This window comes from Lepidochelys olivacea (genome assembly GCF_965140295.1).
Source record: "Lepidochelys olivacea isolate rLepOli2 genome assembly, chromosome: 1".
Classification (NCBI taxonomy): Eukaryota; Metazoa; Chordata; order Testudines; family Cheloniidae; genus Lepidochelys; species Lepidochelys olivacea.
The window spans coordinates 349,159,957-349,304,135 of record NC_140411.1 but is presented as its reverse complement, the minus strand read 5'-3'; the positions used below and the strand labels follow the sequence as shown (position 1 = coordinate 349,304,135).

The window sequence follows — 144,179 nt, the reverse complement described above, 5'->3', positions numbered from 1 at the left end:
TGCCGGGGGAGGAATGGGGGTAACGCTTTGGACTAGAGCTTGCCCGGCCCCCGGAGCCGGATTCTGCGGTCTTTACTCCGGCGCAATCTCTTAGCTTCCCCGGGCCTGTCGCCGGTGAATTGACTGTCAGGATCCGGATTTCTGATGAAATCGGAGCGGAGGTTGAGCTGGAGCGGCGGTGGTTGGGGAAAGGGCGGGGGCGGGGAGTTTATATTACCTGGCAGGTCTAGAGGCTGTACACGAATGTCTCCCCTCTTTGCACCCCCCCCTCCTCCCCAACGCACAATGCATTCACCTTGTCAGAGGGGATGCTGCTTCCCACAGTCCCTCTGTCGCTCGGTCGGGTTGTTGATCATTCCGCCTGCTCCGGACAGACCCGGGGGTTTCCAGCCCAGCATCTCCGCCGCGCGGAAGCTCCAGTGAGCCTCACCCAGCCAGCCCAGAGGATTAGCTGGAGGGGCGGAGGTTGGGGAAGGAGGAGGAGGGGGGGGATCTTATATTACCTGGCAGGTCTGGAGGATGCACACAAACGTGTCCCCTCGCTGTACCCCAAACCACCGTGCCTCTGTTTCCCAGCAGAAAACAAAGGTCCATACGCTACCTGGCAGACAAGCAGGGTCCGTCGCGGCAGGTGCCAACCGCTCCGAGTGAAATGCACCATCAACTCCCCTGCCTTGCAGTGCAGTTACCAGAGACAGGAGGGGAGAGAGAGCCGGGGAGAGAGGGAGGAGGCGTGTGTCCTACCCAGCGCTCAGAGGAAGGTTACCTGGGTCTGATCCCTTAGGGTCCTTCCAGAGGTAATTTATACATGTACCAAACTACCCTCCCCCTCGCTCTCCTTTATGTCTATTTACCTGCTGTCGATAATTAGACACCCCTTGGAGGAAAATAAAGCCCAGCTTGTCACATCTGATCCCGGGGCTGGGCTGGGCGAGGAGGGATCCAGTTTCCACGTTTTAAAAGGAGGGTTTGAAAGGAGATCTGCCCGCGCCCCCTTTGTTCCTCGGGGGTCGTTTAAAAATTTAAGCCGGGGGGGGGGCGATCGGAGACGGCCCCCCTCTGGCCCCTGGCTCTCCCGCTGCCAGCTGATGGGCTCGGGGCAAGGAGGTGAAACCTTAGCCGAGCCGGGAAAGGAGGCATGAATTCAAGCGCCGCATGAATATTTCAGCGGGGCCCATCGCCGCCCGCCCGGGTGCAGGTGACGGGCGTGTGGTCTGGCCGGAGGGGAGCAGCGCGCACAAGGGGACCGTCTCCAGGGCGTGGGGGGGACGGGGGGGCTGGGGCCCTGGGCACAGCAGCTGGCTCGTCGCGGGGTGCGCGGGAGACTTACGGACCAGGCACCGCAGGGCCCCAAAGCCGGGCTGTAGTCCCCCAGACACGCCCTAGGTCAGAGAGCCGGCCCCTCGCCCCATTACAGAGAGAAGATTTCTATCTACCGCGCCGGAGAATGGTGACCGGCAGGGTCTCGGCCCATACCATGATACGGATCGAGTTCTCTGGGCGTGCAACCGGCAGAATTCTGTGCGGATGGATAGATCTCGCTGTCCATAATTTATAGAAAGAGATCATTTGTACCTATATTGTAATCTAGATAGATAGTGTATCCATCTATCTATCTAGATTACAATATAGGTACAAATGATCTCTCTCTACAAATTATGGATAGCGAGATCTATCTATATGTTATCTAGAGAGATCATATCTATCTAAATTATAATCTATATAGATAGATCTCGCTGTCCTTAATTTATGGAGAGAGATCATTTGTATCTATATTGTTATCTAGATAGATAGTGTATATATATATATCTATAATTTATAGAGAGAGATCATTTATATCTGTATTATAATCAAGATAGATAAATAGATAGATTAGATGATTTTCCATCCATCCATCTATCCTGATTATAGTGTAGATATAGATTATCTTTATATAAATTATAGAGCGGTAGATAGATTAGATGATATTCCATTCATCTATCGATCTATAATTGATACAGAGCTCTTCTATATCTGTATTATCATTTACTAGGTATTTGTATAGCCTCATTTAAACATAAAAAAGAAAAATTATACCGTGCATATCGTTATCTATACATATCTATACATAATTATATATTTATATAACTATACGTAGATGGATATATAGAAAAATATATCTGGGTATCTACAGACACCTACACTATATTTAATTGAGATGTACACAAATGATATGCATGTATTATAAATGTCAAGTTTTTAGACTTACACTTATCAGGTATAGACAAGTATATTTGTGTAGACAAATATTGTATCTATACATTTCCTCATACAAAAGTAACACAAAGCCAGTATAGACACACACAATGCAAATCTATCTGCTCTTCCCTCCGGATTGCCTACTTGAACTGATAGGTCGCAAAAGATAAAACAAAAACGAAAACAAAATAAACTCTTGATCAGCGAAAAATCCCATGTCACCACGGACTGGCCCCGAACACGCTCCCAGAGACATCGCTGCTGTTTCCAGCCTAATTTGAGGTTGTAAATTCACCCGGGCAAGGACCTTGGTTTGTTTCTCAGTCCAGCCCCGTGCGCGCTTAGGGCTCAGTATCACAACGCCATCACCGAGGACGGGCCCCCCTTATTTAACGAGTAACCACTCTCCCGAGTCCCCCAAACGCGAGAGCCCGGGGCACTAACCACACGCCGTTTATGGCCGGCTCCCATCAATGTCTATCCCTTCCAACCCCATGGGTGCCGCCGATCCCTGCCCTGCTCAGCTGGGTGTGACTGCGCGAAAGGGAAACTCTCCGGCACCGCAGCGGCACCGGGCTTAGCCGCTACCCGCGGGCTCACGACTGGGGCAGAGCCGCTGAGCCCGGAGGCGGACCCGCCGCCTTTGGAGCCAGGCAGCGGAGAAAGCCCGAGGGCGATGCTGCTGGAAAGCGGCACAGACAGACAGACCACCCCCGGCCGTGGCGAGAGCTCCCGGCGATTTCAGAAATGTCCCGAGGGCGAGAGCTCGCGTTCCTGGAAAGTCGCTGCGGGCAGAGAGAGCGGGGGAGCGACACAGGAGAAGGGCTATTTGTCCTGTCTCGGCACAGAGGAGAATCTATTTCCCCAGTCGGCCCCCGCTGTGTGGCCGCTCAGAGGCTTCCAGAGGCTCCGACGAGGGGGAAACCTTGCAAATCCTCGCTGGCTTTCCTTGGTGGACGGAGGCGCGGGCGCCTTCCCATGCGGGTGATATTTATAAAGGGAATAAAAACGTGCCAATAGATTTCTCCACAGGGCTTGCGTGCATTTGCCCCAGATGTGCCAGGAACCTTCTCCGCACAAACGATTTTAAGAGGCCAAGAAACCGTCGGTACAACACGTCGATCGGCGGAGAGACGGGGCGATCCCGCTGGTCGATGCAGATTATGCACACGCAGCTAGACATATTACATATGTGTCGGCATAGAGCACATACATTAATATCTAGCGACACACAGATCGATATTGTGTGTCTGCAATATATAAAACACACACACACGCATCGTTTACACACACGCATCCGGGTTTATATGGGCACGTATGTACCTGTACACATCCACACTGTATAGAGTTATATAGTGTACTTGGCTGCTGTATACATCCACAACCGTATATATCTACACAGAATGTGTCCGCATGGACTATTATTTGTCGTTGTGTAAATACACACACGTACATTTCAGAGTAGCAGCCGTGTTAGGCTGTATTCGCAAAAAGAAAAGGAGGACTTGCGGCACCTTAGAAACTAACCCATTTATTTGAGCATGAGCTTTCGTGAGCCACAGCTCACTTCATCAGATGCATGCCGTGGAAACTGTTCATGCATCCGATGAAGTGAGCTGTGGCTCACGAAAGCTCATGCTCAAATAAATGGGTTAGTCTCTAAGGTGCCGCAAGTCCTCCTTTTCTTTTTACACGTACATTTGTTAATCCAATCCCTTTGTTTTGTCTTTGGTTGAAATTGACCGGAGATCTCCTTCAAAGGAACCTGTTTTTTACCTTGGGGTCAATACGTGGAGCGTCTAAAAACCCCCGTGGAAAACCTCCTCCCCATTTCCGTTGCTTCCGTATTTATTTTTTTAGCGGATGCAAAAAATAAATGAATACAGTTTGTGTTTAACATGGTATCCGAGTTAAACTGTTAAAGGGGATGGGGAAACGGGCAGCAAACTCTCCCGTTCGGCGTGTACTTTATTTTGCATGATTTTGGAAGGCACTTTTAAAAACCGCATTTTTAAGAATTCCCCCCCCCCCACACACACACACGGCTTCTGTGTTGCTCGAGAGAATGGAAAGCCGCCTTTTCTGCAATGGACATTACAGACAAATAGAAAGACGTGTCTTTAAATTCCTAGAGGGAAAAAAAAACTAGTTTAATTCCGTCCATGCAATTGAATGCTCCGTGTACGTGTGTGAACCAGATTTCTGGAGATGGGGTGTGTGTGTGTTTGTGTGTACCAGATTTCTGGGGCTGCTGTTCAGAACACATGGCGGGGAAAGCCCCAACACTGCATAGCTTGAGGAGAACAGAGTACGTCTCTATGGAAATGTGTCCAGAAGGGAATCGGGCACGTAGGAGAAGCAAACCAGTCTGACCAGTCTGTGGCAAAGGGCTGCCAGCGATGGGATCAGATTGCTAAAAGCCTGCAGTTTAGGATTAGCGAGGAAAGCTGCAGATCATGGGGGAGGAAGAATTTCCTAATACGGTGTTGGAAGAGACATTCAAAAAACCAGCTCCCAGCCTTTGGAGTGTGTCCGTGTTACAGTTTATACATCGCAGTTAAAGAAGATAATCCAGGGGAGTAGGGAGAGAAGGGACAGACACGCGGGAAGGAGATCAGGTCTCTAGACAACAGCGCGCCAGATTCTGGCCAGCTACAGCAGTATAAATCCGGAGTGACGTCAGTGGAGTTGCTCCAGATTTACCCCAGTGTAAACGAGAGGCGGATCGGGGCTATTGCTCACCGGGCCCTGGAGAGACTTGTGTTCATTGCAAGCGATGGGTTCTCGGTCGTTTCTATAGAACACGTTCGGTTCAAGCAACTGAGCGGCTGCCCTTTGCAGGTCCATTAGCCACGTGTGAACTCACACCGGTTCCACCCCGGCCAGCGTTAGAACAAAGGACCGTGCAAAAGAAAACGCAGCGAAAATTCGTTGGGAAAAGGCGCAGAAGCATGAACTAAATTCCCCCTATGCGGGTATTAACGCCAAGTGCTCCAAACGCGCACTGCCGGGCCCGGGAGGGAAATGACAAGGAATGCCCCCCCCCCTTTTTAAAATTAATTAATTAACTAAAAATCAGTCTCGACTGTATTGAAAAATCAATTTTTGTATGAAATTCGTTTTTAAGGAGGAGCAAATGCTCCGGTGGATTATCCGACACCTCTATATCTGTATGGCTCCTGGACGCTTCTTATCTCTTCCTGCCGTGTGTAGTTGGTTATAATCCACAGGTTATTCTTCTTGCAACTGAGGCAGAGAAAAATGCCCAAGGTCACACAGAGAGCCTGTGGCAGACCAGGAAAGGGAGCCCAAGACTAATGCAGGGTCTGCACGCTTTCCCCCCCGCTGTATCTGCAATCTCCATAGCTCTGGCTGACTGTATGATCTATATTCGGGGGTGGGCGGGGGGGTTAAGTAGATTTCTGTGTCTGTATCGAGGGACAGGATTGTTTTCAACCCACAGGAGATGCTGCTGGTTCTTCTCTCTGTGTTTCCCCCGCAAGGTTCTGCAAGTCCCCGGTTGCATTTGTTGGAGGCTGAAATATACCAGACTTTGCCCCGACGCTGGGGGGTGCGGGTGAGGGTGAATAAAGCCGGCATTCCGCGGGGTGGCATCGCAGCTCTCCTTTCCCATGGCCACATTTTCTGTTGACCACCAGCTCATTCATTAAATACAACAAATACATTAATAAACAGCCCTGTCAGGAAAATATACATCCCACCCAATCTGGATCGAGGGTGACGATTTAAGGATTTTTAAAAGCTAAATCTAGTCTGGTCCCAGCACGTCAGATTATTCTTTCCCCTAGAGTCATTGTGGAGCAATATTCGGGGTTTTCCCCCCGGTCTACTTAATTTGGCAGTGGAAAAGCACAGATCAGAACGGCAAGTGACAGGGGGGCTGGGGATCGGAGTCCTTCCGAGCTACTGAGGGTCTAACAGAGCCCTGGGTTTTACCGCTTTTGGGGCGAAGCAGAGATGATTTAAGAAGGAAGAAGGAATGGTTCATATTTGTTCCCTGGGCAGGTTCCTTGCAGTTCTGCATGGAAGCTGGGTCTTTCCGGGGTAACCCCTTAGCTCTGTCTTGGTGACTTCAGCCATCGAAGGGCAAGGCTAGGGGGAGATTCTCCCAGACACAAACACACTGGACCCTTCCTATAGCACGGCCACTGAGCTCTGCTGAGGTGCAGGAGAAGTGATCTCATGGCATCACGGATACTGCTCCGAGCAAGCAGCTTGGAAGAATTGAATGGCAGGTGTTCTGCCCGCAGAAGGGGCACTGAAGTCCTGCGTTTACTTTTGTTTGCATTAATATGGAAAGCGAGAGAAAGAACCAGACAGACTCACGGCCTGATCCTAAACCTACTGCTGTCCATGGAAAGCCTCCCTTTGATTTCCCTGGGCTTTGACTCAGGTCCGGGAGGAAAGAGACAGAGAGGTAGAAGGCGATTAAAATGAAAGAAAGAAAGAAAGAAAGAAAGAAAGAAAGAAAGAAAGAAAGAAAGAAAGAAAGAAAGAAAAGGGGGGGGGGAAGGACCCAAACACAGGCAATGACCTTAGAGGGGAGGTGTTAATGTTAATTCACTTCAAGAATAATATCTTGAGGTTGGAATGAAAAGTAAAGTGGTCTGACTCCTCCTTGCAGTAGAAGAGGGAGGGGAGGTCTTAGTCCTTAAAGATAAGAGGCAGAGGTGAAGCAGGATTAAATGAATGGTGGGAGGTATAAAAGTGGTGTATATATTTACCTAGATAGAGTAGATTAGCTATGAGTACATAAAACATGTGTGTGTGTACAAAACACAGAATTGCTTAAATGCCTAATTCTGTATTTGGCTGGACTATTAGTGTTATTATTAAAGAGTACCTTAATCATTACTATTTCAGCTTACTCCAGCTCTGAGTTTTGGGATTTGGTGTCTTTACGGCAGAAGGTGTTAAAGGGGGATGAGTATGTATTTGCTTCTCTTTGTGGTAAAAAGACTAGCTGCAAATTGGGATGGCACACATGGATTCTCCGCCAGCACAGACCAGAGAGGAAAGGAGGGGTTTTTAAAACAAATATTTTATTTTTGGTTTGAGTAATGTTCTTCCTGGTAGAAATAAAATGCATTAAGCAACCTTCACTACAGACATTACTACCAGCTCTGCCTAGAATAAAAATAGATTTTTGACATTACTGTGAATAAATAAGTCTTTCCCATAGCCCCTGGAGAGATGCTTTCTTCTGCCCAGAATATAGTAAGACTATCTCTACATAGAGTAACTTCTTAGTAGCTGTTTCCCAGCATTGTTATCTGGCATTTATACAGGGCGTTAGAGAACATAGAGAAGACATGGACCAGGCCCTGAATAGTTTACAGTCTAATTCAGTGATTCTCATCCTTTTCCACACCAGAACCCCGCTCCCATCTAGCAGCACCCCCATTTCATTTAGTACCATGGGTAGGGCGGGGGGAACTGCCAGGTTGAGAACCCATGGTTTAATTCATACACACACCTACGCTCGGCACCCTGGTGGGAGTAAGAGGCTATATCTCACAATCCTTACTCACAGGAGCATTCCTTCCTCCAGCAAGTAGCCCCATACTCATTTGATTAAAGGTGGCAGAGTTGGATCTTGGATCTTCATAGATAGGGCCAGAGGCAAAGCCCATGATGGTTAATAGAAAGCCCCCTGTTCACTGGGCTTTGGATCACACCCTGGATGAATGAGAGTGGGACTATGTAACTCAGGAGAGTAAAACCAATTCCCTTCAGAGCTAATAGTCAGGATGAGAAAATGATCCTAGTCTCCACTGCTCCTTTGGGGGCGTCTCTTCTGCTGAGCTCTGTCTCCGTTAGCACCCGGCTGAAGAATTTTTGGACTTGTGATTTTGTTGCACGCTTGAGGGAGCGGCCGACGGCCAGGCAGCCAGAGGAGAGCCACAGAACTAGAGCTGACTCTGTACACGGAGAGCTGGGTAGGGAGGCAGCTAAAAGGGCACCGTCAAGGTTAACGGAAGAAGGGGGTGTTTTTTGGAAGTGACTAGCCATCGGAGAGGCAGCTCTTTTTGGGTGCCCACCCAAGATGTGTTCAAGGGCCCAAATTTCAGAAAGTGCTGAGCACCTGTCCTCTAAAATATCAGGCCCCTTTAAAGCATCTCAAGCTCACCCTCCCCACCCCACACCCAAATCAAGGCATCCAAATCACTACTCTTGTAAAAGGAATGTAGGCCAATATTTTTGAGACATGCTTCTTTATCTAGGTCATTGTCAACCCCTCAGATTAACAACCCTTTACCATACAGTAACATGCAATTTACTTTTCACCATTGATGCTGTTTGTTGACTTCTCAGCTGCACTCTGCTTGGGACAATGAAAACAGTCCGGTCAGTGTCACTTGCTGGCTGTTTTGTTATTTATTTTAACAGCACCCAAGACCCCAGTGAGGACCAGCCCTTCATTGTGCTTTGTACAAATATAGAGTAAAAGAAAGTTTCAATTTATTTAAAAAAAAAAGCCCTCTTGTTTTCAGTGAGTAAACATCAGAGTATGAAATCACGTCTGTTCATAATTAATTGTATTATCTGTATTGCCATAGCATGTACAGGCCCCAATCAGGGATCAGGGCCCTGTTGTTTTGTACAAACACAGAGCCAAAGGCAGTCTCTGATATGCTTGCAAGCCAGTGTGGTTTAGAATCTCCTCTTTCTTCCTGCCCTCCTTTTTCTAAACAAAAAAACCTAGCTACATTTTGGACTAAAGCTATTTGTCAGTGCCCCTGTGAAATTCATGCACACCTTCAGTGTTTCTACTCATTACACTGCACTCATCAGCCCTGCTGTACGTATCAGACATGGTTTATCAGTCTGCTAAGGATCAAATAGAGGGCCCGATCCTGCAGCCCTTACGCAGGTCAGCAGTGCCTGCAGAATTGAGCCTATAAACTGTGTGTACATTCACAGGGTAAATTGTCACCTAATCCCAAATGAAAAAACGCTCCTTCTGGTTGAATGCAGTTGAAGCCCTGGCACCAACACGACTGCAGTTTCGCTTTGCACTTCTTTCATCAGGGGATGGAACTGAAGAGTGACCAACTCAGCACAGATAAAGCAGAAATATCTTTTCACACAATGCCTGGTTAGCCTGTGGAACCCACCACCACAAGATGTCATTGAGGCCAAGAGCTTAGCAGGATTAAAAAAATGGATTGGGCATTGGTATGAATGACAAGAATATTCAGATATATAACGGTAAATATTAAAAAAAAACCCATGAGTTTTGGAAGGGTTATAAATCCTCCTATTTCAGGGCTTAAATCAACCTCTAGTGATTAGGAAGCATTTACCCTGCAGCAGGTTATTGCATAACTGCCTATTGCAGGATTTCTTGTACCTTCCGCTACAGCATCTGGTAACGCGGTTGAAGACACAAGACGGGACTGGGTGGAGCAACCTCTCTGAGGCTCTCACTGGGCCTTGCAAATCTTTTTATAACCCTCTCTTCCCCCATTAGGAAGGGCAGTGAAATGCACCCATTTCACAAAGGGGAAAACTGAGGGTCAGATGCTGCCCACCTTCTTCAGCCAAATCCCCGTTGACTCCCACTGAGTTCTGCCTGAGTAACCAGGAGCCAATATTTCCCTAACATTAGAATGTGCACCTCTCTTAGCACCTGTACATCACGCAAGGGCAGCACTGGTATTTTGGAAGCAGGAGGTTAAGACAGAGGAGAATGGTTCACTACGGTTTGTAACAATCCCAGCATGCATGGGTAAAGCAGAGCAAGTGGCCACACAGTGTTGAAATAGTCACTTGGTTTTGTTTTGTTTCAAAAATTTGGCTCTGGTGCGACTGCTGCTGAAATATGGCATCCAGTTCCGGTGCCCACAATTCCAGAAGGCTGTTGATAAATTGGAGAGGGTTCAGAGAAGAACCACGAGAAAGACTAACTGATTAGGAAACATGCCTTATAGCAATAGACCCAAGGACCTCCGTCTATTTAACAAAGAGAAGATAAAGGGGTGACTTGATTAGTCTATAAGTATCTACATGGGGAAGGAATATTTAATAGCAGCCTCTTCTGTCTAGCAGAGAAAGATCTAACACAATCCAATGGCTGGAAGTTGAAGCTAGACAAATTCAGACTGGAAATAAGGTATAAATTTTTTTACAGTGAGTAATTAACCATTGGGAAAAATTTACCAGGGTTGTGGTGGATTCTCCATCACTGACAATTTTAAAATGAAAATGGGATGTTTTTCTAGGGATTATTGTGGCGCAGTTCTCCGGCCTGTGTTATACAGGGGGTCAGACTAGAAGATCGCAATGATCCCGTCTGGCCTTGGAATCGATTAATCTATGAAAAGGTAAAAGGGAAAACGGTCCCACCCACAGATTGCCGTTCCGAATGCCCAGCTACGTGGAGAAAATGCAGCACGAAAATACTTTACAACAAGCCAACCTTTTTACATGCCTTTTGGGTCTCCGTGGAATCCTCTGACCAATTCCTGCTTCACTGAAAGAGGTCCCCAGAGTGACATTCCAGATGCCAGACGTGTCACTAGGGGAATACTGCAAGCTGTTGATTTAGTTTTCAAAAAGGCCCAGTTCAGGACAACACTTGACAGTATTCAAGGTGTGGGCTAATTTAGACCTGATCATCTTGTATTTATAGTTGGGCTTACGTTTTCTAATGTGCATTACTTTGCACATGTCAGCACTGAATTTCATTTGCCATTTTGTTGCCCAGTCACCCAGTTTAGTGAGGTCCCTTTGTAACTCTTTGTGGCCAGCTTTGGACTTAACGATCTTGAGTAATTTTGCAAGTCTACAAACTTTGCCACCTCACTGTTTACCCCTTTTTCTAGATCGTTTATGAATGTGTTGAACAGTGCTGGTCCCAGTACAGATCCTTGGGGGACCCCTCTATTTACCTCTCTCCACTGTGAAAACTGACCATCTATTCTTACCCTTTGCTTCCTAGCTTTTAACCAGTGACTGATCCATGAGAGGACCTTCCCGCTTATCCTATGACTGCTTACTTTGCATCAGAGCTTTTGTCAAAGGCTTTCTGAACATTCTCACCGTTGAGTTTCACTGACACAGAGGTTCATGCATTGAGTATGAGTGAAAACCGAATGTCAGAGTCACACGTGTGGGTATTCACGCTGGCATACTTTGTGTTCTTGTACAACAGAAACAATACCCTGTGATCACTAGTGCAGTCGAGGATGAGTGCCGGAAAAGGGAGATTACCCACTTTTCATTTGGGGGATACGGCATTTACTCACGCCGATTCTCCCATGATAAGCAAATCCTGGCTTCACAACCACCACTGCTGATGTGGGCATTATCTACCAGCTGGCCATGCTCAGCAACAGATCAGCAGTGGCAATTACGGCTTGTAAAAAGCTGCAACAAGCCATCCAGTGCTACTGCATGTGTGGATTGACTGAGTACCTTTGACAGGTTTCAGAGTAGCAGTCGTGTTAGTCTGTATCAGCAAAAAGAAAAGGAGTACTTGTGGCACCTTAGAGACTAACCAGTTTATTTGAGCATAAGCTTTCGTGAGCTACAGCTCACTTCATCGGATGCATCCAGTGGCAAATACCTTTGCTGACCACTGAAAGCATCTGACATTAATTATTTTTAAACAACTTTTCATAACTGACTAGCCCCAAACCAATTTGTAATCAGGGTCTCTGCACCTTAGCACTGCCTGGCCTGGAACATCCAGAAGGTTAATTTACCCCTTCTTTTTTATAAAAAACCCCTGTGTGGTTACCTGTGATTTCTCTGACCATTCACAACTCACCAGCACAACCCAACCTGCCAATACCCTCAGGGAGCGGCTGATAATTAATGCACAGAATTACAAAACAATGTGCTGAATAATTTCAAGTAATTAATTATGCTGAGGAAATGGCTGGATACAGGTGGGGGCCGGGAGTTCTCCATTTTCTCTTTTGCTTTGCAGTTCACCTCTAGCAGAGGCCCGGAATGACTTGTAATCATGCAGCTGGAAGTGGGGATCACAGTTTCAGAACCCTTGGTTATAGCAGGGTTTTGAAGAGTCTTTTGAAGAACCCCTCCTCCAGCCCTAACTACATAGAACCTAACCGGCTGACAAAGCCACCAAAACGCCGAGAATCCAAAATCAAAACCCACAACTTTAGGGTCCAGTTAATTCAGTAAACAGCCATGCAGCCAGAGGCTGCAGAGTCCAGGGATGAGAGTCCCTTTCCAAATCCATTGCAAGCCAGCTGTATAGGCGACTTGTACTGTTTGCAGCCTGCATGGGAGAGCTTTCAGGAGAGCTATTTATAGGGCTGCAAACAGGCTTGTCAGCAGGGGCTAATCTCTAGAGAATCAGGGCTACATTTTTAAAAAGGGGCCTCACCCTGACCTGGTCATCTTGGTGTGCACAATTGACTGCAAATACAAGGGATCTAGTCTATAAGCGTATAGCTGTCTGATTTGTCCGGGCAAAGGAGCATTTACAGCTCTCTGTGTCTCTAACTGTGACTGGAACTGACTCAAAGCACAGAGCTGAGAGTGCCAAGTTAAAAACTGCAAACCCACCCCCCTCTTTCTCACACAGAATCGGGCCCAGAACTTGCAGTGAGCAGGAGAAAATTATTGTGTGTATTACCATGACACTTTTCAAGACTCCAGCCAAGGGCCGACCTAGCTGCCAGAATACGGGGTCAGGCAGGATTGTACTCGGGGCACCTAGGCCGAGCTGCCACAGCTATTTTTAGGCGCTAGGTCAAGCAGCTACTCAGGGAGAGACTCACGCACCCTTCTCAGCTCAAACGTAGATGTATCGGGAGTGCTTTGCCCCTGGTGACCCAGGAAGTGTGTGGCAGAGCCAGGAGCTGAGGGCAGGTGCCATGAGTCCTACTGCAAGGCTGTAAGCACAGAACCATCCTTCCTCCATGACTGGTGGTTGAGAAGGGAACCCAGTTCTGACAAAAAAAAAAATCGTGTTTTTTAAGGAAAAAATCATAGAATCATAGAATATCAGGGTTGGAAGGGACCCCTGAAGGTCATCTAGTCCAACCCCCTGCTCAAAGCAGGACCAATTCCCAGTTAAATCATCCCAGCCAGGGCTTTGTCAAGCCTGACCTTAAAAACCTCTAAGGAAGGAGATTCTACCACCTCCCTAGGTAACGCATTCCAGTGTTTCACCACCCTCTTAGTGAAAAAGTTTTTCCTAATATCCAATCTAAACCCCCCCCACTGCAACTTGAGACCATTACTCCTCGTTCTGTCATCTGCTATCATTGAGAACAGTCTAGAGCCATCCTCTTTGGAACCCCCTTTCAGGTAGTTGAAAGCAGCTATCAAATCCCCCCTCATTCTTCTCTTCTGCAGGCTAAACAATCCCAGCTCCCTCAGCCTCTCCTCATAAGTCATATGTTCTAGACCCCTAATAATTTTTGTTGCCCTTCGCTGGACTCTCTCCAATTTATCCACATCCTTCTTGTAGTGTGGGGCCCAAAACTGGACACAGTACTCCAGATGAGGCCTCACTAATGTTGAATAGAGGGGAATGATCACGTCCCTCGATCTGCTCGCTATGCCCCTACTTATACATCCCAAAATGCCATTGGCCTTCTTGGCAACAAGGGCACACTGCTGACTCATATCCAGCTTCTCGTCCACTGTCACCCCTAGATCCTTTTCTGCAGAACTGCTGCCTAGCCATTCGGTCCCTAGTCTGTAGCTGTGCATTGGATTCTTCCGTCCTAAGTGCAGGACCCTGCACTTATCCTTATTGAACCTCATCAGATTTCTTTTGGCCCAATCCTCCAATTTGTCTAGGTCCTTCTGTATCCTATCCCTCCCCTCCAGCGTATCTACCACTCCTCCCAGTTTAGTATCATCCGCAAATTTGCTGAGAGTGCAATCCACACCATCCTCCAGATCATTTATGAAGATATTGAACAAAACCGGCCCCAGGACCAACCCTTGGGACACTCCACTTGACACCGGCTGCCAACTAGACATGGAGCCATTGATCACTACCCGTTGAGCCCGACAATCTAGCCAGCTTTCTACCCACCTTGTAGTCCATTCATCCAGCCCATACTTCCTTAACTTGCTGACAAATATGCTGAAAATGTTCTTACCTGCATTGCACCCAAGGCCCTGTCTGCACTACAGGGGTGCCCCGTTGCCTTTTCTGCCAGCGTGACTGCAGTGGACTCCCCAGAGCTTCGCCTTATCTGGAGCAAAGGACCAATGGTGCTGTCAACAGTTGTGCACTGTTGCACATGCTTTTGTGCGTGTGGCCACGAGGTGTGTTAGACACGTCACGGCATGAAAGGCCCCTGGGATAAATGGAATCATAAGCTGTTCGGAACAGCGGCTGGGCTCGTTGGTATATGTTTGTACAGCACCTGCCACAATGAGGTCTTACCATAATCCAAATAATAAGAATGTGTCCCTAGCCTCTGTTTGCCAGAAGCTGGGAATGGGCGTGAGGGGATCGCTTGCTGATTCCCTGTTCTGTTCATTCCCTCTGGGGCACCTGGCACTGGCCACTGTCGGAAGACAGGACACTGGGCTTGATGGACCATTCGTCTGACCCAGTCTGGCCGCTTTGATGTCTTACGTTCTCAGGGCCGGCTTTAGGGAGTGCGGGGCCCGACTGGAACACCTGCTTGTACTCACCCGGTGGCGCTCCGGGTCTTGGGCGGCGGGTCCGTCACTCACTCCGGGTCTTCGGCGGCACTGAAGGACCCGCTGCCGAGGTGCTGCCAAAGACCCGGAGTGCCGCCAGGTGAGTAAAACTTAAAAAGCTGCCAGTGCGGGGCCCTCTTAGGCGCTGGGCCCGATTCAGGGGAATCGGGGGAATCGGCCTAAAGCCAGCCCTGTATGTTCTTAATGACCTAGACAAGCCTAAAGTTGATGGCAAAACTCCCATTACTTTCCCAGAGAGCAGGGTAAAGCCCTGCAGGAGAAGAACATGTAAAGTTGATTTAATAGCTTTCAGCCAGTACCTTCCTTGTGTGCTTAAAGTTGTGTTTGCAGGATCGGGGCCGTGCATGTTCCCACTGAGTTCAATGGAACGTCTCTCGTGCATAAAGTGACTCACGTGAGCGAGCGTTTGGGGGCTCAGAGATTAATCCTTACGAGCCTGATTCTGATCTCTTTTAGCGAGATGCAATCCGGAGTAACTGCACTGGCGTAACTAGTGGTGTAAACACAATCTGGATCTGGCCCTGCCAAGAACTGGAGGAAATAGCTGGGTCTCCCAAATAACATCCCTGTATTACCGGGAAGGAAGCAGGACTTCTCCAATATATTTTGTCCATTTTTTGCCAGCGATTCTTTTCGCTGGGCAATAATATCACTTTGCAGCAGCAGTGGCCATTTGACTAGGTTTGCTACGGCGTGGGCCCAGCAGCTGGCAGATGCTGCTATGGAGAAGATGAGTTAAAAAAACCCAGGCCCGGTCTCCTTCTGCGAGAGGATTAAGCTGCAGCTCCAGCCTGGATGCTGGGCCCCGATGGGATGAGGAGGGGGATGGTGTAATATTGATGCAAAAGGCTTAGGAAGCTCTGCTGAAGCTCTGCATTAGCCAGGGAGCTCAGGCTCGCGCTGGCCCATTTCATCTCAGCTGCCCTCTCCACTGCTGAGAGAAAGCTCCCTGTTGAGATTGTTACCGGACTTTACCTCCCCACGTAGCTTCTCTATCGATCGGCTTCATTTCTGAACGCTCCAGCCCTGCCCCTGGCTTACCCTGAGCTTCCATTAGCAGGGATTATATGAAGTCACCTATATATATATGTATACACACACACACACATATATATATATATAGGGCCAAGGTGCACTAGGATTCTGATTTGCGATCCAGACAGCACGCAAGGGTCAGAGATGTTAACACATGGCCCTGCTGTTCATCCCACCATCCCACACCCCACCCGTCCCAAGGATTGGGCACTGCCCAATGCTACCACAGCAGGAGCATGGCAAAATGGCTGCTTTCAGGATTGCCCAGGGACAAAATGGCTGCTTCTCTGCCCACCTCAGTGGCATATTAGTACATTCACTTCCTGGTTCCCTGAATTGACTGAACATATGGGTAAGGTTGCCACCTGGGTAGGGTTTCTCAGGATTGTCCCTTTCTTTGGGGTAGCTGTCCTGGGGAAACGGTTTGGCTGTCCTGGTTTTTTGTGCCTCTGAAGTGGCAACCCTATGTATGGGGCACAGAGGGTTCTGTGTGGGGCCTTCTCCCTATAAGAAGCGTCACAGCTGTGCCCCCCTTCCTGTACCCCTTGGTAGCGAGGGCTTGTAACTAATGCACTGAGATGAGATGCACAACGACTGTTCTGCTATCCTGGGCGGGTTCAACCGGACTCTCACCCTGTAGCAGAGAATAGGATTTTTCAATAATCCCTTTAAAAGGCGACAAACAAACCAACCCAGTTTGCTGATTTCAACACCATTCTCCTGTCCTGTATTGTCAGGTGGAACTTAATGGGGAGTGTGTTGGTTTTAGGAGAGCGCGTGGGAGAAAGTAAGGAAGCTGCAGGCTGGAGAGAGAAATAAAAATCAAAGGGAAAACATTAGGCTGGAAAAGCCACAAGGGAACAAGAAGAGTGAAAACCAAACAGGCTGCAGGAGAAGAGCAGAGAAGAGAAAATCCAGCTGAAAAATATAAGGTGGAAAATGGGGCAGGGAGTGGGTACGAAAAATCAAACGCGGAGAGAATTAAAAAATAGGCAAGAAATTCAGCAGCAAAACAAACACTCGTTGCAGACTGAATGGAATAAAGGGGACCCTCTTGACTTACACTGGGGGTCACTCCAGACACACCAGAGCAGAGTTTGAATCGTGAGCTTCAGCATCACGGCGCAGGGCTCTACGACTTGAGCTACTGGAGTAATTGCGTTCCCTGATAGCAGTAGTAGGTTGTTATCCTGTAGCAGACTAACCACACAAGGGGAACGTGAGGCTTACTTTGCCAGCATGTTGTTACACTTGCTGAGCTTCTGAAGAATGGTTCTTCTCATGCTAATATTGGTATTAGTAATAACGTACAGCACAGGCTTCCCTTAGCTAAACAACGCAGGGAAGGTTGAATGCAAAAGTGAATCAGCTTTGAGGCGGGATGGGGGGGTGGGACGACCCCAAACAGGTTTAAGTTACAGGAAAGCGGGTTTGTGAACCCAGAAGAAAGAGGTTGCCAACCGTCCAAAGTCCATGAGATTCGCTCAGCCTATTCCACAACACAGCTGGCTCCAAACAGAGATAAAACAATCAGCACATACGTGAGGCGATGCTCAATGGAAACCTAAGAATTCCCATCAGAAGATCAGGCGACTGTGCATTAGACTGACAGCCTAGCAGGCTCCTGCGGTGGGTGGCTCTCTGCTGTTACTGCTGGGCATGGATTTCAAAGGCCACAGTGCTTGAAAAGCATTTTATGGTGCCTCAGCGAGACGGGGCCCAGCGAATGCTCTGTAGCTGGGCTTTTAGCCTTTGGATTTTACTTCCCAGCTGTGAAACTAGCTGCTTCGCCTGCCAAATTAGATGGGATTACACAAGGCTGGCTAGGGGATCGACTGGGTGCAATCAGCACTCAGCTCCAGGCTGACTGGGTGTGGGGGAGACAGAGCCAGTTCATCTTCACTTCCTGTCCTAAACTGTTCTAGCCAGGGGTGGGATTCTCTTTGTGCATCAGAGGGCTGTGAATATTTTGCTCCTCTCCTTAATGAAACACCAGCCATGTAACCCTTAAACGACTGAAACATGGTGATGATCTGATACTTATGTTGCTTCTGTTATCCCAAAGCTGCAGCATTCAGATCCCACAGTGATGGGCAGGGATTCCCGGGCATGGGATAGGAAAATTGATAGCTCCCAATGGAGGACAAGTAGAGAGAAACTGAACTACACACTGTCCTCAGGGTCACTTCCCATGTCACTGGAATGTAGCCGCTCCTGACGTGCCACGTGGCAGCTGCTTATTGGCACAGAGCAGCTCAATACCTTAATTTAGGACAGGAAGTGGATATGGCTACCAATTGGAGCGGCCGGATGGGTTTGGGGGAGACAGAATGTAAATCACCCAGACTGGAATTTTTCCAGGACACCAGATCAAACTGCCCTATGCTTGCAAGACAAGTCACTGGATCTGTAATGACCACAGGTGGTCCAGACCAGCGCTTTAAGAAGTCTCAGAATGAGGCCACTTCCTGCAGCACAGCGCCCCCTAGCTCAGGCTGCGGGACTGGCCCAGTATTGAATCAGAGGGAAGAGTCTCATATCAAGTGCTGATTTTTTTTTTTTAAATGAACTATGGTTTGGGTTTTTTTTGTCACAATTGAAATTTCGGTGGGAAACGTCCCAGTTTTCAGCAACCAAAACCAGAAAAATTTCAGCCCAAAAACCGCAACATTTTGGGGTTTTGAACGATGTCTTCTACAGAACCAAAACTGTTTTTGTTTCACCAGCATTTTTCATGGGAAACAAAACCCATTTCCCAGCTGGCTCTAATCCTAGCTGCCTGCGGCCTGCCTGCTAGGCTCCCTGGAGCACATGGGTGATGGGCTTGCTGAACTGTGTTGCTTAGGAAAGGGGCTGTGGCACGGACAGCGGGGAGGGACGCGTGATGCACTGTGGTCTTCATTCAACAGGAAGGGCCGTCGCCTTTGGCCAATATTTCTAACTACGGATGCCATGTGGATCAGCTGAGTCTGGCAGGCCCAGAGATGGCGAACCGCCTTGCTCAAGGGGGGCGGGCGCCTTTGGTCCAGGGAGATGTGATGAATTTAGATTCACTGTTTTCTCTTTCCTGCCAGCATCTGCTCTGTCTGGCTAGGGTTTTGATGATCCTCATCCAGGTCTCTGTGAGCTGTGTTGTGCTACAGGGAGCACGGGAGGGGAGGGGAAGGGGTATGTTGGGGGCGGTAGGTCAGTGGTCATGGACTGCAGGCAGCTGTAGGGTTCCACAAGGTCATAAGCAGCTTGGTCCCTTGGCTGGGTTCTATCCTCTCTGAGAAGGGAGAGCCGTGAGGGGTCCACTAGCACGGTTGGGCCATATTCCCGACAGCAAGGCAGTAGTTGTTTGACCAGAGTGGAGAGCGATTCCCAGGCCCCCAACACCAAGATCAAACAGAGGGTGTGGCCAGCCTTGTAGGCAAGCTCTTCTGGTTGAATCCCATGGTAGGAGGGGTAGACGTGAGGTCTGGGAACAGTGTGCCTGAGTTACCAATGTGAGCACTGAAGTCTCTCAGTAACAATGAATCATGGAGACCCACCATCAACTGGAAGCAGCTCTTGGCCTTGCACAGAGAGTCACCACACTGATAGGGTGGCTTGTCAATGGGAAGAACCTTCCCCATCCCCCCCAATCAAAAGGTCCGGCGGAGCTTCTCCCCGCTGCAGGCCCCAGGGGAAGGGATCAATTTCCTTTCCCATACACCCTTTATTCTCATCCCTTTGTCTGTAGGAAAAGACCCCAGCTCCAGCAGACACTAGGAAATCTACAGGGAGGGCTAGGTACCTAGACACCCAATCCAAAGCCTATTGAAATCAGAGGAAACATTTCAAAGGGCTTTGGATCGGGCCTTTACATACTTAGCTCGCTAGCTCTAGGACCAAGGTAGTGTTATTACCAGTGAAGGGAGATCTGGACTGGGAGTGACTCCGCTGCGTACAGGAAGCAGAGGGGGGGCTCGCCCACGGGGGGCCTCTTGTGAGAACTGGGCCTACCCATTTGCCCTCATTGCGAGTCTGACTGTGAAAAGTGAGTGTAAGTTCACAGGGTGTCCCAATAACCTGTACCAACAAACGCTGATGGGAAAAGGTAGGAAAGCGAGCCAGACTGAGACACCTAAGGGACACTTGCTATTCCACCCTATCCCCGTGCACTTGGCTAATACTCTAGTAACAGTGGAACGGAGTGGGCTGCCATTCCATGAGTAACAACTCATCCTCGCTGCATTTCAAAAGCCGGACCGTTTGAGCTCTTTATTTCACAAACACAGAGACGAGCAGCCAAGGGTGATGCCCGGACGTTGCCCACAGCTGTGCCAATCCCATGCAGCTGTAACCATCCCTTGGTCCCCGCAGCCTAAAACCAATACCAAGAAGTCACAGGGAGATTTTTCTGCTCTGCTGCTCCCCCCACAAGGTGACTTCATTCCTTCTCTGTGTCTGAGCCCCCATAAATATTTCAGTATCATGTATCCCTCGCTGTAACACAGCCGGCACGAGAGATGGCCTCCGATAATGACAAACAGAGGCGGTCATGCTAGACAAGTCCCCTAATTAATAATCCCAACAACAGCAGCATCAGCAGGGCTCAAAATCCCATAATCGTCTCCTCATGCATAGGTGCTAGAACTATATACTATATTCCATTATATACAGGGTTTGCAGCTCAGTTCATTGGCTCTCAGCACCCCCACTTTACAAATTGTTCCCGCGCCCCTGCTCTCAGGCTCAGGACCTTACTCCTACCCTGGCGGGAAGAGGGTGGGAGCTAGGGGTGGGCAGGCATCAAAGCGTCCTACATCTGTAGCCTTCAGGAAAGAACATTGTTACAACCCCCCCCACGGAACACCGCTCTGCTGGGCTACAGTCTGGGAACTGGCTCTGCAGTGCTGAAGGTGTTAATTACTGGAAGACAGAGGACTAGTGGGAATACTGGAGACCAGGGTAAGGATTGGCAGTCTCCATACCTCGACAGAGGGGTGGATGCTGTAAGCCAGGGGCTAGGACGATGGCTGGGAGACTTGCCCTGCTGGACTGTGGGTTCAAATCAAGCAGTGGACAGCAGCAAGGGGAAGCCATTCCCATCCACGCAGATGCACTGTCTCCTTGTCTTAGTTTCTCCATCCTTGGTCCACGCACAATTCCAGCTTCTGCCCTCGCCACTGCTCTTGTTAAGGTGAGGCTTCTCTGTTCCATCCTGCACCATTTCCCCCATTCTCTCTAATATTGCCCACCCTTGGCTCTCACAGCACGGCCCTCTCCTAGTTCACCTCCTGCCCCTAGCCGTGCTTTCAGCATCTCTTTCGCTGGGTCCTCCTCCCCTCTCTCACTTTCCCACAGGGCTCTTGTCCTTGGCACCCTCCCTTTCTCGCTCCAAACTCTCTCTCCGGAGATCTAATCAGTTCAATCAGTAGGCCCACCTCTTGAATACTGCGTGCAGATGTGGTCGCCCCATCTCAAAAAAGATATACGGGAATTGGAAAAGATTCAGAAAAGGGCAACAAAAATTATTAGGGGCATCGAACAGCTTCCGTATCAGGAGAGATTAATAAGACTGGGACTTCTCAGTTTGGAAGAGAAGACTAAGGGGGGATATGATAGAGGTCTATAAAATCATGACTGCTGTGGAGAAAGTAAATAAGGAAGTGTTACTTACTCCTTCTCATAACACAAGAACTAGGGATCACCTAATGAAATTAATAGGCAACAGGTTTAAAATAAACAAAAGGAAGTATTTCTTCACACAATGCACAGTCAACCTGTGGAACTCCTTGCCAGAGGATGTTGTGAAGACCAACACTATAAAAGGGTTCAAAAAAGAACTAGATAAATTCATGAAGGATAGGTCCATCAATGGCTATTAGCCAGGATGGGCAGGGATGGTGTCCCTAGCCTCTGTTTGTCAGAAGCTGGGAATGGGCGACAGGGGATGGATCAGTTGATGATTACCTGTTCTGTTCATTCCCTCTGGGGCACCTGGCACTGGCCACTGTCGGAAGACAGGATACTGGGCTAGATGGACCTTTGGTCTGACCCAGTATGGCCGTTCTTACGTTCAATGCCAACTTCACATCAATGATTCCCTGTTCCAGTTTCCCATCCCAGTGTATTTCTCTGATGTCTCACTACTGGGTCCTCCTCCTCCACCATATCAAGTGCAAGCTTCTTCTTCTCGTTAATCTGCCCCTCCTCATCCCTTGGCCTTCATTTCTTAGCACATTGCCATTCTCCTCTTTGCCAACACAGCCAGTCTGGGCGCCCCATTTGACTGCTTCTCCCACCGCCATGCCTCATGGTAAGATAATGAACAAATGTGTTTTAAAAAAAGATCAGTATCTGGGGGCAGATGATTGTGAACTGAAAAACCAGGCTAAATTCAATGAAAAAGTTGCTGGCTATGAACATGCAACCAATGATTCTCCCCCATCTATACGTGACCTACACAGGATACAAGTTAGCAATGATTCCTGTCTTGATTCATGGACTCACAGTCCCTCTTAAAGAGGAGACATTTAATGAACAACTAAATATTACAGACACAAATTAACAGCCTTCCACACTGCTCCCATTCCAGCTTGCTCTAGCTTGTTTACCAGGAACAACACCCTGCTGGAACTCTATACAGCATAGAGACATCTAGTGGCTGAGTGATAGAACTGCAAGTAAACATCTCTGCTAAAACTGGTTGGAAATTTTTTGTTTAAACTTTTTTTTTTTTTGGTCAAAAATGCCAATTTGTCAAAATCTGAACTGTTCCAGGGGAATGGGTCAGTTTCAACAAATTTCCCAACTCAAAAAAGTGTGCTTTTTTCCCCAAAAAATGATCACACGTGCCATCTGACATTCACAAAATGAAAGGTTTTGGTTTTTCATTTTTAAACAATTTTTTGTTTTGAAATTTAACTTAATTTGCACTAAAAAAAGGTCAAAATCAGAACAAGATATTTTTAAATCTATCTGAACCAAAAAAACCCAACAAAAAACGTTTGGCTTGCCAGTTTGCAGAAATGTTCAAGATTGAGGTTCCATCCTGTTTCAAGACAGGAACATTTTTCAGAACCTTGACAATTGTAGCAGGATGAGAAACCCATTTCCTGTCCAGCACTACTCACTGCAGCTCTCCGCTACGGGACTCAGATCTTTAGCTCAAACCCAAGGGGCTCCTGATTTAGTCTCGGAGATTCCCAGATTCAATCCCCAGTGACAACTAACATCATGGTCATTACAAGTGGTTTGCCCGGCTGTAGCCAAATCTGATCAGCTTGTCCTCAAGGGAAGGAAACCCCCCATGAGTTGACTCATTTTGGCTACAGGAGAAACATGATTTTGTAATTAAATATTCATGGTAAATAGGCCTAATGGCCTGTGATGGGATGTTAGATGGGGTGGGATCTGAGTTACCCAGGAAAGAATTTTCTGTAGTATCTGGCAGGTGAATCTTGCTCATATGCTCAGGGTTTAGCTGATCACCATATTTGGGGTCAGGAAGGAAGTTTTTCGCCTTCCTCTGTAGCATGGGGCACGGGTCACTTGTTGGAGGATTCTCTGCTCCTTGAAGTCTTTAAACCATGATTTGAGGACTTCAATATCTCAGACATAGATGTTTTTCACAGGAGTGGGTGGGTGAAATTCTGTGGCCTGCATTGTGCAGGAGGTCAGACTAGATGATCATAATGGTCCCTTCTGACCTTAGAATCTATGAATCTATGAAACATTGCCAGCATCATATTTTCTTGCTGGGAAAGCAAATTGCAGATGCAGGTTGTGGTGAGAAAGGTCAGCTTTGAAGACTGGCTCCAGGCTTCCTCCTCCTGGAGCTGGCTACTGAGGCACACCAGGGACAGCTAACTTGCCGAGCAAGTCTATCTACTCTGCTTCCACCACTGAGGGGATGGGTGGGAATAGCTGCTTTCTGTGGGAGTGGGAGATAGACTTCTATTGCCCCCAGCACCAGAGAGAGCAGAGAACCAGAGAAGCCCATTTGGGGAAGGTGTGTGAAGCAGCCACTAGCTGATCTGAAGAGAAGTGGAAGCACATTGCAACTCCGGGAGAGGCCCATATGCTGCAGGATGGAATGGGAAAAGCGCAGAGGTGAAAGTAAACCGGTATGGTCTGGTACGGCCTACCAGCAAGAGCTGGTACACAGCTGACCTTACCAACATGGGGCAGCTTCCCCAGGCCCCAGGCCCTTTAAATTGCAGCCAGAGCCCCACTGCCAGAGCCCCAGAGCTCCAGCGGTGATTTAAAGGGTCCAGGACTCCTGGCCGCAGCTACCACAGCGGAGCCCCTGGCCCTTTAAATCACTATTTAAAGGGCCTGGGGGTTTAAAGGGCCTGCCTCTTCTGGTTGAGGCCCCTCCCCTTCCAGTCGAGGCCCCACCCCCCTGCGTACTGCTAAGTCCTTTAAGTTACTTTCAGCCCTGGAAAAGCTGGGGGAGGGCTCTCAATCTGCACCTGGGTGCTGCGAAACAGTTACTCCTACAAGCATCCACCGGCACACTGGGTGCTTCACACAACCACGCAGAGACACAGGCCCTGCCCCAAAAGGAATATAGACAGGAGACAAGTGATGGCCATAAAGTAACAAAACAGGTGGGGAAGAGGCAGGTGGGACAAGGGCTGCAAGAACAATTTATTTCCCAACCTGCTCTGCAATCCCAGCCCAGACTCACCCCTCTCCTGGAGTCTGGATTTATCAACTAAGAAATCAACGACGAGATAAGTGACAAAAAAGTTGAGCTCTAACCTTCTCCCCTGACTTGGCTTTTCCTGCAGTTCCTCCTGGCAGACTGTTTCAGCCCACACTCTAGATACTCTCCTGCTAGAAAGCCACACCTACCTCCCTTATGTCCAGGTGGGACAGAGTCACTCATGCCAGTGACTCAGCAGAACCTACTCAACCCTTTCCCAGCGGACTGACCACCTGCAAACGGGACAGGGTGCTTCAAGCTAGCCCGTGACATACAATTGCTAGGTAAGGGACAGGCACAGCTCCATGGCTCTGCAAGATACTTGAATTAACTCCCTTCTCATCGAGGGGAAGGCAGGAAGGCGTCTTAGGGAAGGGGAATTTCAGGCGATGGAGGCAGCTCGGTGCACAGATGGCAGGAGGGTGTCTAAAGCACAGCGTGGAGCGTGGAATACGCCAGGAGTGGGAGAAAGAACTTCAAGAACAAGGGAGGATGGGGAAGAGGGAGGCCATGAAGCAGACAGGGTCAGAGGCATGGGTGTGGGAGGAGTGAGGTTGGCCTATGAAGGCCAGGCCAAAGAGCGTGAACAATGGGGAACCGGCGGGGGGCACTTGAGGAGAGGGAATGATGTGGTCACAACGGGCCTGTAAGGTGATTTTGGTGGTAGATTGCCAGATGCATGGGCAGGAGGAGGTTGTCGCAGCAGCACGAATGACCTTGACTTGAGAGGGAATGTGAGCTGCAGCTGCGCGCCGGACCGTGGATGCTGGTCTGGGAGAGCGCCCAGCTCTGGGTACCACGTCCTGCCCAGTTCATGCTGCGTCTCACACAGGCCATGAGCTGAAGCCACTGCTTCACGAGGCACACATTGTGGCAATGTCGCCGAGTGGTTACAGCTGGGCACTGGACGTAGACGTTCCCGCTTGGGCTGGAGATCAAGCTCTGAGAGCCACGCCCTGCCCACTGCTGGGCTTCAGAGCCCAAGCGGTAGGGTGACCAGATGTCCTGATTTTATAGGGACAGTCCTGATCTTTAGAGGCACCTATTACCCCCCACCCCCTGTCCCAGTTGTTCACACTTGCTGTCTGGTCACCCTCCCATGTGGGAACGTTGACACAGGCATTTTTAGCCCCGCAGCAGAAGCCCGGGTCAACTGACTGGGCTCTAAGGCTTGTGGCTGTGTAGACATAACCTCAGGGGCTTTGAACTCCTTGGGCGAGAGGGAGGGTCGGTGGCGGTGCGAAAGGTGAGTATTTAACAAATGGGATCACAGTGCCGCAGAGACCCCGGCCTGCATTCATGGAGCTGCCACGGGGCAGAGAGAGGCAGCCCTTTATGCCCAAGCAATGCCGCTCCGTGCCATTGCTCTGGCTCGCCGGAAAGCAGCCTGGCCCCAGGTCTCAACACGCAGGCTGAGTTCCTTTCTCCATCAGCTCATCATGCATTAGTAATGGCCACCAATCTGCCCGGAGCTGACGGCCCTTTTTCCAGCTCCGGTGGGGGAGCTGCAGGAAGTAACCAGAGCCTGCAGCGCTGGGCTGAGTAGAGCAGGCTCAGGTATCATCCGTGTTCTCGATTTCCCGTGCACAGGAAGGGTCAGCGAGCCAGGCACACCTACAGCCACGCCACCCAGGGCTGGCCTGAGGCGGTCTCGATCCACCAGCAGGGCCTTCTCCTAAAGCCTCGTGCAGCGTCTCCAGCCAGGGGTCAAAGGCATCGAGCTGAACCACCCTGCTGGGATGCAGGCTGTGTGGGGAGCTCTCAGCTCTGCCTCAAGTCTCAGGACATCGGGCAGCACCAGAGGAAGGCTGGATGGAGGAGTCCTCAGCAAGCAGCAGCTCCTGATGCTGCTGGTTGGGTTACAATCATAATCATAGACTATCAGGGCTGGAAGGGACCTCAGGAGGTCATCTAGTCCAACCCCCAGGTCCCTAAATGGCCCCCTCAAGGATTGAACTCACAACCCTGGGTTTAGCAGGCCGATGCTCAAACCACTGAGCTATCCCTTTCCCCTGTAATGCTGGGGATTTATGATTTGTATTATGGAAGTCCCAGTTGAGACCAGGGCCACACAGAGAGACAGCCCTGCCCTGAAGAGCTGAGAGTCTAACAGACAAGACAGGTGAAGGATGGAGGGGAGCCAGAGGCACAGAGCAGGGAGACAACATGCCCATGCTCGCAGAGCAGGGACAAGCAGTAGAAGCCAGGCCAGCTATAACCCGGGGAGAAGCCAGGATCTCCCAGTCCAAAAACCCCAGCCTTCTCTTGCTTGCCCCAAGGCGAGCGGCTCTGGGTTTGTTAGCTGCAGGGGCAGGAGCTTAATAGAGGGCTTTCAAAATAAAACCAGTGGCCTCTTAAAGGCAGTGGCTCCGTACAGCCAGACGCCTCCACACAGCTGCTGGTTGGGTCCCAATGGGCTCTTTGCTCCCTGGTGCCGGGGTTTTCCCCGGAGTGGGAACGTTCCCCCGGCAACAGGTGCCTGGGCCTGACCCAGTCGGGCAGACCTCACTTCACCGCGTTAAGCAGCTGGGTGTCAGATCTGGACAAAGGACCTGCCGTAAGCCTGCTGTGTGTGTCCTTTTCAGCCAGGCCTGACGCAAGCCGGGGAGGAGCCGCCCCTGGAGACCCAGCCTGCCCTGTCAGAATGACCCTCTGCTGGGGAGGGCGCCGGGCAGTGGGCGCAGCAAAGACGGAGGCTGCAGCTATGGGGGATTACACTCATGTTGCTCACGGGGAACCATGCTTCTCTCCCACTAGTCTCCTCCACACCCACGCACGCCACCCCCTGGCACAAACACAACACTGGACCTTGCAGGGACCTCAGCCTGGGCCCGAGCTCAGGGCAGCTATGAAATAAACCTGGGGGAACAGGAAATGCTGCAGCCCCAGCGTGGGGGTCAGGCTTTGGCCAGCACAGCATGGAGCGCGAGGCCAGACAGGACCAGATCATCTCATCTGATCTCCTAGGAATAAACAGAGCCTTGCACAGCATCTCTGTAAAGGCCTTTCCAGGTGGGGTGTGTGGGATGGGGCAGGTGATCGGAGACACGCCGTGCAGCCGTTCTCCAGCGCGTTACCGGGTCGGGTCTGGCCTGGCTGGCTGCGGGGAAAGCTATACACTGCGGCTGGCTGCGTGGGGGCCCTTATCTGAAATGAGCTGGGTCGGGGGAGCTGCGGCCCGTTTGCAGCGAACAGGGGCCAGTCACGTTCCGTGGCCAGAGGCCGACCCAGAGGCCAAGGACTGAACGGGCCATTGAGAGCGAGCCCCGGCTGCTCACTGGAGCAGATACCTCCGGGTTGGGGCTGGGGGTGCAATAGCCACAGGCTGGGCTGAGGGACCCTTCCGCTGCCCTGGCCTCAGGGCTTATATGCCAACGGCAGCTCCGGGGCTGCCTTCCACCTACAGCAGAGAGAAGTGGGGCTTTTAGATGAGGGTCCAGGCCGATTTCAGCATCACGCAGGAGAGATGCCCTGGGGAGGGTCCCCCACTGGGGCCAGGGCGACCCAGGCCAGCTAGGCCCTCAGTCACGATCACCAAGGGGCATCTGCAGCTGCCTGGTGTCAAAGCTGGGCGGGGGGCTGGGAAATGAGCCCCTTGGTACAGCGGAGCAAGCCGGGAGGTGCTGCAGCACGTTCCTTCGGGGGGGGGGGTCACATGACCCGGTATCTTGGCTCAGGCCTGTCAAGCCTAGATGACATCATCCCAGCTGGAGCCCGGTGCCTGGCCCGCGCCCCCAGCACCGCAGAGCCGCAGAGCCTGAATTATTTAGTACGAGCTGGAGTTACTGCTTCGACCTCATCCGCGGCTCTGCAGCTGCAGCAGCCCCTCCCCCCGCATGCCCCCCCCCTTCCCTGGGCCCTGCTTCGCCAAGCCCCAGGGGCTGAAGTTGCTCGGGAACCCCTGCGCCTGAGCTTCCCCCGTCCCCGTCCCTCAGCTCCGCTGCGTGGCAGCAGCAGGGCCCGGACTGCACTGCGGACCCAGCCAGCTGCATCTTCCTGCCCCGGCCCACAAATGGGGGGACGTCACCCCGTGGATAAGCTCCAGGAGTCAGGCACGCTCACTCTGGGTCCAGCCTGCGGTTTTGGGGGTGCCATGGTCGCCTTTGGCGTTTGATCCTATGCCCTCTGGAGCAACCCCCCACGTCTCAATGGCTTGAGCTCCAAAGCCAGGCTCTGCAACAGCTTCCCACGATCTGCGGGTCAGGGAGAGACAGGCAGACAGTTACAACTGCATTTCTCTGCCCTTTGATCCCAGCTGGCTTTAACCCCACTGCAGTGCCAGGCGTGACACACTGCTGTGGGTCTCTCGCAGGCTGGCAGGTCCTTTGCAACCGACAGATAAGGTCATGGGGACAGCAGTGGAAGGGTAACTTCCCCCCGCCTCCCTGCCGCTACAGGGGAGCCAGAGATGAAGGCAACTTATTGCCAACTTCCCTCCAGGCCTGGGAAGGTCCATCCTGGCCCTCTGGGTTGTGGTCATCTTAGTGGGAGCAGGAGAAAGGGCTGCCCCACCTCTGCCTGTCTGTGCCTCTGGGGCCAAACTGAGGGGAGGGGGGCCGGACCGCACCCTAGAGACCCTGACTGAGTGCTCAGCTACTTTAGGATGCCCAGAGAGCAGCCACGGCCAAGTGTGATTTCATGTTTGGTCTGGAAGTTACCTTGCGGCAGCAGAGGGTCCATGGTTATCAGGGCTTTTGCTAGCCCTAGGCTAGATCACAGCCCCAAGCACTCCATGGAGTTGCACCTAAAAGTCCCAGGGACCCTTCAGCTAACAGAGAACCTGATGCATGGGCCAGCGTGCCACCAATCCCTGCACTCCCTAGCTTGCTGTGCTAGCTTCCCCCTGGGGCTAGGATCCACCCCGAGACCCCGCTGCTAGGCTCCAGAGCCCTCTGGAAACAGGGACTTTGTTCTCTTCAGCCCAGACAGCATGCACAGGGGAGGAGAGAAAGGTGTGCCCTCCTCCCCCGGACTAGGCTTCCCCTCAAAGGAAGGGGTGCCATTCCCACGGCGCTACTGGAAAGTGGCAGGTCTGGAGAAACAGCACTGAGCCCAGTAGGACTTAAGACCACACAACACCATGCCAAGCAGAGAGCAGACAAGCTGGATTGGTGCAGGAGGTCAGATTCTGCCCGGACTTCCTCCTTCCTATCCGCCTGCCGTCTAGCTAGTACAGGACTTAAAGATAAGGGACATTAGAAGGCACCCGAGCACATGCAGGAGCTACTTCCAGAGGGTTTTCCCCAAAAGGAGGAAGGACGGTCACATGCTTAAAGCAAGAGCGAGGTCGCAAAGACTCCCTCCATAGGGCCCCGCTGCCCTGAGTGAGTCACTGCACCGATCTACACCTCCATTTCCACCCTATCTAAACCTGGGATCACGGCGCTCACCTAGCTCCTGGTGAGGATCATCACATGGGAAGTGCTTCGAGAAACTCCACTGGGAGGAGCTCCCGGGAAATGAGGCCCCATGCCTTGTTTGACCGATGTCGGGGGTTAGCGTAACCACGGGCGTCTAGTCAAACCGAACCCGAGCTCCTAGACTCAGAGTCTCTCTCGCTCCTGAGTTTTGCAGCCCTCTGGGCCGATCCCAACTCAGTCACTTTTGCTAGAAGTACGAAGAACCAGAGCTCACCCCCCCCCCCGCCCCCTGACATTCCTACAGAGGCTGGTCATCACCTTACACACACCCTGCAGCTGCAGACTGAGTCCAGGGTGCAAGCTCCAGGCAGACGGGCTGAGGCCGAAGACTGGAGGATTTTAGTGCCAGCACTAATGGTTTTAAACAAAAAAACCCCCCTCCTTTTGTAAAGCAACATGGCCTTAATATACGCAATAGCGTTTCTAATGGGCCCTGGTGGGGAGGGGAACTTCAGGCAACAGCTGCTGGAGCCCAATCTTCAGGCCTTCATCAGCCCCTCCCAGGGAGCAGCTCCCCACTTCTCCTTTGGGGGGGGGTGTAGGGAGGAGAGAGCTATTGCAGACTAAGCAAGCACTGGGGAAGCTTTTTAATATATACACTGCCCAGGGTAGGACCTGCCCTCATTTCCCCAGCAGGGCAGTCCTCTGAGAAGCTACCAGACACCCAGCTCGGCTGCCACCCTGCCTTTAACAGACTCAGGAACTGGGAGGCAGGTGCAATCCCACTCTGTATTAAAAGGTTGCACGCCCTTCCCCAGCACTCATTGCAAGAGCTTGCACAACACTGGGGTATGTAAAAGTCACAGCTAATGATATCCTAGGGGGATGGCTCAGCGCTGTTGGACAGGAAGCTGCTGCCCCAGTGTGCCAGCTGGCAGCATGCAAAGATCCTCTCTCTGCTACGAGCCAGGGTTGGCGACACTGTTCTGCTCGGTCTGCAAGGTGGTGTGATAGACTGGCTCAGTGCAGGTAATTATCACCCCCTGCAGAAGGTGGTACTTGCAACAGTTAGCGTCCGTTACGGCAATGAAGGCGAGCTTCTGTTGCGCAAGGAAGCAGAGGACGCTGTCCTCGCTGCACAGCCGTGAAGGCCCTGGAGATCAGCTGGTCACAGGTGGAGGAAAGTTTATGGAAATAGTGCAATCCGGGCCCCTGGCTGCAGTGTTCTGAGCACGTTGCCCAGCCCAAGAGCATCCACCACCGGCCCACACAAGCCTGCACCATGCACATTCCTTCCTGATTTAGGCCCCAAGAGCTAAGAACTGATCCTCCCATCACTAATCAGTGCAGCTAGCTGTTGCCAACTGTAACCATCAATGGGGAAACCATCACCGTGCCGGGTGTGTTTCTAGGGGGGTCCCGTGGGGAGCAGTTTTAACATTTTCATCAATGACCTGGAAGATGACAATCATTACTGAACATTTGCAGCTGATACCAAGACTGGGGGGCAGAGGTGATGCATGGGGCAGGTATGTGGGTCCTGTGCGCGCCCCCCCCCCCCTTGCTCGCAGGGCAGCTGAGCAGGCAGAGGCAGGAGGAAGAGTTAAGAGCTGCAGGGAGGAGCCGCTGCTTTCTAGGAGAGGGTATGTGACTTGAGCTGTTCCAGGGTTGTGCCCCCTCCCCCTATCAGCAGGCACAGGTCGTCTCTGACCAGGGGAGTAGTACTGAAGAGGACAGGTCTCTGAGACAGAGATAGCTGCATCACTTGGTAAGCTAGGCACAAGCAAACAATATGCAGCCCCATGTTAAGTGTATATCTTTAGGAACAAAGAACGCAGGCTATGCTTACAGGATTGGGGGGGGGAGGGGCTCGATCCTGGGAAGCAGTGACTCTGAAAAGACCCGTGGATGACGGTGGATAATCAGGTGAACATGAGCTCCCTGTGAAAGCGTGTGGCCGAAAGGGCTAACGGGATCCTTGGATGCATCAACAGGGGGAATCTTGAGTAGGAGGAGGGAGGTGATTTTACCTCTGTGTTTGGCACTGGTGCAATCACTGCTGGGAGCCTGTGTCCAGCTCTGATGTCCACACTTCAAGAAGGACGTTAATCAATTGGAGAGGGTTCGGAGAAGAGCCACAAGAACGATTAAAAGATGAGAAAACAGGCCTGATAGTAAGACGCAGAGGAGCTCGATGTGCTTAGCTTAGCAATGAGACGGTTAAAAGGGGATGAGATCCTGGGCTCTTCTATGAAGCAGACAAAGGTATTAACAAGACCCAATGAAGCTAAACAAATTCAGACAGGAAACAAAAAGGTGCACATTTTTAACAGGGAGTAATTAGCCATGGCAACAACTGCCCCAGGGCTGTGGCGGATCCTCCCTCACTGGCAACTTGTAAATCAAAGATTGGATGTTTTTCTAAGGGTATGTCTACACTACGAAATTAGGTCGAATCTATAGAAGTCGGTTTTTTTGAAATCGGTTTTATATATTCGAGTGTGTGTGTCCCCACAGAAAATGCTCTAAGTGCATTAAGTGCATTAACTCGGCGGAGCGCTTCCACAGTACCGAGGCAAGCGTCGACTTCTGGAGCGTTGCACTGTGGGTAGCTATCCCACAGTTCCCGCAGTCTCCGCTGCCCATTGGAATTCTGGGTTGATATCCCAATGCCTGATGGGGCTAAAACATTGTCGCGGGTGGTTCTGGGTACATATCGTCAGGACCCCGTTCCCACCCTCCCTCCCCCCGTGAAAGCAAGGGCAGACAATCATTTCACGCCTTTTTTGTCTGCTGCCAGCCAAAGATGTAAAGGATCGATGGAGTGGGTCAGAACAAGAAATAGACCAGATTTGTTTTGGACTCATTTTCCTCCTCCCCTGTCTAGATCACACTGCAGTCAGTCACAGAGAAGGCGCAGCGAGGTTAATCTAGCCATGTATCAATCAGAGGCCAGGCTAACCTCCTTGTTCCAATAACAACGATAACTTTGGTGCACCATTTCTTATTGGAACCCTCCGTGCAGTCCTGCCTGAAATACTCCTTGATGTACAGGCACACCCTTTGTTGATTTTAGCTCCCTGAAGCCAACCCTGTAAGCCGTGTCGTCAGTCGCCCCTCCCTCCGTCAGAGCAACGGCAGACAATCGTTCCGCGCCTTCTTTCTGTGCGGACGCCATACCAAGGCAAGCATGGAGGCCGCTGAGCTCATTTTGGCAATTAGGAGCACATCAACCACCACACGCATTATCCAGCAGTATATGCAGCACCAGAACATGGCAACGCGATACCGGGCGAGGAGGCGACGTCAGCGCGGTCCCGTGAGTGATCAGGACATGGACACAGATTTCTCTGAAAGCATGGGCCCTGCCAATGCATGCATCATGGTGCTAATGGGGCAGGTTCATGCTGTGGAACGCCGATTCTGGGCTCGGGAAACAAGCACAGACTGGTGGGACCGCATAGTGTTGCAGGTCTGGGACGATTCCCAGTGGCTGCGAAACTTTCGCATGCGTAAGGGCACTTTCATGGAACTTTGTGACTTGCTTTCCCCTGCCCTGAAGCGCATGAATACCAGGATGAGAGCAGCCCTCACAGTTAAGAAGCGAGTGGCGATAGCCCTGTGGAAGCTTGCAACGCCAGACAGCTACCGGTCAGTTGGGAATCAATTTGGAGTGGGCAAATCTACTGTGGGGGCTGCTGTGATGCAAGTAGCTCACACAATCAAAGATCTGCTGATATCAAGGGTAGTGACCCTGGGAAATGTGCAGGTCATAGTGGATGGCTTTGCTGCAATGGGATTCCCTAACTGTGGTGGGGCTATAGACGGAACCCATATCTCTATCTTGGCACCGGAGCACCAAGCCGTCGAGTACATAAACCGCAAGGGGTACTTTTCGATAGTGCTGCAAGCTCTGGTGGATCACAAGGGACGTTTCACCAACATCAACGTGGGATGGCCGGGAAAGGTGCATGATGCTCGCATCTTCAGGAACTCTGGTCTGTTTCAAAAGCTGCAGGAAGGGACTTTCTTCCCAGACCAGAAAATAACTGTTGGGGATGTTGAAATGCCTATATGTATCCTTGGGGACCCAGCCTACCCCTTAATGCCATGGCTCATGAAGCCGTACACAGGCAGCCTGGACAGTAGTCAGGAGCTGTTCAACTACAGGCTGAGCAAGTGCAGAATGGTGGTACAATGTGCATTTGGACGTTTAAAGGCGCGCTGGCGCAGTTTACTGACTCGCTTAGACCTCAGCGAAACCAATATTCCCACTGTTATTACTGCTTGCTGTGTGCTCCACAATATCTGTGAGAGTAAGGGGGAGACGTTTATGGCGGGGTGGGAGATTGAGGCAAATCGCCTGGCTGCTGGTTACGCGCAGCCAGACACCAGGGCGGTTAGAAGAGCTCAGGAGGGCGCGGTACGCATCAGAGAAGCTTTGAAAACCAGTTTCATGACTGGCCAGGCTACAGTGTGAAAGTTCTGTTTGTTTCTCCTTGATGAAACCCCCCGCCCCTTGGTTCACTCTACTTCCCTGTAAGCTAACCACCCTCCCCTCCTCCCTTTAATCACCGCTTGCAGAGGCAATAAAGTCATTGCTGCTTCACAGTCATGCATTCGTTATTCATTCATCACACAAATAGGGAGATGACTACCAAGGTATCCCAGGAGGGGTGGTGGAGGAGGGAAGGAAAATGCCACACAGCACTTTAAGCACAACACTTTAAAAGTTTACAACTTTAAAATTTATTGAATGACAGCCTTCTTTTTTTTGGGCAATCCTCTGTTGTGGAGTGGCTGGTTGGCCGGAGGCCCCCCCACCGCGTTCTTGGGCGTCTGGGTGTGGAGGCTATGGAACTTGGGGAGGAGGGCGGTTGGTTACAGAGGGGCAGCAGTGGCAGTCTGTGCTCCAGCTGCCTTTGCTGCAGCTCAACCATACACTGGAGCATTCTGGTTTGGTCCTGCAGCAGCCTCAGCATTGAATCCTGCCTCCTCTCATCACGCTGCCGCCACATTTGAGCTTCAGCCCTGTCTTCAGCCCGCCACTTACTCTCTTCAGCCCTCCACCTCTCCTCCCGGTCATTTTGTGCTTTCCTGCACTCTGACATTATTTGCCTCCACTCATTCGTCTGTGCTCTGTCAGTGTGGGAGGACAGCATTAGCTCGGAGAACATTTCATCTCGAGTGCGTTTTTCTTTCTTTCTAAGCTTCACTAGCCTCTGGGAAGGAGAAGATCCTGTGATCATTGAAACACATCCAGCTGGTGGAGAAAAAAAAAGGGACAGCGGTATTTAAAAAGACACATTTTATAAAACAGTCGCTACACTCTTTCAGGGTAAACCTTGCTGTTAACATTACATACATAGCACATGTGCTTTCGTTACAAGGTCGCATTTTGCCTCCTCCCACCGCGTGACTACCCCCTCAACCCTCCCCCCTCCCCATGGCTAACAGCGGGGAACATTTCTGTTCAGCCACAGGCAAACAGCACAGCAGGAATGGGCTATACTGAGTGTCCCTGAAGAAAAGCACCCTATTTCAACCAGGTGACCATGAATGATATCTCACTCTCCTGAGGATAACACAGAGAGAGAAAGAACAGATTTTGGTTGAATGCCAGCAAACATACACTGCAATGCTTTGTTCTACAGTGATTCCCGAGTATGTGTTACTGGCCTGGAGTGATAAAAGTGTCCTACCATGAAGGACGAAATAAGGCTGCCCTCCCCAGAAACCTTTTGCAAAGGCTTTAGGACTACATCTAGGAGAACCGCAAATGCCAGGGCAAAGTAATCCTTTCACATGCTTGCTTTTAAACCATGTATAGCATTTTAAAAGGTACACTCACCAGAGGTCCCTTCTCCGCCTGCTGGGTCCAGGAGGCAGCCTTGGGTGGGTTCGGGGGGTACTGGCTCCAGGTCTAGGGTGAGAAACAGTTCCTGGCTGTCGGGAAAACCAGTTTCTCCGCTTGCTTGCTGTGAGCTATCTACAACCTCCTCCTCCTCCTCATCTTCTTCGTCCCCAAAACCTGCTTCCGTATTGCCTCCATCTCCATTGAAGGAGTCAAACAACACGGCTGGGGTAGTGGTGGCTGAACCCCCTAAAATGGCATGCAGCTCATCATAGAAGCGGCATGTTTGGGGCTCTGACCCAGAGCGGCTGTTCGCCTCTCTGGTTTTCTGGTAGGCTTGCCTCAGCTCCTTCAGTTTCACGCGGCACTGCTTCGGGTCCCTGTTATGGCCTCTGTCCTTCATGCCCTGGGAGATTTTCACAAAGGTTTTGGCATTTCGAAAAATGGAACGGAGTTCTGATAGCACGGATTCCTCTCCCCAAACAGCGATCAGATCCCCTACCTCCCGTTCGGTCCATGCTGGAGCTCTTTTGCGATTCTGGGACTCCATCATGGTCACCTGTGCTGATGAGCTCTGCATGGTCACCTGCAGCTTGCCACGCTGGCCAAACAGGAAATGAGATTCAAAAGTTCGCAGTTCTTTTCCTGTCTACCTGGCCAGTGCATCTGAGTTGAGAGTGCTGTCCAGAGCGGTCAGAATGGAGCACTCTGGGATAGCTCCCGGAGGCCAATACCATCGAATTGTGTCCACAGTACCCCAAATTCGAGCTGGGAACGTCGATTTAAGCGCTAATCCACTTGTCAGGGGTGGAGAAAGGAAATCGATTTTAAGAGCCCTTTAAGTCGAAATAAAGGGCTTCACTGTGTGGACGGGTGCAGGTTTAAATCGATTTAACGCTGCTAAATTCGACCTAAAGTCCTAGTGTAGACCAGGGCTAAGAGAAACTCTCTAGCTCTAGTGCAAACAGAAAGTAACTCAAGGCAGTCCTATGGCCTGTGGCATACAGGAGGTCAGACTTGATCTCAGTGGCCCCCTTCCAGCCTTAGTCTATGATCTGCACCTGCTTAGGGTCTCCCATCGCTATTCAGCTCAGAGGTGAAGTTACATGAAAGGGGAGCAAGCCGCACATCTCCCACTAATGGTTTAGAAGGGGTGCCCCCACCCCTTGGGGGAGGATAGATCCAGTTGTACAGGGATAGATCAGAGGTAGATCACAGGTTGGCTCTGACTGTATGGGCCACTAAATAGAGCATTTGTTAACAATAAGGGCTGTTCCTTTGGCCTCTGAGACGCAGGAAATGCAGGGCTGGCCCTAGAGCAAATGGCGCCCATCCCCCATTTGTTAAACTTTTGGGCACCTTATGTTGTATTGCATTTGTAGCCCCTTTCACGACTTTGATACACGAGTGATTTAGCCCTGGCATACAAGAGGATGCATTTGCATGCTAGGAGTTGTAAATCTGCAAGCCTGGCGCCCCTCCCTTCCCCAAACCCGGCACCCCTGCAGTTGCCTACCCCTATATCCAACCCTGAGGAAATGTATTGCTCCCTCACCATGTCCTCTCCAAAGCATTGGTTGGGAAGATAGGCTGGCAACGACCAGCTTTAACAGGTGAGCAGTTAATTACCCCGAAGCACTGAGGTCAGCCCATGAAGCTGAGCTATGGACATCAGCTAAAAGTAAATCACAAGAATTGAGACCAATCAGAGTGAGTGGGTGTGTGTACATGTACGTATATATATGCGCATCGGTCAGGCACAGAATATTGGAAGAGGACCAAGAGCCTCTGGATGTCTATTTTCAACTCTGCCATTGACCTGCTGTGCGACTTTGGATAAGTCACTTTGTTTCCCCATCCATCATGTCTTATTTAGATTGTAAGCACATTGGGGCAGGGACACTCTCACTCTGTCTGTACAGCACCTCGGTCACATACTAACAAATATGTACGCTTTAATAATTTATGGAGCTATAACCAGGTAAGAACTTTCATACAAGCATAAAGAGCACGTCCCTTCAGTTGTAATTATGTGGGCCTAATCACCTCCAAGCGCTTGACAATTATTTAAAAGCACAGCCAAAGACCAGAAATTACCCAGCAGCAGGTTCCACCCCACAGAACAATAACTAAATGGACCTTTAATTAAACAAAAGGAAAAGATGACCCATTAATCTCCCACACCCCAAAACCTACCTTAAGATGAGTTTTGCCACATACCCTCCAGGTCAGTTAGTTTCAGAGCAAGGAGCGGTCGGGGGTAGACCAGTGCCTTGTTAGAGTCAGATGAATTTTCATGCAGTAGTTTGGGGCATGATGTTTTCAAAAAGTGGAATTGTAGAGAAACAATAAAAGGTAAAGTTTCTATAGGGATAACACGGATTCAGGGCAAGAAGCCTTTTGTCCGTTTCTCAAGATGCTGTTCTGGAATCTGAAGACAGCTGCTGCAGTTTGGAGCCAAGATAACCACACAACCGAGACACAACTACCCCACCCAGTGAATATTTGACTCTAGAACTACTTTAGTTCTTTCATAACACCCCTCTTCCGCCTCCTTGAGGTACGGGAGGATTTGGGGGCGGGATGGGTGAGGGTTTTCACAGTAAAGCAGCTCAGGTTCATGCAATTAAACCAGCTGGAAAATTCACCATGCAAGGCCAGGTGAGAACAAGCTGTGTTCAGAAAAAACAACAAGAGTCCGGTGGCACCTTAAAGACTAACAGATTTATTTGGGCATAAGCTTTCATGGGTAAAAACCCCACTTCTTCAGAAAGTGAAGCACAAGGGCCACCTACTGGACTAACAAAGAATGGCTGGCACTTCTATCAGGTGCCAAGGGACACGAGTGTCTCCGCGAAGATGGTTAAGTGTCCCTGTGCAAGTAGCACAGGATTGTGGCCAGCCATGCTGCACAGTTCTGCTGGGTGACCTGGGCAAGTCACTTCTCTTTGCACCAGTTTCCCCTTGCGTAAAATGGGGATAGACCACCGACTTCCTTTACAAAGCGCTTTGACGGATACCAATGAAAAGTGCTATATAAAGAGCTAAATATTGGTATGGTAGGTCTTGTTCTAGGGGAGACAGCTGGAAAGTAGAGGTTCTTAAAGCCTCAGGTTAACTCCTGGCATTGGTCAGCAGTACTCACGAAGGTATCAGGACTAATATAGACAGAGGCGTTGATCAGTTCAGGGCACCAGCGTGCTAGGCTCTGTACAAAGACAGACAGCCCCTTCCCCAAAAGCCCTTACAGTTTGTAAGGTCACTCTCTCACCCAGACCTATAGCATCACAGGAAGCAGGGACAGAGTATTGTCTTTCCAGAGATTGTTCTTCACGCTGTTGGTGTCTCCACCCCAGTGATGGGCACACAAAAATCTGTGCAGCCCAGTTTGAGACAGACCCATTATCCGTTTTCCTCAAGTGGAGGGATGCATCAGCTTCCCTGGCTGGGGGAGAAAGACATCAGATAAACTCAGCCCCCAGCCTTCCTCTCCTGTGATCTATGTGAACGCGTAAAATGGCAACAAACTCCAAGCTCGCCCTTTCGGTACCTTCCCATATGCGGTGGACCCAGTGCTAGTTGGAGGTTTTACGAATTTCTGCCATTCCAGCTGTGTCCCATAAAATGACCCAGCATAGCTGGCAACAGCCCTGCAGACACTGCACAAATGCACTTGGTCTCAGTGAAAGTAGTTAGCCATTGTTGGGCCTTAAACCCTTGACATCTGGTGGAAACATGGCCTGTGTCTTGTTTGGCCAGTAGATGGCCCTTGTGCTACTCTCGTACAGAGACTGGAGGGGACGAGCTGAGGCTTTTGCTGTCAGAGGTCTGCCTCCAAACAAACCTGCAAGCTCCTGGCCTGGAGGGTGCTGTCCCCCTCGCTAATCACAAGCAACACGGGATGTTTCCCCAGATACTAGGCCAGGTCCAAACTATCGATATTGAGGATCTTCAAGTGCACAAGACACTGCAGGCATGCATCCGATGAAGTGAGCTGTAGCTCACGAAAGCTTATGCTCAAATAAATTGGTTAGTCTCTAAGGTGCCACAAGTCCTCCTTTTCTTTTTGCAGGTTAGGGCAGTCACCCAACCCTCAGCCCACTTCCCACATTTCAAACAGCCCTTTGCCCACATGGGACTACGGCACCATGAGATGTTACCAGCATGGGGGGTACGTTCTTAATACTCCAGCTTCCAAGGTATTGGAACTGCAGGTCAAAAAAGGCCCAGAACTGGCTGGAGCCAGAGCCACTGTACTAAATGGCAGACTGGTGGGGGAATGATGATGGTGGAAAGAAGAGCAAGGAGGATTGAGTAGCCGTCCATAGCGTGATGTGGTCTTGTGCTCCATTATGTTTGAGCTAGGAGTGAGTGAGAGCGTGAACACACTGCAGTCATCTGATCTAGAATAGATTGGACAGGTCCTGTCAGATCTGCAGAGAACTTCCGCTAGAGGAAGTCTGCGAGTGCTGGAGCTGGTGTTTGCAGACACAGAAGGGATGGCCTTACCAATCCTTTCAATTAACAGGGTTATGAACAGATCTTCCAGGAGAGCTAGCTGCTTTGACCTCTTCTGCCCATGGAGACATGTGCAGGATGCTAGGAATTGCTCAAAGTCCTTGACTGAGGTCACTAGGTGAACTCCTTTCATCTCTTTCCTAGCATGGCCAATTTAGCTGCTGGAGAGAGGAGGGGGGTGGGTCAGTCACCACGGGCCATCAATAGCAACTGTTTAGAGGTTGTTGGTACCAAGACTGTAGGGCTCTCTGAAAGCAGCCACCTGACTGGCGCCGAATGTACCATGTCAAAAGCTATGGGATAGAGTTAGCATCGATGTCTGAGCTGCACCCTGGGACTGGGAACTTGAAGCAGTCTATGGACCAGGAAAGTTGGCCACCTTGAGCACGTATGGTAAAGGGAGGTGTTGGCACAGAGGTGGAAGCTACTCACTAAGTCACATACCCCGCATTCAGGCTGCCAAGAAGAGTGGCATCAATTGCCATGTTGGAGCGTATCCAGAAGGTAGGCAGGTGTCAAGGGTGTGCTAAGACCCAGGGAGTGGCAAGCGATGCCCAAATGACCCAGGCCTCTAGCCTATCTCCAAATGCAGCTCAAGGGGTGAAGCAGAGTCAAGCATCAATGGAGTTCTGCCATTGCCTCAACTCCACCATACAGGAGCTGGTTAAATGCTTTCAAGACACTAGAGCAGCACTCAGGGAGCTCAGCAAGTCATGCCTAGCAACTGATGCAAAACACTGACTCCCAGCTGGGACATTTTGCTGTTACCTTCAACTACATGCAAAGAAGCTGAAACACCTTTCAGGGGATTTCACAAGAAACCACCCTGTTCTCCCCAAAGCCTCAAGCAGACCACAGCCACGGGTCCCTCTGACCAGTCTCAAGCTTGCATTTGGGACACTTTGGAAAACTCACTGGCTGGTTCCCTGATCTTCTGCAAAGAAGGAAACTCCTGAAGGACAGAAACACCCACAAAAGGGACCACCACCACAGATCTGAAAACCCCAATGCCAGCCATGGAGACATTGAAACTCTGTGGGCCTCAAACCCAGTGTTCTATTTTTTAAAGGCACAAAGAACAGATGAGGCACTTGCAGAAGGCAAACCTTGCTCTAGGAGAGAATGCAGATAGCTCTGTCAAGTGGTAACAGTCAAGAGGAACCAGTGGGCAAGCAAACCACCATTCATACAATTCAGGGATAGCAAGCATCTATTAGTTGAAGTAATCCATCCACCTGGCCAGCGTAGGAGCGTTCACCACAGTACATGCATTATCCAGTCTTCAGTAAAAGACGTGAGCCATGGGAGGCCAACAGGTCTCATTGCTAGGAAACGCTTCCTGATATTCAGACCATATTTCCTTTATTCCTAGTTGTAACCCCCTTTGCATCATCCCACATTCCTCTCAAATCACTGGTGTTCACTCACCCAGTAATTATAGATGCTTATAATCAATGAACCCAGGGTGCATTTATAGAGGGAGTACCACTGCAACCCCAGGGCATATGGGTGAGGATGGTGGCTTTATAATCCTAGTTTGGAGTCCACAGGATTCTTGTCAGCAGAGGTATTGCAGGCCTGCACTGCCAGGACAGAGTGAAGATTGGAGGTGCATCCCCACTCCAGGCAGGATTTCACACTACCCGGGATCTGAAATCTGAGCTCTATGTATATCTTTCATTACAAAAACTAATCACTCCAGCCCCATAAAATTTGTTGGGTTTCTTAACTTTTTTTTTTTTTTTTTTTAGTGTATCTGGCACTTCCTGCAACTGAGATTCCCAGAATGAAGTGCAGTAATTCCAGCTACATCCCCTTCAGATATATGTAGATCTTCTTGCTGCTTCCTGCTTCTGCATCTAAATGTAATGATGGATGGTTTTTGCAATGCAACACACTACCCCTCCCACATTGGAGAGGCAGGAGGAGAACTGCATGGCAAATTTGATTCTCATTTTGTCTCCCTGACACCATTCCTAACTTCTCCAGGAAATCATTTTATGTCTTTAAACTCACTGGCCTAGCCACTTCACCCACAGGTGGCACTATTTGATCAGTTATAACGAGTTTACAATGAGCTCTACCTTCCTTTGGCATCATCCAAGCGATGGTACACTCAATGCAATTTAATTCATTTCGATTCAGGAATTCCACAAGTCACGTGACGGAAATGTGAATTCAGGACTTGGAAGTGGTTACTAATCTCACCCTACTCCATTCAAACCCTCATATTGCAGTAGTGTCCAGAGGTCTCAATCAGAAACCAGTTTAGTTCCAGCTCAGAACGAGAGCTCAGTTTTTCCACAGACATTACCAAAAATTCCACTTTTGGGTCATGAACAAACAAATTTAATGTCAAAAAAATTCAACACCTTTATGATCAACCAGAGACAATTAAATTACAATGAAATGACCAACTCAATGAGAACTATAGGCCCAAGACACTAATTGTTGCAGCAGCTGTGATAGACATCCAAAGTATTATCTGTGATAGCTTGCCTTGCTGTAAAATAAGCATCTTCCCTCTAAAACAAGCCAGACCCGAGAGGTTTGGAAAAGGGAAAAGGGAAAACTTAATTTATGAATAAAAGTGCTTGTTCACCATAACAATTACACTGCAGCTAGGACGATAAATAAAATAGCCATCAACGTTTTATCTCTTTATACTGTATTGTGTCCTGTGATTTCAGAAATACAAACAAAAGCCTTTAAAAAGTATGTCATAATAGCAGTTATTTTTCTTCTCATTTTCAAGCTACATCTTGTGTCTCTTACCCATTTACCAGCTGAAGAAACCGCAATGAATTAACTTTCAAATTATTTTTAGTAAATATTTGTCATCACATTTGTGTTATCAGATCATGCAAGAAATATATGGTGGTAGGGGGGAGAAAAGGACTGAACAGGATAATAGAAGAGTGCACTGCATTGTAGACGAGATACGGATTTTAATTTTTTCTTGGTACATATATCTATAGTGTAATCCTGAGAGGTGCACCACAGTTTAAGAAATGGACTCAGCCATTGGTGGTTTGGGAGACCACATGTGCCTATCACATTAACATTGGTCCTTCCTCCCCCATTACAAACACTTGATGTATCTTGTTTTGACTAAGCTCTTTAGTGGAGGGACTGTCCTAGCATGTCTGTATAACCCCTAGTACAATGGGGCCCTGCTCTTGGTCAGACAACTTGGCCCAACAATAATACAAATATGGAGTGCAACAAGGCAGCTACTAAACCATGCATTTCAACTGTGATGGCTGCTTAGAATAGGGCAGAAATAGCTTTTCCCATTTAAAAAAGTGGGGGGAATTCAGGTAGACCTGTAAGTGGAATAAACCCAGCACACACATACCATATCAAAACACTAGAAAAATGAAGACAACCACAACTATTGGAAAATGTAAATGATTTTCTTCAGAATTCAACCACAGGCATATTCCTCTGGAGAGCTAAAAGCAGTTCCATTGGCTTTTTTAGAATAAGCAAGTCCCCTGGTAGATGTAAATCAAGATTAGCAAATTTAGCTAATGAAACCAGAAGAAGCAGATCTGCAAGGGAAAGGCTATCGAAAAATCTTTGCAAATATGGTGTCTAGAGCATTGTACAGTGCCATATGCACTAGATATACATCCCTGCCCCAACGAGCTTACAGTCTAGTTCAGACACAACACAACAAAGGGTAACAGACAAGATGAAGGGGGTCCATTAACAGATTGTGATGAACAGGCATGAGCCCAAGCCAGGTGGAAATGTTTAATACACATTTGACACAGGGCTCTCCTTCCCTGTACAAAGTCCAGATTACATTGGCACATCCAACATAACTACTGTGAGGCATGTTTAATAGGGCACTGGCTTCATAAAAACTCAAACTCCAAGGACATGTATGTATTTTGAAGCTAAAAACTGTGTTGCACCCACTGACCAAGCAATTGTAATCCCTTACTTGTTACTCAGTACTTGTTACTGAATGGCTGTGCTAGCTTCTGAATTCAGACCATTTCCCTTGATGTTTAATACATTTCAGATTCAGTTTTCAAGAAAAATGTACAGATCTCTTAATTGCTTCTTACATTTAGAGGAACTTATTGAAAGAGCATTGGTTGTGTCCTTTAGGAGTACAATAAGAATGACTGACACAGTGTGTACAATACTTTTATACCCACCCTTCAAATCCACTTTCCCCAAACCCTCCTGCAGAGATGATCCCACTGTTGAGGTCTCAGCCTTCCAACTTTGGCACCGTTGTCTCCACATGGTCCTTGGCCAATTTAAATTGCAAACAACTTGGAACCACCCCCTTATTCCCTGCAATTCACCTTTTATAAAGTACTTGGCATGATTTATGTAAATATAATGTACTAGGTATTTTCCTAGCAGAGCTCACTTAACATCCATTCCAATAAGATGAAGAAGCCTGCTCATTTGCTTGCTCACATTACCAACACATTTAGGGCATAATCTGAATTTACAGCATAATTTGAATTTACAGCAGTTTTGGTTGAAACACGCTTTACTAAAACCTGCCATAGCACTTTGTGGAACATGTGGCAAACAGTGCCATCTAGTGTTGGCCAGAGGCAAGTTTCACAAACCATATCTGCGAATGGGCCTACAACCAAAGAAACCAATTTATACTGCTCTAATTCGGTTCTTTTACTGCACCTGGTATAGTACAGCTATGTTCAACAAACTGATTTATAATAACCTAGTTACATCAGACACTGCAGTCAGACACTCTGCATGTGCAATGGGATACATTTCCACCAAAGCATCTCCTATAGAAAAAACCTGGACTGGTTTTGACGCAAAATAACGGGCAGTCTGGTTAACAGCTGCTGTTGAACCTCAAGGGCTGGAGGTTTATCAGATGGGAGGCACTGGAGATGCTGCCTATGAGAGTGAGACCTTACTGATCAAGTACCAGTCGAGTGTCAAGGTATATACATCTTTTATTTAAAAAAGTTTACAGTTCTTTAATTATACACAACTATTTGAGAGGTTATATTCTTAGAGAAGAGGCATTTGTCATGGTGACAGGCATGCCCACTACATCATCACAATGCAAGAAAAAAGGGAAAAAAGAAAATAAAAGAAAAAAGCTTAGACTCAAATGAAGGGAAAACACCCTTTATCTCTTCAAGTATCACACAACAGGTATCAAATACAGTCAGTAAAATAATGGCCATTTCTCATGCTGCACACGCTCCTGCTAAAGTGCCGGCGGAATTCAGATGAGCAGAAAGAAGCAAAACAAACCAACAGCCCTGCACTCTCCTCAATGCTCCCCGCATGGTGTGATATAAATCTGACATTAAAGGTCCGGGGGGGTCCTTGCATACCTGAGAGCTGCCACTTACAGAGTGCCCTGTGACTAGTCTTGCTAGGAGCAAACAAAGCCAGGGCAACCCAGCTGCAGCACAGGTGACAGCATTCTTCGTCCCTTACAGGGGAGAAAGGGACTCCCTCTCCCTGTTTTGTGTGCACTGAAGGCAGATAATGTGTGTGTGGCGGCGGGGGGGGGGGCGATCAAACATGGATATGGGAGATTACAGAAGTGACTATGTAGTTAGTATTCCCATAAACCTAGTTGGCCAATTTGAACTTCAGAGGTAACAAACAGCATTTAACTTCCATTTTTTCCTCTCAGACCAAGGGTTTACACATTACCAGTTAATTTACAAAGCATTATTCCACTCAGTTCACATCAAGATGCCACTCCCTTAAGATCAGCTATCACCAGGACTCCCCTCCTTAATTATTTTTTAAGTCTAAAATTGTCATGATGGAAAGTCAAATGAACCAAGAAAATACACTTGGAAACCTCAAGGAGAGTCGAAAACACGTCTGATGAAATTCAAGATTAACCTAGTTGGCAATGTATGTAGCTTCTTGAGACGCTTCTGCAGATCTGGGGCAGCTTTGATATTTCTCAATTTGTGTAAGTCACACAAAGCTCAAGAATAAGGTAACAAGCTATCAGATGTGAAGCCGAAGAGCCTACTTCCATAACAACCATAATAGGTTACTAACAAGCTTTCATATTCAGGAATTCATTGAGAGCACGAATCTACATACAGTGGATCAAACGTAGTCATGTTGGAGTAGGCTTGTTAATTTCCACCTGGCTGATGCTTTGAGATTCAGTCATCTGAACAGGGAAGAGAATGGCAGTGGTTCTTTCAGAAAAAGAACATTAGCATTTCAAAAGAAACTGGAACTGAAAAAAAACCCAACACTGGGCATCCTGCTTCAAAACGATTCCACTTTTCTCTTCCAGACTAGGGGTGTGTAGTTTATTTACAGACTGTTCTTGTTTGAGATGGGGAGGGAGGTGAAAGATGGAAGAAGGAGTAGAATGAGGCAATAAGCAGCTGTTCCAGTCTAGAAAGAAGGAAAATCCATTTGACGTTATTCCCTACAAGAGTTTTACACTAGGCCATATTCCTTTGAACTGCAGGTATTTTGACAATTTACTGTAGGCTTCCTTTCCTGCTCCTGCTGCTACAGGGGAGAATGATCAAACATGAAACGTACCAAGAAGATTATCTTTTCAACATGCTGCAGGCAAGGCTATAGATTTCATGTGTAAAACGCCATTAATATCCAAGGAAACATCTTGCTGGAGAAGTTCGAGATCTAGACCCACAAATACCTTGCTTCGGCTGCCTGTATGCACAAAGTAACGTGCAGAGGAATCAGAGCAACCTGGACAACTAATAGAAGCCAAGCTGCATCTTCACACCTAGAAATCACTGCGGAAAAACGTGTGCTTACTTTTCCAGGAGTCTACCTTAGACTTGCAGCTCTAATTGGAATTCTTTTGGAAGCTTACGACAGGAAACCTTTTTATTAGAAAACTGGCTTCTTCAAATGAAAGATGCATGAAAGTGTTCCCTGTGTTAAACCTGGTCATTGAATAGACTGGGGGAAGAGTAATACAGTTACCTGGAAAAAAAATTAGAGGTAATTAGAACACTATTTTTTATACAATATTGAAAAAATACAAATTTTTATTGTTTTGTTGTTTTTAAACTGATATCACCACCCAGCACTTAGACTACCCCTAATTAGCACCTACAGTTAAAGGTTATAGCACAACCAAACTCCTAGTTCAGCAGGTAAGCAAGTTAAACAGTGCCAACACAGTTCTGCCCCCCCTCCCCAAAGTAATGAGAAAACAGCGTGCTAGATAAGAGTTAAAGTACACCATTACATGTTAAATAGTTAATACTACCCTTCCAACAAGCCACAAATGCTAGATAGAGAACTTCAGCACAGTAACTAACCACAGTCCTACATTACTGCTTTTAGAGAAAAACCTTTTGCTTCATGCCCGTAATTAACATAAAATAAGTAAACCCTTTGTATGTTATTTTTATTAAGGAAAATAATCATGCTAAAGCAAAATTGTACTTTATAGTTAAAAAAAGGAAACTGATTGTGCTTTATGGATTAAAAAAGGATTGTATCTTTCAACCCCATCAACTCAAACCCAGGTGGCATTCCTAAAAGAAAAACATTTGTGGGACAATGAAAAAAAGAGTTTACTCAATCCAGTCTGTCATTCAAAATTCTCTGTTCAAGAGTGGGTTGAATTCCACATACTGTCCTGCAGGTTCCACCAAAAAAATATTAAAGTATCTGTCTATCCAAACCCTTCAGAAAACCCTAAGAATACAGCAAGTAACATTCAGATTTAAAATCCATCTTAGTTAGGATTTCAAATGCACAATTATCCAAATTCAAGTATCACTGGCAACCCAGGTAGGCGTTTACTGTATTAGGTTCTCTTACCATTAAATACAAAATAAAAAAAACTTAGTATGTTGAAATACACCAGAAGAAATCAAATTTTTCATTCAGAAGAACTCTTGAAAATATTATTTGCTTGTTTTCCCAATTTATGGTTTTTATTTTTATTAATCTCAAATATTCCTAGAGCATTTTTCTTTGTTAAACTTTAGTTTGGTCTGTTGTACACACACGCAGATGGCTACCAAGCTGCTGCAGAAGGGAAAACAGAAAAACAAAAATGGGAGAAAGAACGTGCCAACGGATTCATGGACTATGGCCAATGGGCCAATCTTCATGGGTCTGAAGCTCTCAGCAAGGCTAGTCCATCTGGTCAGAAAACCCTCTTTTAGGAGATGGAGAGAGAGTTTGCAAGGTGTTTGATCATACTTCAAGCAAGAAAGAAAGCTTGAAGCTATTACAGGGTAGCAGTTTCAAAACCATGACAAAGTTTGCCTTTGTACGTGCTCCAGGTAAATTAAAGCACTGTTCATATAGCATTGTGTTTTTTCCCCTGAAAAAAGGGAACAGAGCATAATCCAGACCAAGAAAATGAGTAAAGTCCAGATGAAGGCTTTCCAAAGTCCCAAAAGCAAACAGATGAGTGGTTGTAGGTCCCTATAGTTCAGAGGGTGGGCAGAAGTCCAATATAAAAGTGTACTTAAAATCCAAGTCATTTTTTTTAAGCTTCGATGCTCTGAATAACTCCGTGCACTTTTTAAATGCAACTCCACATAAACTAGGATAGCGAGTTTGACCTGAAGGAGAACTTTTTATTTCACTGTCTGATCTAAAAATGTTCTCACATTATCCCCTAGACTTTTTACTTTGAGAAAGCGCTGTTCCATCTTATCATCCAAGGTGGTAGCTGTGGAACCACTGATAAAAAGGAAATCTTTAAGTCCCTACCTATCAGAGCAGCTGTTTGAGCTGACAGTTCAGTAGCACACAAGTTGACTTGGCCAAATGGAATTATGAATGCATGCATTCGGGCTGCATATTGCTACCAAAATGGAATGTGGGAATATGCTATATACCTTGGGTTTGAGAAATGACCAAGAAATCAAGATCTAAAGGGTGATATATATATCAATGCTATTATTCATAAAAACCTTGTTTAGTAATAAAAAAAATTGCTTTGTTTAAATATGAATATTATAGTCTGCTTCTCATGGTTAGGAAATAATAGTCTCTCTGAAAAGCAGGTTGCTTCTTCTACTACAATTCCATATCTTGGGCCTCATCTTCCGAGAAGTCAGACATGGAGCTCTCTGATGAGCTGTCCCCGGTACCTTCTTCCTGTTCTTTTAGTGCTTCTTCTGTTGCATATTTCTGAATGTATTCTGTATGTGAGGAGAGAAAAGGGTATAATCAGCATATGTTCGATGCCCATAGCCATTTATAAAAATGGGTTTGTACTGAACATGGCTGAATAGGAAATTAATAACAGCCTGAGGGATAGTGCCATATATGGACAAGAAAATAATTATATAAATTAACATATGTTTCAGAGTAACAGCCGTGTTAGTCTGTATTCGCAAAAAGAAAAGAAGTACTTGTGGCACCTTAGAGACTAACCAATTTATCTGAGCATAAGCTTTCGTGAGCTACAGCTCACTTCATCGGATGCATACTGTGGAAACTGCAGAAGACATTATATACACAGAGACCATGAAACAATACCTCCTCCCACCCCACTCTCCTGCTGGTAATAGCTTATCTAAAGTGATCACTCTCCTTACAATGTGTATGATAATCAAGTTGGGCCATTTCCAGCACAAATCCAGGTTCTCACCCTCCGCCCCCCCCCACACACACAAACTCACTCTCGTGCTGGTAATAGCCCATCCAAAGTGACCACTCTCTTTACAATGTGTATGATAATCAAATGGCCCACCTTGATTATCATACACATTGTAAGGAGAGTGATCACTTTAGATAAGCTATTACCAGCAGGAGAATGGGGTGGGAGGAGGTATTGTTTCATGGTCTCTGTGTATATAATGTCTTCTGCAGTTTCCACAGTATGCATCCGATGAAGTGAGCTGTAGCTCACGAAAGCTTATGCTCAGATAAATTGGTTAGTCTCTAAGGTGCCACAAGTACTCCTTTTCTTTTTATAAATTAACATAGGGATTGCCATATTGGTTTAGACCAAAGGTCAATCTCATCTGACAACAGCCAGTATTAGAGGCATCAAAGGGAGGACAATGCAGGAAGTCCTGAGGCATACATGTTGATAACACACACTGTTAGGACACTGAACACTAGACTTGGAGTTAGAAACAGCCAGTGCCCTTTCTACTTCTGCACATACACCAGTTTAAAAGCCTCATGTTCAGAACCCAATTGCTATAAAAATGGAAACTCATCCCATATTAAGGTGATCAAAGGAGAAAATCCAACCTAGAGGTCAGCCAAAAAACTTCAACAACCCACATTGTCATGAAACCCAAGCTAAGAGCAGGCCCACAATGCTGTTAGGGGCACAACGGGTTAGGCTGTGAAAATTCAGTCATAGCAGAAGTGATCCCAGGTCTCCTGGAAAGGAAGAAAAATCTGGGACATTCTACAAGGGCTATCCTTGGTCATCAGGCAGGAAGGCTGAGAGCTACTGTACTGGTCTGTCCTGCTGACCTATAATACAAGCAGGTATTCTCCCACAAAAGCATATGCCCCAATATGTCTGTTAGTCTATAAGGTGCCACAGGACTCTTTGCGACCTATAATACAGTATCTTGAATACTTCGTTTTCATTTTATGAATCAGCAATTGCTGTTAGTACCACAGCGTGGCAATGCCATTGTGAATGGGAGGCAATACAGTGCGCACAATACCAAGGGGAAAGGAGAATTGGAGACCCTGTCAAGATACAACCCACATTATGGAAAAGTCTGAGAACACTGCTTTACGGAATTAGAGACTGAGGATACTGGCATAACTTCCAGAGAAGGAAAGAGATGAGAGAAGATGAAGGTTGGAGAAAAGGCTAGAATAAAGGAATAAAGATTTACTGCTTTTAATACAAATATTTGTGTTCCCAAAAATAAAACCACAACAAACCCACCTCTCTATCCTGCAAGAGACGAGCCTTGCACTATGCTTTAGTATCAGACAGGGGCAGTGATAGGAGCAAAGAAAAAATTCCAGAGGGCTCTCCCCAGGAATTCCCAGCCATTTAATTCTAGGAGCTCTAAACATAAGCACCCCAGCCAATGTCAGCTACTACAGTGGTTCCTAGAAAGAGATGAGGTTTCAAAGCCAAGACCCAAACCATGCAGGGCTCTAGTTATCTAGATCAACAGCTAGCATTACAACCAAAAGCAATTATGGAGCCAGCACAGGTCACAAAACTGGTTTAATAGGATTCTTGAAGGCAAATGCATTTTGTGCAAATTGTGGCCTGTGCAATTTTCTAGTGTAGCCCCATGCAGAATATACAGTAGTAATCCAGTTTAGGAGCTGGATTATTGAGACTATGTCCAGATATGAGGGTCACAATCACCTTACTACAGGTACCTATGGAGGAGGCTCTTGGCTGACACTACCTGACATTCCAAGAGCAGCCATGTCCCGAATTTGCAAACTTCTTGAAAAAGGGTGTACATGCAGGGACGAAAGTAAAATCAGATAATTCCTCCAACCCAGTATCTTTGGGTAGATCTTCACTGCAAAGAAAAAACCTGTGGCACTGAGCCTCAGAGCTTGGGTCAATTGACGTGGGGCTCAGGCAGCATGGCTAAAAATAGCAGCATAGATGCTCCTTCTTGGGCTGGAGCCTGGGCTCTGAAGCCAGGCAAGGGGGTAGGATCCTGAAACCCAGCCTTCCACCTGAACACGACTGCCTACACGGCTATTTTTAGCCCTGCAACCTGACCCCACAAGCCTGAGTCAATTGACACACGCTCAGACCTGGTGTCGTGGGTTTTTCTTTGCAGTATTAACATACTGTAGGTCTTGTCTGGATTGAACTTCAGACAGCTTGCTCTCAAATTCTGTTCTCAACTAGGTACTGGGAAAACATGGCACACCATCTAGGTGAACAGTTACGTAAACTGAGCTCAGTCTGGTCCATCCCTCTAGTTTGGGAGTAAGGTACGGTGAACTTTTCTTATGCTGTACCAGCTCTGTGGTTAGATTTCAGTTTGGCAGTTTTCACAGGATGGACATGAGCAGAAGGCAAGATGTTTTTTTTTTGAGCAGCATCCATTCCTTTACACTTAATGATGTCTAACTCCCACAATAGGAGATGTTAATGAATTCCAATTTGTATCAGGAAATTCCAATCTAAAGGACTTGGAAGTGTTGCTCTTTTCCTTAACTCAGTTTCATGGGGCAGAAGGGAGGGAGGATCAGTCTTGCACAATGTATTTTCCCTTCCACCAGCCCAAATCATGGCTAATTGGCAATCCTTTGTTTCACGTCATGCCAAGAGACAGATGTGCTTATGAAACTGTGGGATGTCACTTGTAATGCGAGATGCCAAACACACAAGACCATAGAAACTTGCATTTAAAAAGCTAGTTTTGTTTCTTAAGTAACATTGATAAGCTACTTGCATCTTTCAGTTCAGTACAAGAGACTGTTAAGCTGGATGTTAAATCTTTGGCAACATCTTTCTTCCCACTGCCTCCAAATTTCTGCAGATGCTTATTTCTAGCATGATGTACAGATACCCACAGTACATCAGACTCTTCAAACAGTTAATTGTCTATACAGGCACCAGCTGGCTAAGTTGCAAGAAGCCAAGATTTCTGGAATTGAGGCTATGGAATTAGGCCACTAGACGCTTTAATACCTGATACAAGAATAGACTCTGAAGTGCTGTTGAACTACAGGGACACTCTGCATTTAAAATACTTGAGCCAAATGGCTAAAAGGGGCTTTCAAACGCCTATGGAGGCACATGCTGATGTCTAATGACAAGCAGCTTCTCTCTAATGGTTTAATTTGCATTGTTCACCTGTGAGGTTGCTGAAGTTTGTGTCATGAGGACTTGCACGAACTGCTCAATAACCATCGTTCCGTAAACACTAGGAAGCATAGAACATGTGCAGTGACACTGCATGCAGCGAGAAGACATTCGGACTGTCAGGCTCCCTACCCTTTTGGAAACTGTATCATGAATACAATAATATGATCAAGGGAAATGCCCTGGTCCTGTGCAACAGGATCTTGTATACTAACAAGAACGATCTGCTCAGAGGCAGCATTTAACTTCTTGGGTGCCAGTTTTGGTGAGCGTCTTGCTTATCAATTGAACATCCAATAAAAAAAATTGTGGTATTGGCCCAGATAAACCTTTCAGCACACCCCAGCAACAGGATCCCACCCTTCCTCTTCTCCAAAAATTTCAGATCACAAGACTGTCTGAGGTGTTGTGTGTGAACACCTCTTCCCATTCGTAACCACACAGCATCCCTGAGTTCACCACCACTACTGCTTATGTGGGGGAATAATATTAGGAAAGCAATTAGATACAGCCACTAGCTGTCACCCTGTCATTTAGCAGGTAAAAACAAGGACATGAGCCATGTGACCACCCGCCACTTCACGGACCCTCAGACAGTGCTCCACCGGCCCAAGGCGCACAGCTTATAAAGCAGAGAGGCAACTTTAGTTCAAATAGATATTTACCATTGCCTAGCCATCAGCAGGATGGCCATTCATTTTAACCTCTGGAAATTCGACTTCCAGGGAACTTTCATGTCTAAACAATTAACCCTCTTTTTGGGTTAAACTCATGTTACACTGGAGGATCTAGTCATTTTTCAATCCATTAAGGAAAGATGACACTGAAGTGTACATTCTGCTGGCCCTGTAGATACCATGGGAAGTACATTTTCAAGTGTCTAGCGTAAAGGTTTGAAATCAAGATTTCATACCAAGACAGACCCAACATTGCTTCAAATATTTTAGCCCCAAAGGAATGCAGAACAGCTATATCTATACCCCATTCACAGCTCTGTTAGTATTTAACCATTTACTACAAATATGCACCAATATCAAGTGCCAGCCCCAATTCTCTTTTTAAAGGCACAAATGGGAGTTAGGCACTCAAATCCCATTGCCTTCAATAGAAGTTGAATGTTTAACTGGCTCTTTGTGCCTTTGGAAAAAAACATCTCCCCCCCACCCCCAATTTCCTCTATTCTAGGATGGAAAGACTAAAATGGTTCTCTTACCTCTATGGCCATTAACAAGTTTATATATCTGAAGAGTGAAAAGCTGTACTTGTGTTAAACAAAAAATTTCCAGCTGTATACACAATAGTTGCACCAATGGACAACTACAGGTTTCATTATGAATCTTTATTTAAGGGTTTTGCACTTCATAAGGATTATGGCAGGCTGAGAACCTTGCACCAGGTGTCAGTCCTAGGAACAATCCCCAAAACACACATCAAGCAGATATTTTATGCTTTCATAACTAAAAAAACGAGGAGATAAAGGGAAGAGGCGATAAATTATGTATTCACAGTACTTAATTTTCCAGAGCAAAGAAGTGGCTAGAATCTATTGCATCAGGTGTTTGTCTAACCTGTTCTTAAAAACCTCCATTGATGGAGATTCCACAACCTTCCTAGGTAATTTGTCCCCAGTGCTCAACTACCCTTATGATGAGGAAGTTTTTCCAAATGTCCAACCTAAATCTCCCTTGTTGCAACTTAAATCTATTTTTTCTTGTCCTGTCCTCAGTGATTAAACTTAAACAATTTATCACCCTCCTTTTTATAACCTTTTACTTACTTGAAGACTGTTATGTCCCCCTTCAGTCGTCTTCTCTTCTCCAGACGAAACAAACCCTTTTCCCCCCCAATCTTTCCTTGTAGGTCATGTTTTCTAGACCTTTAATCGTTTTTGTTGCTCTTCTCTGGACTTTCTCCAATTTGTGCACATCTTTCCCAAAGTGAGGTGCCCAGAACTGGACACAATAGTCCCACTGAGGCCTTATCAGTGCTGAGTAGAGTAGAGGAATTACTTCTCATGTTTTGCTTACAACTCTCCCAGAATGACGTTTCCTTTTCTGTGATAGTATTCTCTTGTTGACACGTATTTAGTTTGTTATCCACTATTACCCAGAGATCCTTTTCTGCAGTACTCCTTCCTAGGCAGTCATTTCCCATTTTGTATTTGTGCAACTGATTATTTCTTCCTAAGTGGAGTACTTTGCATTTGTCCTTATTGAATTCATCCTATTTATTTTAGACGATATCTCCAGTTTGTCAAGACCATTTTGAATTCTAATCCTGTCCTCTAAAGAGCTTGCAACCCCTCCCACCTTGGTATTGCCTGCAAACTGTATAAGTATGTCATTATCCAAATCATTTATGAAGACATTGAATAGAACCGGACCCAGGACAGATCCCTGCAGGACCCCACACAATATGCCCTTCCAGCTTGATTGTGAGCCACTGATAACTACTCTTCGAGTATGGGTTTTCCAACCAGTTGTGGTTTTCCAACCAGGTGAGGGCAAATTACAAACCATGGGCCAGATGGGGCCCGTCCAGAGGTTTCAGTCTGGTCTGCGGGATTGCCAGCGCCATAGCGCAGTGGGGCTAAGGCAAGCTCCTTGCCTTCCCTGGCTCCGCACTGCTCCTGGAAGCGGCTGGCACCACATCCCTGTGGCCCCTGGTGGAGGGGAGCACAGAGGGCTCCGTGCGTTGCCCTTGCCTACAGGCACTGCCCCCCCGCAGTTCCCATTGGCTGGGAAGAGGAAACCGCGGCCAATCGGAACTTTGGGGGTGGTACCCCCAGGTGAGGGCAGTGCGCAGTGGAACTGCCTGCATACCCCCACCCCCAGGAGCCACTGCCACATTCTGGCCACTTCCGGGAGTGGCACAGGGCCAGGGCCGGCAGAGAGCCTGCCTTAGCCCCGCTGAGCACCACTGTCACCCCAGAGCCACTCGAGATAAGGGGCGCCAGGCTGGAACTCACACCCTGAACCCCTCCTGCACGCCAGACCCCAACCCTCTGCCCTGAGCCCCCTAACCCCGTCTTGAGCCCCCTGTCTCACCCCTCCTGCACCCCAATCCCCTGAGCCCCTTCCTGCATACCACACCCCCCTCCCACACTCCCTCCTGCATCCCAACCCCCTGCCCCAGCCCTGCATACAATTTCCCCACCGAGACATGGCCCTCAGGCCAAAAAGTTTGCCTACCCCTGATCTAGGCTATATTTCTCTAGTTTCCTCCTGAGAAGGTCATGTGGGACAGTATCAAAAGCCCTACTAAAACTGAGATACATCACATTATTGTTTCTACCCTGTCCATAAGGCTTGTTACCATCTCAAAGAAGGAGATTAGGTTTGACAGGATTTGTTCTTGACATTTATCACCTTATTTTTTTCTAGATGCTTCCAGATTGATTGTTTGATTTACTCCATTATCTTTCCAGGTATTTAAGTCAAGTTGACTGGTCTATAATTCCCTGGGTTGTCCGAATTTCACTTTTTATAGATAGGTACTCTATTTGCCCTTTTCCGGTGCTCTGCAATCGCTCCTGTCCTCCACAAGTTCTCAGAGATCATCACTAATGGCTCAGATCTCTTCAGACAGTTCCTTAAGTATTCTAGAATGTATTTCATTGGGCCCTGCCAATTTGAGGACATCTATCTTGTTTAAGTAATTCTTAACTTGTTCTTTTCTTATTTTAACCTCAGAACCTACCCCAGTTACACTGATGTTCACTATGTTAGTCATCCAATCATTGCTAACTTTTTTGTGAAAACTGAAAAAAAAAGTCATTTATTTCAGCCATTGCTGCATTTTCTCTCCTTTCCTCCTCGTTGAGTAATAGACCTTCCCTGTCTGTGTGCTTCATGGTTTAAGTGAATCTCTAACTATTAGAGACCCAGATGAGACCTATATGGGGTCAGATTATACAACATCTTTCTACTGAAGAGTTCCTATACCGTCTCTGGAGGTATCTGGCACTGATCCAGCATGGCAATTCCTACATTATTTTAAGGGAAGCCTGACAGTCACATTTATGCACATGCACCTGCGCAAACACAACAAAATGGGGTGAGCTAATGGCATGACCGGTGCACAACATTTTTTGTTGTTTACTTTTAAATAAAATACCCCTGGGAAAAAACTGCCAGAAAAATTTCTGTGCTACTGTAGCTACAAAAATATTTTTAAAAAGAAAAGGAGTACTTGTGGCACCTTTAGAGACTAACCAATTTATTTGAGTCATGCTCAAATAAATTGGTTAGTCTCTAAGGTGCCACAAGTACTCCTTTTCTTTTTGCGAATACAGACTAACACGGCTGTTACTCTGAAAAATATTCTTAACTCCTCCAAACTTCTGAAGTTTGCTTTTAAAGTTGGGGACCTTCGGAAACAGCCTTTAAATTAGTTCCCTTCTGTCTCTAACTTCTAATAGTTTGCCAAGACATTCCCCACATCCAGGCTAAACAGAACTGTTCCCAACACTGTATTCATAGAATATCAGAGTTGGAAGGGACCTCAGGAGATCTTGTCCAACCCCCTGCTCAAAGCAGGACCAATCCCCAATTTTTGCCCCAGATCCCTAAATGGCCCCCTCAAGGATTGAACTCACAACCCTGCGTTTAGCAGGCCAATGCTCAAACCACTGAGCTATCCCTCCCCCCCTACACACCAGCTTTAAATTTAAAAGGATAGTGGTTCATCCACTCTTCCCAGAAGACTATCCCCACTCTAAAATTAAATCGATTTATTTTAGAGCCATAGTGGTCATCAGACGAAAAGGTATTTAAGATGTATAGTGAACAGAACAAGTTTCTTCCGAACAGCAATAGATCAAAGTGATACCATTAATTTTTCAACATTCCATTGACTCCCTTACCTTTAATTTTCTGTTTGTATTCTTCCGGTCGGTGGAGATACATGGCTGCAGCGTCGCCATTTAGAGGATCTATGGGGTTAGGATAGGCCAGCAACTGGGGCAGGAACGACTCAAATATATTGGTAAGATCTGCAATACAAATTAACACAAAAATCACATTGCACATCTACATCTCAAACCCACAGATAACCAGTTAAACATCAGTGAAACTGTATTGCTGTAGTCAGACATTAAGATGGTGTAAAGCTTATGGAAGCTTAAATTCATATAGGTTTTCCTGTCCTAGACTGCAAATATAGTTGAGAATTTGTGTGACAATGGAGCTTCCGACACTTTGGGCACAAAATATTTTACACTTCTATAGCATCTTTCATCTGAAGATCTCAAAGCACTTTACAAACACAAATAAACTTCTTCAGCATCCCTATAGAGATTCGTGAAACACGGTTACTTAAAGAAAGGGAGGCAGAGGGTAAATGATATACCCAAGCTCATACAGCAAAGATAGCAGGAATTAGACCCAGACCATTCTTTTATTCTTTAAACTTTGGACACTTTTCCCTCTCAACTGCCTCACAGTAAATTCCGCATGCTTCCTCTCTCATTACTGTCTTTAAATAAATTGGTTCCTAGAGTTAAAATAGACATCTCAGCATAATACAGTTTCCACAGAGCTTCGACAGTTATGATAATAAAAAGAGCAGCCAACAAGTTCATTCTCCCATTTCAAAACAATTAACAGGATGCGAAGAGATCCACATTAATGCCTTACTGCCAGTTGGCATTTACCACTAATAATCCATAGCAGGGAAACATGTTTCTGGTGCTGATGAGTAATTGTGAACACATGAAACCATCCTCCACACCCCACCTCCAAAAGAGACATACGCACCCTACTTCAAAGATGAGGGTGTGAAGCAACAGACTGTGCCATTCCTTCTTGGATGTTTCAGGCAGGCTCCAGAAGGGCTGTATACGCCCACACAGATGGAAGAGTAAGCCCCCAGTGTGTGGTTAGGAGGGTGATTTTGCAATGTTTAACTTCAGCTGTCAAAGACTAGCAGGTGCATGTAGATTTTTTATTTTTATTTTTTTTTAAATAAAAAGCAGGTTCACCCTTTCCAATACTCAGTCTTTTTATTTTATGAGCATCCCCTTTTCATCTGGATAGTATGTAGGCTCCCCTCATCCTTCATCCCCTTTCTGGTGGCAAAGAAAACCTAATGGAGTAGCTACAGCACAAAGAAGAACAAAAATGTCTCTTACTGCTGCTAATCAAAAGAGGGCTTTTTGGGGCGGGGGGAGGGGAAGAGGGCAGGAAGAGACCTCACCCACAGTTTCTCAGCCGAGATTAAAAACTTATCCTGCACCTGGATCTTACCCCTATTGGTTTACATTGTAGGTCTACACTGCAATTAAGAACTTGTGGCTGGCCTGTGCCAGCTGACTCAGGCTTGTGGGGCTCAGGCTAAGGGGTTGTTTAGTTGTTGTGGAGACTTTCAAGCTCAGGCTGGAGCCCAGGCTCTAGGACCCAGTGAGATGGCAGGGTTCCAGAGCTTGGGCAGCTGGAGCCTGAGCATCTACACCGCAATTCAACAGCCCGTTCGCCTGAGCCCCATGAGCCTGAGTCATCTGGCACAGGCCAGCTGTGCGTGTCTAACTGCAGTGTAGACATAACCTAGGAGAGCTAGCACCATGTGAACTGCTAGCTCTCTGCAGACCACCTGCAAGTGCTCCTACAAAACGCATAGTGGGAACTCTGGCCTGGACACGGCACTGGGGAAGAGACTAAATTATTGTCAAATCTTCCTTCCTGCGTTAACACATCCTGCATATGTAGAAACTCCAGGGTATTGACTAGCTGAGTCACTTCAGTGTGAACGTGGCATAGCAGGGACGGAAATTAGGGTTTGCCTACACACAGGAGTTGCACAGTTTTAAGCCAGTGCAACATCACACCTTTAGTTAAACCAGTGCAACTTTGTGCATAGAACAGCCCTTAGTTATCTGCAGCTAAGTTATACAAGAGACCATCTCTAAAATGCCAGTTTTTTTTTTTAAACTTAATTTTCTATTAAACAGAAAAGCCACTGCTATTTTCAAGGGCAGGTAGATAGAGAAAGGAAGGCTACAAGAAACACTCTTAAGAAGGACACAAATGTCTCTGGGCCAAGTTTCCCAAGGCTGGTGCATTGAGATGCCAGTTGTCACCGTCAGGTACTTGTGGGCTGAAGTGCAACAGCTTCTTGAAGTGTAGTCCTACTCTCAAAAGGGATCACAAAAATAGCATGGCACAAGCAAAGGCAAAAATGTTTTCCGATGGTATTGTAACTAGTTTCTTCCGTCTACTCTAGCACTTAAGCCATTATTAGCAACAGGTTTGTTTCTTAGGCCTTGTCTACACTACCGGGGCAAGTCGACCTAAGTTACACTACTCCAGTTATGTGATAATGTAGCTGGAGTCGACATAGCTTAGGTGGACTTACTGCGGTGCCTTCACCGTGCTGCGCTGACGGGAGATGCTCGTCCATCGACTTACCTTACTCTTCTCATTCTGGTGGAGTACTGGAGTCGACCAGAGAGCGCTCTGCGGTCGATTTAGCAGGTCTTCACTAGATCCGCTAAATCGACTCCTGCTGCATTGATCACAGCAGCGTGGATCCCCGGTAAGTGTAGACATAGCTTCATGACTTATTTTATAACCCAGCTGCCAGTTTTAATTCCTTCCACTGGGAAAACTAGATATATTTAATGCTTCCCAGTTTAAGGTTAAATGGAAAGGGGAATTTAGTTAGCCACAGAGCAAGAAAGCCTAAATGAAAGAGCTCAAAATAGCGTCTTTCCTCTTTAAATGCCTGCCTTCTCCAGTTCTCTCTCTTCCAAGTCCCAACTAAACCAATGCTTCATTGTTAGCACTGCTTGGATGTGCACAGTATGCCTAAAATGAAGGCACTGTTGTGCTAAGAAGGGTTTGGTGCTTTACTACTTAAAAGGAATCTACTAAATTATGGTCTTAAATCTAGTGGATTTATTGGTAGCAACCATAAGAATTTTCCATCTAATTTCTGTTGGGTCAGCTAGTCCAGACCTTCTCTACCAATACAGGATTGGTTTGTTTTAAAGGTCAAATGCATAATAGAATAGTATATAGGAAGATTTTTTTTCCAGATTGCTTTCACCCTCCAAAATTAGATCCTCCTGTATTTCTGCTTCAGAGGAAAATTTCTTGTGTTCCTTGAATACAAGGCTGTGTGTCTAAATGTCAAGGTGACTAATGACTTATAACTGGAGGGGGAAAAAAGGTAGGTCTAATGCAGACTATGACACCAGCAACAAAATCAAAGAACAAAAAGGAGTTACCTCGTCACTGTTCCAAAGCATCCTCCAGAAAAAATAAGGAAGTTTGGAGTAAGATGAATGGAGTTAAAAAAGTGCATTGTTTGACAATTGGTTGGTTAGTGTAGAATGATACCTATGTAGCACCCATGTGAAGGAACATACCAATAGTACATCCTGATTTGGTCTATAACGTATACTAGTTATAGATTTTTGAAACCTCTGAGATCAGCTTTACACATCATAGAAGAGCAGTAAGTACTGCAGTTGTTCCCCTCCCTTTACAGTCCACAAAAGTGCCAAAAATACAGAAGCATTCTTAGGAAACCAATTACAGAAAGTGTTCATATGACATTTTGTTCATAAATACTGTAGAAACCCTGCTGCAATAGTCCACAGTAGCATCTCTTAAAACAGGAAGTTATTTTTTGCACAGCTTACAAACTAGTATCCAGATTGCTAGTGTACAACGTCAGAATAGCGCAAGCAGTGAAGCAATTCTAATTTGTCAGTCAGACACATCATCTGCAGCTGGCTTTAAGACTGTTGAACAAAAGTGCACATTGCTCATTTAATACTCTAGCTACTTCACCCTCAGAAAACCCAGCAGTGGGATAAGTCCACTGCTGAGAATGAACATTCCTGGTACGATCAGTGCAGAAGTAAAAGAAAGCTCTCCTCACCTTATAAACTACACCACTCGTCTTTCCTGCATTCCTCAGCAAAAAAATACATATAATAGAAAACCTGGCCCCTAGCTGCAGTTGCAACATAATAGCATGAGTTTTTAATTGTGCAGTCCCAACACAAGTACTTTGGCATTTTTAATACAGGTATGTAGCAGGTCCAGTACTTGGATCCACTGTTTCCATTGCATAATTTGTAAGAAAATTAAAGCAGTTTGGTCTTTAAAGTAGTAATTTGTCACTTTGGCAATAGGTTCAGAACATTGACAGTCACGAAACCAGGGAAACTAGAAATAGGTGAGACAACTTTTCAAGGTGAAAAGTCAAAGGTAAAGCATTTATATCGTGTGCATACTGCTTAACACCATACGCCAAAGTGTGAATGTATCCATAAACTATACCCCGAGAAGTTCAGTGCAGCCCAGCATACAAGAGAACGAGCTATTAAATCTCTGTTCTGTTTAACGGTTTCAGACTTGCATAAGAATTTTTTTTCTGAGTCCTTGTCACTATAAATTGATCTTGTTAGACCTCGAAAGCTAAACAGAATCAAGTCTGGCCAGTAACTGGATGGGACACCTCCCAGGAAAACAAGTTCTGCAGGAAGCGGTGTAGACAAATTAGTAGATGGTATGACTTCTCCTAAGTGGTTTTGAAATACCACCTCAATTTGATGGTGAAGGGGAATAAGTGTTTCTGATGGAACCTTCTTAAAAATCAGTCAAGGTCCCAACCAGTCTCAAAGAATGCCTTCACCCTTCCTATCTGAAATTCAGTTTGGATTACTGCAGTCTGGTTACTTAAAAATTTCTCCCATAATTTCATCTGGATACTGGAGCATTCTTCACTTCCTATCCTGAAGTGCTGCTGTGTTACTGTTGAGCAGTTGCCACATTCCACCTCAGAGATGACTGCACTTTAATGGTGGGTTGCGTGATTCCAGTACAATGTTTACAGAATACTTCAGCATCTTTGGGATGAAAGGAGCTGCGGAAGTAATATTTTCATATCAAGCTTCTGTTGCTAAATTGAACTTGGTTCAGTGAAAAAACCACTACAATTTGGCTCACACTTTCCAAGACAGACCTTCGAGCACTCACCTCCAACAAGCTGTATTAAGGTATTAAAACCAAAAAAATGATGAAATGTGTCACCACACAGTGGATTGCCAAACTCACCATAGAGAGCTGTCCAAGTTTGATTAATTACATCTAGACATACAGTTCCTGACCTGAAACAGATGGAAAGAATGGAATTAAAACATGTACAAGTTAGCAAAATACTTGTAGGATATAGTAGTTTTAACCCCTCACACTCCTCACTACCAAGCAGGGACCAAATATTACACTTTGGATTAGAGCAAAATATAGGACAGCCATAGTGACTAGGAGAGCTTCCATACTATGTACAGAAACTCGATTTTTCTAAGCAAGTGATGAAGAGAAAGGGCACAGTAACTTGGAGCCAGAATTTACATAGGGGGAATCTCACTTGTGAGACTAAGACTGGAAAGAAAGGAGGGGCTTCATTTAACACAGTGGTTCTCAAGAGGGGGTCTGCGAGCCCTTTCAGAGGAGCTGTGGGGCCCCACGGCTAAAACCCAGAGCCCAAGCTCCAGCACCTCCCGCGGGGCTGAAGCCGGGAGCAGCAGGGCTGAATTCTGGAGCCCTGAGCCCCAGTGCTCCCCGCAGGGCGGAAACCCTGAGCACATGGGCAGAGTTGGGGGCGAGGGGAGAAACGGGGATGTTCCCCCGCCGGCCTCCAAAACCACAGTGCACAGCAGGGCAGTCCTGAGGCAGCTCCAGACTCCAGCTCCACCTCCTCCCGCCCCCTGGCCAGATCGGAGGCGGGAAGCCAGAGCCGGGCAGTGTGGTCCACTGCTGCTCTGGCTGGTGCCATGGAGCAGGCAGCTGCGGCATTCATCTCCTGCTGCTGCTGGGGGTTGAAGCTGCTCCTCAGCTCCCAGACCCGCTTTGCTCACGCAGCCGGTAAGAGCAGCCTGGGTGCAGGGGGGGACCCGGCTCCATGGCTGGCAGAGCCCTTGGAACAGGGCCCACAGGGGAGACCTCCCAGTGCACAGCCCCTAGCTAGCCCCTTGCCTGCACCCTGAGCTACCCCTCTCCACACAGAGCCGCTAGTTACCCTGCTCCCTGCACTACCCCTCTTCCTGTACCCCAAGCTACCCCTCTGCCCGCACATGGCCCCTAGTGACCTCTCTCCCTGCACTCTGAGCTCTTTTCAAACTTTTTGAGCTGAGCCCCCACACCTTTGAGTTATAATTTTAAGTTGTCTCCCCCCCAACCCAAACAGGCTGGGTGGCCTGCTGAGGTGAGTCGGGGGTGAAGGTGGCGCTCCCTCCCTGGACCCCGCCGTGCAGAGCTGGCTCGAGCCCTGCTGTTTTGGGGGGGGGGGGGAGGGGCAGGCACCAGAAGTCAAGCTACACCTATGCCCAAGCCTCCCCCTCCCCCAGCACAAAGCCCTGAGGTCCCCCTCCCCCCGCTGGGCCCAGGAGTTTTTATTGCATGTTTTTTTTTGGGGGGGGGGGGTCTCAAAGAAAAAGGGCGAGAACCTCGGATTTAAAAGACATCTCAACAAACTGACTATACGGAAGTGACCAGATTTTTATGGTTTCCTTTAAGAAGGGTCTTCTAGGATGTATTTTACATAATTTATGAACCAATGCTAACCGACAGAGGAGCTGGTGGGTCTAGCTAGAGTTGTCTTGAGAAGTATCTTTGAAAAGGGGAACTAGCAACCCTGGACCTTCTATGCCACAACATGTGCCTCATTTGTTTATAAAAGCACTCAATGTTGCCGGTGCATAGATCACACAAGGAAGACTTCTGCAGTATGTTTCCTACCCAGTACTTCATACAACCTGAACTCTACTGGAAAAGTTACCTGTGGGGTAGTTTTATGAAACTGTCCCCTCAGATCAAATTCTTACCCTGGACTGTTAGTGTTAGATTAGATGACAGCTTTATCCGGCCCTATTAGCACACTATGAAAAAGCTACTTTGGCTTTCTTATGAAAGCATAACAACTAGAATTAAATAGTACCCCAATCAGAAATACCACATACTACGGATTTACTTACGCTTCGTCAATATTGGGATGGAAAATTTTATTCATGAATCCTGTAAAGAGAGACAGTGGTTAATAGCAGAAAGTAGCCACAAAAAATTAGCACACTTGGTAAGCAGTTTACAGAAAAGAAGTGAGCCCTCATGTGAATGATTTCAATGGAAACCTTGGCTTAGCTATATATACCTACGTCACCTTTCAAATATACAAGTCATATTTGACCCTAGGGTCCTCAGCTGTTCACTTCAAGCACACCAAAGCCCCTGTTTACAGACAAGTATATTGCAAGGTTTTGCATCCAGTATTATTGCGAAAAATCTTGCCCATCAGAACCATTAAGCTCATGGGGTTTTTTTTTTGTTTGTTTGTTACGAAAATGCTTTACAAAGCTGCAGGGTTTTTGGAACAAACAAAAAGATTAAGCTTATCATTTGCTCTAGGATTAAACTTTCTTTCTAAAATGGTCTTTCCAACAAAGGTCTTCTATAAACTTTCAGTCTCAATATTAAGCAGCCTTCGTAAGGCATTGAGAGGCATCTGGTACAGCAGAAACATACAGCAAACACTTGTCAACATTCTGTAGCAATAGTAAGAGAACAATTGATACCTCAGGTCTTTAGAAAAAACAGCCACAGAAGTATTTCAGTTTCAAGACTCAGGCAGTCTAAGAAGAGTGGTCTGAACTAAAAATAGTTGCTATTTTGATAATGCTTTTTGTTCTGGCTTCTAGTTTACAGAAATGAAAAATTCTATGGTTTGACAGCGACAAGAATGTCACAATAAACTAACTTGCTTTGCACTTTAACATTACATCTGCTAACCAGTACCCAGGGGCACATTTTTCAGCAGTTACCTAACTAAGGTTAAATTAACCTCATTATTATTTGCATTACTGTAGCACTTACGATCTCTAGTCATGGACTTGGACCCCACTGTCCAAGTCCAAAAAGCCTGTCCCTCCCCCAAAGAGCTTACAATGTAAGTAAAAGAGATGGATATAGACAGGGAAGGAAAATGAGAACATTGGTCAGCATGTTAGGCATTGGTCTCTGCACACCAGCAACCTAACTGTTAAGTTTTTGTAGGTGGTATGGAAAAGGAGTGGTGTAAGTAGAGTTTTGACAGTGAATAAGGAGTTACTTTTGTGGATGTTCACAGGGAGCTCCTCCCAAGCACAGAGGGCAGCACAGGAGAAAACACAAAGGTGCTTGTTCGAAAATTTAGCAAGTGGGCAACGGATGTGACATCATGTGTTGATTTTAGTCAGGAATCAACATCTCGATAGTGAATGAGATAGATAGGGTGGGGCTAAGACATGATAGGGTTGCCAGGTGTCCGGTTTTCAACCAGAACATCCAGTAGACAAGGGACCCTGGTGGCTCCGGTCAGGCAGTTAAAAGTCGAGTTGGCCTCCCGCAACGGGGCAGACCTAGTGCCTGCCTGGCTCCAGCCGGCTCCCAGGAAGCTGGCAGCATCTCCCTCTGGCTCCTAGGCAAGGGGCGGCCCCGGTGGCTCCATGCACTGTCCCCAGCTCTAGCGCCGGGACCGCAGCTCCCACTCGCTGGGAACTGCGGCCAATGGGAGCTATGGGGGTGGCACCTGTAGGCAGGGGCAGCATGCAGAGCTGCCTGGCTGTGCCAAGGAGCCAGAGGTAGATGCTGTCAGCTTCCAGGAGCTGCCTGAGGTGAGCGCTGCCCGGAGCCCACACCCCCCACCTCCTCCCACACTCACACTCCTTCCTGAAGCCCGCACCCCAACCCCCTGCCCCAGCCCCGAGCCCCCTCCTTCACCCCAAACCTCTCATCCTCAGACCCACACCAGACCCTGCAGCCCCAACCAGAGCCCTCCCCCCGGCCCAGCCGGGAGCGCCCTCCTGCACCCAAACCCCTCACTTCCAGCCCCAGCCAGACGCCTCATCCCTTCTTGCACCCCAATCCCCTGCCCCAGCCCAGTGAAAATGAGTGAGCAAAGGTGGGGGAGAGCAAGCGACAGAGGGAGAGGGGATGAAGTGAGTGGGCGTGGGGCCTTGGGAAAGGGGTGGAGCAAGGGTGTTTGGTTTTCTGCAAATAGGAAGTTGGCAACCCTAACATGAAGGGCCTTGAAAGTGAAGACATAGCTTATGTTTGATGTGAGAGAAGGAGCAGCCAGTGGAGGGATGTGAAAAGAGGGATGACATGGTCAAAGTGACAGGCTAGGAAAATGATCTTTGCAGCAGCATTCTGAATGGATACATGCAGGAATAGACTGCATTTGTCAAGGTCAGAGAGAATGTTGCAGTAATCCAGCTGTGAGATGAGACCTCATCTCAGAGTAAAGTGTAGATGGCACCTCAAATTCCCCACTCCCTGCAACAGAAGAGTACTTTTTCTTATAAACCTAATACTCAGCATAGTATTCTTATTTATGATATAATATGTGCTGCATTAGGTGATGTATATTGTACACACAGAGGAACACAATCTCTGTCCCCAAAAGCTCAGTTTAAGTGTTTCATATACTCTTCCCAGTGGTAGCAGATGCAGAGTTAGGCTTCCATGTACAGACTACGTTTTGTAGTTTCTGCGATAAATGCCTAGCTTCTGTGGTGAAGGCACTTTAACAGAGGCATAACAAAGATTGCTGAGGGGATACAAGGTGATGCTCAAAGATTATTTCCCTTCCAACTAAATGGATATTTGTACATGCATCTACTAACTTGCCACTGAATAATTTCAGCTCTTTATAAATCCCGATCAGGGCTGCTGTCACTTTCATATCGTTTCCACCAAAAGCTTTTCAAGATCTTAACATGGCTGTTTTCCAAGTTTAAAATATAGCCTTCTTCACTTATGTCGTGCAGCAACATAGCCCTGGAGGCCAGCATAGCTGAGGGAACACTGCTTGATAGGTAAGTGATCTGAACTTTCTGCAATAAGCATTGATTTGTCTCTTCTAGTTAATTTTTTAGTGACATGTATAAAAAATAGGAAGAAGCTTTACCAAATAACTTTGTTAAATCTTGGGCAAAGGTTTTATTTTGACACTTTAAGGTTACATGTCCCGTAAGGACACAGTAGGTAACCAATAACATTTTTGTTGTTTCAGTCAAGACTTATCAGTTTTACATTCCTAATATTGCTCTATAGTCAACATCGTATTTGAGTCCAGCAAACTTGTGCCACTACAACCTTATGTTTGGCTATTCTACGTGGAAAACCGAAGAAATATTTTGCTACCATCTCCAGCCAAAAGAGGAAGCGATCTCCATTTGTGAGTGACAGAATGGATCCCAACTGGAGTTGGCATATGGAATTAACTGTTTCTTCCCACGTATTATAGCACAAGTATAATGTAATATTTACTTGAACTGCTCAAAACTCACGTACATGCAATAAAAGCCTAAAATGATGCTGAAATCACCCCAGACTGTTCCAGAGACAAATATTACCTAAGCACATGAAAGTATCCCTGTTCATCTAAAACATTCTTTGATTCTACATATTTTAATGCCTCCACTTTAAGTAACTAGCGTCAGATACAAAAACTATTAAGAGCCTTTCCATATTTCACTTTGAGAAACTGAAGCAAGCCTGGAATGGATGTTCTTCCATCATCAAATATTCATGTAGCAGTGGCATCTAGAGGACCAAACCATCTCATTGTGCTAGGCACTAGACATATAGTGACAGTCCTTGCCTTAAGGAGCTTAAAATCTAAAAAAAGTCTAGACTGAACAGGTGGAGGGAACACACAAGGGTGGGCAGAAAGTATAAGGTAACAAAAACAGGATACTGAAGCACAGACTAGCTGTGCTACTAGAATGACATTTCTTAATTCTGCTGTCTGTAACTCTCCTTCAGATTCAGAATTTGGCTCCCCTCTAATTCAGGTTAGGCTGTAGTATTCCATCCATCCCAAAAGGCACCCACATCTATATCTCCTTCACACTTTAGCCCTTAACTCCTCTTCTGACTAGTCAATTCCTGGCTCCACTATAGCAGTCTTCAAATTTATATTCCCACTCCTTAACAGGAGAGCTCCCACCTCCAAGAGTCTATCTGAAATCTCTACCAAACTCATCCTGCTCATTATAAGCCCAGATGGCCAGGCTAACTCCAAAATTGTACAGGTGAAGAGGCAAGTTTGTCTATCTAAGCACCACCCACACTTGACATCTTGATCACTCTACTCCCAGGACTTAAATCATTTCTTCATTGCTTCTTAACTGGAAAATTGCCACTCCCTCCCTTATAGGATATCCTAAGGCTCAAGTTCTCCAAATTTAGAGTGCCTCTTCTGTAAGAGGGAACACAAAACGCCCATTCTCTTTGCCCACATTCCTAATTAGCTTCCTAATCCATTTTGAGATCTCATTCCAAGTCTTCAAGATTCTCCACAGGACTTGTCCTCCATCTCAGACATCTTTTCCTCTAGCCAAGCTGATCTGCATTCTAGCATACTTCCATCCCGTGCCCTCTTCATTTTGTCCTTGATTACCTTACCTTGATTACCTTCAAATCTCACTTGTCCCACACATTACTTGAAATTGTGCAGTCACTTAGTCCTGCACTATTACAGGTAGAGATGTGTTACCGTATGAGTTAGTATAATGAATGTCTTAGTCTATATTTCCAAATAAAGACTAGGCATGGTTGAAATGATATATACATATACATGATCCTTCAGCGAAGTGGAAGCTATAGGTCTTAAATATAAAGCTCTTTTCCAGTTGGCTAAGAACTTTAGCATGTTCGCCATAACCGTAACTTTAAATAATACAATACAGCTTTGATCAATATGTCAGACAAGGCTCTGAATAAGGGGATAATCAAGAGAATTTTCAATGTAATCCTGGTTTTGGATAACGTGGGTCACGTCTTCCAGTCAAGATGTGCATTACCAATGCAGGACAGAGGCAGAGGTAAAGCTAGTCTCCGCAAGAGTAGCTATACCACAAGATTATGGCATCTTTGCTAGAACACCGTACTGGACAGCTTTAGAAGCCTTAATTGTGTGGGTAAAAGTGAATGTAAAAGTTTAACCGGTGGTTTCGTGTAAGCTCTGTGCGGAAGACATCTACTGAAGCAACAAATGTTTGCTTGAAACTAAGTAGACTTCTGATGCGATAATAATCAGAGCCTCCCTTTACACATGCACAGATGCTACGTGATTTGTATTCCACAATTCCCATTTAAGGTAAACCAGCATCACCTGTACAAAATCTGTACTGGTCACAAGAGTCCCTTTCCTGCTAATTAGTAAAATAAGGCTGCTCATTAAGAAGCTACTCAGGAAATAAGATGCCCTCCCTTGATATCAAGCACATGTATGTACTGAGTGCCCAACATGCTCCTTGCAAAAGTCCGCCGACTTCGTAAGTTTCCTCTCTATGCCATTATCTAAATCATTGATAAAGATATTAAACAGAACTGGAACCAGAACTGATCCCTGTGGGACCCCCACTTGTCATATCCTTCCAGCATGACTGTGAACCACTCATAACTACTCTCTGTGAACGGTTTTCTAACCAGTTTTGCACCCACCTTATAGTAGCTCCATCTAGCTTGTATTTCCCTAGTTTATGAGAAGGTCATGCGAGACAGCATCAAAGGCTTTAGTAAAGTCAAGATATACCTCGTCTACCACTTCCCCCCTATCCACAAGGCTTGTTACCCTGTCAAAGAAACTTATCAGGTTGGTTTGACACGATTTGTTCTTGACAAATCCATGCTGACTGTTACTTACCACCTTATTATCTTCTAGATGTTTGCAAATTGATTGCTTAATTATTTGCTCCATTATCTTTCTGGGTACTGAAGTTAAGCTGACTGATCTGTAATTCCCTGGATTGTCCTTATTTCCCTTTTTATAGATTGGAAAGGGGCTAATATAGTGCCAGTCTCCTGGAATCTCTCCCATCTTCCATGACTTTTCAAAGATAACTGCTAATGGCCCTGATATCTCCTCAGTCAGCTCCTTGAGTATTCTAGGATGCATTTCATCAGGCTCTGGTGACTTGAAGACATCTAATTTGTCTAAGTACTTTTTAACTTGTTCTTTCCCTATTTTAGGGTCTTCTGATCCTACCTCATCTTCATTGGTATTCACTATGTTAGATGTCCAATCACTACCAACCTTCTTGGTGAAAACTGAAGCAAAGAAGTCATTAAGCACTTCTGCCATTTCCATATTTTCTGTTATGTTCCCCCCCCCCCCCATTGAGTAATGGGCCTATGCTGTCCTTGGTCTCTTCTTTAAGACTTCTTTAAGCTGACATCAAGGACGGCTTCTGGAGATAGTGGTTAGCCAAGTAAGATGTGGCTATGAATAGCCCAAAGATAGGATTTAAAGTGCTTGCTCACCATCACAAACTACCTTCTCTGGGATATACTTTTCCTTAGAGGCAGAGGCAGATTATCAAGATAACTAGTTGCTATCTCGAAAGGCAACTGTCCTGGTCCTACCTGATGAATTGGAACCAAAAGGTCTTTCTGTTGAAGGCTTATTTCATATTTTAATTGCTCTCTAGGTCATTCAAACTTCAGGGTACACTGGAAAGAAACACTGTGGTGCGAAGTCTCAAAGCCGAAGTCAACTGACTTAGGCTCAGGCTGTGGGGCTAAAAATAGCAGTTTAGACGTTCCTACTTGGGTTGGAGCTGCTCCTCTCTTCAGGTCTCAGAGCCCGGGCCCCAGCCCAAGTGGGAACATCTACACTGCTATTTTTAGCTCCACAGCATAAGCCTCGCAAGCGAGAGTCAATTGACCCCGGCTCTGAGACTCTGTACCCTGGGTTCTTCTTTCCAGCACAGACATACCTTTGGAGTTTAACCCCACGGACGGTTTGAGACAGACTGTCCTGCCTGAATCAGGGCCTCATGTCCACTTCTTCAGGCGGAATGACTGCTTTGGTACTAGAAATATGGTAGTTCAGGAGGAAGAATCAACAGGAACATGGACTGGAAGCTGTCTCACTATCCTTTCCACCACTGCAACTGCACAAACTACCTGCAGTGCGGGCCTGTAGCAGCTGGGACATTCTTGCACCAATCGCTACTTCCCCTCCATATCAGGAATTGGCTGCATTCCGCCAGACATTGCCTCAAAGGGCAGCCCATCGCTTATCTGTGTTCAAAGTACAGCCAACTAGCCGGTAGGTTGTGAGAGGTCCCATGAAGACTTTTTTCTGATGCATAATACAGCCTTCTAACAAGAGCAGTGACTGGTAGCCCTGCTGAGGCAAACAAGACAAGAAAAGGGCAAAAACATAGCAAGTTTCAACTTTCAGAATTGTCTCTTCCCTCTTGACAAAGAAACAACCTTATGGGACTGAACTGCACCAGGAATAAAGCAATGCCACCTTTAAAAGGAGTTCAGGCCATTTCAGAAGTGTAGCCAGTTTATATCCACCACTTGTTTTTGGTTTCAACCTTACACCCCCAGTCCTTCCTGGTCCCCATGTGGGTATTCATCTCATAACTCAAGGCCAGTTGGACTTTTTAACCTCGTTCCTGCATGACCCATTATGGCAGCAGATTCATCTCTCTTATGTAACGTGCCTCTGTTACTGCCACATGGACAGTCAAATACCATAACAAGCTTTGGTATGAGCTTGCCATTCCTGACCCATTATCTCAGCGTGGTAGTTAACATGCAAACCGTCACAAGGAAGCTGTGATTTTAGCATCCTGTTAGAGTGAGTGTCGTAATTGTTCAGTCAGACCACAGCACGACTCTGTGGTTGTGCTCTTGCCTCTGAACCAAGATGTAGTGGGTTCAGATACCATACAGTGGTTAAGCTTCTGGTGTGCTGGGACTACTGCCTATCATGCTGACCAACACTATCATTGTTTCCTTGTATTCCCCCATCTGTTGTCTCTATCTGTCATCTTGTCTTGTACTTAGGAGTATAAGCTCCTGGGAATAGGGACCATCTTTCTGTGCTGTGTTTGTACAGCGCCTAGCACAATGGGGTTGCGGACGCTATCACAACACAAATATGATGGAGTTAGGTTCATATGAAATACAGACACAAAGAATGGGAGGGAAGTATACCAGTGTTTATAGGTGCCATCCTCTAGAAGAGCTCTTAAAAACAGTGTAGTGTGATCTAGAGGGGACCAAGCACAGGGCTAGAAGCCAAGACCTCAATTCTAATCCCTGCTCAGCACAGACTCTCTCTGTGGACTCAGGCAAGTCGTTTTATCTATGTCAGTTTCCCTGGCTGTAAAGTGGGGATAACTACCCACCTCACAGTGGATGGAGGATTACTACCTTGTGCACAGCTCTGCATTAGGTAGCCTCTTCCCCTTGCCAATAAAAGTTATGGATAAAGGTTCTTTTAAGGAGTCTCAGGTTAAGAGATTATTCAGCATATTAACTGGTAACATCAGACAAATAGTGCTGTACGCACTGCACCACCTTAACACAGAGGCATTCATTACACAACGGTAGAGGTCCTGGTATCTGGTACTCCAGCTCTGGACCACAGAACCTATTTTAGTACAGGATTTGGCAGTTTGTTTACCTCTAAGCATTTTAAGCTAAGTGTGAAATGTGCTTTATATCACCAAATCACTAACAAAACAGCTTGGGACAGTCTACATTGCAAACATCACAAGTAATGTAAACTGTCCCACAGCTATTTTTATTACAGTACTTTTCACATCTGTAGCATTTTTAATACAGTATCTTTGATGCTTCTGCAACATTATACCTACAAGCTCTGATGTATAAATAGATGGGGAAACTCAGCCAGAGAGGTTAAATGACTTGTCTTTAGTCACATTGAAACAGTGGCAGACCTGGGATCTCAGGACTCCTAGTCTTGGGTTAATCATTAGATAATCCCTTTCCTAACTAGGAGGACACTATTCACCCATTTAACTAAAATCAAGGTTAAAGAGCAAATTCTAGAAAATCTAGCAAAACCGCCACAGTGGGAATTGTTCCAACAGTCAATTCACCTTTTTGCTTAGGTAAACTGTCACATGACACAGGCTTCAGTGACTGGTACAAGAGACATTGTGAATCTGTGCCAAAGTCATGCTGACAGCAGCTTCTACATTTTGTCAGCCTGCTTCCACCATTCCCTGACTGTGGCAGAGAAGCTGTATCGAGTGTTCAGTATGTGTCAAGGGAACAGAATGGAGGAGTGGATACATATTGCCTTCTGGAGTTTCATCCTTCCCTCTATACAGAGCATAGCTTATTTGGAGGAATCGGCATTTTCAAGTTTCTTATAGGTTATAAGAAGAACTGATATATATGTGCAAGAGCAAATTCATAATGATCAGCGGTGATAAGTGACTTATGAAATTTTAAGTACCAAATTGTAAGGCAATCCAGCTAGGAGATGGAAGTAAAAATAGAACTTGCAATAAAAAATAAAAATTGAGCACAGCCTAGGAGATATCTGGTGATCTTGTATAGTGTTGCCAAGAACTATTAAGTAGCTACCATGTTTCACACCAGAAGTGCCTACACTGATCCCTATATATAGCAGGTAGTTTACTTTGGGATGAAAGGTGCTATATAAATGCAAGATACTGTGGCTAAATTAGACTAGCCACAGAACTGGAGGAGAAACAAGGACTTGATATATGAATATATGGAAGTTATTTTGAGATATAATTGTGATATTTTGAAATATTGTGTGCACTTATAGCCAAAACACTGCAGAGAAGATAGTAGTAAGGAAGCAAATACACAGAAGCTTTTAGATGCCAAAGCAGGAGTTCAGGCTCCTAGGTTTCCATTTCTTCTACAAGCCATTGGCAACATCACTTAACATCTGAGTAGGGCAGGAAATACTTGTCTTGGGTTTAGGTGTTTGTGGCATCAAGGACAGAGACCCATTAAATTCTAATCTCAGCCTTTGGAATTTTATGAACAGATAATTACTTTTATTTTTACATTTACACCAAGTATTCTCATGATTTGGAATATTGAAACAGTACATTTAAAAAAACATTTCTCAATTCTCCTTTTAAAAACAGGAAGAAGCTAAAAAGCATGTTCTCCTTAAGATATCAAATCCTAAAGGAAAAAATGAAAGGCCAACAAAGTATTTGAAACAGTAAACAACTCAAAACAGATCACCCACTGGAGAAAGAGAAGGAACCAACTTCTAAGTCTGACCGAGCTTGGTTTTTTAATAAATGTGAAGGGGATGGAACAACGAAAACAATTGCCGAGGGCACAATTAAAAGCAGCTTAAACCAATTTCAAAAGCCAACTATACAAATTTTGGCAAAATCAGCTACTTCTTAAAAAATATAGTAAGTTTTAGAGTTGTCTGAATTGGGTGGATTCAGTTTAACACTCAAGAGCCAGGATTTTAGTGGCAATGTGTAAATTTGCTCTGTTTTTCCCCACACTTGAAGCCACAAGTTCAGAGTCACAGCCGGACACAAGGATGGTGGGCTTATATGCATGCATTCTAAAAGGAAATGCCAGTTTCTGATAAAAAATGCACTTGCTTTGAAAGAAAAATCAGGTCTTGCATCAAGACTATTTTGGGCCTGGTAGCTTCAGTGAGTTATATGACAGGCACAAAGATAACATGAATATGCATAGTCAGAAGTAGGTAGCAGGTACCCACAGTCCAAGATAATGAAAACTGCAAATGCATTAGTGATGACAACTCCCATTTCTATTGCTCCTTTCATGCAGGAAGAGCCCAGGATGCTTTATAAGCTATATATGGGAAGCACTTGGGAGAGTGCCACCTCTGGGGTGAGGAGTTATTTAACACAGCACAACAATATTACAAAGCTGAGTAGAAAAGGAAGTAATTCCTTACACACATTCAGTTACGTAAGGAAAAATGACCAAAACTGGAAAGCAGGCACCACACCAGGGCTAATATTTCTCCTGCAAGATGTGCCATATAATCTTCAAAGACAAGCAGACAGGATTTCAGTTTTAAATCTATTCTGAAAGAGATTCTCCAGCAGCACAAAGTCACTAATACTTGCCTGGAGCACTGGTTTAATATTAAACCAAGAAGAGCAACATATGAATTATCTATACCACTTCTTGAAGCACCTGGATTTTCCACTGAGGTTCACCTTCTGGGTACTAACCCGGCCCAACCCCTGTTTAAACAAACTGAACAAAGTTATTTTAGTTACACTTCTCTAAGGAGAATACGTTGAAGCTCCCAATAGCGTGGTGGGTCAAATTCTTGTGTACCTTACTCTCTGCCATGTTGGAATAAAAGTTGGTTTCTAAAAGGTTGGAAACTGACAATTGGGAGTCCACTTTAAGCACAAGAAAGACTAAACACTTCATCAAGAGCACCTTGGAACACTCAATACACTTTCCCAAGCCACTATGCTACTTTGTTGGAAAAAGGTGTTACATTCCAGTTCACATTAACGGTTTCTAAAACTTGAATGAACTATACACCCAAGTTCTTCCAGAGCGCTGAGAGAAACAGGGAAAGCTGCAAAAAGAGCACTCGTTTTAAAGTTTCAACATAAAAGATAATTTATTAAGGAGAAAAGGGAACTGGTTCTATTTTATATGATCCACTGATTTACACAGACAATTTACACTACCTTCTGCATGCAACTGGCATAGTGTAATCCATATCCTTAGTGCTCTAGTGAGTACAGTGACATAGACAGTCATGTTATCTGTTTATAGGAATCTCCATCACACTGAAATTATCTTGCCTTTTCTCCTTTTGTTAAAAATCAGTAAACTAGTTAGACCAAACCAGAGAAGAATCTCGCCAGTTAAACCATAATCATTCATTTCCCTGAATTCTAGTGATCCCAGGCTTGGGGTAGAGCAAATAGTGTCTTCAACCTCTTGCCTCATGGGAACTGAAGAGACTACCATTGGCTGAACAGCACACAACCCGGTCATAGATTACTGCTGTGTTTCCTCTGACTCTCTTACTCACAAGCCTCCTTCCAATCTGGCACAGCTTCTCGTTGAAGATGACTGGACACAGCTCCCCCAAAGCTTCCATCACTCCTGCATCAGTTAGATTGGTTACTAGAGAATGACTTGAAGTACTTTCTCCCTCTCTCCACAAGAACATTATATTGAAATCTTGTTGTCCCTGGAGAGAAGGGCCAAAAGTTTACTCAGCTCTGGCCTATAAGCCAGACTGAGGTGCAGGAATAAAAGGTGGCAGAAATGTAACCCAAAGAAAACACAAACCTCCTCCCTGTTGCAGCTGCCTTATTGCCTCCTCTGGATACTAGTGTCTTCTGTACTCTCCCCCTGACCGTGACCACCCAACTCCATTCCCAGCTGAAGCTCCCTCCTCCCGGAAGTTCCTGTGCTGAGCAGCTGATAGGAATTCAGCTCACTGTGCCAGGTCTGAGACTAAACCAGGGATCTCAAACTCAAATTACCAGGAGAGCAGCATGAAGACTAATACATTGGCCCGAGGGCCACATCACTGACACTGCCCCTCAGGCTGTCCTGGCCCCGCCCCCACTCCACCCCTTCTATGAGGCCCTGCCCCTGCCCTGCCTCTTCTTACCCCTTCCCACCCCCATTCCAAACCCGTCTCCAAAGTCCCCACCCCGACTCCACCCCCTCCCTGCCCCTATTCCAACCCCTGCACCGCCCCTTCTCCGCCTCCTCCCCCAAGCACCCGGTTCCCTGCTCCTCCCCCCTCCCTCTTGGAAACAGCTAAGTGCTGCCAAACAACTGTTTGGCAGCGGGAAGCACCTGGAGGTAGGTAGAGGAGGGGGGACACGGCGAGCTGGGGGATGGTGGGGGAGGGGAGCCTGGCAGCCACAGGAAATAACTGGGTGGGGAAATAACTGTGGGGGAGAGGAAGGAGACACAGGGAGCCTGGCAGGCCACAGCAAATAGCTCCGCGAGCCGTATGCGGCCCACATGTATGAGACCCCTGGACTAAACCAAACAGAGCTATCTCAGCATTCCTCAATTACCTAGGGAGGCTGTTGAATCTCCAACACTGGAGGTATTTAAGAGCTTATTAGACTCCTATCGGGATGGTCTAGATAATACTTAGTCCTGCCTCAGTGCAGGGGACTTGACTAGTTGACCTGTCAAGGTCCCTTTCAGCCCTACAATTCTATGATTTATTCAGCTCAATGCCACTCCACCCAGCTGGTAACCTGGGCTGCTAGCAGCCTTCTCTCAAGAAGAGAGGATGGACCCCAGAGCAGCAGACACTTCAAAGGGGGAGGAGGAGCTTTCGCAGCCACAAGTGGGTATTTGTGAGGCATAGTATGAGCGCAAGAGGGTATCTGGTGAGGTAAGAATGGGGTATTGAGAAACTCATCAAGACAATGAACAATGAACTTACAATCAAACATGTTTGATTTGGAAGCAAAAAGATGTTCTCTCTAATGGTCAGCTCTGCTAACTCAGTCTACTTCAGTCTCTGATGCCAGGTTGTTTTCTACCTTTCATAGCACAACCAGTACTAAAGGCTGTCCAGGAGAAATGTTGTCCTCAACGCCACCAGTGCAATGTCACTACCCTCAGTGTAATTGACTGGAACCTAGCAAACAACTGATGTACAAGGAACAGAATCTGGCTTACTTTTAGATGTGTAGGTTCTACAGGGCATATGAGAGCAAAACTTATTTTTGCAGCTAAATCAGCGGCGTGACTCCAATACACGCAAGGAGCAGATCCATTGAGTGAGAGTTTTCAGAGTAGAATTACACTTTGGAATTCAACTTTTTATCAATGTGTTAAATTAAGTAAGATAGGCAGAGATTGTGCACTTACTGCAATTTGCTAGGGCAGCCTCTCACTCACATCTAAGATTGCTGGCATGGCAATGCCCTATACTTATAGTCTGCAAACTGATACGGTCTGGGCACAAAGCTAGGCACAGAGCTGGTCGAAAAAATGGGGCAGCACAGGATTGGGCCCAGCCTCATCCCCCTCCTCCTGGCCAGCAGGATTGGGCCCAGCAGGAGGCCAGGATGCTCAGCACATCCCCATCCCAGGGTCGAGTGACCCTGGCTTGAGCAGGCTCCCCAGCAATAGAACTGCAGTGGCAGGCAGGCAGGGCAACTGAGCTACCTGCAATTAGGCTGACCAGATAGCAAGTGTGAAAAATCAGGACAGGGTGGGGGTAACAGGCACCCATATAAGCAAAAGCCCCAAATATTGGGACTGTCCCTATAAAACCAGGACATCTGGTCATCCTACCTGCAATTGAGGTGAGATCAGTGGGCATGGGGAAGGTGGTGCATGGGGGGACAAACTAGGTGCGGGGACTGGTGGCAGGCCCTGGATGGAGGGCTAGATACTGGGACACAATCCCTGGATGTGGGGGTTGAGTGCTATGGGCAGTCCTTGGGGCAGGGGGCTGGGAGATGCTGGGGTGCAGTCCCTGGATGGGGAACTAGATGCTGGAGGGGGCTATCCCTGGGAGAGCCATTCTGTACTGGACAGGGCACCTGTCTCTGCAGGGAAGCCATGTATACCAGCCCAGTGTTGGGGCGGGGGAGGGGGGGGTCTGGATGCTGAGGGAACAGTCCCAGGGGAGTTGGGTGACGGGGGGCATTCCCTGTCTGGGGGGTACCCAGCCCTGGCCAGGGCTCCCCGCAGGCTCCACAGCTGCACTCTCTGGGCACTCAGCTCAACCACAGCGCTGAAGTGAGGATAGCAAACATCATGCCATGCCACTCTTACAGTAAGTTAATTTGAAGAGTTAATGTTTTGACTTATTTTGCTAATTTAAAAAGCTCTTGATAGACATTTGCCAGTGTTGAAATGAAAGGTATTGTATTGATTTGAATCATATTGCTCTCATAGAATAGTAAACCTTATTTTTTGAAGATGTACAGGTAGCATATATAAGTGTGAATGCAGCCCATATACAACAGAGCTACATATGTGGCCCACAATGGTAAATAGGTTGAGAACCACTGATCTAGAGACTGATCAATCTGCTGCAGCCTTGGCTAGGAGCCATGTGGCTTTTAGCTCGTGCAGTAGAGATTCATACACTAAGCTTCAGAGATCCCAGGTTCGATCCCACCTGCTGACAACCAGGGTCTGTCAGTGTTACAGGCAGACACTGAGAGGAAGGCCAACAGTGGTAGCATAAGATCATGTGGTTATTCAGATTAGATGTGCATATGAGAATTTTTATATAAAAGTAAGATAAAGATACAAGACGGGGAATGATGACACTGTCTATACACAACGGGCATAGTTAAAATGAAGGACCAGAAAGATTAGTTTGCACGCAAGAGGCAAAGATTCTAAATAAAACAGTCTCCATGTAAGAGTATTAAGTAATCAGCAAATACCCACTGTCTTCATATCAGGATGTTGGGATTGGAAGGGACCCATCTACTCCAACCCACTTTGTCAAGTTTCCATATCAATTTTCCTCAAGCTGTTCTCAGTTCTTTAGACGGAAGACTCCTCAAAATACTTCAGTGGATTCAACTACAAGTCTGCCCTTTCAACGGGCAACTACCATGTCATTCCATGAGTTAGCAGCACCTATTTCATAATCCAAGAAAGGGATGTTGAAACCTAATCATGTCGCTGTATTTGATTCAGTTTTTCAAACAATATAAGCTATTTTTTATTCATCATATTCAAACTACTGGAGAAGTTTAAAAATACTGAAATTAGATCACTGCTATTCAAGACTGAAAGACATAATGGACATGCCCTAAAATAAAAACTTTGCCTTACCAAGATATTGATTTGTTCAACATGAACAAGGATAATTACTACTTCAGCCAAATGGGCACGACCCAATTTTATAGCGTTGCTGCTATTCTAATCATAGCAGCAACAGAGACCTACATTGTTTCATGTACTACAAGAACACTGTTATTAGTAAATCCAAGGTGATTAGTAAAACCAGGCTTCAGCTTCTGCATTTCAGGCCTCCAAATCATGCTCCTGGAAAGAAAGTCACCGACAGCCTACTTCTGAATCTGAGGTCAATCCAAGAATGCACATTATAGCATAAAAGAGCACACAGACCATAGGGCACATTAATGAATAATGCTATCTACATACTTATGAGTGCACCCCACTGCATTCACTGTAAGCATCTGAGCTTCTCAAACATTAATTAATTTATCTTTACAATCCTGTGGGATAGGAAAGTATCCCCATTTTTACAGATGGACGGTAACTGAGATGGTAACCTGCCCAATGTCACAGGAAAGTCTGTAGCTCAGCCAGGGACTGAATCCAGACTTCCTGAATCCCAGTCCAGTAATTTAAGTACAAGACCATCCTTCTATACTTTAATGTTAATATTATGCTTTAACATTAAGGTTATCAGAAACCTGCAGAAGATCTCTGACTTCAGTAAAGTCACTAAAAATCAGTGAAAAATTACAGCAATTGGTAGTATCTCTTAATTTGTGAAAATGCTATAAAATAGTAGTTCTCTCTACTACATGAGCAACAAGATAGATTTAGGTTGCAAGTGATGATTATTACCTATAGATGGGGATTTGAAAGGGTATTTATCAGGAAGGTCCACTCTAACTTTCCACACTCCACCTTCATATGGTGCTGCAATCAGAGAAAAATGCAGGTGTTAGACATACTGCAGAACTCTGCCTAGAAGAAAAGCACAATGGTATTAAGTAAAAAAAGACCTGGAAAAATAATTACCATTTAGAATAAGCCCTCGTGTCAAACCTCCTTTCTTTGACACAGAGCACAGATAGAAAGCCCTATAGTAATGGCCATTCCCCTAAGATGTGAAGGGCACTGGTCTATACTGGGGCTCTGATTTTACTGATACTACATTAGTTTTTAGCACAAAGGCCCCAGAGTCTTATTCAGACCACAAAAGTTAGAATAATCTACTTACCCTGAGAGGCATTACTAATTTAAGACACATCAGAGATCCAGCAAGAGAGCGAATTCTTTTGGGGGAAAAAAATATCTATCTTGGCCTTCAATCTTGTTTACAAGCACTTTATAAAATTCAACTGACAGGCCAGATTTTCCAAGGTGCCAAGCCCCACGAGTGGTTCCACTCAAGACCTTTGAAATTTAAGCTCTATTTTAAGATAATGCTGTGGCTTTGCACATCACTCAAAACTACCAACCTGTCATTCAGTTATGAGAGACTATGATGTTCACCCAATATTAAGGTTTGAAATTCTGCTCTCATCCCCATCTTCCCCTATTGTCAGCTGGGAGAAATCGGACAGGTTGTGGTCAAGATGCAACCTAAGTGCAATGGCATCCCTTGACCCCTTGCTCCAACTTGCAGTTTCCAGATTTTCTGGGTGCTCCCAGTTACTACATATGGACAACTGATATAGTACTTGGCCATTTGCTTCCGTTTTTCCTAAAACCATCATGAAATGTTTTAACTATAAAAAAGGCATCATAATGAGGCACAGGACATATACTTACTTCCTTGTGGTCCATAAAACTTCACTACAAATTCATTGAGTCCTCCTAGGATTGTGACTTCATGTTTGCTCTCAATACTGATGTATTAAGTAAAGGAAAATGTTAAGTCTAGATGACAACATGGTAACTCAAACAGTCATGATCCTTACTGGAAACCTGGCACACTGAACAGTCTAAAACTTAATATTCAGAATATCTTTACCAGTGGTTCTCAACTCATGGCCCAATCAGCACACAGCTGCGGCCCAGGTGACATCCTCAGGGCCATGCAGGTAGTATGGGATGCAGCCCACAATGGTAAGTAGGTTGAGAACCACTGATCTTTACAGACATGAAATTTAATATCCTTGAAATATATTTGAACAATCCAATTATTAATGGACATTAGTTCCACAAGTGTTAAAGGGAGTTCCCTGCCTCCACCCCTCACCCCATGTTAAGTAGAACAAAGTAGCCTTCCTTTAACTTTTCTCTAACGTTGCGGTGGGAACAGTGTTCAGAACTTGAAAACTCCAGGAAGCTCTCTCTGAGTTGGGGAGGAGAGGGACGGACCATTGCTATCTGTTTCCTCAAGAATCTATACTTTCATTAAAAACTGAACTCTTTGTTAGCACCACCTTAGTGACTGGTATGCAGCTGAGCAGGGGAATTAAAATTTAGAAACAATGGTAGCTGAAACCTTGATTGCACTTGTCCACACTGAAGACACTGAACCATAGGAGCACCATCCTTGATGGGGTGAGGGCCTGTTTTAAAGACAACCCTCTTCCCCTCAAATGCATTGGGGCAACATCCACTAAACAGGAAGAGTGCAACTTTTCTTGCCAATCACATTTTAGTTTCTAAGTTGGCATTAACTGTTTATACTTTTAAGCAGAATTTTTCCCATGTCTCTTCCATGACAATGGCAAGTCCTGGTGTGTTCAATTCTATTTGGCTGCCTTTAATTCTGTCAGATGGCCTCCCACTGAAAGAATGCAAATTATGGCAATCTAATGTTAATTTGATTTGCAATGCCAAAAAAACCTAGAGGTCTCTAGAGAGATGGTAGAGGGGCCAATTATGATGTGCTGGTACAACACTAAAAAAGAACTATTTTTAAACATTAAGTTACATTAACTTACAAAAAATCAAAGCAACCAGTGCTTTGTGGAGAAGGGAATACAGCACTGAAAGGCAAAAAGATTTGGATTCAGTAACAAGTTAAAACAATTAACAGTGATGTTTCAGTCTCCTAGTTTGCTGAAGTATTCCAATGTAAAGCAGTGTTAATGGATTATGAATATGACCCAACAGCAATTGCTTTTAACACTAATTTTAATACATGAGTTATGAGGGAGGCATCAGGAGAATTAACAGTAAGGGAACCCAACTTCTACTCCCATATGAACTTCAGTTAGTTACTTACGTACCTTAAGTATATCCCCTATTTTACAAATGGGGAACCACCATTGCAAAGCTCTTTGAAAGCCTCTGATGAGAGGAGCTAAGCACTATAAGGGTCAAAACATTCCTTCAGACTAAAAGGAATGCATGACAGAGAGAATTTCAATTTTCACAAGTGAGATGCTTCAGGCTGTCCTCCTAGAGCTCCCAGCACCACCAATACACAGGAAACGTCTCTACTCAACAGTATGCTAAAACATAAATATTTATGCTGGCACCTTTTCATCTTCAAGGCACTGTGCAAAAAATCCTCCATACATCCCGGTGACATAAGTAAACCCATTTTATTGATTGGTTCAAATCAAGTTAGAAAACTTACCAACAGCTACTGAGTGACAAAGAGAACTAGAACCAGGGACTTTCCAAGCTCCCAGCTCACTGCTCTATCCACCAGACCACACGCTGTGAAGTCTATTTACTTCGGAACAGCATCACCCTCAGCATCAAAAATATTCTATTAAGAGTTGATCTTGTAACCGGAAGTGTTAAGTCAAAATCTTTAAAGGACTGTTAGGACAGGAGGGAAACATTGTTTTCAGATGGCACCTGAAAAGTCAGAGTGGCAAACATAGGCCGAGTCCTGTAATGGCTCCTGTGATAAAGTAGCAGGAAGATTATCACTTTGGATAGCTAATATTGCTATCTCACCAGCTCAGAAAGGCTGGCATGAAAAGTTCTGATAGCAAACTAACAAGAATTCATATTAAGGGACAACTGTCGATCTTACTACACTGTCAAAGTGGAGCCATAACTCAAAATCCCCTCAACTGTAGCATCACTAAGGAGAAATCTATTCAGATACAGAACAAAACATAAATCATGTTGAGAAGGACCAGAAGGTACTGTACCAGACAGGACTGTGTCCCTAAGGGGTGATCAATCGTTCCAGAGAAAATTCAACTATAGCTAAAACACCAGATCTGATGAGTGAAGGATTCAGACTGACCTAATTATTTGCTTTCAGACATCTTTCCATGGCCTTAAAACCAAATCTTAAATGAGAAGACAGTTCCAAAGGCTCCAACAAGTGAATGGTTGCCTCAGATTCAAGAACATCCTGCCACTTTTGGGACCTGTAGGATCCCAAGGAGTCCATCTGTGCCAAGGCACAATCAGAATCAACCTGCTGGGGAGTAGTTCCTGCTGCCGGATCCTCAGCATGCCTGCCTATGTTGCCTCATTTTCAGAGCCACTGAAGGAATGTTTTGAGCCTCTCAAAGACTGAACAGTTCAACCTGCAGAAATAGGATCCTATGACTTTGGATCCATCTCAAGACAAATCTAAATATGTCCTCATATCTGTCAGTGAAGGATCTAAGACATTAATTCAAGGATTTCTTAAGAGTCTTGTGATGCCATATACTTTGAATCAAACCTGTGACATCTCTTTCAGCAGAGCGCCCAGGAGTACTCAAGGCTTACTCTGTAAACAGACCTTGAGTCCAACTACATTTTCATCAGACACTGGGTATAAAATCTGCACAGAAAGCAATCCTGTTGAGTGCGAATTTTTCAAGCACATAAGAACATAAAAATAGCCATACTGTGTCAGACCACTGGTCTCGACAGCCCAGTATCCTGTCTTCTCTCACAGTGGCCAATCCCAGGTGCTTCAGAGGGAACAATCAGAACAGACAATTACTGAGTGATCCAACCCCTGTTGTCCACTCCCAGCTTCTGACAGTCAGAGGCTATGGATACCCAGAGCATGGGGTTGCGTTCCTGATCATCTTGGCTAATAGCCACTGACGGACCTATTCTCCATGAACGTGTCTCATTCTTTTTTGAGCCCCATTATAGTTTTGACCTTTACAACATCCCCTGGCAATGAGTTCCACAGGTTGCTGTGCACTGTGTGAAGAAGTACTTCCTTTTGTTTGTTTTAAACCTGCTGCTTATTAATTTCATTGGGTGACCCCTGGTGGTTGTGTTATGAGGAGGATAAATAACATTCTCTTATTCATATTCTCCACACCATTGACCATGGAGGACTCTTGTCTGAAAGTGGACAGTTTATGGGGCAAACCCACCAACTCTTAGACCTAATTTCCTGCTCCATGTCCATTTGTACAGACAAGTTAGCCTCTCACAGTTTGTATGGTAACTTCCAACTTATCTGTATGCATGTGTATATATACATGTTCCATTCTATGCATCCGATGAAGTGGGCTGTAGCCCATGAAAGCTTATGCTCTAATAAATTTGTTAGTCTCTAAGGTGCCACAAGTACTCCTGTTCTTTTTGCGGATACAGACTAAACACAGCTGCTACTCTGAAAAAAGAACCAACACTGATTTAGTCTCTATATAGCTAAAACTTGCCAAATCCTAACAATAGTCAGACCCACGGAGAGGGCTCAGAGCACCAGAAAGAGAAATAAGAAATGATTAGAGGCTTTTTACATTCTTTGTTCCAGAATATTGACTAAGGGTTATACTACTTTGAAGTGTTTTCGTGGCCTGCATAGCGGGGCACACAACTCCTACAATGGGAATCTGTAAAGGAAGCATCATGAGTCTCCTATTTCACTAAGTACCTAACTTGTAACACATCAGACATCCTACAAGGCTTAAAAATGAACACTGTTCAAGAGACCTGGGTTTATTTTGTTTCCACTAGCCGCAGAGATCTTTTTGCCCTTGCTGGTTTCAGGGTCTTTATCTAAAGATAAGAATTTTACTTTGTCATATTCAGTTAGTAAAAAGTCAGCAGGCTTATCTACACTTACATTTTATAGCACTCTAACTTGCTAGCTCAGGGGTGTGAAGAATAACCCCCCTGAGCACAGCAAGTCTGAGCGCTTTAAAGTGCTAGTGTAGACAAGCTCCAAGAGCTGGGAGCCACGCACTCGGAGCTAATCCCCTTGTGGAGGTGGATTACCAGGAGTGCTGGGAGAGCTCTCCCCCAGTGCTCGCTTGTGACCACATTCGCAGCGCTGCTGCAGGAGCGTTCCCGCGACAGCACTTTGAAGTTTCCAGTGTAGCCATGCCCAGCAGAAAGTACCAAAAGCCTAGATGCAGTTCAGGTTTGTTTGTAATGGATAAGAGGCTCAAAAGTTTTAGTTCAAGACTGAGAAAAGTGAAGAGGAGACTAAGTCCTGAAGATAATTATCCTTGTCTGAGATACTTGAGAATTTTAACAATTTGAAGTGTTGAAAAAGTTTAATTGACAATCTGGAAAATAAACCTCATTTAGAAATATCAGCTATGAAGAGATTGCTAAAGAGGGAAACAGAGAGGGGATTTTTGTTGCAACTGGTTACAAACTCCTGTACAGTGAGCCAGAGCACGACATAAGTGCCAGGGCCAACTGAGGGTTTTTTTGTTTTTGGTTTTTTTAATTATACAGAGAGAGAGAGGTGTGTGATAGCATTACAGTAACACAGACTTCGAATCAAGATCAAGGTTCTATTGTTCAGGGTGCTGTACAGTCAAAGACAGTTCCTGGCCTGAAGAGACAATACATTTGGAATGCTGAAACATCTCAAACTGGCAAAAGTCTGAATTCAGTTTTGGAGCTCCAGTCTCTCCCTGGCAGTCCACCTCATTACTGTTGGAACTTTAAGGATCACCCCCGCCCCGCCATTCTTTACATATATTTTCAAGAACCTTTGTGCAACTGCTGTTGTCCCAGTGGAAGACAGCTGGACGGATGACAGGTGTTTACATTTGGGAGGACTACAATGAACATACCACTCAGCTTACTTTTTAAAGAGATCAGTAGGACCCCTCAGCTATTTAAGGCATAAGTCTCCATATTTAACAATGGAGGATACTTTCAGATGAGATTAGTGTTTATATGGTACTTTTCATTTGCAAAAAGCATTACAAGTGATAAGCACTGTGAAAGGCCAGCCACCTCAAGAAAGGCCAGCCACACTGGCTGTTTCTGGTGCAGGAACCAGTGCTCAGCAAAACAGGAATTCACACCTCTTTTGATGCCATTAGGAGTATGCACACAAAATTTTGCCACATGATTACTGTTCTCACTTCAAAAAAAGTGAATTTTTTTTAAAGTGACCAACAAAGAAAAACCAATGAGTTTTGCTCTGAGGGATACATGCTGAAAGGTTTTTGTCTAAAAAAGTTTGTTTTTAAACCCTAAATATCAAGAATATGAAGTCTTACCCACTTTTACTAAAATATTTCCCTTTAATCAATCATATTTCACTTCCTTTATGCTTGTGATGTTACAATCCTACTAGTGTTCAAGGAAAAACCACCCCAAAACAAAAAAAACAAAAACCAAGATAGTCAGAATTTGAGCTTCTAACTTTAAAGTTTTTTTCCCTTATGCTTTTTACCATTTCACATAGCAGCAAGGGACAACACATTTTGTTTCCTTTGTAAGTCATCTTTAAATTTCCATTCTAGACAAATTCCCCAAGATCTAGGGTAAAAAATTAAGATTGACAGGTTTTTCCCTGCATCTAATGACTCCCAGCCTCCAGTTTTCAGCATTTTGTTTCTTGAAACCAAATCAAAGAACTTTGATACTACAAATATGCCAAACATTTGCCAAGTACTCTGAGCCCTAACTAGCACAACTCCTGACCTATCCACTTAGTCATCTGCTCTGTACCAACCCATAGAGGTGGTGAAAGGATCTACCAGAACATTGCTAAGGTGATAGTTCACTCTAAAAAGATTCACACACCACTTATATTCATGGATTCCAAGGCCACAAGGGACCACTGTGATCATCTAGTCCAATGGCTCTCAAACTTTTGTACTGGTGACCCCTTTAACATAGCAAGCTTCTGAGTGCGACCCCCTTTACAAATTAAGAACACTTTTATATATTTAACACCATTATAAATGCTGAAAGCAAAGTGGGGTTTGAGGTGGAGGTTGACAGCTCACGACCCCCCATGTGACCACCTGAGGGGTCCTAACCCCCAGTTTGAGAACCCCTGATCTAGTCTGACCTTCTGTATAACACAGGCCATAGAACTTCCCCAAAATTCCTGTTTGAACAAGGACAGATTTTTTTAAAAAGCATAACAATTGCCAGTGAGGACACAACTCATATCTACTATAACAAGGTATCAGCCATGAAAGGATAAGTTCCACTATTTATATAAAGAATTGTGTTTCAGTTTCAAGGTAGAATCTTTTCCATATGTACACTTCCTTCCATATGGTATCTGTTTCATGGAAGGTTAAAGTTTCGGGGTGGGGGGTGTTAGAGACAACTGAACAGAACTGGGCAGGTCCATTAAATAATATATGAACAGAGCAACAGAGATCTAGCAAACATTCCTATATTCTATTGCCAAGCCAGGAAAGGGGGATCACCGAGATCAGGAGTGAAGGGTGAAGTTTAATCATAAATTGTCCCTCTTTCCATTGGACAAGGTCCCTGCATTGAAAACTTCTATGCCAGACTTCAGCCTGATTAGTTTGGAAATCAGGCAAGGATTGTTTTATTGAGACTACAGCTCATTCTGAACTACAGAATAATCCTTCCATATGCCCCTTTTGAACGGCAACCTTAAAATGGGAAATATCATCCCAAGAGCGAAGCACAGAGCAACCAGAAGCCCTGTCACAGGGTTACCAACCAAACAGAGAAGTATGATTACACTATGGAAGTGAACAGGTATCAAACATGACCCTGTTGGTGTGGCCAGGGTCTTCAAAAGGAAGAGATCTCTTCTCAAACTCTCCCCCATCTGGCATTCTTTGACGAGCTGGTCTGGGAGCTGTAACTGATTTTCATTTGACCCATGTGTGTTACAGCAGTGGTCTCCAACCTTTTTACGCCCAAGATCACTTTTTGAACTTAAGGGCAACCCAGGATCTACCCCGCCTTTTCCTTGAGGCCCCACCCCTTCCCGAGACCAGGCCTCGCTCACTCCATTCCCCCCCTCTCTCCGTTGCTCGCTCTCCCGCACCCTCACTCACTTTCACTGGGCTGGGGGAGAGTGTTGGGGTGCAGGAGGGGATGCAGGGTGCAGGCTCTGGGAAGAGGCTCAGGGCTGGGGTGCAAGAGGGGACTCAGCGCTGGGGTGCAACCTCTTGCCAGGCAACACTTACCTCCGGTGGCTCCAGGTTGGTGGTGCAGCGTGGCTGCCGCTAAGGCAGGCTCCCTGCCTGCCCTGACCCCACGCCGCTCCCGGAAGGGGCCAACGTGCCCTTGCGGCCCCTGCAGGGGGAGTGGCAGAGGGCACGTGGCTCCACACGCTGCTCCTCTCTGCAAGCGCTGCCCCAGCAGCTCCCATTGGCCTCAGCTCCATGTCCCCGGCCAATGGGAGCTGCGGGGGTGGTGGCTGCAGGCAGAAGCAGCATGCGGAGGGAGACTCCTGCCCCCAGGGGCCACTTCTGACAGCAGCGTGGGGCCGGGGCAGGCTGCCCCACTGGGCCACCGGAGATTGCTATCGACTGGGAGATCCTCTAGGATCGACCGGTTGGTGACCACTGAGTTACAGCTTTACAACTAGAAATTGGAGGGCAAAGCCAAACAGTAACACATAGCTTTCACAGCTAACATTTTGTATGGCATCTAATAACTAACATTTAGATGGAATCTAAATCATCAGCACTAGATGTTTTTAATAGCAAAGACTTTTATAGTCTTTCAGGACCTCCCCAAAACCCTCCCGCACCAAGGGAGAGGGGAAAGAAGGTCACACCACATAAAACCAGCACAAGCAAGTTTCCCATGACCCCCTGCTGGTACCGATACACCTCTTAACTAAGCACTATTCCCAAAAGTGTGCCATATCCAAGGTAACACTGGCACACAACAAAGAGCAACTAGAATTGCAGCTCCATTAGAAACAGGAAGAGTTGAAATAAATGTGTCAGTATTTGCCAGAGGGAAGACATTTTTCAGCTCCCAGAAAGCAAACAGAAGTTTAATTAGTTCATCCTGAGTCCCAACTAGCTTCCCTGCCATGGTTAGAACTGGTAGAGCAGCTGGGATGTCAAAGGGTAGCCAAGCGGGGGAACGTGGTTATGGTCTCACTTCGTAGCCAGATCCCAGCTTGCTTATAACCATAGTAGAAACAGGGCCTAGATCAGTGGCCACCAACCTGTATATTGCAATCAGCTGGTCGATCCTGAAGCCTCTGCCAGTCGATCGTGATCTCCAGCTGCTAAAAGTTCAGCGGTGCAGTGGGGCTAAGGCAGGCTCCCTTCCTGCCCTGGCCCCACGCCACTTCCAGAAACGGCCCCATCCCGCACCCAGGACCCCCTCCCCCAGCCAGCACCCCATACCCCCGCCTGCACCCAGGACCCCTCCCCCAGCCAGCACCCCATACCCCCGCCTGCACCCAGGACCCCCTCCCCCAGCCAGCACCCCATACCCCCGCCTGCACCCAGGACCCCCTCCCCCAGCCAGCACCCCATACCCCCGCCTGCACCCATGACCCCCTCCCCCAGCCAGCACCCCATACCCCCGCCTGCACCCAGGACCCCCTCCCCCAGCCAGCACCCCATACCCCCGCCTGCACCCAGGACCCCCTCCCCCAGCCAGCACCCCAACACTTTTCCCCAGACCAGAGCCCCCTTCTGCACCCAAACTCCCTCCCAGAGCCTGCACCCCCTCCTGCACCGCAACCTCCTGCCCCAACCCTGTAAGAGTGAGTGAGGGTGGGGGAAGAGTGAGCGATGGAGGGAGGGGGGCATAGAGTGAGCAGGGCAGGGCTTCAGAGAAGAGATGGGGCAGATCCTGGGTCGCATTTAAATTCAAAAAGTGATCTTGTGCAGAAAATGTTGGAGACCACTGGCCTAGATGGTTATGCAAAAGCATCCTTTCAAGTGGGCAAAAAGGGATTTGGGACTGTGGAGTCATCTGCAGTTATTGAAAAGAGATCATTTTGGAAGGAAGTATAAGATGTTTTTGTATTATTGAGCTGACATTGGGGAATCCAGGAGAAGTTATCATCAGTAAAAGTTTGCTCTCTCATATCAATAGGCAAAAACATTTGAACTATTATGGGACATACCAGAGCTACAGTTTTGATATGCTGTTCATACAGGCCATCTTAGTCCTTTCACCTTGGTCAGACTGGACTGCCAGACCGACCCATAGCAGCCACAGGAACCACAAAGTCACACCATACAATGTACTTGAGTTTGTTACATATAATGTTGAAAGTTAATTTGATGGAAACACAATTTACACCTAGAAGAAACCAAAGGAGGATCTGAAATTATTACAGACTAGCCCACCAGTAAACTGAGTTTAAAGGGCCATATAAACTGTCTCCAAACTGGATCATTAAACTCAATTTGCAGTGTTAAAGCATTTAACAAGTTAAACACAACATCTTTACCAAAGTGATTTTACACATTTCAATCTTTCCAATAACGTGATAGTCAACTTAAAATTCACATTTGTAAAACAGTAGGTCAAACTTTTTAGATAAGTAACTGAACTGAAACTAACTGAAAGATTATGAAAAAATGGTCTTTCAATTTTATTTTTGCCATTGCCTCTGTTCATGGGCCCCTTCCCACACCCACAGCAACCCAGAAGACAGACATTAGAGAAGGAGAGATGAAAGTGTGATTGTAAAACTGCAAAATGTAGCCAGACAACCCAGGAAAAGATGTGGTACCTGAGACAATTTTTTAAATTGTTATAGGTCATTGCCAATTTGAAATCTAGTCAAAGTTCGCAAAAAAGGTCACCAGTTCAGTTTTTTTGGTCAGACAGGTGTGTGGGTTTTTTTTGTTTTAGAACAAAAGCATCTCTCTAAGGAACAGCCTGGAAACAAGTTTTAGACTGCCTAAGACACATATATTTCTAAAATGTGGCCTCTTTCTGCCGGGAGGTTTTTCAAATTCTATGACAGTCGATTAATGTGTTCTCTGCCCTATGTAACCTACACACCCATTTAAGAATTGTGATCAAGCCTAACAACCTCAACTATGACAACAGCTGAACAAGAGCTGAGATTAATACATTTTAGCTTACATTTGTTCTTGGATTGTCAACTCTTTGGGGCAACATATTCTGTGTCCACAACTAATCTATCGCGCTACATAAACAACTAACAGTTGAGCTATGACCAGAAGTCAGGGAATAATGCAGATTTCCCCCAGTGGAAAACCCCATCCCAAAAAAGTCATTTTGACTAGTATTTCTCCATAGAAAGTTTTGGGATTTCAACAAAGTCAAAAATTTTGGCTGAAAACTGAAAGTTTGTCAGCCAAGTTGAAAAAATACTTTGTTTCAAGCAGAGTCAGTTTGTTGAACCAAATAAAAACCTTGAATTTCAGGGCAGCGTGGCATTAAACTGTATTCACCTATGTTGCCTCACGGGAGTTGCAATTCAGATGCCTCATGCTCCCATTCTTCCCTATGAACCAGGCTCCCTGGCTACACTGTCTCCCAAGACGCATCACAACCTGCCCTCTTCACAACTTGTTGCGGTGCATCACGAGAGAGACAATGAAGCTCTGCTTCAGAAATGCCTCACTGCTCTATGTAAGACGTAACTTATGGTTTTGTATTACTGCTCAAAGTATCTGGGTACTTTCCATATAAAACAGAGACCTTGCTATTGTCAAGCAGACTTTTTGAAGTCTCTGGCCCATCTCGGTGTGAGGATAGGATATGGTCTGCATGCGTTTGTGCTGCAACAAAATGCTTCGCTGCTTGATTCAGAATTCCTGGACATGCTAGCCAAAGCCCAGACCCTGGTTTATCAGCATCACTCGGAAGCAACTTTATAACAAAAATCTTTAAGAACCTATTAGATTTTTCTATAGCATGATTATAAGAGATGGACGACAACAAATTGCATTACAAAGAATTAAGTCAGCGATTAAAAAAGTTCCATTGACCTTAAGTAACCTGTTGAAAAGTCAGTGCTTGGTTTAAATTAGCTTTTCCCATTGTGGCCATTAATGCCAGATTCGAAGTAATGCATTACGTACTACAAGAAATACGGATGTTAGCTTCAGGGTGGATCATATTCCAGGCACCTGCTAATTTCAGTTCCTTTCAAGCCACTTTGGTTGAACTACATTCTTTCAAAGCAAATTTGTTTCTGCTTCTCCTTGAATTTCAAAGACCATACTCAGATAAGCTTTTGTCTAAAGTTGAGCAAAACTGCACCCCAGTTTAACTGGTTCACTGACTGGTAATAAAGAAAATTATAACAAATACTGGTTTGGGGATGTCTGTCTCCCTTCTCCCCACTGCCAACACCCATAGCTTATACAGATGACTAAGTAATTTGATATAGCAACTACACAGTAACTAAGCATTTTTGAACTTTATGTTCAGGATTTAAGAAAAGACTACATCCCTCCCCTAATAGATACAGTGTCGTGCAAAAAGATTTTTAGATATTAATTTAGAACCTTTTTTGCTTCTTTATGGTGTATAAAGCCTGAAAGGCTTAAGAAATTTTCCTGCTTGCTCTTTAGCTTAAAAATGCCAGAAATGAAAAGTATGGTCTTTCCCTTGGTACTGTTGAAGGACATCTTGGGATGTCAGATGTTTATTGGAAACTCACAAATCTCACCTGGAGTTTTCCAGTCTTTAACAAAGATGTCCTTTCTTCAAAGCATTCATTTGGCATCAAAGCTAAACAGGTGTCCCACAAAACTTCAAATAATGTCCCCAACACATTTAATTACTCATCTTACAGCCTCTTATGTCACAATGTTGTAAGCTCTCTCCAGTCACCAGAGAATTCCTCAGTAGACATTTCTAATACAGAAACAGAACAAGAAAAAACAGATTTGGGGATAAACAGGTATCAGGCCTTTTTTATACATCAGAGATGCAAGAGGGCACAAGCCCAATTTTTCTTCTTTTTCGTCACCTTTAACCCAAAACCCGATAAGAGTTCTGAAGAACTACCGTATATACTCGTTCATAAGCAGAGTACTTTTTGGTAAAAAATGATGCATCAAAGAGCGGGGGCTGGCTTATAAACCGGTCTACACCAAAATTTGATTTTAAACTCTGTGAAATCATTGAATTGAACATCTAATACACTGTCGCTTTGTTTACCTGGAGCGACTGCAAGCATGGAGCCTCTCAGCTCACAGTGGCCACGGTTTGCCGTTCCCAGCCAATGGGAGCTGCAGGAAGGGCCACTGCAGATGCTCCAGGTAAACAAAACGTCCCGACCCGCCAGCGGCTTACCCTGACAGGCCAGGAGCCGAAGTTTGCCAACCTCTGAAATATCGGGTTGGCTTACGAAAGGGTCATACATCATTTTTACTTAGCCATCTTGGGGGGGTCGACTTATAAACAAACCAGCTTATGATGGAGTATATATGGTATATGATTTTATAATCCCACTGTATTTTGCCTTAAAAAAAGTATACATAAATTTGCTTGGTACCCTTTGCAGACAGGCATTCAGTTTTTAAAACCAAGCAAATGCAGACACTTATTACAAAGTGCTCTTGCCTGTTATCATTCTACACAGTAACTACACCCACCACTGCAACATATTCAATACCTTTCCAATAGACATTCTTAAATAGCTTTCGAGATGGGAAGTCTCAGCTGCTGCTAGCTGCAGACAGACAAGATTCACAAGATGAGAGCTTTTGCCCTTGCCTCATTTTCTCAATCAACTCAACCATCAGTATTTAAGGGTTTAATTTATAAGGATGCTTCTCTCATTCAGATTTCTGGTTTGTTACACCAACATCTGGTTTGAAAACTTAGGCCAAAAGTCAGAATGGCTTCTGTTTTACATATACTCCTGAGCAAACACTAATAGATGCAAGTTTTCAGGGTCACACACATGGTAGTGACACATTTCCTATCCACTGAGCTAAATATGTGCCCAAGAAAGCTATGCCATGTTTTCAGCTAATAGTCAAACCACCTGCAAGAAAAGAGTTCACTTGTTTATTCTCCCATGAGATTTTAGTAACTCAGTCTGGTGCTCTGACTATTTTTTCCATTAGCTATTCATCTTTTATCCAATCCATGTTGACAGATTTAGTAGCAAAGAGTTAAATATCAGGATACCTACTAAAGGCAAGTATTTAAAAAACACCTAACCAGCCTTTTGGAAAAATAAAACAAATCCACAGGGATTGAACACTACAAGGCTTTTCCTAAAAAAGTTTTCATTATGACAAAAGGTCCACTGCAGTGTTTAAGAGGTAGTGATTTTAAACAAATGCTGACTCAGTCTCAAAGTCTAGAAGTGGGATTCCTTCAGTAACAATGGTCCCTACATTAGCTCACTACTGCAACAGAAGGACAACCTTCAGAGATTAAAATAATGTTGCCAAAGAAGAAAGCTAAAAAGTATTTTGGACTTTGTTTTTACAAGTTAATATGCCAGTGCAGAAATTTCACAAATCATTAACAGTGCCTAGTCAAATCTAAACAACGCTCACAGCATTGTCCAATGCTTTTCAGCGTGTAGTGTGTCCTAGCACCAGAATGAAAGCAGTATTGAGAGTATTCAACCTCTAATTCATACAATGGCATTTTACTTGCAGAGTAGATCATCACAAGCCAATAATTAAACAGCTGCATCCAGAACAAAGTTAGCAAGATGTTCGGTGTATGGCACAAACACTGCAGCTTTCCCTTTAGCCTTGACACTAAGCCTGCACAAATGATACTAAGTTTGAGACCTGACTATGTATCTCACAGCAAGGCAGAGGCTCCGTTTAAAAACTAAACTTGGCAATGCTGGAGGGAGCAAGCTGCCACGTGGGCAGTGGATGAGGAAAGCAATAGATATGTAGTATATCACATCATTCAATATGATCCTCAACCATTAGTGAAGCAGTACAGAGAGTTCTGAAAGGGAATCCCATAACCTCATTTGGTTGTTTGCTGCTGTTCCATCTGAAAGACATCACACTGGGCCTTGTGAATGAACTGAGGGGGGAGAAATTGATGACTGTCTCGAGACTGCCATGGAGAAAGTTTCAGGAGTTCACTGTAGCTGGACAAGTTATTGGAATAATAATGATACCTTCCAACTAAGGATCCTAAAGTGCCTTACAAATATTGATTAATTAAGCTTCAACTCTATTAAGCAGGAAGTATCACTGTCCACATTTCAAAGGTGGGGAAACTGGGACAAAGGATTTAAGTGACTTGCCCAAAGTCACATAAATCTGTGCAGAAGCAGGACAGAAGTCAGGCCTTCTTGACTCCCAATCCTATGCTTCAGCTACCAGACCTTGTTCCTGGTATATCAGATCAGGATTTACTTTTCCTCCTTCTCCTCTCTTCCACTCCCTTGCGAGATGCATATAATTGTCTGAAGATAGAGTTCTAGGCATTTTTATAAATTAACAATTTAAATGTATGTCCACACATTTCCAATAGCCAGAGAGAAAGAAACCTTCACCCTAAGGTTTCCCGAAGGGCAACAATACTCTACATTTCTGTTCTACACATCAAAAGAACAGCCTCAGTTTAATAACTTCTCTTTGTAACTAAATTTTGCATACATCAAGGTAATTTAATCTGCACTATCAACTGTAATGACAATGTAAAGGAATTTCATTGCTTGGACCCCCAGCTACTCTGTTTGAGCTTTGTACTCCATTAACTCTTTTGGAGGATGAGAGAAAGAAATACGGCTTAATTACAATTAGTTGACAAACAACAGAAAGAGTATTCCTTGACATTTTTTCTTTGCATCAATACTAGACCAGGGACAAATCACACAATTGTAATAGCTCTGAAATCTAATTAGAGTGAACTTAAATCTTCGACAGAAGGGGTTCTCAAACTGTGGGTCGGGACCCCAAAATGGGTCATAACACCAAGGCTGGTGTTAGACTTGCTGGGGCCTAGGGCAGAGGCCAAAGCCCAAGCCCCACTGCCCGGGGCTGAAGCCCAAGGGGAAGGAGGGCTAAAGCTACATGCCCCCTGCCAGGGCATAAGCCCTTGGGCTTCAGCCTTGGTCCCCACTGCCACCCAGGGCTGAGGGGGGTTCTGGCTTCGGTCCCCCCTCCTTGAGTTATGTAGTAATTTTTGTTGTCAGAAGAAGGATCACAGTACAATGAAGTTTGAGAACCACTGTTCTACAGCACAGTTGCCTTCATTTTAAGTACAGAAACTTAACCGTTGTGCTGCTGCAAATAAACAGAATCCCTCCAATATTCAACTAAGTTTAAACAGGAAGTAGCTATTAAGCCACTGCACCTCCCATTCTAAGTTGTTTCAATTTCCTAATCATAAAATAGTTAAGGAATAGAGTTGATCAAACATTCCATGCCACTTGATCCAGAAGCACATTTGCATTTACTGAAATTTTTCATTAAATTTCCCTACCTACACATCTCTCCATTAAAGCCATCAGGATGGCAATTAGGTGAGGAAAAAGAAAGAAAGAATTAGAAAGCAGGGAGCAAGAAATGCTTTTCTCCCTTAAAATTATTTCACATATTGAGAAAATAATGGTTTTCCCCAATTTCCCTGAAGTGAAAAAGAAATGTTTCCACAAATAACCAGCAGACTTCAACACTAACATAGAGGGCCACCTCTAGAGTGCAAAGAGTTCCCTTTTTGGCCTCTGCAGAGATTGCCAACAAGTATCCTGTGATTTAGAAACTGGACAGACCAACTCATTTCATAAGACACCAGGCTCCTTTCAGTCACTACTAACCTGGGCTGGATTCAAGCCAGTAATTAGAGGTGGAAAAGGTCATATTCTATTACTAATTCACTGAACCATTCAGCCCCCCCCCCATTTTGTACAAAATGTTATTTTAGTTCTTTTACAAACTGTCTAGGGTATATTAATATGCAACATACTTGTGGAAATCAAGAAGAACTTGCAAACTCATACATCTTAGGGAGTCCAATGCATATGCAAACTGCTGTCTTACATATGCAAATATTAGACCAGCCCTGGCAAATAAATTAGAAATGTGGGACTGCGGGCCTGAGGGACTGGGATATGGAGCATCACACTTGTAGCTTGTCTATTTGACTTTAGCCCATATCGATAGTGAGCTCTCTACTAACTGATAATTCTGTGGATTACATGGAAGAAATTGATGGATCTCATTCAGTTTTTAGTGGCAAGAGTCTACATTCCATATTTACCACACCAGTTGGTGAACCTGTCAATAGTCTCAGAAGGCAGCAAGAACTGGAGAGAGCATGGATTCTGGTTACCAGCGCATGCCTAGATAGCACCCCTCTGAGTCAGCAAAGCAAACTTCTTTATCCACAGGCTAGGTATAGGATGGAAATTATGATACAGATGACTTTATTCTCCATGGCACCTTATGTGAACACCAGATTAAGTGCGTGTATAGGTGGGAAGCTGGCTAAAAGCTACAAAACCATAATGGCCAAAATATGCAGGCCTGTTACTGTACTGCCTGGGTCAGACTATGCTCTGGCACCACACCACCTGGTTACCTTCCTCCTTGGAGGAGATAATCTCTATAAAAAGTTCCAAGCAGCAAGAAGAAAAACCTTTAATATGCCGGCATCAAAGCCCTGGACTGGTGACCATTTTACGTGCAACTGCCTGGCCACAACAGACTCCCAACAATTACTACCATGGCTGCAGGTGCTTGGTATAACAGCATTTTGAAACAGAACACATTATCTACTGGTGACTATGCTGAGGCTTCTACAGATCACAAACTTTATGCTGAACTGTAGAGGATGCAAGATTGTCCATTTTCTAAGTGTCTTCTTTGCAGAACTAATGAACTGCACCTCTACTAGTAACAGCTGAGAAGTCAATGTCTTGGGAAGCCTGTAGAGTTACATAGGAGAATTTGGAACCACAACTGCTGTTAAAACACTTAGAATATGTTTATTTTGACAAAATGTTTATGAATACAAGAACAAAAGCCTGAGAACCCTGACTATTCCCTAAATATACTGGGAAGAATCCTTGCACATATAGGCAATTTAGACTTGTGAAAGGAAATTTCAACCTTCCGGTGAAGGCTTAGGTCTTGTTTAAGCAGCTTATGGAGAGTTACTGCCTGTATCTTTAACTGTTGGGGAGTAACAATGTAGAGAGGCAAATAAGGACAGCTTAAAGGTCTGACCCAACCAGACTGTCCTCAAATGACCATTACTCAAGTGAGTAACCCCAACTGACAGGAAAAGGTGACAGGAGTAAGGCCTCAATTGAGTTTCTAGAAAGACACCACTCCGCCCACCTCCCCCCCCACATTCGAGATTTTCGAGAGGAACACTGATAAATTTTGTATTCAATTATGTTACTTGTGAAGTCATCTGAAGAGCCCAGTCTCAAATTGTCTGGTCTTCCATGGCATCTCCACAATGTAGCCTAAAGAAGTGTGGTGGCTGCTGTCTATTTAGTGCCATGAGTGAATATTAATAAGATCCAATATGTCTTGCTTAACTGTGAATTTTCCTCTTTGATTTCCTCCAAAGTGTTAGGGTAAACTGACAAAAATACTCTTTCCCGCCCATGCAGATCAACTGACATTTGAAGAACTGACAATGCAGTTTAAGGGGCAGATTTTCAGGCAATATAAATCAGTGTAGCTCCAATGAAGTCAAAGGAACTGTGCTGATTTTCAACAGCTGAGGATTTGGCTTCAAGTCTTCATCTGTTTTCTACGAAACCTTATCTGGACAAATCTGAGAAAGTAGCCCAGATGTTAAATACAAATTGACTCATTTATGGGTTATTGTTATAATCTATAATGGTCTGTTTTCAATGTTGACATGAGTTAGGCCACCAATACTTGTCTCCTCAAAACTTTTACACTCTAAAAAGTAGCATGAGCTAAATGAGAAAGATGGTCAAACTAGATTACTTAATTGTTCCTTCTAGCCTTGAAATCTAGGAGACTGAACATAAAATGCTTAAATTTAGTTAAAGTATCTTCTTATTTCCTCGAAAGGAGATGTGTGCATTTATTTGATGAAGATTTTTAAATGGGGACAGATGGTTCCTCTTTTTTGAATGCGAGGACCACTAACATTGATATCCTCTCCTATAACTAATCATTGCAATTTTACATCTTGTCAATAAAAACAAAAATTCTCAATGTCCCTGTTGAGAAAAAATTAAATATCAACAAATTAGTAATGTAAATAGGGCTTCTAGTTTAAGTGACTACTTTAAGAAATACACCCTCACATTTCAGTCTCACATTTAACCACAACCCTAGTTTGTGGTCATTTTTCCAGCTATTACCAGTGCTGCTGCTCTCAATTTATGCCCAGAGCACTGCACTTACTCTATGTATAGCAGGGCTTAAATATTTACCATTAAGTCTCTCGCTGCTTACCCCACCAAACACAGCAATGTTTAAACTCATAATCAGAAGATTTAGGTATGAAGATATCAATATTGCCGACTCCAGGCAATACAGAATCACAAGTCAGGCCCTCCAAAGTTATTTTTAAATGAAAGCTGAGATTCTCACAGACTCACATGACTCCAAGAGCTGCAGCTTTAAGAAAAAAAAACCACGAAATATTGTGGCAACCATAATAAAATCATAATGGCTGGCAAAACTAAGCCATAAACATGAATTTAACATTATATATAAAGTCAGATTTAATAGAAATCTAGTACTTGTGGCACCCTAGAGACTAAAATTTATTTGAGCATAAGCTTTCATGAGCTACAGCTCACTTCATTGGAATGCATCTGATGAAGTGAGCTGTAGCTCACGAAAGCTTATGCTCAAATACATTGGTTAGTCTCTAAGGTACCACAACTACTCCCTTTTCTTTTTGCAAATACAGACTAACACGGCTGCTACTCTGAAACCTGTCAATAAGAAATCTGACATCCCTTTAGTGATTAAAAAATTGAACTCAATTCTGTTCAACAAAAAATTAGTAATAAGAAATTTAAGCATCTGATTCTTATTTTGAGCCATGTGCCTGCTTTGTGAATGAAGCAACCCAAGAATGGTACCACTGTCAAAAGTTTAGTTTTAAATGAATTATTCTTCGTAAAAAGACAGCACTTCTACAGAGAAACACTTACTAGACTACCAGTTTGGTTTCCAGAAGACACTACCTTATATTATTTTGGCCACTGCTTTGAAACTTCTATCTTGAGCAGTGATGAAAGACCGACTTTACTTGTTTGAGACAGTCGCAACTACAACAGAGACTGAGCTAGTACTCCTCCCTCCTCAAATACCTTTTCTTTCAAGGAGCACAAGGAAAGTACTTAGACACTGGTGCTAAGTTACAAGGATCTGATCTCCCCTGTCCTAACTTTTCAACTGAAGAGACCACCAAATCTGAATGCCACGTTCTTCATTTTGGATACAAGTTCATCTCACCGCTGTCACACGTGGGCTTTCTGTAACTAACTGTGGTAGTTATTGAAATCAGAAGGACTAACTTAAGTTGTCTATGTCGTCAGGTATGTTAAATTTATTAATGCCACACCATTTCTAGTTTCCTTTTGTTTTCACAGCATCCCTTATTTCAGAGGTGAAACATTGGCATGTTGAAAACGATAGCCTAAAAGACAAGTGTGATACGTTTTAAACAGAGTTCAGGACTAAGTCAATACAACTCTATGCTGAGTCACATCAGTGTGGATTTGACATTTTCCGAGGTGCAGAGAAATTAATTTTTTGGAGTTTTTATTCTTCCTTTATCTAATTTACAATACTGGCATTTGATTTAAGGGATTATGAAGGATGAATATTCCACTCAGACCTTGGTAAGAGCTCACCTGCAGTACATTGTCCTTCCTTTTCAAATGTGCAACTACTGTAAGCCAAACACAAAATAACTTTATGCAAATTGACTAAGAATAGTAGCAAAATCCATGCAAGACTATTCTAGGTACCACTGATATGGATGTATCACTCTCCCAGGGCAGTAGCACAGCGTGGAAGCTGCCAAGTTATTGTAAGATTTAATACTTGCATTACTGCTATATGTAACCAATACCCAGCAGCACATGTTGGTTTTTGGTAGGGCCAGCTTTAAAGATTTAGGGAATGTCAGCAACATTATTTCTCTTCTCTGCCCTTGTGTCTCAAACTTAACCGGTTTCATTTGACCTTAGTCCCCCCACACTTAATTTAAAAAGGGGGAGGGGAACATTTGGGCCACCGCCAGCCTCCTCAGATACAGAAGCACAAGTTGTCCCAGGCATAGTTGCCAATACTTGTGATTCCATACAAACATCCCAGAAGTGTTTCCCAAACAAGCGGGAAGCACCTAGGACATTCTGGGCAGTTTTAAATTAGCCTTGCAACAGTTAATTAATGCTGGTTACTCAAGATTCAGTGGGTGCCTCAAACTTACCAACCTCAGCCTTCCGCCCAACAGCCCAGGGACCACAAGCAGCCAGGGTCTGTACAGCCCTACCCCTTGGTGCTGTTTCCCTGCATTTCTTCCTACTTATCTAGCTTCCCCCTCTTTCTGGGTTTGCCAGCCCAAGCTCCCTCCTCCAGGGAGTGACTGTAGACAACTTCCTTGCAGTCTTTTGCTGCCCACAGTTCCTGGGCTTTATACAGGCCCCTCCTGTTTGTGCCCAGCTGGGCCCATTTCTAATTAGTGGCCGGCTTCCCATCTCCTTCATGTGCAGCTTGGGCAGTTAGTTGGCCTGCCTAGCCACTTTAACTCTGCCAGGCCTTGTGTGGGATGGGCACCCCATCACACCCCCTCCCTACCATCCCTATTTCTGTCTTCTTGTTCTCTTTGAAAACCTAGAATCCCATTTGCTTGTGGTTGTCTCTGTTCTCCATCATTCGCTTCCTTGCTCACTCATGTTTTTCTTCCCCTTTGCTCTTCTGTCCCATTCTTACACTTCCCACCTTTCCCCCTCCCCTGTCACACTATCAGTGGTCCTTGCTATGCCCCATCTTGAGATCCTCCCGATCTTGCCTCCTTTCTCCTTCCCTGCTCCCAAAGGGGTGCTATTACTATCCATCTAGGTTCTTACACTGTGCCCGTCACAATGGTATCCAAGCACTGTGGCTTCGAAGGATGGAGAGATAGGTCCACACTTCTGCCACGTAAGATGCTATTAGCTGAACCAGCTCCTACATGGAACTGCCCCTACCCCATTGAGGGAGGCCAGAGTGGGAGGCTCAAAGGAGCCACCTCAGTTGCAGCAGCCTGTTAGGAGGGAGCTAGAGTGGTCTTAGTGCTGTCACAAGAAACCCAAGCAGCCAAGAACTGGCAAGCTCCCCATCAAAACCAGGAACCAACAGCTATGAGCTCCAAAGCTAGCTAGTTCTAGGTGACTGTAAATAATGAATGAAATTTATAAAAGATATCAGCAATCTGCTTATGTTATGCTCTCTACAGCAAAGAGGACTAGAGACTATTTAAAAGAGTAGCCAACACCAACAGGGTCCCACTATTGCAGACCCCAAAGGCTTGTCTCCATTTTTGAATCCAGACAACAAAATAGCACATTTTAAACAAAAAAACCACCTTATTTTTTAAAGAAACCTTCCAATTTAAGTTGCTCACACAGTAGAAGTCAAAGTTACTCAAGCCATTTGTGGCTCAGCATCACTGAGCAAGGAAACCCCATTAGCAAGGAACATACTTGAACAGAAGCGAGATAATAGATTCAGAAGAGTGTAGACAGAGCCTTGAAACCCTTGCAAAAGCAGGCCTTGTAGCTTTTAGACTAATAACTAAACTAGAGCCTCATAGTTTCAGTCTTTATTCACTGCACAGTTTAAAAATAGAACTTCTCAGCTCTGCAGAGAGCCTTGTTTAAGATCAGAAATGTTCTAAAGCTCAGTCAAGTCTCTGCAGACAATACATCGCAGTTGATCTAGGTTCAATATCCATAGTTATTCCACTGCAAACCAGTGGATTTGCTGACAACATTCTCCCATGTTTCCAGGCTTTTCCCTTAACTGTTTTAGGGCATATGATTCTGCCACTGTGAGGACAGATGAAGCAACACCTAGTCTGCTAAGACGCCAAAGTGGTTATGTTAATATTTTATAAATCATTTCAATTTTGCCTGTATTAATCCACTGCACAGAAGGTAAATCAAGAACATCCAGAATTAATATTTCAGATACTTTGCAACTTTTAGCTGCTCTTTTATACAGAAAAGTCTAGAATTCTCTTCTAGTATCCTATTCTGGACTGGAGCAGCCAAGAACCATCATAGGAGCTACCATACTGGATCAGATCGGCTCCAGTGGATGAAATATCCTGTCCTCAAACACTGGGGAGTACCAGCTGTTTCAGAGGAAAGTGCAAGAAACCTGTCAGTAGGCAGGTATGAGAAAATATGCCCCTGGAAAGCTTTCCTCCTACCCCCCATTAGAAGTCAGCTCATGCCCTGAATAGGGATGGTTCTCCCTTCCAGAACGCTTAAGGTATATCCCACAGCTAGCGTTCCCTCTAGTTTTTCCCACTCATGTGCAGATTGAATTTTGTTATGTGCACCAATATGGCGGTGGTGTGTGACACATGACCTCCATATTGGTGCACATAAAATTCATGTGGTGGGGTGGGGCTGAGGGATTTGGAATGTGGGAGGGGCTGAGGCATTTGGGTGCAATGGGGCTCAGTGAGGCTACAGTGGAGAGAGAGGACTCCCCCCCCAGCTCTCTGTCCCTGCAGCAGCACCTGGGTGGGGGTGGGGGGAGAGGCACCTCTCCCCCAGCCACGACAGGTCCGGGCCTGGGTCAGGACCAGGGCAAGGGGTGCCTGTCCCCCAGCCACGGGCGGGGAAGGTCTGGGGCTGAGCCAAAGGGAGGGGCGCCTGTCCCCCAGCCGCGGGTGCAGAAGATCCGGGGCTGAGCCAGAGGGAGGGGCGCCTGTCCCCCAGCAGGTCCAGGGCTGGGGAGGGCGCTGTGGCAGGTTCAGTGCTTGGGGAGAGGCATCTCTCCCTGCCGCAGCACTTAATAGGAAGCCGCCCTTAGCGGGAATTTAGCCCACAGCCTGTGGTAATGAGACTACCAGCCTGGGTTGACAGAAGTGAGCTAGCAGGGCACATGCTAGTGCTCTAAAAATAGCTCTGTAGACAGCGCTCTGAACTTGCAGTTCAGGCTGGAGCTCAGTCTCTGAAGCCTAGGGAGCAGAGTGTGCTTCAGAGCCTGAGCAGCAACTTCAAAGTGCTGTCTACACAGCATGTGCCCTGCTAGCCCAAATCTGCCAACCCGGTATAGGAGGCTTGCTGACCTGGGTTGTGTAGACATACCCTTTGGGTTTTTTCCACCTTTTCTATAACAACTCTGGATATTCTTGTTACTCATATAAACGCCCAATCCTATTTTAAACCTTGCTAAATTCTTAGCCTCAATGGTATCTTGTGGCAGCAAGTTCTACAGGTGTGTTGTGTGAAAAAGTTGTGGTTTTTTTAGTTTTAAATTTAACGTATTTCCATTTGACTGTTCCCTTATTGTATTATGAGAAGGGATGAATAGCAGTGTCCCATCTGCTCCCCAACACCACTCATTATTATGTATACGTTCTCTCTAATATAACCAGCCCATCAGAGCTCCACAAATAATTGACTAGAAACAACCAGGTGTTATACCAACGTTATCTTGCATTCAAGAAAGCAGCAATGGTTTGCAAACGTGTAACTTACATTCCAGGTCTCACCCTCAACACGTATCATGAATGTTCAAGGCCACATATAAAACACACTGGAATTTAGGAATAATGTTAAGTAACTTTTGCAATGAATTGTCATTAGCAAGGAAAGTGCTTAAACAAAATAGAGCTCACGGATCTAGCACCAACATAGACAGGGCCTTGAAATACTTGCAGAGGCTGGCTTGGTAGCTTCTAGACTAATAACTAAACTAGAGCCTCACACCTCAGACTTTCCCAGAGGATGGAAAACCTCTAAAAAGCAGTTACTATCAATGAATTTTACTTAATTTTACTAACAAGGTCTTAGCCAAAATTTGATACCAAAATTTAGTTGCTGACGTCACAGAAAGAGCCCAAATTTGCAGACTCAAATTTTCATAGGTATTACAGAACGTTTTAGAATGACCAATATAGTAACTAACAATTTGTATTAATACTATAATGGAAGTTATTCTTACACCCATACTCTTCCTCTTATTCTAAAGGATCTCACTGCACTTTAATTAGAGAGAGCACATGCCACTGAAATGCAGCCACTTCTGGAATGGTAGAGCAGCACTCATCATTAAAGAATAAAGAATATAATTTAAACAGTTACACTAGAAGTCCCTTCAAAGTGACTAAATAGAAAGTGAAGTCAGAGATGTTACTTTCTGTATTTCACTACATACCTTTCACGTTGTGTGTAAAACGTGCCCTGTAATCTATAGTTATAGTAGATCTGTCAGTCAACATGGCAATTATAATGATACTGCTGACAAAGATGCTTCCATTCAACAACGGGTGAGATACGGCATCCCAAACCAAAAACAGCAGTGTGCGAAGGGCATGATTAACCTGGCCTCTTTTTGGAGACTAAGTCAACTCGTTATTCCAGGCATTCATATTGCTATGGAAAATAAGGCAAGTGATTTAAGGTCATTAGAATGTCAAGATCACCATGAGAAATAGTGCCAGGAATGCAGCATCAGTTAAAACCACACTAGTTTTGAAGCTGGCATCAGTCTCAGCTGCAAATTCGAATGAGAACACAGGGCCTGAAGGCCATGCAATCACAGATCTCTCCTTCCAGATACTGCATGCAATCCCCTCTTCAGTTCCAGGTACCTCATTACCAGAAAAATATTGCTAAATTGGAGGGAGAAAGAAGCTGAAGAATATAACACTTAGGTATATAAATAAAAGTGATCAGAATGCTACAGAGATTGATTTGTGGGGAATCTCTATGGACAGTTAGGCTTAGTGATGAATAACCTGGGGGCGGGGAAAATTACATTCTAGTAGTATTTGAAGTGTGTCAGCATCAAGGACAGAGGAATTTTGGGTGCTATAAGAGGGTAGAACAAGGAGAAACTGGATTAAATTAAAGAACTGAAAATGTCAGTCAAAAATAGAGACACTTTCTGACAGCAAGATCTATTAAACTATAGAATAGTCATCCAAGTGATGTTAAGGAAGAGCCATCACTTGGGGCATTTTCTAGTGTTTTCTGCAATTAAATTTCAAGTATTCTGTAGGTATCAATAGGTTGCTGGCCTACAGACACACTGGATGACCTATTAGAACTAGAGACACTAAGATTGTAAGATTCTTTTGTCATGCCTGCACTATTTGGTGGGGAGAAGCAAACAGCAATCCTCTGTGTATGTGGGCTATTCCAGAAATATATGGACAGAGGCCACTGAAAAATGTGATGAAAGCAGGGGAGTTGACCACACACAATAAGAGAAGGCAAATAATGAATTGCTAAATACCTGCATATACACCCACATATATAGCTGCATTTGACATTCAAAAACGTGTTATTCAGCAGTTACCTTTCATCTTTCTTGCCAAGAGCATGGGCAGGACTCCAGGAAAGGAAAAAATGACTGAGTACTCGGAAATGTCTCTTACCATCTTCAAACTTACACCTTAATAATGGTTATATTGGCATAATTCAGGATAGCTGTTTGGCTCGTAGGAAGTTCCATACTGTCCCCTGCCCCTTTAATTGTGGGCACTTTTCTACTTTTAATAGTAATCTGTTGTCTATATGGCAGTCAATTACATTGTTTTAAAAGTGCACAAAACAGCAACAAGTGCTAAGAATGACAAGTTATGTAGCAACAGTGAATGATCATTCTATACCACTGCAGTGCTCAGGTGTTCCCTTCCTGCTTTGCTTCTCACCTCTTAACTGTCTGCAGTTGCCTACTCCTGCTCCTTTAAATTGCTTTAAAAAAACCCAAAACTGTAATGCTTGAGGATGTTATCCTACAGCTTTTACAAAGCTGAAGTTGTATGCTGATCTACACCTACTATAATGAACTGACTTTTGCCCTCTATTGGATGGAAATGAATCACAAGGCCTCATACTGTGTTGTCGAGCAGAAACCCAGGTTACTACTAACCGATTTAGACTAAGTTTGGCAAGGTAATGTACCAACAGCACTCTATAGCAAGAGCATTAACTACACCACTCCAACACCATTCTGCTGGGCACTTCAATAGCAACAGTGCAGGAACACAGAAGAGTCAAGGCGTGAGTTTTACGAGTACGCCCTTTCAGAAGATTTTTAGGGAGCACAGCTTTTTTTTTTATGCTACTGTAGCGCCGATAACAGGAAACAGTGTTTTGCAGTCCATTCTTTTACTTAGGACATTACATCTAAGGTTTCAGAGGCAAATGGAAACATAACCCAAAGAACCCAGAGAGGAAACGGCAAATATTCAACAGGGGGCATCTTATGGCTACTCTTACATGTTGAAATTTTACTAGTGTGTGAATGATTCACAGCCATGACAGATGTAAGAAGGTTATTTGCTTTCTGCCAAGGAATTGTTTTTAACACATTTTGGGGTTCTCACCATAGCAAGAGCTTCCCTTTTAAGGGTTAGTAACTATACTACAAAATCATCCGCAACTGACTTTGAATCTTTACCAATTTACATCAGAATGCCCTCACATTACACAAAAGCATTATAACTGGTGCTACAAGTAGGCCTTTCTAAACACGGCAATATGAGGAATAAGAATAAAGAGACAATTTTACAAAGCAAGCCACTTAGCTTTTCTAAAAAGCATACATGCATATTTTACTTGGTAGTAACAGTAACAGCTTCCAAGATTTGCTTAATCAGTAAAAAGAAAAAAGGAGGACTTGTGGCACCTTAGAGACTAACAAATTTATCTGAGCATAAGCTTTCATGCATGCATCCGATGAAGTGAGCTGCAGCTCACGAAAGCTTATGCTCAAATAAATTGGTTAGTCTCTAAGGTGCCACAAGAACTCCTTTTCTTTTTACTGATACAGACTAACACGGCTGCTACTCTGAAACCTTTAATCAGTAAGTGTTTAGTAAAGCATACTTTACTCAATTCTCAGCAATCTAATTCCAGTTTAGTTTTACGAAGAATTGCTTCTGAGAACCATAAATGTAATCTCCAAAAAGACTGCAATGGCATACAGTTCACTAAAATCATTGCTCTGAAACCAAGTAGTATGGTACACACAAGTTGTTAACTCAAATGCCGAAAAATCCACAAAGTCTTTGTTTTAAACCGGGTCAGATTAAAATGTCTGCTCTAACTTTACAATCTAATGTTTTAACCAAATTCATGGTTATTGACATAAAACTATATTATTAAGCAGGTGCAGCACCCTTTCAGGTTTGTATTGCAAGTCTAACTTCACTGAACTCCGCAATCAGACTGACAAGGCAACAATGGTACTTACAGAGAGAGTGGGCGGGGGGGAATTCATCAGCTAGTAGAGGTAAATTCAGCTCTGAAGCGAACAAGATGATACTCTTGAAGGTTGCCATTGAGGCTGTGAGAATTTTAACTGAAAGTTGCTTTTATGTTTTAGCAAAATGATACATGGGGTTAAGTTCTTAAAATGGCAGGTAGGAGAACACGCACTCAGACAGTGAATATGAGGCATACTGGTCACTGTTCAACTGAGGTTAGTAACAATATCTTGTTTGCTATCACAGCCTAAGCTACTAATGCCAAAAAACCCCCACATACTCCCAAGCATTCTAAGCATTTTGTTTCCAAGTCTTCATCTGTTTGAAAAAGTATCCTGACTTCTCCCACCCCTTCAGAGTCAATTAAAATGGAGACCAAAAGGTATAAAAACTTTCCCATGACATTTTCAGGATTTACATTCTACCTTGTGGAAGTTTTAGCTTAAAATGAAATTTATCCTGAACATAAGATGTTTTCTGTCCTCTGATTCAGCTAATCTAACACAACTGATATAACCCAATACTACTGTCTTTTGCAATTACAAATCATCCATCAATACACAAATAAATGGAGAAACATCTTAGCATTTTTCATTTTTAGCCTCAGATAATTTGGAATAGTTTTAAAATGACCTAATTCTAACAAAGTCATCACTCTGTCAACTGGTGTAATATATCTGTTCTTCAAAAAGTTTCAGCACTTTAAAATTTTTGCTGCAACAGCAGCCATTTGTGTCCCAATGGCTGAAAAAAAATGGAGATTCAACAAACTAAATGTGGCTGTATTTATAATTCTTTTCATGCACAGTGCGTGACATTCTTTTCTAACTTCAGCTCGGATACTTAAAAGTTTAGGCAGTGTAATCAAGTCATAAGACTCTCTATATAAAAGGGAAATAAAGTAAAATTGAGTTCAGAGTCTACAAATAAACTGCATTCATAAGCACACTGCTATTCTGGTGCAGAATAAACTCCCAACCTCAATACTATTGTAAATCCTACCAGAATCACCTCCAAGAGATGTAATTGCAGGGCTCCAAGAATCACACACATTAACATTTCAGGGATACCCAATACCCATTGTACTCATTTGCCTATAAGAAATTTTCCACACACCAAAAAACCCATTCCTCCAAAGATTGCCCTGAGCTTGTTTTCAAAGGCTTTCACTGGGCCTCCTTCTCTTTCCCCAGCCCCCACTCTCCAGCATATAAACACACTCTTGTCACACACTCTATCAGCTGTTCGTGTTGCTCCGCCCAGGCCTCAGTTTCCGGGTAGTAACAGAGCAACCAATCGGCTGAGTTGCAAGCTCTTCCTGAGGCCTTTTGCCTGCAAACACTTTTCCAAAACAAGCAGCTCGTCATTTCACAGGGGGCACTGGCTCATCCAGGGCGAGAGGGGATTGCAACTGCCATGCAACAGGGAAGGGAGCAAGTCCCACAAGCCTCAAGGACATACTGAGCTGCACGAGCTCCCCCCACACACATACCTTACCAGGGGAAGTATGGGGATGGAAAAGAGGAGGAAACTTACGCACATGCCTAGCCTGATCATAATATTTTTATTTATTTTTACAGTCACCAGTATCAGATCGCAGGTAATCTGAGTAATTCCCTATATTCTGGATATAAAACTTCCTTGAAAGTCATTCCACAGTGGGGCACAGGAAGCATCTGATCTTTTGTGCACGGCACTGCATGTAATAGAATTACTCCACTGGGCCTGGTATTTAGGCAGTGAGGAAAATCAAGAGAGGGGTGTGGGGAAGGAGACAATCAATCCAACAGAGTCAAAATGCAATGCAAATCCCTGCTTCTAGGCTCTTTCCAGTATTTAGAGAAGGGATCAGAAGAGAAACAATGAATGACTCAGTGTCAGAACATAATCATCCAGTTGATTATTAAACATCAGTTAAAAAACACACTCCCCCTTGCAATTTAGAGAGAGCACGAGCAACCAACCTCTCCCGTTCCCTGGTCACAAAGAAACATCTACAAAAGGACATGGACGTGTTGGGATTGAAAATAGGAATAATAAAGAAGGACTCCACTCCTCTCCTAAACCTGTCAGAGCAGTAAAAAGCAGCAGACTTGTAACTTGCTCTCTAGCCCCTTCCTAGACAAGGTAACTCTTGGCAGGCTGTAAATCTATGCCATGATTATATACTAGAGACATTAAAGAGAAGCTGAAATGGGAGATTGTAATGAAAATGGCAGCAAACAAAAAAAAATCAAGCCACATTCAAGTACATTCCTTCAGTCCAGTTCTCTCTCATTTATTCACCACTAGAAAACAGCTTCAATCCCCAACCCGCCCGCACCCCTCAAACACACACTTACTTCAGATAATGTGTAGATCGGTTTACAGATAGGAGGACTACACAGAAAAATGAAGTGGCTCAGTTGTTTAGGATGAATTCAGAGTGTAGGCCCAGAGATATGAAGGAAAGCCAGACAAACAAAAAGACTGGGGAAGGAGGAAGGTAGAGAAGAGAGTCATCTGACATACAAAACTTCCTAACTTTGCTGTCCACAAGAAACAAACCGACCTACCTCTGTCTCAAATACCAAGAACACGGGGGTAACAATAATAAGAGCTACAGTTTTAAAAAGCCTCTGGATTCTTTTGTCACAGGAAAAGAGAGCAGGAGATCGGAAACTAATTTGGATTGGGAGGAATGTCAACCTATTTACTTCTCTTCATCTACCACCAAGCCATAAATATACCAAAAAACTGCTTTGTCTCCTAAAATGCTTTAGTCATTCTAGATGTCAGCTACCAAGCAGAAAAAAAAGTAGGGGAGAAAATGCATCAGGTCATAATGGGCCTCATCCCCACTCCAGCACAGTCCTCTTCAAAAATTATACACAATGAGGATTATTTCCACTAAACAGCTGGAGTTCTCAACCCTCCCCCTGGTGAAATTAACTATCAATTGAAATTTGCATTTGGGAGGGTATGACATGTTGTAATTCTAAACTCCAGAATAAAAATAGCTCAGATTCTACCATGAAGGGTAGTCATTTCCTATTTGCTAAAAACAACATTAAAAATAAACAGAAGCTTTGTATTAAAACATGCACACAAAACATTAACAAATTTTCTTTGGGTAAATTGTCCTCATGCTATAAACATTAGTGCTGTTGATTTCACCCCTTCTTTTAAAGCACAAAATCCAAATAAGTTCGTTTATCTCTGCCTCTAGCAACTAAATCAGGTCTGTTTATCAACCCCCAACCTTCCTACCACAATCAAAAAACAGATCCCGCACTCCTAAATTCTCCTGGGGGAGTAAATATTCCTGAAAGCATTTCAGTTGGTTATGTCAGTTCTCCCCACCACCACCACGTAAACAAAACTATTAATAAAATAATTCTATAATCGAATTCCCAATGATATTTCAAAAGCCACCCACACTCCAGACAGCAAAAGAGAGGGATACACCATCCTATGAGGGGTGAGAATAAAAATACTGAGAAAAATAAAAATAGATCCATTAGGAAAGAAAAAAACCTACCCTAAACTGGAGTGTTACATAAACAAAACCTTTAGCAAGAAGGGAAGGGGGGGAGGAGGGGAAGAGAGAGAGACTTTTCAATTGCACTGAAACCCCTTCTTCCCACTCCGTGGCACCTTATTTCTGGTTTGTAGCAAACTAGGCTCCCCCGAAAAATTAAAATAAAATAAAATCACCACAAATCCCTAGGCTGGCACCAGAAGCTTTGGGAACTGCAGGCTGAAACCATGGAGTAAATAATAATAAATATCACAAAAGGTTTTTTCTAGGCTGTGGCTATTAGACAAGACCACCCCATTCTCTCAGCCCCACTCCTCACAACCCTAAGCTGTTGAACTACATTCCAGGGAAGGGGGCTGGGAGAAAGAGGGGAGCCACGGGTGAAGGTGCCATCTGGAAACGGGGGGAAATATTCCTTTGAAATACTCCTTCCAAGGCCGACCACCAGCTGTCATAATATCTGATGGGGAGTCGGGGGGGGGTCTTTCCCTTACCCTGGGGGAAGTCACAATCCCAGGGGGAGGAAAAGGAGTTGCCCTAGGCTGGACTGAAGGATCCTGCCCCACTCCTTAAAGGTACTAATTTCCCCCCAGGATAGGTGGTTGGGGTACCCTCTATCCCCCAGGCTGAGTCTCTTCAGGCCTTAGGCTGAGGGATCTGCTGTTTGGGGGGAAGCTCAGGCTGGGAGAGAGAGAGATCTGGAGTCCCCAGGACTGGGGGAGAGGGGTCTGTGTTTGTAGCAGGCCTCTCCTCAGCAGAGAGCGAATGGCTGGCGTTGGGGAGGTGTTTGCAAGGGGGTCCCCCAGAAGCAGGGCTGGTCTAGGGAAGTTTCACCCTCTCCCTCCACAGAGGGAGCTGGTTTCACAGGGGTGCTCTCTCTCCCCTTCACCATGGAAGATCAGAGGGACTGACCCCAGCAATTGTACACCATGGCGGGGGGGGGGGGGGGAAGAGGAGGGTCTCTCGCCCCCAGTATTTTCCTCACAGGGGTTTCTCTCCTCCACCCAGGGGGATGGGGACTCTCTCTTTCTCCTCCCCCCACTGTCCAAGGGGGGAGGCCTTTCTCCCCCTCCTCCCTGTGAGGTCTCCCCCCACACACAGGGGGATGGGGGATCTCTCTCTCTCCCCCCCCCATGAGATGGGGGAGGGTCTCTCTCTCTTTCTCTTTCTCCCCCCTCACACTCATGAAATGGGGGAGGGTTTCTTTCCCCCCCCCCACGCACAGGGTAACACGGGGGGGGGGAGTCACCCCCCCACAGAGGGACATGGGGGTCTCTCCCCCTCCCCTCCACAGGGGCTGCCCCCCGCGCGGGAAGGATACAGCTTGACCACGTCGGTGTCCATCCGCCTCTTGCCCGGGCTGGGGGAGGACATGGTGCCCCCGGCTGCCCGGCTCCTCCTCGCGGGCTGTCAGAGCCCCGGCTCCTCCGGGCTGCGGGGGGGGAGACCCGGCAGGGGCGGCTCCCCGCGGGGGGGGGGGGGGCGCCGGGCACCGACCCGCTGGCGAGCCTGCGGCGGCGGCGGCTGGCGGGGCCTGGCCGCTCCTGCCTCCCCCAGCTCCGACTCGCTCTCCCCTCAGCCCCGAGCCCAGCTCCGCTCGCCTCTGCCGGAGAGCCTCTCTCTGGGCCCCTGACGTCACACACAGTGACCTCACCGCCCAGGCCCGCCCCGATTGGCGGGGCGGCGCGTGACGCAAGCGCGTAGAGCGCGCCGCCCCCGCTGACTGCTGGGAGCTGTAGTCTCCGCCTCCCCCGGGAGAAGGATGTGCTTGAGCAAGGTGCTGTAGGCATAAGAAGTGTGTGGCCCAGCCTGGGGGAGCAGTGAGTTAGACGCACTTTAAGTACGTTAAAGCTGCGGGTTCGATGCCTCCTCTATAATAGAGCCTGAATACTTTTCTTGCAGGTGTTAAAGCCCCTGTTTCCCCCCTGCCTAAAATTGTAGGGTGAGACCCAGGTTTTCCCAAAGCAACCTGGTACCTAGGTGCATATACATTCTGACACCTTTCAGAGTAGCAGCCGTATTAGTCTGTATCCACAGAAAGAACAGGAGGACTTGTGGCACCTTAGAAACTAACCAATTTATTAGAGTGTGAGCTAAGTGAGCTGTAGTTCACAAAAGCTTATGCTTTAATAAATTTGTTATTTCTGACACCTGCAGAGGAGTTTTCTGGAAGTTTGTCTCTTTCACCCACTGACAAGTGGCTCCCATAAAAGATGTTATCTTGTGTCTGCACAATGACAGCCTGCTGCTGGCCCAGATTTCATCTGTGTGCAATCATGGTTTCCACCCTTGTTTGTGTTCTGCTTAGCTGGTAGCGCTAGGGTTTGGTGAGAGACAAGCCATGGCCCCCTGGATTCCATTCGGAGGGTGGGATAGTCTGGCAGTTAGATTCCCGGCTTCTATGCCCAGTGTCATGACTGACTCCGCTGCTGGGCAAGTCACTTAGCCACTCTATGCCCCATCTGCAAAGTGAGGCTACTGCAGGGAGATCCCATTTTTGTAAACTTCAATTTTCCAAACTCTCTTTACTCCCATATTCGTTTACGTCCCTCACCCTGATGCCGTCCATATTTTTGGAACCCCTGGTTTGTGAACATTTAGTGTGTCTCTAAGTCTTCTGTGAAAATCAACTTTTACCCACACCTTCCTCACACAGGTTTTGTGAGGCATAATAAATATAGCAATATCTTGTTGCAAGCGGGGTATTATTGGACTGTCAATACACACTGTATTCACACCACACAAGAAATTCACGATTGACTCCATACATATCCTGACATGGGGAAGAGTCTCGCAGCCCCAGTAGGTGGGTTTCAGCATTTATTAACGTGTGACTTGTTCCATGGAGGTTTATCACATTTTCCACCAGCTCAGTTTCTGGTTTCTGCTTTTCCGACTGTCAATAATTTACAGAGAAGTAATGCAGGGTCCATGTGCAAGGGACACCGATCGGAGCGAGAGGCTGGAATGAGTGATATCTCTCATAATCCGGTACAACTGAGCAGCATATGGGAATGAACAGCTGTTCGACCTTGTGTGACCTTAGAGTGTTGCGATCTGGGAAATGTATTCTTATGCCTGTCCAACCCTTTATATACAGGCTGTTAGCGGAGCAGGAACAGGGACACAGAGCAGAGTCGAATGTTACCAATGAATGAGCTTCTCCAATTGACTCTACTGCAAAATTAATAACATTCTGATTAATATGCCAAAGTGGAAAGAAAGGCTGTGTAGTTAAGACATGGGGGCTGGAACACCTAAGTTCTACTCCCACCTCTGTGATGGACTTTGGGCCGATCATTTAACTGTGCCTCAGTTTACCCACCTGAAAAATACAGCGAATAATACTTACCTGCCTCTTGGAACAGGGGATTGTGTGACTAAGTTAATGAAAGTTTGTAAAGCATGTGGAAATTGTTGGATAAAAGTTACTACAGAAATCTAAACACTGTGTGAAGACTGCAGAGCGTGTGTAGGCACCTTCTACTGAATGGAATTGGTCCTATGCACTCAGAGGCCCTAGATCGCTAAGTGAGATTCTCCTCAAGCTCAAGTGGCGGGGGTTGGTACTTTTAGAGCAGGTGGATCAGAGCTCTGTTCCAGTCATCGCTGTGAAGCTTTGAGGGCTGATCTACACTGATCTTACATGGGCATAGCTACATCTCTCAGGGATGTGAAAAATCCACACCCTCAAGGGACATAGTTAAGAGGACCAAACCCCCTGACCTAACCTTCCATCGACCCAGGTACCACCTGGATTAATAACAGCGACGGGAGAACCCCTCCATCGCTGTAGTAAGTGATTACACTGACATGCTACAGCACTGCAGCTGTTGCTTTTTAAGTGTGGACATAGCATGAGTGTCTGTAGTGTGCAGCAAGGCCAATCACAGGGGGGCCAGGAGAGCCATTTGGCCTGGGCCTCAAGCTCAAAGTGGGCCTCAAATTTAGACACTTGTTAATTTTTTGGCATTTGTTAAGTTTCGCAACTTGTTTTTTTGTGCATCCCTATTGGACCAAAATGTGACACACACTCTCAGCTTTGAGCTGCAGATTTAAGCAAATAAGAGATTTGATTTGGTAAAAAACATAATTTTTTTTTGTTAACTGATATAGATTTTGTCATGTTAAAGAGTTAAAAATGTTCATAAATATTAATAAAAATATATCGGTTCTGATGGCGCAAGATTAGACCATGATGAACCTGTCCTCTCAGATCAGCGGATTCTATAAACAAACCACTACTAGTGGCTGGTGCTGGATCAAGTGCATGTTGAAAGAGAGAGAATTGTTACATTTTAGTGTCTTTATAGTTTTACGTCTAGTTGACTAAGGAATTATGTGTGAGAATTCCTCATTTTTATCTTATATGGTAGCTAAGAGAGGTGACTGGTTGGTTGGTTGAGCCCTAGCTTGGTAGCTTGGCCATCATCATAGGCTTTTGTAGGCTGTAGGCCCAGATTCAAGGGAAAATTTGTGAGGACAATCTTGTACAGTGAGTTTCGTGAGAACACAAGTTTGAAATTTTTGGACATTATCCCTCCGACTATATCCATGTCTGTGTTTACTATATATATGTCATCCCTTTGTATTCAGCTCAGCCTGTTATATTATACCTTGCGTACTTGAGTTTTGATTCAGTGATAAGGATAATAACCTGTCTGACTGTTTAATTTTGTGTTCTTAATTAGTATTCCTTTGCTTTAAGTCTTTTCAGCATTTGTGTACATGTTTACAGTAGAAGATTTCAAGTGTAGATAAGCTACTTATTTACAGCAGACTATTTCAAGTGTGGATAGGCTACATATTGACCAGATAGATCACTCTGAAGAGGAGATTAGAAAGTGGTGCAAGCAAGAGACGGCGAAAACAATTGAGTGAAGCAGCAGCTAAGAGCTCAAAGCCAATAACTTCATTTCTCAAACCACTGGAAAACACACCTTACCCAACAAACAACGCTACAGATAATGAAAACTCCACAACTGCCACAGGTAATATTTCAATGCCAATACCTGAACATGAGGACACTAGTCAAGAAGGAGATGTGCCAACAGTAACAGTTGCAGCAGAAGATCCTATGTATGACCAAGAAACTCAACAGCAACAGGAAGATGTAGATCTTGCGTAGCAAGAGCAATTCATGACTACTACAGATTTGACTGTGGCTGACATTGGAATTATTGACAAGAGCAATGCTGCCTAAATGCAATCTTTTCTTCAAACTAGTTGTTTTGAAATTCCAAGTAACATTCCATGAGATGCTGATAATCATGCTTTCCCTACTCGTTTGCTGACAAAGACTCTTCCAAATGGTGAGACCTACACAAGAGATTGGTGATGCTGGACTACGGAAAAACAATCTCTGTACTTTGCACCCTGCTTTTTGAACAAAAGTGCTGCAAATGCATCAGTTCTCTCTGATCAATCAGGATGGAGCATCAACAGAGGTTGGAGGGAGTTGAAAGACGGAATACTAGCCCATGAGAGTTCAACGTCACACAGAGAAAACTATATTGCATGGAAATCAGCCAGTAGGGCAGCATCAGCTGAAAGGTCAGTTGAGAATTTACTCTTGACTGAACTCTCTACAGAAACTAATAACTGGAAAAAACGTCTTAAGCGCATCCTGAATGTCATCCTTTTTCTTTCTGAGCGGGGATTGGCTTTCTTTGGTTCCAGTCAATGTATTGGTGATCATGCAAATGGCAACTTTCTAGGCATAGTTGAACTCCTCAGCAAATATGACCCACTTTTATCAGAGCATGTTAAATGTGTTTGAGAATCGCAAGAGAGTCAAAAGCGCGTGCAAGTCCATTATCTCTCCACGTGCATACAAAACGAGTTTATTGAGCTATGTGGGTCATTCATACAAACAATTCTTGATGAGAGTCGAAATGCCAAGTATTTTTCAATCATTGTTGACGCCACTCCAGATTGTTCTCACAAAGAACAGACTACTGTGGTTATTTGATATGTTAAGATTGTAGGAAGCTCAAAATTTTCAATTGAAGAAAGGTTTATTTTGTTTAATAATTTCACAAGAAAAACTGGAAAAGAAATTGCTGCTTGAGTACTAGCAATTCTAGAAGGTTTTAAGTTAGATTTTCAAGTCTGCATTAGTCAAGCCTATGACAATGGATCTAATATGGCCGGGAAGTACATAGGTGTACAAGCAGTTCTGCTTGAGCATAATTCAAACTGTATTTTCTCCAGCTGTGGAAAGCACACACTAAACCTTGTAGGTGTTGACTGTGCTGAATCATGCAAGGAGGCAATTACTTACTTTGGAACTGTTCAGCAAATGTACAGTCTCTTCAGTAGCAGTCCACAAAGGTGGGAAATTCTGAAGCAATATCTTCCTGTTTCACTGCATGGGATGTCCAGACCTAGATGGTCTGCGTGGATTGATGGTGTTCAGCCAGTTGCGTGGCATTTGAATTCTGTGAGAAAGGCTTTAAATGAGCTTGAATCTCTCAATCTCACTGCACAGGCTCGAACAGAACTTCAGTCTATTCAGAAGCACATGTCCAAATTTGAATGCATTGTGATGTCATCTTTGTGGATGAAGCTACTTACAATGATCCACCAAACTAATCTGGTAATGGAAGCATGCAATGCTACACTTGATGTTGAGAGGGATAACATTGAAAGTCCTATCAATGACATTCAACAGATTCGTGAACAACGGGATGCGATCCTGACTGAGTCCAAATTAGTAACACAGAATATTGGCATTTCATCTGAGTTACCTACTGAATCCGATGCCAAGCAGCACTATAGGGACAATGTCTTCCTTGTCATCATTGACTCTATTCAATCAGGTCTTACACGTCAATTTGAGTCACTGCGACTAATTTGTACACTTTTGGGGTTTCTTTGGCAGTTCAACAGACAGAGTATTGAAGATCTACTTTCTGCAGCTGAACAATTTCAGCAACAGTACAACAAAGAAATCTCAAAAGATCTCAGTGATGAGGTCATCTTCCTCAAACAAATATATTCCACAAACTTTAAATTGGATTGCAAGCCAAAGGAATTGCTTCAAGAAATACTCAAACTTGGACTCCCTGGGGTGTTTCCTAATATCACAATTGCATTGTGTATTTTTGTCAGTTTGCCTGCATCAGTGGCTTCAGGTGATCACACCTTCAATGTGTTGAAGCAGGTAAAGAACTATCACCGTTCAACTCTGGGACAAGAGTGTTTGAAAGGGCTCGCCATGTTTAATATCAACTGTGACATTGCACAAAAGCTAGATTTTCCCTCAATAATTAGTGCATTTGCACAGAAAAAGGCTAGAAAAGCATTTGTTAAATAAAAAAATATTCAAATTATGTCTCACCCTTTTTTCGGTGCCTTATTTTGTTTTCATGTATCGTCATTTTTTATTTTTATTATGACTAGGGGCCTCAAAAGCTGGAAGTGGCCTGGGCCTCTCTGGACTTCTGAGGGGGCCCGGTGTGCAGCACACAGTGACAAGTGTGAAGGTCCACAAAGTGACCACAGATTTGTTAAAATACCTTGTGATGTTGCGGCCGTAAAGTGGTCACCACGAAACACTTACTGCCTACTCCAAGGAGCTTGGTTTTGCTGTGCAGTGGTTGCCGAGCCTCCATGGCTTGGTATGTGTCAAATCGAAGACATCTTGGGAAGATTCCCATATACCCTTCAACAGCTGGGAGAAGTCTACAGCATCCAGCATCTTCAGATGCTGATCTTCCCATTGAAGTCATAATGGGTAAGTCTACATGGCAGCTAGAGTGAGCCTGGGTAGACAGACTTGTGCTAGCAGGGCTTGTGTTAGCATGTGTGGACATTGTAGCACTAGCAAGAGGCTTGGGCTAGCCATCTAAGCTCAAGCCCACCCCATCCTTTGGCAGGGGCGGCAGGTTTGTATCATTTTTGGTGGTGCCCAGAAGAGGTCCAAGTCTCCGTCCGTCCCCGCACCTGCCCTGTAAGCCAATATAAAGTAACTCCTCACTTAAAGTCGTCCCGGTTAACATTGTTTTGATGTTATGTTGCTGATCGATTAGAGCAGTGGCTCTCAAACTTTTTTTTCCGCAGACCGCTTGAAAATTGCTGAGGGTCTTGGCGGACCACTTAATGATCTTCCCAAATGTTGTTTGTACCATTAGCTAACTATTGTAAAGCGCTTTGGATAAAAGTGCTATATAAAAAAACCCCTTAATAATAAGAAACTTTTTTTGTTCTACACATAAAAGCAGACAACTCATATTTTAATTTCAGTAGTCTTAACTTTTCTAATGCGATGGATGTGCCCTCTCCCCCACCGTAGCAGCCCCCAAGCTGGGACTGGGAAGAAGTGGGGTTCTCTCCCTCTCTCCCCCACTGCAGGAGCCCCTGAGCTCGGGCTGGAAACGAGGGGGGGCTCTCCCCTGCCACAGCAGCCACAGAGCTGAAGCTGGGAACAAAGGGGATCTCTCCCCAGCAGCCGCAACCCTGGAGCCTCTTTCTCTGGCTGCTGTAGCCCTGCATGTCCCAAATTCCCCCCACCCCTCTTCTCACCCCACTGCCCCTTCCCAGCTACCCCCTATTCCCCCCAAGGCCACCACCTCACCTTACATGTGCATCTTCTTCAGGGTCTAGGCACCTAGTTAGTGGAGCCATGCCTGTGCGGCTCCACTAATTAGGTGGGTGGCCCTTCATTCTCTTGTGTGCGGCCGCCCAGGAGTGCACCTTAGAGGGAACTATCCACGGACCACCTGAATGGAGCCCGCAGACCACTGGAGATCCACAAACCACAGTTTGAGAACCTCTGAATTAGGGAACAGGCTCGTTTAGAAGTTGCGCGATGCTCCGTATAGTGTTGTTTGGCAGCCATCTGCTTTGCCCACTGCTTGCAGAAGGAGCAGCCCCTTGGGGCACTAGTGGTGGGGGCTTGGAACCAGGGTGGGCTGGCAGCCCCCCTATCAGCTCCCCTAAGTTCCCTGTGCAGCAGCCGTCCAGCAGGCTATCAATTGCTGGCAGTTCAGCTGTCCCTCCCCACACTGCCATGTGCTGCTCCTGCCCTCTGCCTTGGAGCTGCTCCCCGAGCCTCCTGCTTGCTGTGCGGGGGAGGAGGGGAAGAGGGGTGCTGATGTCAGGGTGTCCCCCTCCCCCGTTCCTGCCCTCCCCCATCTCCACAGAGCTGAGGGGGGGACACGACAGGGCTCAGAATGGAGGGAGCTTGCTGGCAGCAGCTGCTGTCTCAAAGTACCGGATGCATTCAGTGGAAAATACAGTGGGGAGATTTATATACATAGAGAACATGAAACAATGGGTGTTACCATACACACGGTAACAACTGAGTGATCACTTAAGGTGAGCTATTACCAGCAGGAGAGCGGGGGGGGGGTGTCTGTGTGGAACCCCGACCTGGGGTATTCTATCTGCTACCCAAGATCCATAAACCTGGAAATCCTGGGCGCCCCATCATCTCAGGCATTGGCACCCTGACAGCAGGATTGTCTGGCTATGTAGACTTCCTCCTCAGGCCCTATGCTACCAGCACTCCCAGCTGTAGCTCACGAAAGCTTATGCTCAAATGAATTTGTTAGTCTCTAAGGTGCCACAAGTCCTCCTGTTCTTTTTGCGAATACAGACTCACACGGCTGCTACTCTGAAACCTGTCTCAAAGTCTCTCTCTCACGCACAGGGTGTGTGTCTCTGTCTCTCTCTGCCATGCTGTCTTCCCCCTCGGGCCTCTGCCCATTCCTGCTGCCTTATAGAGTGTGTGGCTACATTAACAATGTGTTAACCCTTGAGGGCTCAGCCGAGTGCTAGTTCATCATTTAGCAGTAAGGCATTCCCTGGGAACCATCTCCCCCTCTGACTCCACCCCCTCAACCAAGCTTCCCAATCATCATGGCTGTGTACAGTATTCAATTGTTTGTTTAAAACTGATACTGTGTGTACATATAAAATATAGTCTTTTGTCCCGCAAAAAAAAAAAATTCCCTGGAACCTAACCCCCCTATTTACATTCATTCTTATGGGGAAATTGGATTAGCTTTACATCGTTTCACTTAAAGTAGCATTTTTCAGGAACAGAACGACCACGTTAAGCGAGGCGTTACGGGATATTTTTTAAAATAATGTAAAAATGTGCGAGCTCTGGGGTGGGGCTGGGGATGAGGGGTTTGGGGTGTAGGAGGGGGTCAGGGCTGGGGCAGAAGGTTGGGGTGCAGGGGGTGAGGGCTCTGGCCGGGGGTGTGGGCTCTGGGGTGGGACGGGGCTGGGGATGAGGAGTTTGGGGTGCAGACAGGCTGCCCCGGGGCAAGGGCCAGAGAGGAGGATTCCCCCCAGCCCTCTCCACGCAGGCAGCAGTGAGCTCCGGGGGAGGGCCCCCCCACTTCCCCCCTGCTCCACACTCACTTCGCACCACTGTCACTGCACGTGCTCCTAGGGCCCCTCTCAGGTACAGGAAGCCCCCTCACCTCCCCTGTGGTGGGTGCCAGGGGGGCTGCCATCACGTGTGGCCTCCTCCCCTGCTGCTGCCCCTCACTGTAGCTTCACTGGGGGTGGGGCTTCCCCTTGTCCAGCGTGGGGTAGGAGTGGTGACTGCGGGTGGGGGGCCCCCTGTGCTGGTGGAGGGTCCCGCTGGAAAATGAAAGGGTCTGAGGGGCAAGGGCAGGCTCAGGGTCAGGCTGCCCTGGCAGTAGTGGATGGGGGGCACTAGGATCCTGCGGTGGCAGTTGATGCAGGGAGGCAGCATGGAGCTGCAGGGGAGAGACAGGGTCCAGACACTGCTCCAGGGAGGTGCGCCGGGGTAGCAAGGGGGGGCCGGCCGGGGGACACTCGGGGGAGGTGCGCAGGGACAGCCGGTGGGGCCGGGGAAGAGACCCGGCCCCAAACATTGGTGGAGCTGGGCCCCCAGGCCCTGAATATTGCTGGAGCCCGGGCACCACGGGCCCATACAACTCGCTGCCCCGCCCTTTGGGTCTGAGTTTGGGTGGCTAGCCCCAGCCTCCACCAGGGCTGCAATATCCACACAGCTGTTTGTAGCACACTAGCATGAGCCCTGCAAGGACAAGTCCGTTAACCGGGGCTGGGGGGCTTGCTCCTAGCTGCAGTGTGGACATACTCCACAGTTTTGCCATTAACTCCCTTGGGAGCAGAATTAGGCCAAGACTAAGCACTTTGGAAAATCCCACCCAACATTTCTGTAACTGCTCCTAGCACTCAGGGCCAGCTGCTGTTAACATTCAGGCCTCCCAGCCTCCAGACACTTGCACACCAGTCACTGTGGGAATCCACCCCATGCAGAGGGCCAGCAGAAGGCCTATGCATCTCTTAAGTTCCCCAAACTGTCCCCTGGCCATCCAAGCATCTGGATGGACAAGCCCTGTCCATCCACCTCCATCTCTGCGCCAGTCTCTGCATTGGTGTGGGCATGGGACGGGGTCACAGCATCTAGCACATCTTGCCACGGTCCTTCCGGTTGTGCCTTCCTGTAGTATCTGAGCACTGCAATGATAATGCATGCAGAAGCTAAAACCCAGCTTGAGTCTCAGATCCCATGTGGGGTTTGCTGAGCTGGCAGCTAAGAACAATAAACTAACCAAAACAGTGCATTTGTTCTGGAGACACAATAAACACAGGAGCCCCAACATCCTTGTGAGAGAGTCACTTTTCAGAGTGATTCTGCACTCCAAATAACTTGCAGAAAGTCACGCAGTGAGTCTATGGCAGAACCTGGAATAGAATCCCCATTGTCTAATTCCTTAACCACAAGGACTTCATTCCCCCAGCCAATAGCTTTTGCTCTCTGCTTAATTTCACTTCTCCCTCTACCTTCCTTTTTTCCATTGTCTCTGCCATATTTCTCATTCTCTGATCCGCTTGGCATTTACCCACTCATTCACTTTTGTACTAGGAGGAAGCAGTTATGGGGCCTGTCTACACTGGGAAAATTCTCACCAGTTGTACTGCATTGATGCAATTATACCAGAGAAAACCCTCATGCTGGCCACTCCCCATCCACCTAGCCACATCTCCTGTGCTGGAGGCAGGGAGGTGGGGATATCAAGCTGGCTATAATGGCTCTATGCTACCTGGAGGCAGGTGGGAATCCTGAGCTGGCGAACTCCACTGGTTTTCTGGTAGCTTTGTGCCACAGGAGAAGGACAAAGTAGGTGGAATGAAGATCTGGTCCAGTTTGTGATCACATAATTATAGACTGTAGTGTAATGCAGACATACAAGTGGGCAGAGTTAAGGTTATGTGGGCCACCTTATCTTGGCATGTCCTAACTTTTGTGTATTTAACTATGCAACCTTAATATAGATTTCTGTATATAATAAAATAATGTTAACAATAAAACATTACTAGTGCTGCTTGGAAAAGGCTCTACAGCGGCCCTATAAAGTCCCATTAACCTGAGGGTGGTCAGATGATTATGTTTACCCAACAAACAAGCAGAATATGATGCAATTTTTTTTCATGATCATCTTCAGTACTGTAAGGATGTTCATGAAGATTTGGCTAGGCTGCTTTACAAATATGAATTCACCCCTTCTATCCTCCCTCCCTACCCCAGGTGCAGTGAAGATTGCAGATGGAACAATTAAGGCACAGGGAAGTGAAGTAACTTGGCCCAAGTCACCAGTGAATCAGCAGCACAGCCAGGAATAGAACCCAGGAGTCCTGGGGCACAGTCATCTGCACTAACCATTAGAGAACACTTCCTCCTACGGAAACCTACCTTCTGGTGTATTGGCTAAGCTTTCCTCTCCTTTGCTTTTCATCCTCTGAGACCGCATCTTATTCCCTTCTCTAGTTATTGATATTGTTACCTTCTTGGTATTTATAGACTCTCTTGACCTCCCCTGCAGAGACATGACTATATTTTTAGCTGCCTTTGTGGCTCCACTCCCCTCCCCTCCACTAATCGATTCGGCTGCCTTTCTTTGCATGGTCCTGATCTGCCCCGGAGGTGACAGGGACCTGGTCTGCATGTGGGAAATGCCAGGCGTGGCTGCACTAGGGCTATTACCTGCCTTGTGTTTGTTCCAGACGATTTCTCCCAGAGAGCAGCCCTGGCTTCTTACCGACAGAGTCACCCTGTGGGTTCCTAGACAGATTCTCCCTGTCTGCCTCTCCTGCCAGTCACACTCACAGGCCCCTCTGCGGGAGAAGCCTGGGCAGGAGAGCAGAGCGCATGGAGTTGCCTTCCAGTTCATCCATGGGGGCCCAGGATTTGATCTCCCAGCCCAAGAAGCTGGGGGCTGTGCTCCCTTCATCTGTTGATCCACCCAGATTTCAGGACGCAGAGCGGAGGATGTGGTCAGATGCCCTCTGCCTCTGCTCTGCCACCTGGATCCACTCGTGCTGCCACCCCCCTGGTCAGCACAGCCATGCTTCCAGGTGCTCCCCTTACCACAGATCTGCCCCCCCAAAAGAAGGGAGGGGCTCCACAGTGTAGAGGGGGCAGGCAAGTCAAGACACCCTCAAGATCTAGGGAGGAATTCCAGCCCCCCCACAACTCTCAGGAGGTGGAACCCCAGGGACCTTCAGGGTAGAGGTAAAGGCAGGAGAGAGGGAGCCTTAGTTCACAGCCTGGTTGCTACCAGCCCATGTGTTTCTGGGAGTCACTCCCTGCCCTCAGGTTACTTCCCCCACCCCCACAGCTCCATGTGCCCATGCCACCAAAGCCCCCTCTTGGTGATTGCAGGATCTCCTGTGCCATGTCATGTCCACTCTCCTCCTGTCCCAGATGGCATCTGCTGGTCTCATCCCCCCACATCCCTCTGTGGTTTATGCCTGCCCCGCACCTTCGCATCTCTTCCTCCTCCAATGTTGGAGGCACCAGCAAATTGGACCAGCCATGCTCTAGACAGCCCAGGAAAAGCCGTAGGTTCCATTAGCAGCAACTCAGTACAAAACATCGGCACTCGTCCTGGTACCTTCACCTGTGGGCCCCAGGCACAAATATTCATTCAGTTCCACTCACCGTCCGCCTCCAGAGGTGTAGCCAGTCACATTATCCCCATTTTCCACATGAATAAACCAAGGCACAGAGAGATGGTGGCCCTAGGCTGCCTGTGAGGTACTGAGCGCCCCCCACGTCCATGGATGTCAGTGGGCGTTGAAGGTGTGCAGGGGCACCGTGCAGGATTGGACCCAACATCGCAGAGCATCAGTGACGGAGCCGGGGCGGAGTCAGGTGAACTGGATATGCTAATCACATCACTTCCTCCCCGCTTAGAGTTGAATCCAGAGGCCCTGGAGGTCAATTAGAGGCTTGACATTGGCTTCGGTGGGCTTTGGATCGTGCCCCTAAACAATGTGGATCCCGTTATTAACCCCTGCATCGTCCTGCTCTATACTGCTCCTCATGTGGCCAGTGTGCCGTGAATAATTATTCTGCTAGGTCGGATCTGCTCTCATTCCCCCCAGCATGATGCTGGCAAGGCCCCACTGATTTCAGAGGCGTTACTGCTGATTTTCACCAGTGGAAGTGAGAGGAGAGTCAGGCCCTAAATTCTCATCTGTGCTCTGCCATTCATCTCAGTATTCCTCCAAGTCCACTTTGGCTCTGTATGGGCTGCCGGATGGAAATCCAGATGTCACCCCTAGCATTCCCTTTATGCCCTAAACCAGTAATTACACTAAAGGACGCTCTTTAAGACGATTATTCACTTTTTCCACACCAGTCAAGACTTTATAGACCTCTATCATATGCCTTCTTAGTCATCTCTGTTCCAAACTGAAAAGTCCCGGTCTTTTTAACCTCTCCTCATACAGAAGAAGTTCCAAATCCCTCATCTTTTTTGTTGCCCTTCTCTGGACCTTTTCCAATTCCAATATATCTTTTTGAGATGGGGAGACCAGAACTGCACCAGTAGTCAAGATGGGGATGTACCATTGATTTATACAGAGGCATTATGATATTTTCTCTCTTATTATCTAAGCCTTTCCTAGTGGTTCCTAACATTCTGTTCGCTTTTTTGACTGCTGCTGCACACTGAGTGGATGTTTTCAGAGAACTATCCACAATGACTCCAAAATCTCTTTCTTGAGTGGTAACAACTAATTTAGACCCCCTCATTTTATATGTACAGTTGGGATTATGTTTTCCAATGTGCATTACTTTGCATTTATCAACAGGGAATTTGTTGCCCAGTCACCCAGGTTTGTGAGATCCCTTTGTAACTCTTCACAATCAGCTTTGGACTTACCTATCTTGAGTAATTTTGTATTGTCTGCACATTTTAACACTGTTTAATGTTCACTGTTTACTCCTTTTTCCAGATCATTTATGAATACGTTGAACAGCACTAGTCCTAGTACAGATCCCTGGTGGACACCACTATTTACCTCTTGCCATTCTGAAAACTGACCATTTATTCCTGCCCTTTGTTTTCTGTCTTTTAACCAGTTACCAATCCATGAGAGGACCTTCTCTCTTATCCCATGACAGCTTACTTTGCTTAAGAGCCTCTGGCGAGGGCCCTTGTCAAAGGCTTTCTGAAAATCTATTCCCAGACCACTGATGATTTTCTGTGAGGCAGGGCTATGAAGAGGCCACAGTAGGGTATAAATGTTGGGGTTGTGGTCCCAAGAACTTCATTCTGCCTCAGGCTGCTGATGGATCTGCTAATCATCACCTCAGACCATTAATTGTGCTAATTGTCCTGGCACCTGAACCTGCAGCCCACTGACTTCTGTGGAGTTTTCGTGTGTGAAAACTGCAGGATTAGTCCCACCCCCCCCCCATCTCACTGACCCCAAAACACCAGAACTGGATATTCTGCAGCTCCAGGGAGGGGTCCCTGTACAGCACTGCACAGGGTGCAGTGCATAGGTGGCCTGGGGCCAAAGCATCTACCATGGCATGGATCCTCCAGTCCTGATCCCCTCCAACAATGGGGTTGGGTTAGGGCCGTATGGGGCTACCTCCAGCTGTTGTAACCCAACAGCTACTCCATGGACTTGCCAGTGCCCAGTGCCAGAGCCTTGGGCTCTGGATTTGCCCCTTGTCCTATTTCGGAGAGAGAGCAGATGGAGGTGAGGGGGAGAGAGAGAGATGGGAGCAGCTGTGCTGGGGCATGGGAATGCCCAGCTACTGACCCACCAGTTGGGAGCACTGTAATAGAGAGAGGCTGGAAACTACCTAGTGGGCCTTTGCCATCTCTGGCTCTATGGTATGATCCCACTCTCTGCTCCCCCTGTGGCCTCTGACATTCCCTGCCTCCTACATGAGATCCCCTGACCCCCCACTGTCATTATTTACTTGTATCACAGTTGTAGCCCCTAGAGTCGTGGTGGGCCACCTGTGGCCCGTCAGGGTAATCCGCTGGCGGGCTGCCAGACACTTTGTTTACATGGACCGCCCGCAGGCCCGGCCGCCCGCAGCTCCCATTGGCCAGGAACGCAAACCGCGGGAGCTGCGGGTGGTCATGCCTGCAGACGGCCCATGCAAACAAAGTGTCTCGCGGCCCGCCAGCGGATTACCCTGACGGGCCACAGGTGGCCCACCACGACTCTAAAGGGCCCAGCTGAGTTCAGGGCCCCACCGTGCTAGGCGCAGTACAAACACAGAGCAAGGACAGTAGTGCCTGCCCCAAAGGCCTCAGAGACAAGACTGACACAGAGCGAGCAGGAAAGCAGCAGCACACAGAGGTGAAGTGACTTGCCCAAAGTCGCGCAGCCCATCCGTGGCAAAGCTGGGGCTAAAACCCTGGTGTCCTAGTCCCCCATCCACTGCCCAGCCCCCTATACCACTAACGATTACCCACAGTTGCTTCAGTCTGGGGCGATCTCAGGGCCTCTCACTCATGTTTCGTGCTTTCTCTCTTCTCTCCCCCCTTCACCTGAGCACAAAGAATCCGTCTGATCTGCAGGGAGCTAATCCTAATGAGCCGTCAGGGTGGGGGCCGGGGTCCTCTTCCCCCCTGAGAGGAGGAGGACGGCTGGAATGAGCTAACAGGCCCTTTCTAGTCTCCGCCCTCCGAGCTGCTAAGCCTCACAGAGAGCGGAGGAGGAAGAAGGGGACGACTCAAGCTGTGGAGCAAAGGCAGGTTTCGAGGTGAGCTGTGAAGAAAGGGAGCAGGAGAAGTGAGTCAGTAACTCTGCGGAAGGGAGGAATAATCACCACCGAAGCTCATCTGTACAAACACCCGCTAATGAAGCCCTTCCTCTAATGAAGGGAGCCAGAGCCTTCCGGAGAGATGGAGCAGCAGAATCCGGAGCGCGGCCTCCAGCTGTTTCTTTCATCTGGTGCGGGGCAGGATAAAAGCAGGTTGTCAGTCGCCGCTCCCCACCTCACCACAAAGGAAAGTCTGTCCCGGCTGACAGCAGTGGATCCACAGAAGGCGCTGGGCTGGGCCTGATCAGTCTGGAGCAGTGGTTCTCAACCTAGTTACCGTTGTGGGCCACATCCTGTACTGCCTGTGTGGCCCTGAGGGTGTCACGTGGGCCGCAGCTGTGTGCTGATTGGGCTGCAAGTGGCCCACGGGCCACAGGTTGAGAACCACTGGTCTGGAGTCATTGCTGTCCTGAGTCAGAGCAGTGGTCCATGTGGGAAGGCAGGTCTTCCTCCAGACGCGGCGCTGATAGCAGCAAAGCAAGCCGCCCTTGGGCAGCCCCCACCCCGGCCATCCACGACACAGGAGCTCTCTCTAGGCCCATGCAGCCCTTGGCTTCTCTGCTGAGACAGCCGACAAAGGGAGCCAATTGTGCTGGTGCTTTCTGTGAGGTGGACTCAGGTCCCCCTGGGCTCTGGGCTGAGACTCACCACCCAGTTTCTCATGGGCCACCGCAGAGCCATCAACGGGTACCACGCCCAGTCACTGCCAGCCTAGGCTCAAGGCAGAATGGCCTGTGTTGCTCCCTGAGCCAGCCAAGCCCCTGTGCTTTTGTTTGTCTGAATTCTGAATCGTCTGGCTCCTAAGTGCTGCACCTCTCTGAGCTTTGGGCCCTCAACCAGCCCCAGAACTGTCTTGACCTCTCCTGGGACCAGTGTGAGCAGGGCTTTTGGTCTGGAGGGTTTATAGAAGGATCAGGGGCCTATGTGGAGAGGCAGCATTGTTCAGTGGTTAGGGCACTAGGTAAGGAGTTAGGAGACCTGGGTTCAATCCCATCACAGACCCCTAGGGTGACCTTGGGCAAAATCACTTGGTCTCTGTGCCTCCGTTCCCCATCTGTACAATGGGGATGACAGTCCTGCCTGCCGAAGAGCTTTGTGTAAGCTTGAAAGCTTGTCTCTCTCACCAATAGAAGATATATCACCCCCCCCCATGGCCTCTAATATCCTGGTTCTGACACAGCTCTAACAACACTGCCTATCACAAGGGTGTTGTGTGGCTAAATCACTTGTGTACTGTACAGCTCTCATATCCTATGGTAATAGGCCTCATAAAAATACCTAAAACAGACAGCAGATATCTCACCCCCTGCAGTCCCAGGCCTCTGGATCATAACTAGAGTGGGTCTTATGCTGGCCTCTGTCAGACACTGGACTAGATGTCCCATGGGGTGCATCCAGTCTGGCCATTCCCATGTTCCCAGAGAGGTCTCCTGTTTGCCTACATTTCAGAAGGGATCTAAAGCCCTTTTTAGTTTTAAAGCGTCTCCCCCACACACTTTGCCAGTGGCGTTCATGGATATTTGCTGACAGAGGAATGTGGAGACTCAGGAATCTTGGGTTCCCCTCCAGGCTCTGGAGGGCAGTATTGTCTAATGGGCACAGCTTCTTTTGCCCATTCCCCCGTGTGTGATGCTTTCTGCCCCATCTCCTCCAGCCTCTCCATGTCTCAGTTCTCCCCCACGCCCCCCCCACCCGGGCCATCCTTGTCCCAGACCCATTCTCCGCTCCTCAGGCGTCTCGTCCCAGTTCCAGTCTCCTTGCCAAGCAACTCCGAGTCTCACCCCTCCAGAGACTCTGTTCCAACCCCTCCATTACCACCCCCAGTCTCTTTGCCCAGCAAGTCCCAATCCCCCCGTCCCAGTTCCTCACCCTATCTGTCTGTCTCCCCCACTCCGGCGTCTAGTTGCCCACCTCCCTAGCCCACATTTCCACTCCCCACTGGTCAGAGGCACCGGAACGGGGTGGAGGGGCAAGGGGCCATGGCCCTTCCACTTTTTACCATCCGTAAGGGCAAGCGACCGGGGGAAGGGGTGGGGCAGGGGTGTGTGGAAAGGAGCGAGCGGGGCCTGAGTCATAGTCTTGGGGGGAAGAGGTGACGTGAGCGGGGCCTTGGGGGAAGGGGCAGCATGAGGGTGGGGCCTCAGGGAGAAGGGATGGTGCAGGGGGCGGGGCCTCCCCACTTTTCAGGACCTTCTGCTGCTCCTGCCACTGGTTCCCGGTCCCAGTCTCCCTTCCTGGGCTCCTCATCCAGTCTCAGACCCCCTCACAGCTCTGTTGCCTCGTCTCGTTGCCCAGCCAGGCTCAGTCCTGCCCTGCACCCCGGCTACTTGTCAGATCAATCTCCTCTCCCGCATCACGTCTCTCCCACTGGTTCCCAGTCCCAGTCTCCTCACAACTTCCAGTCCCAGTTTCAACCCTCCATTAGCCTTCAGTCCCTGTCTTTCCACAGGCTCCTTCTCCCTGTCTACTCTCCCCACCACCCCCCCGCAGGTCCAACTCTTGTCCTGGGTGTATGCAGACTAGGAAGCTTCCTCCTTCACACTGACTGTGCCCAGCAGGGAGGTCCACCGAGAGCACAGGAGAGATGGGCTCCTTGCCGTCAGTTTAGGTGTCTGGACCACATGCTGGCAAAGCCTACAGCAGCCGAGAACTGCAATTTCAGGAAATTCCTGCTCAGCTCCAGTGCGGAGTCTGCTCACTGTGGACACAGTCTTTGGAGTATTTATCTGTTAAAATCTAGAACATGAGAACATAAGAACTGCTATATTGGGTCAGACCAATGGACCATCTAGCCCAGTATCCTGTCTTCTGGCAGTGGCCAGTGCCAGGTGCTTCAGAGGGAATGAACAGGACAGGGCAGTCTGAGTGAACCATCCCCTGTCGTTCAGTCCCAGTTTCTGGCAGTCAGAAGTTTAGGGATACAATGAGCACAGGGTTACATCCCTGACCCTCTTGGCTAATAGCCATTGATGGCCCCATCCTCCAGGAACTTATCTAATTCTTTTTTGAACCCTGTTATACTTCTGGTCTTCACAACATCCCCTGGCAACAAGTTCCACAGGTTGACTGTGCGTTGTTTGTATGAAGAAACACTTCCTTACGTTTGTTTTAAAGCTACTGCTTATTAATTTCATTGGATGACCCCTGGTTCTTGTGTTATATGAAGAGGTAAATAACACTTCTTTATTCATTTTCTTCACACCATTCATGATTTTATAAATTTCTATCATATCCCCTCCCTTAGTTGTCTCTTTTCTAAGAATGAACAGGCCCAGTCTTCTTAATCTCTCCTCATATGGAAGCCGTTCCATACCCCTAATAGTTTTTGTTGCCCTTCGCTGCACTTTTTCCAATTCCAATATATCTTTTTTTGAGATGGGGTGACCAGAAATGCACACAATAATCAAGGTATGGACGTACCATTGATCTATGTCATGGCACTATGATATTTTCAGTCTTATTATCTATCCCTTTCCTAATGGTTCCTAACATTTTGTTCGCTTTTTTGACTGCAGCTGCACACTGAGTGGATGTTTTCAGAGAACTATCCACAATGACTCCAAGATCTTTTTCTTGAGTGGTAACAGCTAATTTAGACCCCCTCATTTTATATGTATAGTTGAGATTATGTTTTCCAATGTGCATTACTTTGCATTTATCAACAGTGAATTTCAACAGGGAATTTGTTGCCCAGTCACGCAGGTTTGTGAGATCCCTTTGTAACTCTTCACAGTCTGCTTTGGACTTACCTATCTTAAGTAATTTTATATTGTCTGAAAACTTTGTCACCTCACTGTTTACCCCATTTTCCAGGTCATTTATGAATAGGTTGAACAGCACTGGTCCCAGTACAGATCCCTGGTGGACCCCACTATTTACCTCTCTCCATTGTGAAAACTGACCATCTATTCCTATTCTTGCTTCCTATCTTTTAACCGGTTATTGATCCATGAGAGGATCTTTGCTTTGTTGGGATTCCCTACAAGACCTTTTCCACTCAGTTTATCCAGAACACCTTGTTCAGTTCTGGGAGAACACTTTATCCAGTTCTCTGGAAGGCAAAAACTCACTTTGAATCTGGATGCGTCACTGAGGGTTTCTTTTTTGGCATTTCATAAAGCTACACGTGAGTGATCAGGCGCAGGTAAGGGGGGCGGGGGGGGAGAAGGCTAGGATGCACCACAACACCACAGTACATAATAAATCAGATGATATACATATTCTAAAACAGACTAACACATGTGCATTTCATTCTACATTGTATGACACGCTTTATGATTGGTTTACTAAGTTTGTAAAAAATCCCTGTATAGATCATGAGCTGTCAACGTGTTACAAAGTGTGTCAGTAAACAAAGCTGCTGCTGTAAGTTTATCACACACTACTCTGCTTATTATTTCTTTGTCTACTGACGACATATTATTTACAAGGCCACTTGTGAATTCGTGCTTTGTCCATTGTTAACCTCTGTTTCCTTTCATTGTTCATGCAAGGCTTACACCCAAGTACACTATATCCACTGGATCACCCTTGTCCACATGCTTGTTGACCCCCTCAAAGAATTCTACTAGATTGGTGAGCCATGATTTCCCTTTACAAAACCATGTTGACTCTTCCCCAACATACTGTGTTCATCGATGTGTCTGATAATTCTGTTCTTTACTAGAGTTTCAACCAGTTTGCCTGGCACTGAAGTTAGGCTCACCGGCCTGTAATTGCCAGGATCGCCTCTGGAGTCTTTTTTAAAAAATAGGCAGTACAGTAGCTAACCTCCAGTCACCGGGTTCAGAAATTGATTTGAGTGATAGGTTACATACCACAGTTAGTCTGCAATTTCATATTTGAGATCCTTCTAGGGTGACCAAATAGCAAGTGTGAAAAATCGGGACTGGGGTGGGGGTAACAGACACCTATATAAGATAAAGCCCCAAATATCAGGACTGTCCCTATACAATTGGGACATCTGGTCACCCTAGTTCCTTCAGAACTCTTGGGTGGATAGCATCCGGTCCTGATGACTTACTACTGTTTAATTGGTCTAAGTAATCTCTACTGAGCACGTGCAAACTGCAGTTTTTCAAAGGCCTTTAACTTGGCCAGATTTTCATGAGATTGGCACAAGGCACATCCCTCACCCAAAGGCCCCTCTCCTACCAAATGTCAATGCCCTGCTCCAAAGCATGGGGGCACGAGAGCTTTTCAAAGAAAAGGTCACCAGAATTTTTTAACATAGGCCATAAACTGTGTTTTTTCCCTAGCCCCGTTCTCAGAAATGGCTGAACCATTGTGGCTGAAACTTTCCACAAAATTCAGCCTGAGGCAGACACCTGGGGTGGCAAATTTCAGTCCAGTGGGTTAAAGTTTGATGAAGTTATACATACATGAAAACAGAGTCTGATAATGAGACGTGTTAGGCATCTTAATGATAGGTGGTGCTACCAGACTGGCCTGTAATTAGGTCCCTGGTGGACCCGCTGAAGTCTCAACTCTTCTCCTTCCCTGCTGAGAAGCAGCTCTGCTTGGAGTGTGTATAAATATCAGGGTAATTATAAATTATTCCTGCAAGGGGGGAAAAGACTTTGGCAAAGAGGAAGGTCTTGGCCGTGGGATTCTAAAGGGATTCTGACCCTGGACTAACCTCCTCTGGAAACTTATTGCTCAGCTGAATTCCCCAACCCGGCAGCAGTTGTGGCCACCAGCTTGGCTGATGCTGGGGATAGAACCAGGGAGTTCCAGAGCTAAAAGCACCAGGCTTTGCAGAACCAGCACCCGAGCTTGAGCTAAAGAGACAGCCTCTGCAGCTGGGGCAGTACCAGACTCATATCCTTGATGGCTCAGGCTCAGAGGAGGACTCCTAACATACCCTGACCTGTGGGCTGCACTTCATTTCCAGCTCCTGTATGCTTCACTCTGGTGGAAATGCTGCGGTACCTTGGTTCTGCCGTACCGAAGGCTTCACAGAGTAGAACCTGGGACTGACTAGAGAAGCAGGCTGGGAACTAATGGAAGGAACTGAGCACTGGAGTGATGGGTTCTGAGGCCACGTATCACCCCACGCCCTTGTAAGGGGGAAGGGCTGAAGGGCTCCTGGTTTCGGAGTGGTTCTAGTCCATCAGTTGTCTAGTCTCTCAGTTGTCAGCAGAGAGTAAGGGATGTCCCTGATGGCGGTGCTCTAGAAATTGCACTGCGTTTGGTATGGATAGCCCCTTTGTTGCAATACCCCCTCCCGCAGACATTGTGGAGGGCAGATGAGAGCAGGAAAAGCCATGGGGAAAGGCAGCTGAGATCCAAGGGCAGTGCATAGACACTGTGCTGATGGGCCCTAGAGACAGACGATTCCCACCTCCAGGGAGTCATCTCTGTCCCCTGGGCAGGAAAAGAGTGGGAGGGGAGGGACCGCTTTTGAAAAAGCGTGTCCTCTCCCTGCCCTGCAGAGTGAATGGGAATGGTTGGGAGCAGCACACCTGACCCCCGCGTGCTCTGTGGTGCCCCTCGGAGAAGCCGTGTAGCTGACAGAGGAACAGGCAGCTTCCACTCCCCCTTGGGTCTCTGAACAAGGGCCAATCACCCTGCTCTTGGAGCACCAGGTCTGCTCCAGTTCGAAGCTGGCAATGGTGCTAGGGAGGGAAGAGGGGAAGGCCTCCAGCCCCCCACAAGTGAGGAGACATCGGCCAGCAGTGATGGGAAATGCAGACTCTACTCTTAATAGAGTGTAGCAGGGGCCTCTGGACCTGGGGCCTGTCTGAGACACAACGCCCATAGGAATCTCTGCTGGGAGAAGGCGTCCTCCAGCCATCAGCAAACCCAGCCACCTGCCCCTCCAGAGCCTGGCACTGTGTCCTGAGCCAGTGCAGTGCCCTCACATGGAGAAGCCTTGCTGCACCACGAACATCAGGACTCGCTACCTGGCAGGTCATCCCCGTGGCAAGATGCGCTGTCCCAGGCAGGGACACCCCCATCCCGAGAGAGGCAAGAATGGGATGAGTCATGGACACAGCTCCAGCATTTGCTCATCTTCTCCTTCCCCTTCCTGGGGGAGGGGTGGGGAGAAGGGGAAATGAGTCACCCCTGGGCAGCGATCTGCTGCAGAGCCTGGAAACTTTCCAGAGAAAGCTGCAACCCACAGACATGCCAACTGTCCCTTGGCTACCCATGGGGAAGCTCAGAGCTAGGGTCCAGAGCTAGGGTCCTGAGCTCTGGGGAAACATCTGGCCCTGGATGCAGGAGCTGAGTTATTTGGAATATTCTGCCCAGCTTTGAGATCCCAGGCAGCGGGCACGGGGAAGGGGCCAGGCACTGGCCGTACAGGGTGCTCCTCCAAGCACAGTTCAGCGAGGGGTGCTCACACATGAGGTCCCAAGGTGGGAAACTAGGCAAATCTCTAAGGAGCTTTGAGAGACCCAGTCTGTGGGAAAGGGACACCTTAGCCTCCATGCGGAGCACAATAAAAGAAGGCAGATCACATGGAGTGGGGTCTCGGCCTGGACAGATTGGGCGGATGGGCTAGATCAGTGTTTTGCTCTTCTCGAGGTCCCTTCTCAAAGGATCTCAAAGCACTCTGGCAATTTGGGAGATGTAAAACCATCCCCTTGTTTCGGGTAACCAGATAGCAAGTGTGAAAAATCAGGACAGGGGGTGGGGGGTAATAGGAGCCCATATAAACAAAAGCCCCAAATATCGGGACTGTCCCTATAAAATCGGGACATCTGGTCACCCTACCCCTATTTTACAGGTGGGGAAACTGAGGTGCAGAGCAGGGAAGCAACTTGCTCCAGGTCCCCCAACAGGCCGGTGGCAGAGTCTGAAACAGAACTCAGGAGCCCAGGCTCCCAGCCCCCTGCTCCAACTACTGGATACACATTCCTACCCCTGCGCCAGCGCGAAAACCCTGCTATGTTGGCGCCCAGTTCCCCACTGCTCTGCATACCAGACCCCCCCATGTCCCAAGCAGTAACTATTGGGTGGTGCTGGTGTCATTCTAGTTACACAGTGACTGTCTGCTGGGAGAGCCCCACCGAAAGAGTCCTTTGAGCAGCAATCTTACTAGTAGTAAGGTGTGACAGCAAAAGCTGCTCCACATAAGCTCACGTTTATCTCGTTTGGGCTCTTGGGCGTCTCACAAGCAAAGGGCTGGAGTGTGAGGAGCATTTAGCACCATGCAGAATCATGGCCTGGTTGGATTTTGACCTATTTATGTAGGTACTTACATTGCCTCAATCACGGCAGTTGCTGAACACCCTTGAAATGCAGCCACTTCTGGGGTGGAGTGCTGTAGCCTGTGCAGAGCACAACAGTTGGGGGAAGGAAGGAGAATTTTAGCCAAGAACAGTGGAGCAAATCTCTTATAAAGAGAAGCCCAGGGATCCTTAACATTCATACAGAGTGGACATGGCTGTGTTTTTAAAGCCTCACGTAATAAATATGTTAAACTGGATGGAAGCCAGTATATCTCCATAGCAATGAGGGAGACTTGCTAGGGATCAGACCTATGATTTAAGGGACTGTGGTGGCTTTAGATGCAACACCCAATCCCCTGAGCTACTCCTCCTTGGAGTGTGCTATAGGAGAATGGCTGGCCCTGTTCTGAGTGTCCGCTTTGGCCTGCACAAGCCTTTGCCTTCTTTGTGGCCTAGTGCTCACCACCAGACAGCTGAGGGTGCCCCAGAACTTGGCAAACATTCACCAAGTTTCAAAACTCCCCTGGGAGCTAGATCGGTATCATCACCCCTCCTTTACAGATGGGGAAACCGAGGCAGGGACAGTGAAGTTTCTTTCCCAAGGTTACACAGTGAGTCAGTGGAAGAGCTGGGAGTGGATCATAGGAGTCCTGACAGCCACTCACCTGCTCTAATCACTAGACCACACTTCCTCCCATACTGGCTGTTTGTTCATATTGCGTTCTCTCCTCTGGGAGCTCACTCTAACCCACCAATGGGTCCATGCCTCAGAGTTTGGATTGGGACCAGCTCTGGCTCCAAACTCCCCAAAGTCCAAGGCGGTTTGAGCCCGGGTTTGGTTGCAGCCAGTTTCCTGTCTAAGCTCCTGTAATTCCTGTATTTCTCCTTGTCCCCGCAGCAGGTAACTTTCACAGTCTCAGACCCAAATGAGTCACCAACCGGGCTGGAAACTCCACCCAGCTAGCTCAGGCTGCAAAGCAGGCCAGGCAGGCATGTCACATCCTGCCACGTGGCTGGGCTGGGGACACCAAGAGGATGGAGAGATGAGGGAGGTTCGGTTGGCTCTGGTGATGGGGATGTCACCTGCCCCATATTCCCTGGTGGGCACAGGTGGGAGGGTTTTGAGTGGAAAAGCTGTCAGCGTCTTCATTCCTCAGCACTGGTCTTTTCCTCTTTCAAACCCCAACTCCTGGCCTGAAAGGGCAGCACAAGTCAGGGTCCCTCTGAGAAGATTATTCGTGCTGCATCTCCAACTAGTTGAGTCAAATCACTGCTATCTGCATTTCACTCAGCCTGGCATCGACAGAGCTGAGGCGTGGGGGGGAAGCCCAGGACTAGAATAGCAGGGGGGATGCAGGTTGGGATTGAGGGGCATCAGCAGAGCTGTGTGTGGGGAAAACCCAGAACGGGAATAACTGGGGAGCAGGAAGGGGAGCTGAGGGGAAGCTCAGTTTCTCTGTCTGTAATATGAGAATCATAATGCTGATGTACCTGCTGGGGGTTGTGGGATTCATCAAATGAGCCTCTGGCCATGAAGTACTTTGGGATCCTTGGGCAGAAGGTGCGAGAGCAGGGCAAAGCTGATTTTGGGAAAACGCACAACCCTCTCCTCCCCCTACCCCCTGGCTTCTCCTTCCAGGCCTCTCAGGCTCAGCACTGCCCAGCTGGTGAAATCTGCCAGGGCCCCTGCCAGAGGGCAAAGATCCTCTCCTCTAACTGTGTTGCTATTCTGGGCCAGTGTGCACCAGGAACTGGAGTATTGTTAAGCCACTGATTGCGTGTGTGTGCGAGAGACCACCACCTGCACATGTGTGCGAGGGGAGTGGCTCCTAGAGGTCAGAGCACTAGCTCACTCTCCCTCTGGTAGCCGCACTCTGTGGTCTGGCAGTAGTGTCTAGTGGCCCACGCTTGTGGGTGAGTAGTAGGGGAACCCAGATCCTTCCACTGCTCCGGGTTCCAGCTTAGGGCCCTGGGGCTGGCAGTTCAGATGTATCTCCAGGGGCAATGGTTCCCCCGGCCTGCTCCCTGGGTCACTTCCTACCACACACACCTTTGCCTCTCCAGAGGCCCAGTGAGGGTCTGGCTGCTCTGCACCATCTCTCCCCAGCTCCCTCTTGGGGTCTGCTCCAGGTGGTGAGGGGGTCCCTGCAGGAGCTACCAGCACAGCTCTGGTCCCTGGCACGGCGCACCCTAACTGAGCTGTGCCATGCCCTTCCCAGCTCCCCCTCCATTGCGAGCACGGCCAGGCAGGGCCTCCCGAGCCCAGAGCTGCTCCATAACCCTCTGTTCCCCAGCATGAGGCTGGGACACCCCAACACATGCGGGTGTGTGTGAGAGAGAAAGACCCATATCTATATGCAGAGCCATCCCTTGGGTATGGCGAATCGGGGCAACCGCTCTGGGCCCCGCGCTTTGGGGGGCCCCCACGCTTCAATGTGCACGTGTCATGTGGGGGTGCTAGGCCGGCTATGGGGGGGTGAGGCTGGCCCGGGGGGGTTACTGGGGGGCCTGGCGCCAGCAGCAGGGAGGGGGCCCGCACTCACCGGCGGGAAGTGCGCGTTGTATTTCTTTTTCTTGCTCACCCACCGCCGTACTGGCTGCCAGTGTCCTAGTGCCGCCGAAACCCCCCAGTGCCAGGCTGACCCCATCCATTGCCCCTCTGCCCCAGATCCCTCCCTTCTCCGGGACCCCCCAGCACAGGGGGCCCCCTTGCCCCTAGCATAGCTGCCACCCTGTGACCCTCCATCATCCCTCACCCCTCAGCACTGGTGTCCCCTCCCCACACCAGATTTCAGCTGTATAAAAAATGTTAAGGCGGGGCCAATACAGGCTGTTTTTTCCTGGGCCCTTCACCCCCCTAGGAACGGCCCTGCCTACACGTGTGGGGGGAGTGAGAGAGAGAAACCATTGTGCCGTGTGTGTGTGAGACCACCACCGACAAATATGTGTGTCAGAGAGAGAGAGAGAGAGTACCACCGACATACGTGTGTGTCTGAGCGAGAGAGCGAGAGAGCGCACCACCGACATACGTGTGTGTGAGAGGGAGCAATCACCACCAACATACGTGTGTGTCTGAGCGAGAGAGCGAGAGAGCGCACCACCGACATACGTGTGTGTGAGAGGGAGCAATCACCACCGACATACGTGTGTGTCTGAGAGAGAGAGCGAGAGAGCGCACCACCGACATACGTGTGTGTGAGAGGGAGCAATCACCACCGACATACGTGTGTGTCTGAGAGAGAGAGCGAGAGAGCGCACCACCGACATACGTGTGTGTGAGAGGGAGCAATCACCACCGACATACGTGTGTGTCTGAGAGAGAGAGCGAGAGAGCGCACCACTGACATACATGTGTGCAGGAGAAAGAACACTGCTCACATATGCGTGTGTGAGACCACAACTGACATACATATGTGCATGTGAGAGAAAGAGCGAGCACCACCAATATACGTGTGTGCGCGCGAGGGTGAGAGATAACCGCCAACATAAGTGTGTGTGAGAGAAAGACTATTGCCTTCATACACGTGTGTGAGAGTGAGAGATCACTGCCGACCAGGGTGTAAGAGAGAGAGAGACTACTGCCGATGGGCATGTGAGAGTGAGAGACCATCGCCGAACAGTGTGTAAGAGACAGAAACCACCGCGAATGGGCGTGAGAGAGTGAGAGACCCCTGCCGAACAGGGTGTAAGAGAGAGAGACTACTGCCGACGGGCGAGTGAAAAGGAGAGCCCACCGCCGACGGGCGTGTGAGAGAGCGAGACCACTGCCGACAGGCGCGGGTGGGGGTGCGGTTGCTGTGTGAGAGTGGGTCTGGGTGGTGGTCACCTATGTATGTACGTGTGTGTGGGTGTGAGGCCGCTGCCTATGTACGCATACCAAGTGTCCACACCCTTCTAATGGAGAGCAGCGCATGGCAGTGCCGCCTGTAATTACCCTGATGCTAGGCCCCCGTATTAAGCTGTCACCAGGGGAGGGGTGAACGAGGCCTGGTGTCAGCTTGTGCTGACAAAATCAGCCCCAGCTCTCGCCCACACAGACGCCTGTCTGAGCTCCCACTCCCCGCCCTTTGCTGTCCCAGCCCTTCCCAGCCACACACGAAACAAAAGCCAGGCAACTGCTGATGCGCCCAGTTCCCTCTCCTGCCAGCCCTGAACCTGAGGGGCCCTCTGCAGGGCTGGATTATCCTATTAGCCAGGATGGGCAGGGATGGTTTCCCTAGGCTCTGTTTGCCAGAAGCTGGGAATGGGCGACAGGGGATGGATCACTTGAGGATTACCTGTTCTGTTCATTCCCTCTGGGGCACCTGGCATTGGCCACTGTCAGAAGACAGGACACTGGGCTGGATGGACTTTTGGTCTGACCCAGGATGGCCGTTCTTATGTTCTTATGACATGTTACCAACACATATTATCCGCACCATACATGTATGTATGTAAACACGTAATAATAATAGAATAGCAGTGCTTTTAAAATAATCCTGCTCACTTCTGCTAAGTATCCCATAATCCTTTGCACTCACTGAGGTAAGTTTTGGCTAGAGCAAAGCTGTCAGGATCAGAACAGATGAATGCTTTACCATAGCAACAGAAAGGGAGTTTATTCTCACAGGTCAGTGCTGGAATGTCCCGCAGGAAAAGGATCAGACTATGATTGTTCTACCCCCGTACAGACCTAGGAGGTGCCTTCACGCCCCTTGGGACCTGGAATGCATGTGTTCAGAACAAAGAGATAAGAGGGTACACCAAGATCTCAGAAAAACAAGGGAGAAAGCTGGTTGGCTGAATCTAGTTTCAGATGATATATACTGTAACTTTTACTTGTGAACAGGTAAAGTACAAAAAGTTGATTTTAGGGGTCTAACTTTGGGCGCCCACCTTCTGCATAAGGTGGATGTAACAACACGGCACGAGATGGCTTCTTGGAGACTGGTATGATGGGGCCAAATGAATGTTTACCCCACCCAGCCCGATCAGATAATTACCCCCAATCAGGTTCTTCCAGAGCCCTAATCAGCCTCTATGGCAGTGGTTCTCAAACTTTTGTACTGGTGACCCCTTTCACACAGCAAGCCTCTGTGTGCAGCCCACCTTATAAATTAAAAACACTTTTTTTTTTAATTTAACGCTATTATAAATGCTGGAGGAGAAACGGGGCTTGGGGGTGGATGCCGAGAGCTCGCAACCCCCCATGTAATAACCTCATGACCCCTTGAGGGGTCATGACCCCCATTTTGAGAACCCCTGTTCTAAGTGATCAGAGTGCAGACTCACCTACTCACTCCC

The 144,179-nt window shown here is 46.6% G+C and overlaps 1 protein-coding gene across 2 annotated transcripts; it reads right to left on the bottom strand.

The window, feature by feature from the left end:
- Window positions 1-45,315: 45,315 nt before the first annotated feature.
- UBE2H (ubiquitin conjugating enzyme E2 H) lies at window positions 45,316-115,251 on the bottom strand. Of its 2 annotated transcripts, XR_014711496.1 has the most exons (8): window positions 114,952-115,251; window positions 82,463-82,539; window positions 81,530-81,604; window positions 65,131-65,170; window positions 63,212-63,264; window positions 58,012-58,140; window positions 48,179-49,518; window positions 45,316-47,329 (listed from the first exon to the last, which is right to left on the bottom strand). XR_014711496.1 is itself a non-coding variant. In XM_084627423.1 (7 exons), exons 1-7 carry the CDS (start codon window positions 115,002-115,004, stop codon window positions 49,394-49,396), a joined length of 552 nt encoding a protein of 183 aa, XP_084483549.1. In that variant the 5' UTR covers window positions 115,005-115,251; the 3' UTR covers window positions 45,316-49,393. The 2 variants fall into 2 exon arrangements, 1 of the variants encoding a protein (XP_084483549.1); XM_084627423.1 differs by having other exon boundaries at window positions 45,316-49,518.
- Window positions 115,252-144,179: the final 28,928 nt, after the last annotated feature.

Excerpts from the sequence above, each read along its gene's own strand:
- UBE2H (XM_084627423.1), bottom strand. The coding sequence starts at position 115,004 with ATGTCCTCCCCCAGCCCGGGCAAGAGGCGGATGGACACCGACGTGGTC. Across the intron at positions 82,540-114,951 it reads GACACCGACGTGGTCAAGCT|TATTGAGAGCAAACATGAAG; the intron begins GTATCCTTCCCG and ends TTAATACATCAG. Across the intron at positions 58,141-63,211 it reads AACTTGGACAGCTCTCTATG|ATCTTACCAATATATTTGAG; the intron begins GTGAGTTTGGCA and ends TTTGTATTGCAG.